We start from the raw sequence: 144,179 nt of genomic DNA, 5'->3' as shown, positions 1-144,179 counted from the left end.
AAAGTTAAAACACAACAGAGCACCTATTTCTTTGAGCACATCGCCTCTCAAAAACAGGTTTTGCTTCTGAATGCTAAAGGGACATCTAAAGCAAACTTTAAAATATCAGTTTAACTCCTCCTGCTTCACACATGGACACACAAACTTCTTCTGCCATCAGAACTAAACCTTTCCTGCATGTGGTCGGTTCAGATGGGCCATGAAGAGTTAAACTGTCTAATGAATCCGCTCCGGTTTCTCTCACCACTCCCTAACGTGAGCTACAGCCCACACCAAACACTTTCTTTCAGCTGGATTTTAGAGTCTTTCTGGAATCAGTTGTGGTCTTTTTAATTCCTCTCCTTTTTTTTAGTACTTTCTTAATTTGCTTATACACAGAAAACTTTTAGATGCCTAGAAAATTTTTTACTTTTAGCATTTTCACAAGTATTTTATATGCTGCCATCAGATAGACACATACTTTAGTTTTGTGTGTGAGTCACTCTTTTTTCCCCTTTGTCTCATGTTGCAGTCTGCATATTCACTTTGTGTACCCCCTCTTTCTCCATCTTTCCAACTCTGCTTAATGTCTTCCGCATATGACTTCATGTCGTTTATATTTTCCTTCTCTTCCACGTTGGTTTTCATTTCACACAGCTGCCCTGTTGATTGTCTTTCTGATTATAATCAAACTCTATAATCATCAGCTTTCCAGTCATCTTTAAAACAACTTGGATAACTTGTACAAGATGAGCTCTAAAAGATTTGACTGTTTGATGATGTTGTTTCTTTTCTTTCTTTCTGAAGGTAGGAGGTGTAGAAATGCCTGTCCTTATATGGCACTAGCGCCTGGATCCCACCACAAAGCTGAAGGAACTATGAATTATGAATGAGATATGCACATATATATATATATATATATATATATATATATATATATATATATATATATATATATATATATAGATATAATTTTTTTTTTTTTAACCGAACAGAAATAGTGAAAATTATGTAATGCAATGAAAATTGGTTGTGATTTATGGGAGAATTTTGTAACCAATCAACATAAATAATAGAATTTTAGTTTTTTATTCTGTTGAAACTGTTTATCTTTATTTCTGACACATCATCAACAAAAGTAAAAAGAACAAACGCTTATCCGGAGTCGGGTCGTGGGGGCAGCTGTCTAAGCAGGGAAACCCAGACTTCCCTCTCCCTGGCCACATTCACCAGCTCATCCAGAGGGATCCCGAGGCGTTCCCAGGCCAGCCGAGAGATGTAGTCTATCCTGCGTGTCCTGGGTCTTCACCGGGACCTCTTTCCGGTGGGACGTGCCCGGAACACCTCACCAGGGAGGCGTCCAGGAGGCATCCTAACCAGATGCCCGAGCCACCTCATCTGGCTCCTCTGGATGTGGAGGAGCAGCGACTCTACTCTGAGCTCCTCTCGGATCACCGAGCTTCTCACCCTATCTCTAAGGGAGAGCCCGGCCACCCTGCGGAGAAAACTCATTTCGACTGCTTGTACATGCGATCTTGCTCTTTTGGTTCAGTTAATGATATGGTAATAACAGTAAAATGGTCTAAATTTGAAAGAGCAATTTGATATCAAACACTTACTTTTGACATTAAATACCGAGATCAAGTGGCAAAAATGGCTCAGGCAGGTTTTTCTCTACAAATAGTATCGTCTCTATCAAACTATAGATTAGAAAAAACTGTTAGAGGGTTAAAGGGTTAGAAACAGTTGCATTATTCACATTTACTCAGCAAATGCATACAGTGATGCTTAGACTAGCCCACCTTATAGTCATTTTTGCCATAATACCTGTCTTAAGTGTTTATTAATACCAAAGTAAAATTTGTTTTGCTCTGCTTTTGAAAATTGAGCTGCTGGTATGTTTTCGTTTGTTTGTTTAGTCTTTGTCTTTCCAATATATTAACGCCGAACTTGACAGGGGAAACAAAGAGGGGGAAAAAGTGAAACAGAAGGTAAAAAGGAACCGAATAAAGAGACAAAAGAACAGAAATTAAACGCGGAAAGGAAAGCTGACTTGGCTGCCATAATCACACAATTGCAATAACAATAAAAAAAAAAAAATCCAATGCTAGAAAAAGGACTTCATAAAGAAAAAAGCTAAATACAAGAAAAATGAATAAATTAATAAGAATGCTAAAACTGCTAAAAAGGGAGGCAGAATCAGAACGGCACCAAAGAGGTATGGATATGATGAGTATGCTGATGTGGTGACTGTTGATCATTATGCCAATATCTGCTGTGTCACAGAACAAACTACTCTGAAGGAAGCATTGGTCAATCATCAGAATCAGAATACTTTTTAATCCCGGAAAAAACTGTGTGTACACAGTCGCTCCATACTAAATAAAGAAAGGATAAGATAAAGATCTAAATCACAATAAGAAAAATTACAGTGAGTAATATGTAAAGTATTATCAATATGATAAACAGTAAAATGTAAATGTATTTCAAAGTGCAAATGTATTGCTGCTATGATGTTGCTATATGGAGGAGTTGTACAGTCTGATGGCCACAGGTGGGAATGATTTGTTGGGTCGTTCAGTGGAGCATTTAGGTGGTATCAATCTATCACTGAACGTGCTCCTGTGGCTGATCAGCAGGTTGTGAAGCAGGTGGGAGGTATTGTTCAGTATTATCTTTATTATGGACAACATTCTCCTCTCCAACACCACCGTCAGAGAGTCCAGCTCCATCCCCACCACGTTACTGGCTTTGTGGATCAGTTCGTTTAGTTTGTTTGTGTCTGCAACCCCTCAGCCTGCTGCCCAGCATGCAACAGCACAGAGGATAGCACTGGCCACAACAGACTCATAAAACATCCTAAGCAGCGTTTGGCAGATGTTAAATGACCTCAAAAAATAGAGACGGCTCTGGCTCTTCTTGTAAAGTGCAGTAATGCTCTTAACCCAATCCAGTTTATTGTCAATATGCACTCCAAGGTATTTGTAATCCTTCACCAACACACAGTGCTGTAGGCGCACATACAGTGGCCTTCCGGTCAGGTAGTCCACAATCCAGGACACAAGACAATCATCCACCTGCATCGCTGTCAGCTTCTCACCCAGGAGGGTCGGCCTGATGGTATTGAATGCACTGGAAAAGTAAAAAAAAAAACAAAACCCTCGCCGGCTGGTCCAGGTGGATGTAGACACGATTGAGCAGGTAGATGATGGCGTCCTCAACTCCAAGAGAAGGCTGGTATGCGAACTGAAGGGTGTCCATATGTGGTCTAATCATGGGTCGGAGCTGATCCAGTATAAGTCTCTCAAGGGTCTTCATGACATGCAAAGTCAGTGCCACGGGTCTGTAATCCTGGGGGCCACTGGGACGTGAGGTCTTTGGTACAGGAACGAGGCATGACATCGTCCACCCCACTGGGACCCTCTGTAGACTCATTATGACAATGTAGTGTAAGACTCCTCGGAGCTGGGAGGCACAGGTCCTAAAGGACCTGAGGACTCAACCTACCCGGTCCTGCAGCTTGTCTGAGTGTAGTAGTCACAGTCAAACTTGCCACCAGTGTTTTAACTCCTTAATCTTGGTTTGTATTAACTTGCTGTGTATTTTGTTTTACTTTGTTTTAGTGACTACATGTTTTAGTGGTTTTATAGTTCCGCATGGATTGTTTTGCAGTGATTTTTTTGCAATGATTTTTTATTTGGTTTTATTGTTTGGACTGGAGTTAATAGAACTGATGAGAAACACCTGCAGACTGTTTTGTTTGTCACACCCACAGTACGAGATTGGCACAGAAGATAAGTGCTGGAATGTCTGACTGCAGACAGGTGAGCTCGTGGAGGTGGAAAGGGTAATAAAACAGGAGGACACACAGATACAAAAGAGGAAAACCAGGGAGAACAGCAGTATGCGGGAGAGCAAGGACATGAGCAGCATAACGGGCGCATTTGTGGACGACAAGAAGGGGATCCTCCCCACCAGGGAAGCCCCTGGTGGGGAGGATCAAAGATGATAAATTTTTCCAGGATCTCTAGGTCATAGTCCTCCACTGTGGAAGGGTAAACACTCTGTTTGGAGAATACAGATGAGGCCTCTGGACATATTCCCCATTTCTGCCACACAGTTTTCTTGCCCTTGTTGAGGAAGGCCGAAACAGTGTCACATCCTGTAAAGGAGTGAAAGAATAGCAAGCCCATGACCTTATCCTGGCCAACATCATGGAATAGGTCATGCACACTAATCCAGCAGAGGTTCTGGCCTTGCCCAAATGATACCCACATGTGCTTGCAGCCCAGAATCTTGAGGCTGGTGAAGACTCTTTGAGCCAAGACAACATCTGTCATTTGCCTTGATCATAATGGATTGGCTCCCATGTTCTGCAGCATGTTTGGCATGTACAAAAATTCGGCTGTCAGCCTCCTCATGAGAGCATCCATTCAGCTCATCGAGATTAGTTTCACCAGTGCTTAAGACAGCTGATCTCTTTGTAACAATCACCAAGTTTGGAGCAAACATTTGGGCAACCTTGTCAGCAAGAAAATGGTACAAATCAGTTTTATTGTCACTGTGTCTCAGATGGTTACGCAAGTTAGATGCATTTGCATTCTTGTTTGTTACTTTGCGTCTTCCTCCCTGGCCACTTTTGGACCTGGTTTCCGCTTTAAGGCTTGTTGGGCTGTAAACATCAAAGACAAGATGTGTCATCGTGTACTTGCTGCTGTACATGTGTATTACTGGTAGGAAGTCGACAGCTGCACAGTCCTCAAATGTCCCAAAATCTTTTGGGAGGCAGGGCATGGACCAAAGCTGAGCTATCTACAATGAGAACATTGGCCTCGGGTTCTTAGTCAACTATTGGGGCATGATGGGACAATAAATGAACAGCTTAGAGAACAGGTGACAGTCCTCTTTGACGACAAATTTCTGCTTTGAGGGTTTAGCGGAGTCCTGTCTAAAGAAGTCAGTCTTGTTTTTCCTGATAGGCTTATAGAAGAAGGCTGTCATGGTTCCTGGATTTGGTGTGCGTTAGATGTTGATCATGCTTTTTTCAGTTTTGTCATGTTTAGTTCGGGTTTCCCTCTTGTGTTTCTGTGGTTCCTGTTTCTGGCTCATTAGTTCACCTGGTCTAATTACTCATTCACTTCACCTGTTCCTTGTTACTCCCTCTGTGTATATATACCCTGTGGTTTTCAGTTTGCTCTTGTCAGATCCTTATGTGGTTCATTCCCCTGTCATGTGTGGTTCCCTGTTCCTGCGTTTTGACAATAAACCCCGTTACTTGCATCGATTTTTGCCTCCTGCCTTGACTGCCTGCAGTTGGGGCCTCACCTCCGCCGCCATTCATGACAAAGGCAGGGTTATCCTCCAGTACCTGACCTCTTTCCAAGTGTGACTGCAGAATTTCAGCTAAACTGGGATGAGCAATGTCTTTGGTGTCTAACCCCTAACCCTAACTCTACCAGCTGATTGATATGGGGCTATTAGACAACATTTTGAAAACTAAACTAAAGAACACTACAACGACTATTTCAAGTTAGTAAAGCTAAACGCAGCATAGAGTTACAGCAAGATTAGCTGACACTGAACCGCATGCTGAGTTTCACAGCAGTGAATTCACCAGTGTACCTTGGTTGTGCATTGACATTCACTCTTTTAAACTGAAAATAAATGTAACAACACCACCTAGAAAACAAATGTACACTGGCTTACAAACTAATAGTTTCTATGATATCTGTGGCAATAAACACTGCTATATTGATCAGAACATTTTTTCCCAACTTTCCAATTAAGTTTTTCTCCGCCATATTGGATGCCATCTTAGTTTGTATATACTATAGGGAATATTGAACAGAAATGCACATTACTGGTGCTTCCAAAAGTATTTAAAACCAAAATAAATGCCTAAAAACATGATCAGAGGCACATGAGCATTATTTCAAACCTTGACGGGCAGCCATCTTAAAAAAAAAAAAATTTTAAATTCTGAGAGGCCATCTGGTAAGTGGCCATTAGGGAACGTATGTGCCAAATTTGATGCTTAGGCTCAGATTGTTAGCGTGGAGTTTACTGTTAGCTATAACATGTAGCCCAACTTAGCATTGACTATACTTACACTGATTATATTGTACAAACGTAACGATGCTTATGTCCATTTTGCAATTTCCCTTCGGATTATTAGTGTATTAGATGGTGTTAGGGTGGATTGTAATGTGGAGGCCGCCTGTTGTCTGGACACATCCAGGGTCAAGATTCTGGTGGGATTCCATCGTTTCAGATTTTACCACATAGCAGTTTGTACAAAACCTCCTTGTGTCCCCGGAATCCTCCCTGTACATCTGTGATCTGACATCCATTCTAAAAAGGACACACATTAATGAATATGTATCCCGGTCCAAAATGACCATCTAGGAGCTATTAGTGGTGAATACAGCTAATGCTGAAGGGTCTGAGTCAGGTCAGCTTTAATGGTGTATTTTAACTGTGAAGAGCAATGACTTGATTAGAATTTCCTGTTTACACAACTTTGCATAACATAAATTGGGGCTGCACAGTGGTGTGGTGGTTAGCACTGCAGCCTCAGAACAAGAAAGTTGCTGGTTCGAGCCGTGGCTGGGGGGAAGTTTGAAGTTCAAACAATGGCCTTTCTGTGGGGGGTTTACATGTTGTCCCTAGTATGTGTGGGCTCTCTATGGGTACTCCGACTTCCTCCCACTGTGCAAAGAAATGCATGTTAGGTTAATTGGTCACTCTAAATTCTCCCTGATTTTGTTAACACTTTTCATCAATAGGAAAAATACACACCGTTTTCAGTGGCTTGAGTCTGTGATAATGCATGGTTATCATCAGAAAGCTGCTCACACAGGCCAGCAGATGTTTCAACACAGTACCAGATGGTATTGGCATTTCAATGATAAAGAAAATAGTAAAAAAAATAAAAAAGTAAAAAAAAATTACACAAGTGTTCACATTTCTAAAATGAAATATTAAAGTGTACCTCCACCTCTTTTTTTCCGTATCTCCACCTAAATTTTAAAAATGCCTGAAAATGCAAGGGTTGGGGTGATCAGCGGGTGGAGAGTGGGTGGGTCAGGATACACAGGCAGAAATAATTGACAGACAGCAGCTCAGCTCACTGGCAAGAAGCAAAGTGAGATTCACAAAGCAGCTACACCACAGAGCGGCAGGGGTGCTGCCAGAGATTTTGGGTCCCATGAAAAGAAACTGAAGTGGGCCCCCACTCTGAAAAATTTTATACTGTAATACATACAAAAAAGCAATTTTAATTATATTTTGACCATCATAACTATATTTGTGAAAAGAAAAACATGACAGTGAGGCTACTTGGTAGGGGAAGCACTAAAAATGCAATGAAGTTCATTTAGATTTGGTTAATTGCTGCAAGACGGATACTCTTTTTTTAAATACTTAAACAATTAATTATCTCACGATCAATTACTGAAAATACAAAACTTAAATGCAAAATAACCTCGTCCATGAAAATGAAAAGCATTTATAATCTGTGAGGAAACAAACAAATCTCAGCTAAAACACCATCAAAAACAAAATGGCCGCTCATTTTTTATGATTTATTGTATTGTGAGGCAACAAAAAAATAATAAATAAAAAAAAAAAAATCAGAGGCAAAACGCAAAATAAATTAGGTAGGCTCAGAAACAAAACATTGTGGGACCTCACTTGGTTTATTGTATTATATGAACTGAATAATACGGTCACAAGCAAACCACTGTACAGATTTACAGCCAACCAATGGCTGGGAGCATCTTTAAAATTAAATAATCACATTTTAAAAGGTAGAACTTTGTGTAATAAGATATCAAAGAGAGGTAAAGGTACACTACTGCTGAGTCAAGCTCTTGCAATAGTGGCCTCCCATTTTGTTTTACTTAAAGGTGCTTTCACTGATTTCACCAACAATGTCAAGGGAAGCTGATCTGACATCCAATCCTCCACGTCACTGTCTCCCTCATGTAGCAACACATGCAACTCTAATTTATCTCCCGATCTGCAGAATGTTGTAGAAAAATTACCAAGAGTCTGGGATGAGTAAAAGTATATAGAGTTTATTACAGGAGAAGCATTGAATATAGAATTACTTGCAAGTTGAGCGCAGTCTTGAAGAGTCAGGAGAGGACTCTCCCGATTCATCAAAAACAGTTTTATTCCGCTGGTCCCCAGCTGAAGGTCAGTCTCAAAACTAATAAAGTCAGAGAAAAGAGACTGGATGGCGCCACTCTTTTCCAGTTCTCAGAGGAGAATCACGTACCCAAGGAACGAAAACAGGCTGGTATCCTAAACAACTATTGCTATCTAGTGAATGAACAGTGAATGGATTAACAATAATAAATTAATAAAGAAAACTGAATGTGCGTGTGATTATTATATGAGTATATTTGAGTAATTACCATATGCAGCAAAGTTTCTTTCACAAGACTCACAGGTGAAGCATTAGATTAGAGGGGTAAGACATACATGATGCTATATGGTTGTTGCTGGTTAATCTTTCAATATCTAGAAAATTTAAATATTCTCTGACTGGACTGAAAGCAGCCACCCAGTCTGCTGCACTAGAAATGTGCTTTGTTCCTACCGCGAAGCAGGACGATGACTCCCAAACTACTGACCTGACCTACATTACAGTGATTGCTGAACATTTTCTGAACCATTCAAATTGTTCTAAAATAAATACAATTTTTTATTTATTATCATTAATTCAAAACGATGTTTTCTATATATAATGTTTTTTCTCCACAAAAATCAATCAATTCAACACTCAGCTGCTCACCTCCTTCCTCAGGGCCCACTTGGACCTGTTGAGGTGGGGAGGGGAGGGGGTCTGGCAGCATCTGCTTTGGCTGCTCTCATGTCTGTTCGAACAGTACAAATTTATCAACAGTATATATATTTTTTCATCACAATTAAGTAATACTGTGTTGTTTACAGTTCAAAAAATACATTTTTTGGGTGCTCTACCCCTTTAAACAACAACAACAACAAAAAAAATACATACTGAAAAAATATTAACTTACTTACTGGTCTCACAGTTCTGCAGTTTCACTTATGAGACGCTGGAAAGTTGCATCTCTCTTCTTCTCAGTCAGAAACGGCAGCTTCTTGAACCCCGTATCTAACCACCACTGTATGCTGCACATCCACATAGTGCTGCCCAAGCTCCCTGGTCACAATCTCCTTCAGCTGTCTAATTAAAAGGAGTTTTCTTCAGAATTCTATATGCTCCAACAATTTAGCTTCCAAAGGAGCAATAAATGGACATACCAACCAGACAGCAAGGTCAAGGTCAAGGTAAATTTGTAGATTCATTGAAGGTAGATTTGTTTATGAGAGACCATCCTTTCAATAAAACAAAAATGCATATTCGTACCAACTGAACCAACAAACCAGCTACCTGGAGTCAGCTAATGCTATTGCTAAGTTAGGCCATGGGGAAGTACAACTAACAGTTGAAATAAGGTTAGAAATACTTTCATAGCTCACCAGGTAGTCCTGAGGCTCTGCTCTCGTGTCTCCATGTGTTTTTACCCTCTGTGATTTGGTCACCACAGCTGCCAACACCAAGATCACATAAACATCTACATTACGCATGGGCGGTTTGATAGGGAGACAAACCACCAAAGAAGAAGAAGAAGAAAAAAAAAAGATACCCACTGGAAGCTTTCTGAATACTTTGGTCTGGCTGTATGTCATTGACCAATCAGCATGAGGCCATGCTCCTTGGGTACTGCCTCTTTTGGGGCAGTTTCAATTAGGTAAAAATTGCCTCAACTTATCTTATAATCTGCCATGTAAAAGTTTTTTTCTTTTACAAATAGTAGGCACTACAGTGCGGTGTCTATGGGTCCCGGCAGGGCTTGCATGCTTTTGTCATACGCATCATCCAGCCTGATGAGTTGCATGTGTGGCAGTACAAGGTGAGGGGTTGCAGTATCGACCAATCAGCGGAGGAGGGCGACATATTTAAGCAGGCGTAGAGCCAGCTTTGGGGAAGGTTCGTCAGGCTGACAGGTCACCTGACTTCCGGCTGTCGCGGAGATTATTACTGCTGCGCGTGGAACTGGCTCTCACACCAAGACTGCTGTGGGAAACTCGTGTGTTGTGCTGCCTCCCGCGTCTAAACGACTCCTTTGTGTGGCGAATCCCTGTCATCCAGGGGGATTTATCGGACGGCTTTTTAACAATGTAGCCGCCTTTCAGGCAGCTGATAGTGGCTGTGGCGGCGTGCGGTGCTGGAGGAGCTACAGCCATTCCCACGCCTATAATCGTCGTCCTAATTGCTGCTGCTTTGCTTTGCTTTGTTTTATTTGTTTTAATTGTTTTAACCTTGACTCTTTTAATTGTTTTGGGACACTTTTATGCTCTGCCGCTCCACTAGAGGCCCGGGATGCAGCCTATATCGAGGACTTGGTTTGATGGCTGGCCTCTAGTGCATATGTTTTATGTTACTGTAGTTTTATTTAGTTTATTTGTTGCCCCTTTTATTGTGTTTAACTTCACTGTTTCTAACACTTGTATTTCTTTTTATTTTAGTGGTCTGAGAGCTTGGAGTGGTGGTAAAAAAAAAAAGCTAGAAACACTTAGCAGCTGGTTTAAAAAAGAAGCGTGAGAACATTCAATCAAATTCAATGTATTGTCTAAAGACTAAATAAATTTTTTTAAAAATGGGCGCGGGAGTCATTCTAAATGGAAGCGGGATCAAATAGGGAGTAATTTTATCGGGATTGGGACGGGACAAGATTTTTTTCTGTGGGAGTAGGATGGGACAGGAGTAATAATGCACTCCCGTGTCATCCTCTACTGTATGTTGGGGATTACCCCGGTGGACGAGAGGGCAGAATCTTTCACCACTAGGGTGTCAAACTCAAAGACACAGTAGGCCAAAATTAAAAAATTGGAACAAGTGGAGGACCGGACTGGTTCTGTGTTTATTAAAAACTTTTTTTAAATGACCTTATTGCAAAAATCATTAATCATTAAATAAATGACAAAAAAAAGTCACAAAAATCTGTTGCTTTTATTTCTTATGGCTCTATATGTATTTTTCTTTTTCAGAGTAACTTCAAGTAAAAACATTTTCCACAGGCAAACAGCAGCCAAATAAATTTTCCTCATTTGAAAAATCAAATGTCCTGTAGTAGCAAGCGAAGAATTTGGTTCATATCAACATTTTTTTTCCTCACTTAGAGTTTCCCTGAAGAACTTTAAAAACTCTGGAGCTTTAAGGGTTAATAACGCTTCTGTCTAGTTTTCTTGTCCAGACATGTTTTCTTTCATTACAGCCACACTGTCTCCACACAGAAGACACAGCCTTGTCCTTTACGTCCGCAAACATATTGTTTTCTAACTCCACTTTTTATTTAGACATTTTTTGGGGGTTGTTGACAAACATGAATAGCTCCGTCAGGCTGCTAGAGAAGAAGCGAGGTACACACTCGCGGGCCGTGATTGACACACCAACGCACTGGCAGTGCATTGTGGGACTTGTAGTATTATACATGCAATTCATTCATGGGTCAGATGTGGCCCACAGGCCTTGAGTTTGACACGTGATTCTACTTTCCTGAACTCCTGGGTTTTCAAGTAGTTTGTTTTTTGTTTTTTTTTAAATAAATAACTAAACAGTTTTCTCCAGATAATATAAATTATTCCGTTGTTTGGAGATAACAAGGAATGTTATGAAGAATGGCCACTCGCAGCTCATGTTTAAACCTTATCACACTGCCAATGTTAGAAATTATTTGAATTCCAGCTAAAGGATCCAAACATGAGTCAACATCCCAAATCTGCATAATGGCTGGACAAAGAGTCTTCATTATCTAATTTATAACAGCTAGTGGAAGCTGTGCTTCAGAAAATAATTATACTCTTTAAAACACATTCTTCAACCAGGCCCCAGCTGTCCTGTGAAAACATTTTAAATGACATGTTAGACTAAAAACACTCCTCTCCATCTAAACCTCTTGCTCCCCATTTTTCTCTCTCATCGTACCACCTGTATGCTCTGAAGCAGGTGTTTCCCATGATGCCATTGGGTCCACAATGTGCGACTTTATGGAAGCAGAACAGAGAAGTATGTGTGGTTTTATGATCATCCTGACACCCTGTTATTTTCTTATGATTAGAGGTTCAGCTACTGGAAGTGAAGCTGTGCTGAAATAGAACAGACAGAAAACAGTTCCCCAGTGTCCTCGCTCACTCATCCTATGGAGTGGTTTGAATTCATCATTTGCTCATTAATAACTCAGGAAATGTTTTTATAATGCCACTGAGCAGCACTTAAAAACATTTACATTAGATGCATTTTATTTGGGACTGGTAATCAACTTGTTAACTGAATTGCAAATCGAGTTTCAAGAGACGTTATTGATATATTAACCCTTTCACTTAAAAGACACAAGTCCAAAGGAAATGATTTTCTAGGCCTTTATTTAACATCTTTATTATATGTGGAAAATGTGCATGAATTGCTCATGTTCTGCCAGCAATGTTTGTCTGGTGTCAAGTTAGGGTGTCAGGATTGGATATATAAAAAAATGTATCCAGCAAAGGATGGATTGTATTATAAGATTAAGATTATCCACTTTTAAAAGCAAGCTAAAGACTCAGTTGTTTAAGGAGCATTTCCATACTTAGCTTAACTCTTCTACTCAGAATGAGTTAGAAAGATTTGTCTCTTTGGCTCAACCAAGCACTGAATAAGCTGTGTGCACTTATGCCCAAGATGAAGTTGTCTGATGAAATTGGAATGTTTGTATTCAAACAAAATGACTTACAAAAACTACAAAAAAGACTTTAGAAAAAAAAACTTAAAAAAAAAATGGTTATTCACAGCCTCTAGCACTACATGACAGCACCTGGGTCCAACTGGACTCACAGCAGTCTGACTACCACTTAATGATGACGTCCCATCTTGTTTGAATTCTTGCTTGTGTTGTTCTTACTCTCAAATGTAAGTCGCTTTGGATAAAAGCGTCTGCTAAATGACTGTAGGATAGAATAGAATAGAATAGAATAGAATAGAATAGAATAGAATAGAATAGAATAGAATAATTCTGCTGCTACCACGCTGCACAGGAAAAGTAAAAAAAAAAATAATGAAAGCATTTAAAAGAAAAGTGAAATCATCAACTGACCCCTTACAGGCGTATTTCTGTGAGACCAACCTACACATTACGGATGCAAAGAGAGTGCAAGGTCAGTCCCAACACAAACATTGCCCTGTGATCATTTGTTTTCGGTTTGTGGCGATTAAAGAGTGGCCAAGGCAGACCAGGCACAAAAAGAGAGAGAAAGATGGAGAGATGGAGGACAATAATAACTTGTAGAAGAGAAGTCAGCCTTTTGTGGTCAATGGAGGGCAGCTGAAACAGTAGTATCAACTCTGAGCTTCTGACTTCACTCAAACCACCATGTGCATGTTTCTTATTGAATTCCATGAAACGAACAAATCCAGCATTTTCTCTAACTGGTTGAAGTCAAGAAATGATCTAAATTTATCAAGAAGGAAACTGAAATGTTCCTGGGACCAGTCTTTTCCCAGTTGTGGGGCTGAATGACTGACAGCACAGTTATCCATGTTGCCATGGAAACAGTTAAAAAAAATATGAAAGTAAAGTTTAACATCCAATCCAGCTTCAATAGAACAGGATAAATAAAAGAGGGAATATTTCATCTTACTTTTCTCTGCTTATTTATATTTAACCCATTCATGTTTCTTTGCAGAACACACTCAAATATGTTGTTTAAACATGCTTTTCAATGTGTGTGATGTGCTAGACTGATCTGGAAAATCTGGAAAAGACTGTGGGAAAACTATCAACTCACACCAGCTGACATCTAGTCTTAGCCTAGTCTCAGACTGAGATTTTACAAAGACTGTGAATTTTGTGGGTTCACTATGTACAAGACTACAACAGGCAGGGCTGATCTGCCACAAGCTCCACCATCCGCTCCTCCTTCTGGACAGTCCATCTACAACGTTTCCTCACTGGTTCTTGTTCATCCTTGTTTTTTTTTTTTGTTTTGTTTTGTTTTTTTTTTATATATATATATAATTATTTATTTTATTTTTATTTGTTTGTTCGTAAGGATTCCTGTTTCTGGTTTTGTCAGAGCTCATCTATTGGTTGTTGATTGTGTTACGTCAGTGTGACTTGCGATGAAATCAAACATGTTTCGTATTGACGCAGACCCAAGACTAGGAAAGATAAAAAACAGTGCAAATTACCAGCTTAACCTGTTAAGACCCGACACATGAAAAAATGGTATGAAAAGTCCAATTTTTTGAATATGAGGTCTTTATTTGGCCTTTAACAAAATGTAACAAAAAAATTTACTTTTTCTTAGGGTGGGGGTTATCTACCATTTATAACTATGTGATATATTAAAAATATTATAATGTGGTTTTCTGCTTCTGGGTATCTATTAGGGGACAGAAGACAAGTATCAAATTGTGTTTAACAGGACTTTGAGCAAAGTTTATACCATAAATTGAAGCAAAATGTCTCAGTAACTTTATCAAACTGTGACAAATATGTCACGTCGAGCTCTTTTGGGTTAAACTTAATGATCGAGATGACGGGAGCGCGCTGTGACTCCAGTAAGACTCCTACGATTTACTAAAGACTTTCAGTTTTTAGTCTGCAACTGTGAAAATTGTTTGGTGTAAGCCCAGCAAAACTTAAACTTTATTAAAATAAGACATACATGACTCATCTTAAGAAGGCCAGTGGTAAAACCTAAAACTAATATAAACTGTCTTTCTCATGTTATGAGAGTGAAACTGATGTCTATCGGCCTCACGGATACCAAGGTTTTTAGAGGGGCTGCATGATGAGCCTTCCAACCTCCAATAAACGTTTCCTTACTCTTTATACTCTTCTTTTATACATATTTTCTATCTGACACTACTTCATGGAAAAAGAACTGCTGCGGTCACATTTCCCGTTCCACATTCATGGGTTATTGCTTTAACTGTGGACAACTGTGAATGAATTAGGGGGGCTTCATAGCAGAAGCAGGGCAATCCCAAATAACCAACTACACTCAAGAAAACAAGCCCAAAAACCTGCAATTGACAATATGCAAGCAACCTTGCAGAACAAAAACAAGCCCAAAGTCTCTTCTAACAGACATTGGCTGATTGTATCACGTGGGATGGCGTAACTCAAACACAATTGGTCTGCGTGTTTCCTGATCACTTCCGTGGCGACTACAAATGCTGAGCCAGTTAAAAGCACCCTGTCAGATTTTATATTTTAGGTATGGGTCCATATGGGACAGGTTCTGGGTCCAGATCCAGAACCTGGCCCGCTTGTTAGTACCATCTAATCAAAATAATCCCCAGAAAGTTGAACTTAACTGACTGAAAATATATTTTTATATATTAAACACAGTTAACATTTTATGTGCGCCTTGCAGCTTAACATATTCAGTGGCTTGAAGTTTATACTATACTAACTTCAGAGGCCTTCTGCCTCCTTATGAAGATTTTATAGCCCGGTTCATTTTGTTTAAGCTGTTTGGTTTTCCTTTGTAACAATAAATTAACAAATCAAAAAGAAACCCACTCATTTTAATTTCTTTGTTTTCTTAATCAAAATGAAAAATTGGATAACAAACCATTATCGAATTTCGAAGATAATAAACCTGGATTCAATTTTTCTGGTCATTTAAGACAAATTGAAAGATTTGATGAACATTCAGCTGATACTAAAGAGTTGGTTAATATATGTAGGTGTGAAATGGGCAGTACATAACTTCCTACCTTAAAACTCTGAGCTTCTGAGCTGGTTTTGATGGTACATTGACATTCATTATGTCCATTAATGGAGCCGTCATTGTCTTGCTGCATCCCGATGCTGAAAAATCCACTCTTCACAACATTTTTCCAGCCAGGAGCATAACATGACAACTGTGTTTTGCTTTATGGCACTGCGTCACATGCCTGCAACTGGATAGCAACGCACCAGCAGTTTTGAGTATGCACCAGAACATTTATTGGACAAAACGAAGACAAATTTGGGGAGACAGAGACAGCCCAAGCAAAGACAGGAGTCAACATCTAACAGAGTTTTAGTAGCTGGAGAGATCTCAGACAAGAGACAGGACAAAGATGGATGCTGAATTAGCCCTCGTTCGGCGGTGCCAAAGAGAGAAAATGTGCCAAAGTTTATTGGTGCTGCTTTAAATAGTCGATTAAGCTAATAATAAAGAGCAGTTAGCACAAATAAACTGGTAAATTAATGGCGAGTCATAATCTATCAGTCCAGATGTTCAGTATTTACAAATACAGGTGGAAACAGACACTTTCTAACACAGCAAATAATGTTATTTTCTTAATAGGAAATAAGGTATAGAAATGGTTCATTCTGTACATACGATGGTCAAATGAGTTTGATACTGTAGTGTCGAACATGGAATTCTACAAGGCACACTCAGGTTTTTATCATATAAGGTTCTGTGTCTTAAGAAGACTGGACTTCAGCACCCATCGTACATGTTTATCAATGTGTCTGCACAGGATTGGTCAACTGGGGACCTCAGGAATGTTTCTGGGAAGCTATATTAAGCACTGACATGTGGTCAGTTTAGGTTTTTCATATTGATCATGTGACCTCCAGACTCTTCTGCAGAAATCTGTCTTTAATGCCTGACTTTTGGTAATAAATCTTTTGCTTATTCATAAAGCTGGTGTCCAGAGATTTTTTTAGCCTGAAAACCACTTTTTCCCACATCACGTGATCCAAGATACATCAACACAATTTTGGACTGTCATGGCCCCAGGCCTTAGCCTTGGTTTTGTATGTAAATGTCTGTGTTTGGTTGACAGCCTGGATTTCTCCAGCAACTACCAAGCTGTGTCATTGCTCGTCCTTGATTGGCTGGCTCCTTGGCACAAATCTGGCTGCGCCATCACCCGTCTGCGATTGGTCTGCTCTGTCATGATCTGCCTGTGACTGGCCCAATCACCTGACATCCAACCGGAGCTCCACTACTTAAAATGGCTGCCGACGATCATTCAGGGCAGCTGTGATGTGAGATGGGATTTATGGCTCTTTGTAAGGGGCCAGATGTAAGGAGCCATTTCTTACAAAGAGCCATTCAAAAGACTGGCTCATTCTTACAATATCTTGCAAAATTTCACAACATATAAGAATGAAAAACAATCAAAATATGTACCTCTATAAAATCTACTATACAAGATTTAAAAAAAATTATAGGAAAAATATAGATTAAAAAGATTAAACCTGAACAGTCAGTGCAAATTCTAGTAAATGTTTTGGATTGAATTCACAGTATTTCTTTCTGAACAATGCTCTCTGCCCATAGATGCTTCACATGAATGTAGCGTGTTAGACATCAGACTTCTATGATGTCACAAATGTGATGAAGGCAGAGTGAAAATTTGTATATAAAAATAATGGCTCACAAATAAATGGCTCACAGCTGTGACTCGGTTCCCATCGTTCATTTGAAAGAGCCTTTCAAAAGAATCGATTTGTTCATGAACGTCACATCTCTACTGTGATCATCCAGCACAGCTAGCCTTTCGCAGTCTTGGGACTTGGTGTTGCAGTGTGTTTTTGCTGAATTGTTACTAGACTCACCTGCTTTAGGTGACTGCTTTTGATCAAGCTTGATTTGGGTTCCTTTTTCTTGTTGTGTAACATTGTGATTGGCTTTAACTTGGTACTTGGTCTGTACTTATCTCTTTTATCCAAAGCGCTTTACATATATATACGTTACATTCACCCATTCACACACACATTCACACACTCAGCCACAACCCATCAGGAGCAATTAGGGAGTTCGGTGTCTTGCTCAGGGACACCTCGACATGAGGTCTCCGGGCCGGGACAGGACGACCACTCTACCCACTGAGCCATGCTGCCGCTTTAAGGCTTTAGCTTTGTTTTGGTTAATCTTGAAATTCCTTGGTTGGCGGTTTTTGCTTTCAGAACTGTGTTCATTTACCTTTAGTCCTTCTTGCCTTTTTGTTTTGATTGTTAACTATGTATATTTAGCATCAATAAGGATGTAAACATTTCTTTAATATTGTGCTCCATTGTGGCCATTTATTTACAGCCCCGTTCATCACGGGGCCATTATCAAAAACGCTAATTAGTAATGCTCATTAACATAAACAATAGCTAGTTTGCTCATGTTGCTAACATTCGTCAGCATAGCCCTCCGAGTGTCTGTTATAACATCTCTGTTCGATTTTTCATCCTGTTGAAGACAAATGCAAAAATATGCCTGCAGCCCAGGAAATTGTAAAGATAGTTGGTTGTCATGGATACTTGTTGCTTTGCCTGACTAGCAACTAGCAACTAGAGATGACTTCTGATCACGTATAATGGTAAACCTAACTCACAGATACTTTCAGTCCTGGTTGTACTGGATCTTTGGTGATACAGTAGATCACCAAATTTTATTACGCTGACTGAGAAGTCCTGTGGGCCTCTTGGGTACTGTTCTTAAATGGTTTTACTCATATCTCACAGATCAACAATTTTTTGTAAGTATGGATACATGCTCCTTAAAATTTCATTAAATAAAATGTGGGGTCCCCAAAAGGTGCTCTTTTAGGCCCTATCCTTTTTACTCTGTACATATTGCCTCTTAGGGATATCATCAGAAGACATGGCAATGATTTTCACAGCTATGCTGATGACACACAGCTTTACATCACAGTTTTCTGATGATATAGAGCCAGTTAACGTCCTTTTAAAGTGTATTTTAGAGATTAAGACATGGATGACAGAGAATATCCTACAGCCTGAAGACAAGAGAGAAATTTTACTAAAATTACAACATTTTAATCCTTCTCGGTGTGTGAGAAATGTGGGTATCCTTTACAACTCTGAGCTGGATTTTATTCCACACACTAAAAACATCACAAAGATAGGATTTTATCATCTTAAAAATATTGCCAGGGTCTGCTCTTTTCTCTCTCTTGCCAGCACTGAGGTGGTGATGCATGCTTTTATACTTAGTAGAATAAATTACTGTAATGCCCTGCTCTTTGGTCTACCCAAAAAGTGTGTTTCAAAATTACAGCTATTTCAGAACTTAGCGGCACAAGTTCAGATGAGGACCAGAGGGTGAGAACACATTACACCAGTTTTAAAATCGCTGCATTGGCTCCCCGTGCATTTCAGGATTGATTTTAAGGTGCTATATAAATGTCTTAATGGTCTTGGTCTTGGAAACCTCAGGGCTGCAGAGATCATTGATACTTTTAAAAAGAGACACATTTTTAACTCCAGTACATTCTTCATGGGGATCCTCCACGCTGGGACTATTGCTGCTAGGTCTGCAGGATTGTTACCATGGGGATGGCTGTGGTCTGGATGACTAGGAACCCTGCACTGCAGCCCAAACCATCACGCTGGCTCCTGGTGTGAAGAGATCCCCAAGATATTGTTTCCTCCAGCGATATCTGTCAAGCCAGATTATATTCTTATTAAGTAAAGAGAGGAGGGTGTGAGAAAGAGTAGGAGTGGATTTTTAATTGCCATTTTATATTCTTTTCTATTTGCAAACACTGTTTAAACATAAATTGCATTTTATTATGTAAAGCACTTTGCGTTACTGATGTATGAAAAGTAATTCTTAATTTTTAAATTAGATTTGAATTGATAAAGTAGGGGTATCTCATTTCCCTAAGGGAAAGTTTTCACATCTTTCCCCTTACCATTTAGTTTTAAAGGGGGGGCACTAAAAAAAAGAATAGAGAAATAAGTGGCTTTTCCATTTGATTATTTATTTATTTATTTATTTATTTTTACTTTTACTTTATGGACTGCCTGAAAGAACACAAACCTGCGCCAATGTGGCAACCCTCGAACGAGGAGCATCTCCCTCCTGCTGAATGGGCGGTCCTTCAAGGGGTGCTGTTATTTATTGTGTTTAAGGCTACACACAGCCTGTGTGGTTCTGCTCGGTCTCTCGTGCAGCTTTATTTTAATTAACTCAGTATAATCAGAAATGTTGCTACTTAAGATTACAACATGAAAGTTCAGCAGTAACTTCTTGGTTTGCTGCCTACAGAAAGAGAAGGGGTGTGCTGGGAATAGTAGTGTGTAATCAGGCCTCTACTTTTTCTTCCATCCACCGTGGCATCCAGGCCACTCAAACTACTATAAATATATTTCAAATTAGAGACTTTCTTAGTGTGTCCGTGTGTGTGTGTGTGTGTGTGTGTGTGTGTGTGTGTGTGTGTGTGTGTGTGTGTGTTAAAGGAGGGCAAACAGCCCTCAGGCTGAAAGAGCATGGACAATGATGCGTGTGTGGATTACAAAGGCTAAAAACTAACTGCTGGTCATGTTTCTTTCTTATACATTGTATTGATGTGTTTACTGTTTGACAACTGTGGTAAAAAAATAAATAAATAAATAAATAAAACTGTAATAAAAAACAAAAACAAATCTACAGATTTTTCTTCTGGAATGACTCAGTACCTGTTTTTTACTTTGCAGTGAGAAATAAAACTGAAAGTGTCCATCAGCCCATGGCCTTGTTCGTCCTGCTTGACTCTTAAAATACTTTGAGCTTGGCAGCAGGTGTGATGAGGCTTTAAAATGCCTCCAAGCTTTTCATTAAGTGGCATACTGAGAAGAGAAGAGACAACGTGTGTGTTTAAGCAGCTGCTATTAACATTGCTTCCACTGGTGCTCTTCTATTAAAGGAAAACTCCACTAAAACACTATAACTCAGTTCAAAACAGCTGTGGGTTGTCGTCTTCTAATTCCGGGCTGCATTTTGTAGTTATATTTTTTAGCCTCTGGATGAGCATTCAGTCACAGGGCATCACATCCACAAACTTTAGGCAGTATGTTATGTGAGAAAAACAAGTTTTACACATCAGGACAATAAAATATAACCCAGTTCTTACATGGCATTAAGAAAAGGCAAATACATTTGATAAATAATAAGATAAAAAATGCAGAAGCAGTAAAAAATAATGAATAAAAACACTAACTGAGGTTTGCAGCATTTGTTTCTATACAGCGCTTTTGATGTCTCAGCACAGTATTTCAATCAGGTTGAGTTATTAACTTTTTTTTTAATTCAGCCATTTTGTCGTAAATTTGGGATCATTATCTTATTGCATGACCCAATTTCAGCCAAGCTTTTGCTTTCACACAGATGGCTTCACATTTGACTTTAGTAGTTTAGGAGTTCATGGTCCACTCAATGACTGCAAGGTGTACAGGACCAAGTAATCTTCCCTCCACCACCATGGTTGACATCTGGTATGAGGTGTTTGTGATGATATGGTGTGTTTGTTTTTCTCCATGATGACCTGCACATCGGTCTGGTCTGTCCAAAGACATTGTTCCAGAAACCTTGTGGTTTGTTGAGATGTAGCCTTACAAACTTAAACTGTGCTGTTATGTTCTTTTAGAAAGGAGAGACTTAAGAAACGTCTTCTGCATTATAAAAAGACACACTACTGAACTTTTGCAGATTTTATCAGTGACGATGATCATCCATTTTGTATCCTTCCTGTAGTAGGAGCAGAGATTTTTTCACAGAGACAAGTCCAAGTCAAGTCACAAATCACTTTTAGAGTAACCTGCCATGCATCGCTTGCTGTGTGGTCGGCTTTAGAGATGCCAAGATTTGTCAATTAGTCATGATTACTTTGACCAACAAAATAGTTGGCTAATTTAATAATCAACATCAGTGCTTATTTTTTGAAGCTTTGTTTTTCCCTCAAAACACCTGCTGTGCCTTCCATTGCCTTGTCTGCCTTTCTGTTCTTGACTCACATGAGGCAGTCGGGGTCAGCCGTGCCGTCACCAGAAAAGTTCTGCTCAAACAACAGTATCATGGCTAACCGGCAATGGAGCTCCAGAGTTTGGGAGCATTTAAAAAAGAATCTAAGAAAAACATGTGCAATGCAAAGTCTGCATGGTAGAACTTGTCTTCCATGGTAGTACGACGGAGATGCACGAGCATCTTAAAAGGAAGCATGCGCCTTCATCTGCAGCAGATTCAATTTCTGAAGAAGAGGGACAGTTGGTAAGCCGGTGGGCTAGTTGGCTGCTAACATTAACGTCAACATTGAGCTACTTACTGGAATTGATAGCTGTGGTGTTAACAGTAATGATGGTTTTATTTCCCTTAGCACACGTATGTCATGTGTTTGCTGTTATAACAGCAGTTTCATGTTTCAATAGGAAATGTGATTATTTTGTGCTATAACACTACATTAGTGTTAAAAAAATGCCTTCCCCTTGAATGGACAACTTTGCTAAAGCAAATATCCTAAATGAAGCACATGAACATGTTGGTGACAGACATGGCCCCCCTGTCCATGGTTGGTAATGAAAAAGACCATCACGCAACTCAACCCAGAATACCATGATAACTACCTACCAGAACAACTTTTAAAATTAAAAGTGAGCTCTCATCTTCATTTTCTTTATTATTACATTATCACATAACACTTAGAGATAACACTCGTTCTATACGAGCAGCTGCATGCAGGTGCTTTAAGCAACAATTTACGAATGAGCCGACTAGTCAACTGATCGCCAAGTTAATGGTGACTAGTCGATTATCAAAACAACCGTTTGTGGCAGCCCTAGTGTGCTTAGAAGACGCATTATAATATCCAAGGAATTTGAAATTTGTATTCAACCTTTATCTACCAGCATTTAGCAACAACACTGATCTGTAGCTTAAAGCTCTGTCCCTCTCCTCTGGATGATTTCTTTACAGCATTTAAAAAACAGATACACATGGAAATTTATTGATATATGCTCTTTATATAAATTTATATATATATGCTCTTAACAAAACTTATCCAAAAGTTTTTAATGTTAAACAAGTTCCATCTGGATCCACACATAAATTTAAGATAGCTTACTAATACTGTAGTTCTTAACATTGTTTTCCTGAGCGGAGGGGCAAAATGCTGCACTAACTGTCCTGCAGGTTTGAGACATTTCTCTGCAGCAACCCACCTATGACTGTAATGACCCATTAATAATTTATCTCAAGTCTACTGCAGCAGGTAAACATGTCAAATCTGCAGGACAGTGGCTCAACAGGTCCACAATTGGTGATCGCTGCAAGCATCATAAAAATCTTAATTTTTTAAGGGGTCTTGAAATAACTGTGTGAAAAAATATTCATTTTAAACTTTTTAAAATGGATAAAATAACTCAATATTTTTAGTTTCAATAACTGCAGGTTGAATGAATATTACTTATTTTCCTTAATCAGCAACAGCTGGACTTTTCTGATAAACAGACCCAGTAAAACCATGTTGTTTAAAGTGGGTCTGATCCTACAAACATTCATAATGTCCTAATGCCATCAAACGAGTCAGGGACACAGAGATCGTGGTCAAAAGGATATGTAGTGCATCTTTAAGAGAGATATAGCTCTCGAGTCTTTTTCAGAGCAATGCAGTCTTATGTTAGAGTGCCTGCTGGGACATCCACTCCTGAGAGGACTCTGTCTTAAATTTGTTCATTTTAGAGTCCATCGTACTACAAGTATTAAATAGTTTAGAAGTTTTTTATAGCCCCTTGCAGATGGCTGCAAAAATTGATCACTGCTGATCGTTGCTCCTTGGCATTGTGGTAACACACACCTAAAAGGTGCAGAGCAGCAAACCAACAAAAGTTACACTCTGAGGCGGTACTCGCATTTGCTGATGATTAGTACCTTTGATTAGCAGCACCTGGCTGCTTCTTTCCCTCTCAGTTCCCATAGAAGCAGCAAAGGAAGATTTCTTTTCAACAGTTTTGTCTGAGTTAACTTACCTGAGTACAGAGCGTGCATGGGCAGACAAAAAGCCCTCATCAATGGAACATGGATAACATGATTCACCATGGCAACAGGTGAAAAAAATAGAGTCGCTCCTCCCATTTTTCTCCAGTGGAATTAGAAATATTAATGAATGCATATGCAGAATATGACCATATATTTTGGAGAAAAAAAAGAAGGTGAGCTGACAGAAAACAGCTGACCGAGTCAACGTGTGAGTAGTATTATTTTTTATCCCTCTTATTAAACTTTTGTATCTCTGCTTCAATGTATCTTCATATTAATATTTCTTAATTTGGTGTTTTGTAATTGTTTATGCACTGCAACCCTACTAGAACGTCCCTAACTGTAGGCAGATTGTTCTCGTTGAGTCTGATCACATCCTACAGTGACAGTTACCTCAGGAAGAGTTGCTCTCTTTTCCCTTGCATATCGCACTAATGCACAAGCATCATGGTCATCAAATGTGCTGTAGACCATAATGTGTGACCCTATTTACTGATGTTTCCCCATATATCTAAATGCATATGTCACTTTACTGTTCCCATTGAAATGTCAGCTTTGTGACTGAAGCCACCTGTCCCCTGACAATCAACCCTTTTTGAAGGTCACTTGTTTACCATCCTGATACAAAATCAGAATCAACTCAGCATTTTTACAGGCCACAGAGCACGACTTGATGTTAAGTGCATAATTTTACCATGCAGTCGACTTGTTGGAAGTATCTGCATTTGTTATGTTTCATCACTCATTTATTCAGGTCTGATGTGTCACCCATGTGTGTGCATTTTTAATATGCAGGTGCAACCCAACAGCACAATGTCTTTATTTCTTTATTATTTTAAGTCTTCATGTGACACTGGGGAGGCAAGGGGTCACTCAAAATGATGGTGGCATATTGTGTCTCTGACTGCCATCCTGTACATCAGCAGGGTGGTCAGAATCTTCATTATCAGGTGCATTCAGTGGCTGAGCTGGACATTGCTCTCCTCTCATTGTGGCAATGTTGTGGACGATGACAAATGCCACAGTAATGTCACATGCCCTATATGGGGCGACTCTGAGCCTACGAAGGCGCTGGAAGCAGGCCATAATCATCCCAATAGTCATCTCGACCCTGGCTCGAGTCCTGGAGTGAGCCAGGTTGTAATGATGCTGCGGGCCGGGCTCAGGATCAGGGTAAGGGGCCAGCAAATAAGGCTGGCAGGGGGTACCCTCTGTCACCCAGCAGGTAACCATCAAACTCTCCTATAATACAGGATACAATATTACATTTTTTAGTTGTGATAGGTCAAACAAAAATTTGATTTTATTGTATATAACTCACCACGGGCAACTCCAGCGCTCAGTGTACACTCAGGAAAGACTGGAGAGTCGTGCACAGACCCAGGCCACTTTGCTTCCACATTACTGATGATGTGGGCTGCATCACATATGATTTTAAGTACTGAACAGTAATTAGCTGCAGTAGCTGTAATATGAAGTATTTGGGATTCTAAAGGCTACTATTTACCTGCACATGGATGCTGTGGAAAGACTTCCTATTCACATAATCTCCTTCATCTACTGAAGCTGTGATAGGAATTTAAGTCCCATCTATGCAGCCAATCACACCCGGACACCCTAAAATATATCAAATTAACTGATGTGTTCCACACTTTAAAATAGGTTCATTATTGCTTAGACAAATACCTGCAATTCTGTGGAATTCTTCTTTGATGTATCTTGTGGGTCTGTGACTTGGAAACACCACAAAAGTGTAGAGCAAACATTTCAGTACAAGAGTGACAGTTCTCACAGCCCGACAGACTGTTGCTTTGAAATATGCTCAGCGTCACCAACGTTATAAAGAAAACTCCCGTTGGCAAAAAAACGAAGTGCAACAGAAAGAACCTGCTCTGAACTGAGAGCATGTCCACGATGTGTCAAATGACCAGTATGAGGGCTGAGAATATTGTTCAGATACATGATCGATTGTGCAGAAAACGGTAACAAATCATCATGAAGGAACGATAAAACATCCAAGCAGGGCCTGACCACCGTTTCCCGATGTAGATATCTGCGGAGTGATTGTGCTTTCATGTCAACTAGGTCTTAAAGAAAAGGACACGGCATGTCTGACACATCTTCAGTCTCAAGGCTGCAGCTAAAGAGGAGAAACTCAGGGTTAGTTGAAGAAAACCTGCCAGCGAGCAGGTTAGCTTCACGGCGTTTGTTGCCACAGTAACTGACTCAGAGTTACACTGAACTCGCTTTGTGAAACCAAAAACCCAGAGTTTCCCTTAACACGGAGTCAACTAACTCAGTTTTCACTAAACCCGCTTTCTGCAACTGGACCTTGATTTTAAATTACTGTACCATACCATTTTATTTCTAAAGCACTTTAAAACAACAAACAGCCGACCAAAGTGCTTCACCATAAATTAAAAAGAGAAAAAAGCATAAAAACATAAAAACAAATAAAGAATAAGGAGAATTATGCAAATAAAACTATAAATGACCATATAGGAGCTATAAGATATTTAAAATAACACAAGTACATACAAAGGGTAAAGAGGGTGTGGATTAATAAAGTATCATAATTACAAATAATGATGGACACCATTTCTCCCAAAGTTTATTCCTTGAGAGATCTAGGACAGGGCTGGCAGTCCCTACATGTATTTAATGGTTATATATATATTCAGGAAACTCTAAGAAGTGCGTTGAAGGTAAAATCTCATAATTTGTATAATTTTCATATGTTTAAGGCGTTCTGCCTTGTTTTACTGCTACTGCAGACATTCTGTTGATGTTCGTAGTAAACAGCCATTAAAATGACCTGAAACTGGTTTAACTAGTGTACTATGCAAGCAACACCAGACAAACCATTACTGTGCCTGGTGCTTGTTGCTGGCGGCAACAACTTCTTAAGCATCAAAAGATCAAGGAGTGTGAGCAGAGCGCATGGTGCGCTACCTGGTGAGTTTACTGCAGCCTTAGGATCCAGAGCTCTGACTGAAGTGTTTGTGTGTGTTCCACTCATTAAACAGTTTTCTGCTTTACAATATCAAAAAATGTAAAACAAGAGGCCGACAGAGTTAGAAAGAAAAGCCTCCAAATGAGCCTCTGAGTAAATATCAACTACTTAATTCCTGTTCTCTAACTTCATGTTAGCTGTTTTTCATGCTTCAGCACACAAAAGTAATTCTATATAGTAACTCAGTGACACTGCATTTTGGAAATGATTATGTATTGACCTTTAAAATCCTTTTTCATATGCATTCATCTGGATTTGAAGGTTGGAGGGGTTAGGGGATGGCACTACCCATCCAAGTAACAAAACCCTGTCCTTCATTGTTTTTATAACTGTTGTTAACATCACAAATTACTTGGTTAGGAAAATGTAATGCTTTCCATTAAAAATGATGCTGTAACATTCATTCTCTGTACCACTTTGTTACAGGTAAGCTGGAGCCTATACCAGCATTTTGGCAGGTGAGATTATCCCTGGACAGGTCACCAGTCCACCGCAGAGCCAACACAGACAAACAACCATTCACACACACACAGGGATACCATGCAAACTCCACACAGAAAGGCCACTGCCACCAAGGTTTGAACCCCCCCCCAAAGCCAAGGCTCGAACCAGCAATCTTCTTGCTGTAAGGCTGCGGTGCTAACCACCACACCACAGTGCAGCCCATGCTGTAATGGTCAAGGGTGGTGGAGGTGAGGACCCAAAATGCAGACAGATCAGGCAGGAGGCAGAACGATGAAGGTAAAAGGTTTATTTCCAAAAGAAAACCCAGGAACAGAAACTCCACACATAACAGGGAGTTAACCATAAGGATCCGACAAGGAGTAACTGAAAACCCAGGACTTAAATACACAGACTGACAAATTAACCACAGGTGACATGAATGGGCATCAAACAAGGTGAACTAACAAACTGAAACCAAAGAAACACAAAAACCCAAAAACAAAACTGGAAACATGACCAAACTAAACACATGAAATCAAAACAGAACAAAATGAGACAAAACCAAAACCATGATCTTAAACTAAGAACTATAAACCGAAATAATAAATGACAAACATGACTATGACAGAACTACAAAACAGAAACACAGCCCATGATCACGACAGCAACATATTCTATCAAAATATTGTTTCTTTGATAAGTGTCTACAGAGATCCTTTGAAATGATAGTAGATCAACCTTGCTAGTACCCGTTTGGAGCCCCTTTTTTCTCCAGAACTGCCCTAATTCTTGGTGTCAGGAGGTGCATTTTCATTATCCCTAGAATTGCACAAAACCTAAATATCACAATAAAAAAATTGGGAACACCTATATTTTGAAAAACCTCTCAAATATCGCAAAAACATTTTTACGCGACATGGTTTTTCAGACGTGTCGATATAAAAATATTTCACAAAAGTGTAATGGAAACACTTTTTCACATTTTCACATCCCTGGACGTGACGTAGGGGGGTCACGTGACCAGTTCATTTCAAGTAAAGATGGCGCAGAATGAGACGGAAATCTTTTTACGCATAATTAATATGATTAATTAATTAAAGAATAAAATATAACTGCAATCCTTGATAGCAAACAACAGCAAAATGCAGAGTTTTACGAAGAATTAGAAACTTCCTTCCACCTCAAAGTGGGGTCACAAGATTTTAAGAGATGACGGCTAATTCACACCGTTCAATGGAAACACCTGCAAATCGCACTTTACCTTTTTTTTTAATTTATCACTTTTATTTTGCAAAAGACTTTAATGGAAACGCAGCTGATGACTTAACATGGTGAATCAGAGCTGCTGACCATGGATTGTGACCACATTCATATTATGGGTTAGGGTTAGAATTATAAATGTGTGTTTTTAGATGATAACCTGCTGACTCAGGTGTCAACTGTAGCTGTCCTGCAGGCTTGCTATCCACAGTAAAGAAAAAATAAAAGTCCTATCCTTTGACCATACTCACCCTTCATGCTACTCCTAGTCCTCATAGCACACATACACACCCCTAAAAGTTTGGTTAGTGGAAATTCTGATTAAAAAATAAATAATCAATCTTAGAGTCCTAGGAAAAGGGGTTTATATTTGGAACAAAACAGTTTTGAAGTGGTTATACCCTAAACATTGCTCAAAACTACCTGGTTTAAAACAACACATATCAAGCTGAAAGATCAGCAGCTACCTGGCTGCCACGCTGGCACCTTCCAAACTCTTAAACCTCTTAATGGAGAGGTTTTAAAATGGCCCCCCTCTGGCACTTTCCAGTATGACATCGGGGGGCCACAGGTCACTCTTCCTTTCCTTTCTTCTTCTTGTTTCATGTCCCCCTTTCTCTCCCTCTCAGCAATTTTAAACAGTTGTTTCTTTCCATATTAGCTGCTCTGAAAGCCCATTAACTGACACCCCCCTAACTCCTGCACACCTCTAAACCCACTGTTGGTTTCTGTTAGCACTTAGCCACGTTAGCAGGGGGGTAGGGTTATGGATAAAGAGGCTGTATCTCGACACCGCGACCAAGAAAAGGAACTGCTTACATCGTAGCTGCAGGTTTTTGAAGTTTTATGGCTGTGTTTTAAATAGGATTTCTGAGGCTCTCGGTTACAAAATCTGTAGTTTATAGACGCTTTATTTTGCCTTGTTCAAAGTGGAGGACGTTGTTTTTCTCCTTGCATCCTACCCACCACCCCTCCTAAACTGAAAAGCCTGGGGATCAAAAACCTTGTTTGGGCTTAACATATTAGATGAGCACCAAATAAATCAATGCTTAGACTGAACCAATAAGTTTAAAGTGGTCTTCAAACTTTAGGTCCAATCATAGTGGCCAAGACCTGATTTGGGACCCATTGATTGAGTTCTGAAGGGTTTTCGTCTCTGCTACTAAATTATAGATGGATCTGGTTTTTTCTCATGTGAAAGACAGCTATTGTTTGATTGGTTAAAAATGTGAAGTGGGCGTGGTTAATGCAGAGAGCCTGGAAATAAAAAATTTGTTATTTCTGTTTTTCTGCTGATGCAAAATATTTAACCAGATTGAACGGTTTAAGGAACAGTTGGTTGGTTTCATATCAGGTACCGCATATAAAGACATGGACGCTGCCCCGCACAACAGATCAAGTTCTGGTGAAGTATGAAACAACCACGCTAAAACAAACTGCGGTCCTCTTCTTGCCACCTTCAAAAAACAAACTCCTCTGTTCTTGCAGAGTATGTAACAGCAGTTTGTACGAGGACAGATTTATGTTTTGTAATTGTTTCAGTTCCACATCCAAATCCATTTCACCATATGCAGCAGAATTAAAACTCAGGTTTGGAGGTTGTCACACCATGCGTAGGGTCACCCCATATTACCAGGCAGCGAATATGGAAACTCTAGCTGTTGTACAAAGGACCAAGTGCTGTTGCTTTTTAGCCTGAACCAGGATCTTTCCAAATTCTACCCAGACAGCTTTTATTCTATAAACATTACAAAAGGTTTTTGAGCTGAAACCAACTGAGGACATGGTGTTCCCTAAGTGTTACAGAAGCCTGAGTCTTGAGAAATAAAACACCGAACTAAACAAAAAAACTGAAATTAAGCTATTAATGCCATTGTGGTCCTTAACTTGTGTTTTCTTATTTCTTCCGTCTCTCCTTCTTACCCTTTTCTGACCCCTTTTTAGGACTTTGTCTTTCATTTATTAGTGCAGAAACCATTTACCATCATGTAAGTTAGACCTGAGATAAGTTTCATCCCTTCATGCAGAAACCAACGTAACGACTTTCTCGCTATATTTAGCTGCTTTTCAGACTCCTTTTTTCAAGAATGTGACTAGCGACTTTTTCCGGTGTTATTGGAGACTTCTGGAGACTGATGTAAATGAACGTAGTTTACTTTTCTCAATGGCGAGTGGGTTCTGCGCAGACCCCTCCCCCGTCCAGAAGAGGCTTGGTCCTCAGGCAGCAGCAGCTCCCTGCTGCATTCAGAGCAGATGATTACCTCCGCTCTGTGACCAGGCTGAAAATGAAACGTAGAAAGCAGCTGCTGGCTGATCCCAAGCTGGCTTACCGTCAGAGATTAATGTCTATTAAAGAAGAGTGTGGACGAAAACATTTAGAAATTTAAAAGTGTTGTGACATGTTGCAGATTCCTAATTAGAAAACAACCTACAATTAATAAAAAAAATATAAACTACAAACAACTAAAAACCAAAGAAAATATTGACCAATTTGTTTTTTTTTTTTTACATTTTTAGGTTGTCTTTTCAACCATTTTTGCCTTTCCCACGGCATTCCCCTCTATGACAGCCTCCATTACAACCACAGACTGTATGTACAAGGCTGATTATGCAAATTGACGTCATTTAGCTAATTCTAGCGACTTTTAGGACAGCCAATAGCTGCTTTTCTTACTTAAAACAGTGATCACACTAGTTTTGAAATCTTTCCAGTCAGTCTCAGAATAGATTTTAAACCCTTCTGATTGTTTACAAATCCCAGAATAGTTTAGGCCCAGAATCCATCTGTGACATGTTCAGAGAATATAAACCTAGCAGAGCTCTGAGATCCAAAGACTCTGGTCAACTAGTCCAGACCAGAGAACAAGCTAGAGTCCAGAGCAGAGACAAGACCAGAGTCCAGACCAGAGTCCAGACCAGAGACCAGGCCAGAGTCCAGACCAGAGTCCAGACCAGAGTCCAGGCCAGAGTCTAGACCAGAGTCCAGACCAGAGTCCAGGCCAGAGTCCAGACCAACAAGTGGAACAAACTGCCAGTGGATATTAAACTTTCACCAAATGCAGACATTTTTAAATCCAGGTTAAAAACATTTCTTTTCTCATGCAGCTATGCATGAAACCTGCACATTAACTTTTTAACTTATCTTACTTTTATTTCATTATGATTTATTGATATTTTGCTACTTGTTGCTCCATTTTTCTACTTTTAATTCGTTCTTTGCACCATCTGTAATTCTTTTAATGTTTTATGTGAAGCACTTTAAATTGTCTTGTACATGAAATGTGATGTACAAATAAACTTACCTTGCCTATCCTATATACCAAGCTATATTTACTCATATCTGTATATTTGGATAACATTATCTGTTTCCTATTGTTCTTTTGTGTAATTTATTTAATATTATCTTTAAAAGTACGGTAATACCTCGAGATACGAGTTTAATTCGTTCCGTGACCTTGCTCGTATCTCAATTTGCTCGTATCTCAAAGCAATTTTCCCTATTTAAATTAATTGAAATCCCACTAATCCGTTCCAACTTGCTCGATTCCAGTTGTTGTTGATTTCCTGTTTTAATTCAATAGACATGATCTTCTTATTATTCACAGCACTGTCCTTTACTCTCACTTTCTTAGGACCCATGGTTTTAAATGCGATAAAGTTGTACTGTACCCAAAATAAAAGCACAAAATATGAGCACAGCTTTACACAAGTGTTAACAAAGCGAGCTACACAAACACTACCCGAGAGAGACGCTTAGGTAGGGGAAACAGAGCACGCGTTGTTGTTGTTGTGGGTCTTTGTTCGACGGCGTCGGCTCGGTTGCTCGTATCTCAAAAATTTGTTCGTCTCGCAAGGTAAAAATCTGGTCGAATCACAGCTCGTATCTCAAAAAATTCGTATGTCAATGCACTCGTATCTCGAGATTTCACTGTATTTTATATAAAAGTGAAAATTGTGCTACAGGCATAAATAACTAAGTAATAAGTTAAAAATTCATAAATGTTATGAAAGGATCTTCCATCTTTCTGTTCAGGTCTCTGTAGGAAAACAAACACTTCTCAAAATGTCTTTTTAGTGTTTCTGCTCATAAGACAGGATTTGGGCTGGGTTTCAGTTTCAGGGACACCAGAAGAGGTCCATGTGTCATAGCTCCTGTTTACATGCCATCAAGTGAAGTTATTATGTGCATCATTACAAGGCAGCCAGAGCTGCTGAGCTGGTTTGCTCCACTTTTTGTTCTTCTGATGCAGTAAGATGATGAGCCAATTCTGAATCCCACCCACAAATCTGTCATTGGCTCTTCAAATGTTATCTTCTTAAAAACATGTCTGAAACCAATCAAGGTCTTTGAAATTCCATTTTTCCTGTACATACGATTTAAAGTTGTCATCGTTCTTTTCTCACTCATTTTTCCCCTACTGGAACAGGCACTCGTCATCACACAGTATAGATAACAGAAATCCTTTATTGTAACACTTCTGTGTGTCCATGAATGCAGCACTGATTGCAGAGTCTGAAACCTCTCTCTCTGATGGAGAGTTTTTCCCGTCTGGGGGGTTTTCTGCAGCTTTGCATAGACAAACTGTCCTGGCGGCCCCTGGTGGTTACAATGAGTAACTGCATTTCAACAACCAGAACTCCCGTTCACACACACAGACCCTGGATCCCTGCAGCACTAACCATCCAGTACAGCTCCACTGCTGCTGTACTGGATCTAGTGCTGGTCTTACTGGTGGGCTTTTTTTTATGCTTTGTAGAAACATGAAGAGACATCATGCTTGTTCACCCAGTTAACAACAGCAAACACAAAATGTGGGAACACGCTGTCTGAATTGGGGTGTCGTGGGAGAAAAGATGAAGGGAGGGGCAGCTGTGGGTAGAACTGAAGAGCCAGTAGGAGGTGGGGCTCACAGAAAGGAGGGCAGGCTTAAAATAAGAGAAGGGAGTGTGTCCTGTTTCCACAAGAAAGACAGAAGCTGGCAGAACTAAACACTCTATGATGCTGACTGTCTCCCTCATGTGAAAATATCCTGCTGGCAGTATTTACACCTAGAGATGCTGCTTCATGCATCACAGCAACAAAAAAAAACAACACACACCTTATTAAGTGTAATTCAGGTCGGCCACGTCGTCAAGCTCCGCCCACATCAGCTGATGTATCAGCTGTTTCCATAACTCCTCTATTTCAGCTGCACTAACCTGCTACTTTCTGTACGTCTACAAGCTCCTCACTCACAGATAAGTCAGTCAGTGGTGCTACAATACACACACATGGTTGTAATCATCCACCTCACTCACTTCTAGAAAATGTTCAACAGCTACATTTGTCATGTCCATAAAAAACAAAGGCTGGAAAATGTGATAGTGTTTTCCTACATTGTTTTTTCTTACCGCCTGCAGCAGGTGATCGATCGACCACAAAGAACAGTATTAATCTTATGAACGTACAGATGTCAAACTAAATGGATCAAACATATTTACCCTAAACATAAAGTCACATAAAATAAGTCTAACACATAAAGGAGCAACAGGCAGAAATAGTGCTATGAGCATCACCTCGGTTGTGTTTTGTTGCGCTCCTTCAAACATCGGTTATATTGCCACGAATGTCGGTCACATTAACATAAATGTCAAAAAGATGTATAAGAAAACTACAACAGTAATAAAGAGAGCAGCTACAAACAAAGTACACCGAAACAAGCTTGATTAGCTTAACAGATATTCAACCGGAGCATTACTCGGCCAAAATAACAATTAGAACGTATGCTACACTAATTTATTATTATTATTACTAACTAATTTAAATTTACATTTCACGGTGTATTTTTTCATTGAGATTCAGCTAACAGTGTAATTTCAGCCATTAACATATAGCTAGCTACCATAGAAATAGCTAGCCAACCTTGCATCTGCTTTTCTTTTTTAATTCACCGTGTCTTACAGCATGACTGACATAATATTTAACTAAAACTCTCATTTTCCAAATAGAGTCCAGTGTTATCAATCAAACATAAAGCAGAGTTAAAATACTTTTACCTTTGGTTTCCCACTGTTTTGACATTCTGTGACAGCAGTTTCAAGTCAAATACAAATGGAAATTTCCAGAAGGCGAAGCTGAAGAAGGAATATGATTGGTCAATGGTTTAACGCAGGGGTGGCCAACGTCGGTCCTCGGGAGCCACAATCCTGCAGGTTTTCCATGCATCCCTGCACTGACACACCTGAATTAAACTAATGAGTCGTTGTGCAGATCCTTATAGGCTGTTGGGTCCATTTAATTTGAGTCAGGTGTGTTGGTGCAGGGATGCATGGAAAACCTGCAGGACTGTGGCGCTTGAGGACCGACGTTGGCCACCCCTGGTTTAACGCATCATGTATGTGTTTAATTCGGAAGGATTTACACATAGTGTGTCATAAACAACACAATATGTGTCAGATGGGCTATAAAACAAAGTTTTCCGCTATTTTGTTAATTAAAATACAATAATAGAACTACAGTAATGTTTTTGTCAGATTGTTAAATAACTTTAGATAAAGTACAAAACCTTTACTATTTATGATAATTAGCCTTCCACGCTGGCTGCAGTTTATGTGGCGAATGTTAACAAGGAACTAACAAACCAAAACTGGTCAAGTCAGCTACTTTGCCGCCGGTAACCAGCTTAGCTAGCTAACTCTTTGTTCGTGGTCTCCTTCACAGCTTGTAGATACAGCTAAACATTTTTCATTTAACAGTCTGTACAGACTTAGCATCAGTATCAGTGAGGTAAGAAGTGAAATCACCATCACCTCAGTAAAATGGTTTTGGGATCGATGGTCCCGAACATCTTAAGATGTTTCTGTGAGAGAAGGACCAGGAAAAATCTGCCATGTTATTTTGGTTAACATAAATACATAGAGGGGAGCAATATAATAGAATTTTAGCTGTGTGCTACCTTCCCATTGGTATAAAACTCCTTGGGTTTTACTGTCAGACTGCAAACATATATGCTGCCACACTCTGTACCACAATGTGTAGAAACTGACCTACCTATTATTCTGCATCAGCCTCATTAATGCATGGTAAATTAATATAATCCTAAGCTCTTTTTTTTGTCAGAGCAAACTGTACTGTAGCAGGCTTGGCTGTATTGTATGAGTTTTATGGTATGTGATTTAATGCAGTGAATATTTGTCCGGTAAGGGTTTGGAGATACCAAACGTGTGTTGTCATGTTATCTTGTATAGAACTGCATGTTTGATAAGGAGTTTTAAACTCTGTTCACTCATACATTTTTACCACTTTTTTTTATTTGCTACATTTCATTTATTTACTTGTTTTTTTTCTCACACAGGTGGGGCTGGTGCTTGTAACTGAGCATTAACATAAAATTTAGGAAATTAAAGATGACTGCTTAGGTCAGTTTTTAACACAGTGCCATCATAATTTTGTCTGACTGCATTACTGATAAATAATTAGGTAATAAACGGTTATATATACAAGAAAAATAAAGCTTTTGATTTATTTTAATGCAAAGTACACTAGTTTGATTTGAAATCTTTTGCAAAGAAGCATTTGTTTACTATAAATCTTAAAAAATATCTTTAATGAAGACAAAACTGAAATAATAGTTTTTGAAGCCAAGGAAGAAAGATTAAAAGTCAGTTCTCAGCATCAAACAGCAAAGTTAAAAACTGACAACCAAGCCAGAAACCTTGGGGTAGTCCTGGACTCAGACCTGGATTTTAGCAGTTATATTAAGACAGTTGTGAAGTCGGCCTGTTATCACTTAAAGAACATCTGGAGGATTAAAGGACTGATGACTCAGCAGGATTTAGAAAAACTGGTCCGTGCATTTATCTTTAGTAGACTGGACTACTGTAATGCTGTCCTCACAGGTCTCCCTAAAAAGTCCACCAGACAGCTGCAGTTAGTCCAGAACACTGCTGCTCTAGTCCTCACTAAGACCAGGAAAGTAGATCCAAGAACTCCAGTCCTCACTAAGACCAGGAAAGTAGATCCTAGAACTCCAGTCCTCACTAAGACCAGGAAAGTAGATCCTAGAACTCCAGTCCTCACTAAGACCAGGAAAGTAGATCCTAGAACTCCAGTCCTCACTAAGACCAGGAAAGTAGATTCTAGAACTCCAGTCCTCACTAAGACCAGGAAATTAGATCCTAGAACTCCAGTCCTCACTAAGACCAGGAAAGTAGATCCTAGAACTCCAGTCCTCACTAAGACCAGGAAAGTAGATCCTAGAACTCCAGTCCTCACTAAGACCAGGAAAGTAGATTCTAGAACTCCAGTCCTCACTAAGACCAGGAAAGTAGATCCTAGAACTCCAGTCCTCACTAATGCCTCCTTTACACCGGGTGGGTGTTGTAATGGAAAATTTTATACACATGTCTGCACTTTGTATTGTTACAAAACCTTGTCTTGTGATTTACTAAGGAAGGAGGATGACTTGTACCCAGATAAGACCTGAGTGGGCTCCATTTACCTCCCCTTCCTTCTTCTGATAACATTCCTTTGAGACACAGGACTAATGATTTGTCTTGATGTGATCAGCTCATGCTCATCTCTATAAACCAAACCCAAATGCATCTGTTCAGACTCGCGCAGCCAAAACTTCTTTGACTGTGTGATTCTCATTGCTGATCAGCTCTTAATAAAAATACTTTGTTTGATTCTCACTTAGTGTGTGACCTTTGATAAATAAAATTCCACTACAGTGTGCGCCACAGTTTTGTTCCAGCCTCCGTGGTGCAGCCATTTTTACTGGGAGCATGTCAGGTGTGGAGCGCCCGCGAGTGCAGTCCACCAACAGGATCTACGAGATCACGAAATCACAGGAGGAGTGGAGAGGCTAAACACGTAATGTTTTCATGGTTCAGCAGCGCAAATCTGCACAGGGGGTTTTTATTTTCAAAAATGCCGGAAGCTTTTGGTGGGAAGGCTGACATATTTCTCCACAAATGGGACACAAACATCCTTCCCCGGCTAATGAAGATTGCCTCCACGAAGATGTCTGAGGCTCTATCAGACCCATCATCCACCAGCAATGTGTGTTCAGTCACTCTGAGGAACTTGAAGTTAACATGCAATCTAAAAATTTATGCAAGAAATTAGGAATTAGAATTTTCCTGCTTTTGGAAAGGGAAAGATATAAAATTTACAATCTAATATTTCTATGTAGATTTGCTTTGCTTCAAAGCACTTGGTGTCCTCACACGCCTTCTTCCACCTACGACATCGGGACCAGGGGGAGGATGGAGTCGTTGCAGCGTGAAATCAGCCATTTCTTACCTCATGGACTTTCATATGTTCTATTTATAGTTTTTTGCTTAACATCGATCATACTATTGATTTTATATAACGGCGTTTTCCTAGTCTGATTTCATATTGTAGTTTTTTCTAATCTTTTGTGTTTCAGCCTGGGACAAGTATCACACATGACACTAAAAGATCAGTCATTTAACAGTTGTGATCATACTGTGTGTGGTGTGCTCCAATAATCTAATCACAGAACAACACACACATAATGATGCTGTCCCGCAAGTGATCTACAATCTAGTCCTCCGAGCTGGACATCTCACGTGACCTAACGTGATCCAACAAAAGAAGAAGAACCATGGCAACAACTGGCAAAAAACCAAGAAGAAGAAACAATAACTGGAAAACACAACACCCAGCATGGAAGAGGACATGTAGGACGAGGGAATGATGGTGGTCTTGGGACTATTGTTTACAGAGAAAGCCAGAACTGAAAAAAATAAGACTGGAGACGGCGTGAACTCGAACTTTACATCCTTCCTTGCTTCCCAGCCAGCTCGCTCTCTGATTGGTTACATTCACATATGAAGATATCGGGTCGGAAATATTTATCATGTTTGATATTTCCCATTCTCGGTTACGACTAGTTTCAGAGCCTTTCGGGACAAATCTGCTCGTAACACACCTCCGACCAAATGATAATTGTACAGGAAAATCTTATAAGACTCATGATAATCGGGGCAGAATCGGGACATAAATAGCCTGATAATCTTTATGTGTGTACCAGGCTTTACCTAGTGGTACAACGCTGGCTGGGTTCTTTGAATTTTGTGATCAGTCGATGACTCCTAGTGTTCCTGTTTGTCTTGTTAACTTACCTTCACAGAAACGTTCTGTTTCCCAGCCTGGAAGGCCCACCACAAGCCGTTGTTTGGCCCGCCACCAACTCTGCCTCAGTTCTCTTGTTACTCCTCCAAGGACTAAAGCTTTTATTACTGCTTACTGAATCCACTGTCACTCCTTCCTGCTTCTGGCCTGTCTTCCTGCAAACCCCAGCAATGAGTAAATATTTCTCTGAGAAAATGTCTCTTGTGAAGCCAACAGAGGTATTCCTGGGGCATAGGACAGATACTATGAGAAAAACTGGAGTGTTGATCTCAAACACTTTTCAGTATATTTTGTTCTTGACACCATCAGATTTCTTTTCAGCTGTGAAAATTTCCAGGATGTGTATGTGGTGTCTAACAGAAGTATGCACAGGTGCACAGTTTGCTACCTCTGTACAGTAGGAATCCAGATGCCTTGCAGATACAACTTTATTTTAATGATGTAGAAACTACAAATCCTTTAAGTTCTAAAACCAAAATACACAAAATGTGAGCTTGGTATTTTTCTCTGAGGAATTTGCCAGTGCAGTTCAACTCATCTCTGGCAAATATTCATACCTTCTCCTATTTAATGTTATAGACAGAGAGGCTTATGGATTTAGCCAAATATTGCAGCCATTGTTAGAAGACATTAAATTTCTTTAGAGTTAAGGTATCACAGTTGACATCAAAGGACAAACCTACTTGCTCTTTGGTACCATTGACAGCAGATGACTTGCATGCCATTCGTTTTGTGGCTATTTAGACTTTTTCATCTAATTCATTCTGTCACTTTTCTTTAGTTGATAAAAAGCTGCACAAGAGGTCTTTGATGAAGATTATATTACAAGACGTTCTAAGGACAACATGTAATGCTAAATGATCCCTCTTCCGCTGGCATCACGCAAGACTCTTGTTTAAACACATGTCAGTATTTTCATGTAACAGAGGGTGTTTGTGTAGATATAGTACATGATGTCCTAGAAGGTGTTACCCCTTTAGAAATAAAACCGACACGACGATTTTATATATGAGAACAAACTATTTACTTTGGAAAAGCTCAACAAAAGAATGTTAAGTTTTTTTATGGCTACATGAATGAGAACAAGCCATATGTAATTCTGAACCTAAGGACAAATGAAAATGCCATAAAACAAGCCAGCCAGCCAAATCTGCCTCCTCCTCTTTTTACCGTGAAAAGGGTCTGATAGGTAGGCCGAGCCCACATTGGATGGTGTTTCTACTTTTAGAGGAAATATGTATTATCATATATTCACCTGTAATTACATTGAATGTGTTTTTAAAGCAGTTGATAATAAACCACCACATGTTCAGAACACTGTACCCAGACCAGAGTTGTTTTCATCAACGATGAATGACGAACGTATTTCGTAGACGAACCTTTTTTTATGACGATAATGAGATGGTGATGAGCTAAAAATGGCTCTCTGGTGACGAAAACATGATGAGAGATTTGTGACGAGACGAGACGAAAATGTTGAAGGGCTGATTGTCCGACATTAAAAACACGACATTTCTGTCTATCGTGAGCGAAATCTGTCAGTCAGCAAGATGCTGCACCTTGGCCACGCCCACCACCAGACACGCAGTTTATACATTCATGTGTTAACCTTTCCCGTTTTCCTCTTCTGACTGTGGTTGGAGAACACGGTGGAGATCCTTCTTCTCCAGGGCCGAAGCAGCGTTCTCTTCGGGGTGAACTCTCTACGCTCCTCTACACTTGTTAACGGGGTGAAACAAGGAAAGGAAGGCTGCGGCTGCGCTGAGAAACGACTTTATTACAAGACCTCGTTCATACTTTTTACACCACTTCTCCGTGCTCTTCACTCCCGATGCACGTTTCCTTTCACGTGCACGTTCACTCACGCTCACACACGCACTGAGCTGGCTGAACCACACACACACAGCAGTTAGACACATCCCATAACACAGATGAATCATGGCGGCAGCGTTGATGAAGGGGTTTGGTGGAAGCGATGAAACGATATATGGACATATTTTAACTATAATCCATCATAATTCCACTGGCAGACCAGGTCAAGTCGAGCGTGTTCCTCATCCTTTGCTCATATTTTGGACATGTGTATGTTCAGGGTGGAGTATTCACTTCAGAAAATTCTCAGAAATAAAGCCACAGTTACTAAAGTAAGGATGTTGTAGCTCTTTGCTTTTTAGGAGTAATTGATTATTTGCTGTTGGCTGGGAAATCTTCTAAGTCTAAAACCATTCCTTTTAATTTTGTAATTAATGATGAAAACAATCAAACAACAAGCTCACAATGTGTTGCTATATGTTGAACTTATAGATCAGCTATTTTCTTGTGTGACGTGTTTGTATGATGAAGTAGGAAATCAATTCATGAAAAAAGTTAAAATATAGAAATAAAAGGTTTCTGGCCAGCAGCAGTTAGTAAAACACGGCAGCTTTGCATCCATGTTGATGGGAAAGTCTCGGCTCAAGCTATCAGTCTGGTTGTTACAGTCACTCAGCCACTCCTCCAGCACGCCCCTGATTCTTCACACCAGTTCCTGATCCACTCACCCAGCGTTAACCCAACCTGTCACACCTGTTCCCCATTGACTCTCCAGTCCTTATATACTCCACCATCTCAGTTACTCCTTGTTGGACCTCAAACCACACACCTTATGGACTCACTCCCTCTCCATTCCTGGATTCCTCAACCCTATTACCTCCTCCAGTACCGGTACCAGTATGTGTATCTTCCGAGTACTATTCAGTGAATAAACCCTTGTTAACGTGCCCTTGTCTCCCTGGAGTCTATGTGTAACTTTGGTAAAGGACCTGATTATTATGTAAAAGCATTAAGGTTAACTTGTTTTATGAGCTACTTGTTATAACATGTCAACCTTGATTCCACTTTTTAATATGTATCACTGACCTAAATTAATTTGTTAAAAAAATAATACTTTTTTTTTTCATTTGACTAAACCTAGACTAAAACCTTTTTGAGTTTTCATCGACTAAAACGTGACTAAAACTAATAAGCCTTTTCGTCATGACGACTAAAACTAAGACTAAAACTGAGATGCCAAAAACAACACTGACCCAGGGAAGCGTTTAATCTCAAAGCACCATTTAATAATTCACTATGGAAGCATGATTATAATGTTTGGACCACCCGTGAAGTTATGGTGCATGAGACTTGAAAGTAAACATTGTCCTTTGAAATGTCAAGCAGTGTAACTTTGAAAACATATCTAAAACCCTGGCTTATAAAAACCAGACACAGAGCTGGGAACAAGCCACTAGAGAGAAATACTGGTTGCAAATACGTTTTCTGTCATTATAGGATCTTTAGGACTCAGTCGGTTGCTCCTTGAAAAGCTAGGTAACTGACATGTTGAGCATAATCCATATTGCACACACAAGTAGTGTGTCTGGTCAGACTTACAGTGTGTTCCTCTCAACTCTCTCAACTATGATTCAAGAAGTGAACATTTGTTTGTTGAAATAGTTCAAATCTTTTCAAAATGTGATACAGAGGTGTTGTTTCTCAGAATTTTGTCAGTTCAATGTTATGATGATCACTACTTTGCTTTTGTGGTGTCAGATGTATTTGCAATGGCAACACAGTCACTGTGTTAAAAGATTTAACACATTATTTGTGTTAGAATATGAGCACAATAATTGTGTCAAACACAAAATGTGTTGTCCTTGTATAGACACATTTTTATGTTGGAAATTGACTAAATTTGTGTTGATATTAAGCATCTGTTTTAAGAGATTTGTTCTCCCAAGATACAAAAACCCAAGATACGAAGATTTTAGTGAATGCCACCATTTTCATAAAATGTTCATAAGGATGATTTAACAACAAACGGTTGGTGAATGAGGATCAGTACTCATCAACACAATGGGCAGCTTCTGGGTGCTTGTCAAGTTCTTCTCGTTTTATTACCAAGGGTGGGGTCAAAGTGGGAACCGCCCGTCTCTAAAATCTAAATACCAGATGTGATGAATATGCATGTAACTGCAGGCGTGCTGAGTAATTGTCACAGGGCGGAAAGCCCTGATATACTAGCTGTAGGTCCGAGAGGGAGTACTCTATAGGAAAGAACATGCAACAGATATCCCACCAATAAATGTTTATTACAGTTCTTTATAAAAAACAAGATAAAAGAGAAATAAAAAATGTAGAAGCCAGGCCTCAGTGAAGTCCAAGTAATGGTGGCCCTCTACTGGCAGCTCCTATAGGTGGCCGGGTCCCTCCTATCCTGTACCAAGGGGGGGAAAGGAATCGTGAGTCCAGTGAGCAATATTTTAACCGATCTTCTATCATATGGCACGAGAGGCCACCATAGGAAAACCGGAAGGAGCACTTAGCTGAGAGGAGGGGGGTTGTCGGACTCTCTCCCTCCACGGCTCCACCTGCGCGTCTCTCTCTGTCTCTCCGCTGTTCCTCTGCTCTGGGGACGCCGAAAGCCAGAACACCTGTGTAGGGGACAGGTGTGACTCAGAAGGCCGGCGACAGGAATTACTCTGCAGGTTTTGCGGTCTGGTCAAAGTAGGGCTACCGCTGTCATGCAACAATTCACTTCAAGCCCAACAAAGAAGGAACACATCTAGTCCATGCAAAGCGGAGCCCACACAACCAAAAGAAACACTTAGCTCAGAGGAGGGAGGTTGCCGCACATTCCTCCCTCCACGATTCCCACGGCGCGTCCTGTCGCACAGGCAAATCTCCGGCGTCAGTGCCCACGGCCGTCCCGTCACTCGGTCAGTCCTCACTATCCACGTGCCCGACCCAGCTGGACATCTCCAATGCGTTTCGACCTGGCACACGATCCCCCCTGGACCGTCGGACCCGCTGCTTCCCACACACTGCTCGCGTCTGAAGCCCTGCCACACTCTTTTCTCTCTGCTCATCACACACACCTGTAACTAATTATCTCTAATGGCAGGGCTGCAGACACACACACACAAGCAATCTTGTCACCCCTGTGACATAATCTCTGATGAAACTTCTGACTGGGCACAAATCTTTTCTTTTTGCTATTGTCAGTGAAAGATATAAAGTCTTTGTGTAACAGTAATTTAAGACGTTGTGGATAATCCGAAATAAACCAGTCAGCGATGAAAAAGCATTATTGACTGTTACCTTTTACTAATTTACTTTACTTTTTAATTTACTTTACTGATTTCCTTTTTTACTTTAGTACTTTTCACACGAGAAGACAATTTCAGTTATACTAAAGAATTCATTATTTCCTAAAATCTAGATCTTTCTAGGTTTAAGACTTCATGTGGCCTGTATCCCCATCTCTGCCCCATCTAACATTTTCTAGATAGATCCCTGTTTATTAAAAGCCAAAAGTTGTAACGAAGACCAGTAGTTTACAGTTTTTACATTTGAAATAGACAAAGACTTTGTTCCATGTTATCATTGAGAATATTAGAGTTTTTCATCAATTAAACCTTTAGAGGGTTAGGGTTATGTTTTATCTAATAACGTTACTATAAAACCCAGACCTAATATTTCCAATAACATTGTTGAGATTCACACACAGTATTAATTTCTTAGTTGTAATTTAAATTGGAGTTTAGTCTTTTTTTTAGTGCTCATCACGTCGGTTTCCCTACGTATGCCTTCGTCTTTCAGCTTGTCTGTGCCTGCTTCCAGCATACTTTAAGTTCCAGCCGTTTCTTCCTTTAATAGTTTTATCCCTTTTCTTTCCTTCACCTCCTCTAAACTTCTTTTTTTTTCTTTTTGCAATGCCTCTCCTGACTCTGCTGGAATAAATAGCAAACATAAGAGAGACGAGTCCAAAAATAAGGTCACAACTCCCTCCAGCATTATAATCTAGTTTGTTAGTCATACGACTCTGTGACCACCCACAGAAACACACCTGCAGACTCGTTAAATCACAGTGGTTTGACCTCTCCAGATATCAGTAGATAAAGGCAAGTCTGGACATGGGAGCTGCTGTGTAGGTTATGTGCTAAACATGCCGACAGAGGAAACTATTTTTAGTCATTTAAGAATGTTTTCCTTTATGAATGAATAAAGTCTTGCCCATAAAATTAAGCCCTGTAGATATTTGTGACAAGTATTTATTGTACTATTTACTCATTTACATAAATTTAATATGTGTACTTACTGAGTACTTTGGAGATTTAGATTTGTAATGCAAATTATAATCTAATGAAATATTATTACACTCTTTGTTCAGATTAGAATCTGGTAGTCCCAGCTGCACACTTATTAAAAATACAGCAGTAATAAAATGAGTGAAATGGTTTTTCATGTTTTCTGGCTTATCTGCAGTGCCAAAATAATGTATTGTCACCTTCAACATCATCCAAAGTTCACAAACAGTGATACAGTACATGCATGCTTTAGCATTTTAATGCAGGATGGACGAGATTTAGATTTAGATTTAGATTTAGATTTAGATTTAGATTTGGAAGCGTTATGGTCATTGTACAAGATTACAATGAAATTCCATTTGGCAGCTACAATGTCTCAAGAAAAAAACAATATAATAAAAGCTATATAAGTAATAAATATATGAGTGCAGTTAAAAATGTTATGTATAAATAGTCTGTATTAAAATTAGTACAAATAACAGTTGTTGCTGTCCCCTTATTGGACTGGGAGGTAGTTGTGGGTGGGTGTGGGGTAGTCATTTTGGTACCTGAAGGTAGTACAAGCGGTACTAATGAGAATTATCGCTCTTTTCAAAGATTCCATTTTTTTATTTGGGTCCCCTAGAAGAGTTGGCTCTTTTGGGTCCCGAATGGCTCTTCATTTAGTATCACTTAGCTTCTGTTTTAGTCTAATTCAGCAAATATGACTAGTTTGTTTGCTGGTAAGCATTTTTTTTTATCTTAAGAACATTCTTATTATGCATTTTTTTCATTAGAAAACATTATTTTTGATATTTTAATCAAAACTTTAAACGAACAACTGAAGCAAACCCATCCATCCATCTTCTGCCGCTTATCTGGAGTCAGGTCGCAGGGGCAGCTGCCAAAGTAGGGAAACCCAGACTTCCCTCTCCCCGGCCACATTCACCAGCTCGTCCGGAGGGATCCTGAGGTGTTCCCAGGCCAGCCGCGAGATGTAGTCCGTCCAGCGTGTCCTGGGTCTTCCCTGGGACCTCTTTCCAGTGGGATGTGCCCAGAACACCTCACTAGGGAGGCTTCCAGGAGGCAACCTGACCAGATGCCCGAGCCACCTCATTTGGCTCTTCTCGATGTGGAGGAGCAGTGACTCTACTCTGAGCTCCTCCTGGATCACCGGGCTTCTCACCCTATCTCTAAGAGAGAGCCCGGCCACCCTGCGGAGAAAACTCCTTTCGGCCGCTTGTATTCGCGATCTTGTTCTTTCGGTCACTACCCACAGCTCATGACCATAGGTGAGGGTAGGAACGTAGATTGACTAGTAAATCGAGAGCTTTGCCTTTTGGCCCAGCTCCCTCTTCACCACAACAGACCGATGCAGAGTCCGCATCACTGCAGATGGCGCACCGATCTGCCTGTCGATCTCCCGCTCCATCCTTCCCTCACTCGTGAACACGACCCCGAGATACGTGAACTCCTCCACTTGTGGCAGGACCTCATTGCCGACCCGGAGAGGGCACTCCACCCTTTTCCGGCTGAGGACCATGGTCTCGGATTTGGAAGTGCTGATTCTCATCCCAGCTGCTTCCCACTCGACTGCGAATCGCTCCAGTGAGAGCTGAAGATCATGGCCTGATGAGGCCAACAGAACCACATTACACGCAAAGAGCAGAGACCCAATCCTGAGGCCACCTCAACACCTCAGCTGTGCCTAGAAATTCTGTCCATAAAAGTTATGAACAGAATCGGTGAAAAAGGGCAGCCTTGGCGGAGTCCAACCCGCACTGGAAACGACTCTGATTTACTGCCGGCGATGCAGACCAAGCTCTGACACCTGTTGAACAGGGACCGGACAGCTCCTACAAGGGGGTCTGGCACTCCAAACTCCCTGAGTACCCCCCACAGGAGTCCCCGGGGGATACGGTCGAACGCCTTCTCCGAGTCCACAAAGAACATGTAGACCGGTTCAGCAAGTTCCCATGCCCCCTCCAAGACCCTGAAGAGAGTGTAGAGCTGGTCCACTGTTCCACGACTTGGACAAAAACCACACTGCTCCTCCTCAATCCGAGGTTCGACTATCTGATGGACCCTCCTCTCTAGCACCCCTGAATAGACCTTACCAGGGAGGCTGAGGAGTGTGATCCTCCTGTAGTTGGAGCACACCCTCCGGTTCCCCTTTTTGAAGAGGGGGAACTGAGCCCGGCCAAGCCCCAGCGGCAAAGGCCAAGCGCTCGCTTCCGTGCCCCACCTCCAAGTCTGGCTTCAGAGGGGGGCCCCAGGGACCCACATCCGGGCAAGGGAAACCTGGGTCCATGATTTGTCATCATCATAGGGGTGCTTTTGAGCCGCGCTTCATCTGGTCCCTCCCCTAGACACCTGTTTGCCATGGGTGACCCTACCAGGGGCATAAAGCCCCCAACATAGCCACTAGAATCATCAGGACACACAACCTCCTCCACCGTGGTAAGGTGGCGGCTCAGAGGGGAGCAAACTGAAGCAAATCAAGTAAATAAAGTTATCGCACTTGGTTCTTCACTACAAAGAATCAGCTCTTAGAGCTCGTTCATGAACAACACCTAACTACTGAGCTCTGAGAGAATGAAGCAGCAAAGTAAAAACTAGGAGCCAGCTCTTGTAATTTATACAAAGTGCTCAGAGCTGCGTCTTTTTTGCAAAACACATCACTAGTTAACAGGTACTCACTGTTTGCCACCAGACTGGGACTTGCTGCGTTCCAGCTAGATGCCAGTTACCTGGACAGGGCAGATGACAGCAACCAGTTGCATTCAAGCCAACTTCAGACCCACTTGACTCTGTCCAGGTAGATTGTAGCTATTCCCAGGCACTGGTACGGGCTAAGCTGGTTGTCACCATTCACCTGAACAGGGCTAAGTCAATGAATCAACCGACAGCAGCCATAAATCATCCCGAATGCTACCATCCCCATCTACAGCCAAGAAAGCCCTCATTTGTTGTAGACAAAGACAAGCCATGAGCAACTGAGTCTTGTGTAGCACGTTTGTAAGCAACAGTACCTTACTAAGGCTTCAAAGTATATGTTTTAGACCTCAACTGACATTTTACCACACTTCTCACATTAGTTTCAACATAGGAGAACATTGCAAATGTAGATAGAGAGCTGAAAAACAATGTAATCCTGTAATCCTGTCAGTAATGAGCAACAAAAGACATCCTGAATAGTGTGCTTACAATTAGAAGGGTACGTATTTACATGAACTAGCATCGAGTTTTTCATCGACATCCCTGGTAGTCTGTGTGGTTTGCAAAATTCTGGAAAATTTGTTCTAATCTTGCGGATACCCATCTTTAGTACGGTGGTCAGTGATCCTTCAGGTTCTTATTCGTGTTTAAGTTTTTTTTAAAAAAACTTTTCCCAACTTCGTTTCTGTGTGTGTCCTACGCTCAGCTCTGCAGCTTGTCAGTTTTTCTCCAGATAATCATCCTCGGTCAACAAGCTCAAAAGAACCTGGACCTCGTCGTCCATCCACTTCTCATAGCTCCATTTCTCCATGTTAAGTTTGTGGAAGTAGCGGGATTGTACGTAAAAATGCAGAACACTACAAGCATTTTCCACCAATCCGACTGATTCCACCGTTCTTAACCACGCAGCCCTGCCCCTCAAGATATCAAAAGAGTCCTAGTCCTCTACTAAGTACTTTTTAAGGGAAAGTTTTGGGGTGAGTGAAAGTTTTTTACCCTGGTAATGTCAGTGGAAATGTGCGAATGTTCTTTTAAATCCCAGGTAAATGAGAAGTTCCTCTTGTGGAAAAATGGGCTGTTTTGTCTGAAGAATTGTAAGATGACATTTGTTCTGTTGGCTCTATAAAAATACTGAATTTAATGGATAAGTTGTTTTTATGCAAGTTGCTGATGTGTGTGATGATGTGTGTTCTATTCTACTTATATGACAACATTGTGGATACATCCAAATCTTTCTGCACCACCTTTTTGGACAGGCTGTAAAATAATCGGTCATTTTCTTGTCATACTTTGTGCATCGTGTCCTGTATCTTCTACATTTAAATGATAACAGCATCTAATTTTCCTGACAGTCTAGAAACTTTCTGATGCTGGCGTTAAAAATACTCCTGTGAAATTAGCTGGCTTTCTGTACCTTGTGTTGTTGCACTTGCTTGATGATTGACTGTTAGCAAGAATAGGCTGAACTTATCAGTGTCATTTCTGTCTGATAGCTTTCAGATTGTTCCTGATGCAAGAAGCCAACTGACCTCAATCCCATCTCAAGTTTCCATGCAATAAAAAAGGTTCTGTCTTTCTGTAAAGTAGACGATATGTAAACACTGGAATATCTTTCTTTTACTCTGAATTTGATCAGTGCTTAAGTGTGTAGTTGTTTGAACTGTAAAATGCATTTTTAAGGCGCATCAGTAAGACTGGGTCTAAATACAAGGAGCCCTCCAGTGGATTACTGTTGAAAAGCACTGGTTAGATGTGTACTTTTTCCCTTAGTAGCTCTGAAAGCAGTGCAGCAGGCTATCACTTCACCACAGGAAGGGAGTCACTTGGCAGAATTTGACAGTCTTAACTGGTCAGCTAGTTATAGCCGTCCAACACCACACTAGCCTCATATAATTGTATGTTGCAGTTATGACACACACACAGTAAAATCTGCTTTTGGTAACGTTTTCTGTACATGGCTCAGTCACACATAAAAGTAAATACACACACATGCTAGGTGTTTGTTTTTACCCTCCCACTACTCTTTTTTTCAGTAACAGTTATGGAAATCTTGTGATTCACACCACATCAGGCTCAGCACAGATCCAGTTGAATGTCTGTGTCTAACTTTATTTATAGCTTTTTCGCTATTTCATATTGAAATCTTTTAAGTTGCTTATAGAGGATTCATTAACCATGCTTTATTATTTACCAGTGTGGCCAATAATAGAGTAGAATTTCTGTTTTGTCTTGAAAGTGAACAGTTTATCTTATTTATAGTTGCTTTGAATAGGTTAGTTTCTGAAAGTAAACAGAGACGTATTATCTCAATGCTACCAGTGAGAAAATCTCAGAAGAGATAGACAACATTTTTTTGCAGTCATATGGCTGATGGGTGTAACTGGAAGCATTTTAGCGCCACCTGGTGACCACGTTTGAAGGCTCAGGTCCCCCAGAAAAATGTGTCAAATGGCTCCTAGACAAACACATGTAGATTCCCCCCATTTAAACCCCAAACCTGAACAATTCCTTCAAGAAATAGATTTTATTTCAAGTCATGCATCTGTATCCACTGCAGCACATATGATAAGGTCACAACTGCATTATTAAAACAGAATGTCTCATCTCATCAATTTCAAGTCCTTGACCTCATGTCCAGGTCAAGTTTCAAGTCTTTGACCTCAAATCCATGGTTGAAGCTCTGCCAGAGATGGGAGTTGAAACTCTTTCTGACAGGGGACTCTGCCAGCAGACCCTCACAACACGCTTGGGTCTGCCAGGCCTGACCGGCATCCTCCCCCACCATCTGAGCCAACTCACCACCAGGTGGTGATCAGTTGACAGCGCCGCCCCTCTCTTCACCCGAATGTCCAGAACATGCGGCCGCAAGTCCGACGACACGACTACAAAGTCGATCATCGAACTGCGGCCTAGAGTGTCCTGGTGCCAAGTGCACATGTTAACACTCTTATGTCTGAACAAGGTGTTCGTTATGGACAGTCCATGACGAGCACAGAAGTCCAACAACAAAGCACCACTCGGATTTAGATTAGGGGGGCCGTTCCTCCTAATCACGCCCCTCCAGGTCTTGCTGTCAAGTCCCCCAGTAGAACAAGGGAGTCCCCGGAAGGAGTGTCCAACACACCCAAGGACTCCAAAAAGGGTGGGTACTCTGAATTGCTATTTAGTGCGTAAGCACAAACAACAGTCAGGACCGTCCCCCCACCCGAAGGCGGAGGGAGGCTACCCTTTCGTCCACCGGGGTAAACCCCAACGTACAGGCGCCAAGTCAGGGGGCAATAAGCCACACTCTAATCAGCTAATTAACTCAACACACCTGCAAAGGCCTTTAATTACATCAAAACCCAGATAAACAAGCTGAGTAGCAGTTTCTTCCCCAGGGCTGTTGCTGCCATCAGCCCGCCTTACGACTCTTGCATGTGCCTGGAGCAAATAAACATATGGATGAAAGAATTTTCTACAATTAAATGCAGACAAAACTGAGATTATGTTGTCAACAAAGACAAGCAGGTCAGCATCAGTAATTCTGTTACAAGTAACACCTTGAGACTCAGGCTCAGGCGCTTTAAACCACCAACCACGGTGGTAACCTCGAAACGCTGATTGACTCAAATCTTAACTTTCAAAACTGTCACCGAGGCAGAATTTCACCAGCTGAATGACATCAACAGAATTAAAAGCTTTGTCTCCCAAAAAGACGAGAACAAGCTCATAAAGAGCATTAAACATCTGCAGCTCATCCAGATGCTACTGCTAGAGTTTTAACCAGGACTCAGAGATCTGAAAACATCCCAACATTTTAATTTTAAATTTGAATATGATTTTATTATAACTGTTGCAAACCTTTGTAATTATGTCTTAATATGTGTCTTTCTCTTTATACTCTTTCAATGTAATTTGTAATGCTTCTTCTGTATCCTGCTGTAAAATATTTAATGTTTTATATGAAGCATTTTAAAGTTTCTTGTAAATTAAATGTGATATATGAACATGTTGTGCCTTAACCCTTAAAATCTGATGTAATATATGGATTTATTATTGTTTTTACTTCCTCAATGTGAGAAAAATAAACTTTTCAAATCGTTTCCCATTGCTTACCACTTATCAGTAATAACCTTCTGTGAAATATGTCAACCAATGATGAATGTAAAACATGCGGTGAGGTACGTTTATATCATCATTTACATGAAGACGTGTGCAGCCTTCGTCTAAGTGACCTTAAAAAGGCTAAAGATCCCGAGTCAAACAGTTTAGAGAATCTGATTTACTCTTTTTTTTTTTTTTTTTTTTCCTTTTTTTAACCTGTCTTGTCCAGCATCGTTGCAAACAGAATGATTGTCTGGCTGCTGTCTGGTGCTGGGCAATTTTACTCTATCAAGCAGGGATTTATACTACATGTATAAAGTCCCTCTTGATGACATGAAAAACTTTATTAAATCAGACTCTTAATGCTGGACTCGACCGGAGGGGACAGAGAGAGAGAGAGATAGAAAAGAAAGTAGAGAGAAGAGGGAGGGGAGAGAGAGGGACAGAAAGGGTGTGGGGAGTGCGGGTGGGGACTTAAAACATTATACAGAAAACCATGTAATCCATACTACTTGCAACATATATAGCTAAGATCATCCTGGCCAGTAGGTCATTACACAACTAGTTGATAATAGTAACAATAATAATAATCACAATAATAGTAATAATAATAATAGTAGTAGTAATAATAATAAGAGTAGGAGTAATAATAATAATAATAAAAAAAAAGAAAAAAAAATATGATAATAGATATAAGTGAAACTGCTGTATTCAAGAACACGCGCAGAGAAACCTGTGTGGATATGCTGGAGAACTCGGCCACACGGCGACGCAAAGACTGTGTGGAGACGTTCAGGAAGGAGTGACCATGCAGAGTGATCATGCAGATGCCACCTCACTTGAACAGAGGCCAGAGTCAGGCCAGCGGTCCCGAGACCCAGGCCACCAGCCCCCCCGTAGGCTACAGATCCCGACCGGTCCACAGAGACGACCACTCGCCCGCCCAGGAAGGCAGCAGCAGGAGACCCCAGCAGGAGCCGCCCCGCGGACACAGGGCACCGGCCCCGGCAGGCCGAGGCCAGCAGTCCCCAACCCCCCCGGGCACCGGCCGCCCGGGACAGACGGGGCAGAGGGCCCGGGCCCAGGAGCGCAGGGACACCCCCCACCCCCACAGGCCAAGGGCCAGCACGCCACCCGGGGGGACCCGGCCCGCCCAGACGGCCACCGCCAGAGGCCAGCCCCACACCCCAGCGCCCAGTCGCACACCCCGAGAACCAGTCCTGCCCCCCCCCCCCCCCCCCCCCCCCAGACCAACACACACAAACACACACACTCTCCTTCCACTCCTCCATTCATCCTCCCACACATACACCATCCAACCCTCACATACTCTGTCCTCCCACACACACACACCATCCTTCCACCATCCATCCTTCCACACACACACCATCCTTCCACCATCCATCCTCCCACACACTCACCATCCTTCCACCATACACTCTCCCACACCTACCCCATCCTCCCACACACACATCATCCCTCCACCACTCATCCTCCCACACATACACCATCCTCCACCTTCACACCTCCCACACACACACACACACACCATCCTTCCACTACCCATCCTCCCACACATACATCATTCTCCTACACATACACCGTCCTCCCTCTCCTACACCAAACATCCACCTTCACGTACCCCATCCTCCCACACACACACACACCACCCCTCCATCACCCACTCTCCCAAACATACACCACTCCCCCAAACACACACCATCCTCCCTCCCATACACCATCCATCCTCCTGCACACACACCATTCTTCCACCATCCATCCTCCCACACACTCCCCATCCCTGCACCATACATTCTCCCACACATACCCCATCCTCCCCCACATACATCATCCCTCCACCATTCATCCTCCCACACCCACACCACCCCCCCTCCCACACACCACACATCCACCTCCACACACCCCACCCTCCCACACACACACACCATCCCTCCACCACCCATCCCCCCACACACACACCACTCTCCCCCCCACACACACACACACACACAAACACCATCCCCCCACCACCATCCTCCCGCCACCCCACGCCGCGGGGGGACAGCCCCAGCCAGGAGGCGAGGAGACACGAACCAGGCCCCCACCCCCCCCCACCCCGCCCCAGTCCCCCACTCCCCACCCTCAAAACAGCACCTTCCCCCCAGGGCCAGCAGCCAAACCCCCCGGGACAGCCCGCCCACGCCCCGGGCCAACGCGACAGGCCACTGATTTACTCTGATAGCAATGAATAAAAACAGGACGTATTTATGCCTGTGAACAAGAGGAAAGATGGTGGAGTTTTTAATTCTCAGTCAAGTAATGAGCTGCATCTTGTCTTTTCTACATGTGATGACGTCTTCAGTTTCCTGTTAATTTGCTTACTGCGATCCGATGAGTGGCTGAGTTCACGTGAGACGGCTCATCCTTGGTTTTATTGGATGGTGTTTACCTGAACAGTAACTTAAATGACAGTTACCCAATATCTAGACAGATCTGATCTATGTTCTATAATTACTGGAAAAAGCTGCAACAGTCACATCATTTCAGTAAAAGTAGATTCAGATTTTATTAGAATGACAAATTGAAATTATGCAGACCTGATAGTAATATAATAATAGTACAGTATATTGTTGGATTATTAGAGTTCCTCAAAGTTAAAACTTTTTTAATGAAAAAATCTCACATTATTTAGATTTTTTTCAGTTTGTTTTCATCTTCAGATTATTTTCTGTGTAGTTCAATTTGTTGTTTAGTTTGTAAAAGCATCTTGTTTTTGTGACTACTTCTCTGAAGCTTATAGATATCACTCTGATTAAGATACGGAAAAACTAAATAATCACATTTTACACATTGACGATATGAAATGCTATTATATAAGAATTAATGGCTTTAAACATTTCCAAACCATTGATTACTTGTAATTAATGAACTAATAAATACCTGATCAATAGCCTATATGTAAATGTTTTCTATGTTAAATCTGTATTTACAAAGTAAAGAGTTCATTTTAATGATTATATTCATATAATGAAGTGTTTAATATTTCCCTCTGGACTGTAGTAAACAAGTACTTTGAACTGGAAAGTTAAAGACACACTTTAAATTTCTACTCCAGTAAATGTATTATAATCCACTGGTGTCGTATTTTACCTGCTTTCACCTGCTGTTCATGTTTTAATAAAACCACCAGATGTTCACACACAGAAATAGATTTTTAACTATTTTAACTGTCTTCATCTAATCAGTGAAGGACAGACTCTACTGATCCATCACTGATCTGTTTTACTGTCTAACTTCAAACTTCTTATCAAATATGTGTTTGTACATCTGAGTGTGTTTCCAGTGATGTGAAGCAGAGTAGTTATGTGGAGCATTCACTAAGTAAAGGTTCTTTATTGTTGCTGCTTTACTGAGATAAACAAACATGCTGCAGTTACTGTCAGACTCCTGAAGGTGGCAGCAGAGGAACATTTAGCTCTTAAGCTTGTTACATACTCTGCCAGAAGCGAGAGGTTTGTTCCGGTCATACTCCATGAGAAGCTTTGTCCATGACGGGCGGGGATCACTGCAGGGGGGATGTCCGTTGTTTTTATGTGCAATCAACAGCTGACTGGGTTATTTCATATTTAAGTTTGTATTACTCTCGCAGTTTTATTCTTTATCAGAAAAGCAATGACAGCAGTCAAGCAGCAGCAATGAAGAGTGTTTACTTGTGGATGAGCTGCAGAGATTCCAGCAGTGTTTCTAAACTCCTGGTGTTGTTATTAACAGCAGGGAGAAGCAGCTGATAGATGAGCCCAGTGGCTTTCAGTTGTTTTCAGGCCTCTTGTAACAGAAGAAGTTTCTTCTCTGACTGCAGGCTCTGAGCCCAAAGGATGTCTTGCTGTTCTTCTCCAGGACACCACAGCCATAAGCCGGGCAGCTTGGAATATCCTGGTACTGCACCGGTTCTCCACCCACCCAGAACCAGCCGTCACCCAGGAAACGCAGGCCCGTCCACACCTAGCACCATTTAGCAGAGATCCGTATAAACACAGAGGATAAGCAGCTCAACAACACCCACACTGTGGAGAAAAGTAGCCCACCTCATCAGTGGTAGCCTGTTGTGCTCTCTCACGTGCATAGTCATGATCATCTTCAGTGATCAGGGTGACGAGGTCGTAGCTGGGCTTCCAGGACACGGAGTCTGGGTTCTCTGAGTCCTCTCCCCCCAGAGACCTGCAGTGGTCTAACGCCTCCTCCCACGTCTTGTTCTCCGTCACCAGAATCAGATTCTCGTCATAACACATGTACTGCTGTATTCTGTTGCAGACGACGTTATACCAATTTTTTGTCCCGTACCACCTCAGGACACATAATTCAGTTTGCATGTTATTTGGTTCTGTAAGAAAAAGCAACAGAGAACAAACATGGATGCTCATGGATGTATTACTAAAATGTTATTTTTCCACCTTACACATGAAAAAGTTAATCACTGAAGCTAATCTTTTATTTAAGATATACATTTAGAGTTGCTCTGAAAAAAGAAAAAATCTGTTTCTTTCAACCTATCAAACGTCCAGATGATGTTGTTATCATGAAAGCCCTTTTCAGACACACAGACACTGGTTCTTTGCTTCTTTTGAATCAGAAACATATTAGTTAAGGATTTCTTTTCATTTCCTTTTATCAAGTAGATCTCACATTGAGATTTTACCAAAAGTTATTATCTATTCTATCATTGTTCTTCACCTAAAGACATCCCTCTCCCCAATGACAAGCGGATAATTTCAGGAAAATAAAGATAAAAATTACCTTTAATATACCGTAGGTTTTTCCAAAGTCTCAACCCAGCTGATGCGTTAAAAAATTCTCCAAGCAGAAGCAACCAGTGATCTAATCAGGTCACTACTGATGCAGCACTAACACACTTGTCTCTCTCTAATTTGTTACTTGTGAGTAAGACCATGAAATACTTAATGTCCTCCACATTAACCAGAAACCTTCCCATAACCGGGTGAGGAGGGGTCACTCATTCCTTTGGCCTCAGTTTTAGAGGATCTGATTCTCATCCAGGCTGCCTCACTGCACAAATCCAGCGTGAGCTGAACTTCTACACAACAGCAGCTTCGATGGTCACAAGCTTTCAGGTCCACAAAAAACTAGAAAACTACGCCCCTCCTGGGCCCGGCTTTCAACATACAAAGGGTTGAAGAATCCTTTCCAACACCCTGGATAAACTTTCCTGAGGAGGCTGAGCTGTGTCACCTCCATGTATTTGAACACATCCTTCAGTCCCCCTTTTTAAAAATGGGGTATATTGCGATGCAATATTGAACATATTTGTATAAACCAAGATAGAAACACAATGTCTAGAGCAGTAGTTCATAAAATATTTAGGTCGAGTACCATCTCAGATGATCTCAGGCTTTCCAAGTACCATCATTATGACTGACATTAATATACAGTAGAAAGACTGATGTCTTTCCATCAGGTACATTTCAGATCTGATAATAGTTTTCGTACTTTAACCTATTCTCTTAACATAATGAGCCCAAAACCACAAAAATAATCAAATCTGAATTGAAAAACAGTTTTTTTCTACGATAAAAAACAAAACTTTTTTTCCATTTAGTAAAATGACAAACATGAATCGGAACGCCTGTTCTTCCCACATTTGATGGTCGGATAAATATTTTGGTCTGATCAAGGTCAAACGATCATATCTCCACTTTTTTTGGTCTATTAATGTAAAACAAAAACTGGGAAAGAGTTTCAAATCTGCACAGTTTTGAACTGAATCAGAGCCATTCTCACACAAGTGGAGGTGCTCATTGACGAGCCTGGAACAACATTTTGTTTTCATTATGTTCATGTAGAGAAAGCAGCCTCGCAGTTGTGTGCAGAGCCAAAGATGATCAAGATGTAAAGGCTGCTTTCCTCAGACCTGCGAAAGTTGTCTCTTGGACCATTTGGAGCCAGAAAGTGGAACGGTCAGTTTTTATAAACATGCCAAATCTGCTTGGAGATGAAGCATCTGGAGAGGCCCACCATTTGCCCATTTAAAGTGCTGTGTGGAGCTCCTGACATTGGTGATAAGAAATGGTTTCTGGATGAACACGATGAGCAGATGTCCAAAGCTGAAGCTGTCAAAATGGTTGCTGAAGTTCACAATCAGTTTATCAATAGAGTCAACAAGAGAAGACACTGTCGCTGAACCTGATCCTGCACTGCTGGGAGGTGTGCACAGTCTTCCTGCAGGTCTTCCTTGAACTCAGGTTTCTTCTGAAACAAGCTGAGCTGTCTTTACCTTGTAGCCTCAAATTCAGTTCATTCAGGTGTGAAGTGATGTCCACTGAAAAGGCCATGTTGCCATCTGTTTCTGTTCTTTTAAAGGTAGAAAACTGTGTTGCTTTCTGACTTTTAAGCTCTGCCAAAAGAAGATGCTACTTCCCTCCTTATGGGCCAAAAGCACTCTAACACCCTACTATTGCTTAGCCATCTCACGCTGCTGTGCAGCAAAAGATCATTAACACTGGCATCAAGGAATTCCCTGAGCATGCGATGCTGGTAGGAAGGAGATGCCTTGAGAACATCGATCATTACCATAACATGCTCACCTTACAAGAAGGCACAGGTAAATGATATAATGGTGAGCTACAAGGTCAGGATTGTCCTCTTTCAGTCTTGCTACAGTTTGTTTCCCGAATCATAGCATGGGCTCCATCTGTGGTTAATAAAACCACACCTTTGGTTCTATTGATCTGTTTGCTAACATCTCTTCACTGGCTAGGTAGATTTGTTCTCCTCTTGATGTGATCTGAGGGGGAGTAACTCCAAACAGGTCTTCACAGAATCAGACTCATCCAGTTACCATCCACAGGCATCAGCTACACATGGTGCCTTATCCCTGCGTATTGGTTGTATTGGGCTCTCAGGATACTTATTTTATAATCCTACTTCTGATTTTAGTTTGCTCAAACCCTTCGTGTTTTGTCTCATAATTGGCATTTTTAATAAGTGCCAATCATCCTTATCTCTCCCTTGTGTTATCACTTCTTGCTGGCTTTCTTTCTCCTTCTCCTGTCTTGTAACTTAAACTCTCTTCTGTCTCACAGACTTAACTGGCTGAATGTTATTAGGTGGGATGACTTAACTCATATGAAGTTGGTTTACTCACCACTACTGTAAAATTTCTGCCAGTTAAAAAAGCCCCCCATCGGATTGCGTGTTTGTGTTTTGGCTCTGGATCTGGTCCATATGGAACAGGTTCTGGGTCACATAGGGTGAAGTGTCTTGATTAACGGGGTCGCAGGATTTGGCCCACCCTCTGGACAACATTTCTACCACGCGAGCTACTGAGCCTCATCATTTACAGCATTTATGGTTGGATGGGGACAGCAATATAAAAGAAGTCCCACTTTTCTCAACTAAGTTTTCTTTGTTAAAATTAATAAATAAAACAGATCAAATTAGTGAGTTCTATATATTATAAAATATAATAGGTGGAATGTGCAGCATCAAGTTATTGATCTAAAATCCTGAAAAATTTCACATTATTAAATCTGAATAGAATAGAATAGAATAGAATAGTAATTGCAACAACAATGTAAGAAAATGAATAAATAATGAATGAATAAATCTGTTAGTGCTGCTCACCACCAACAGCCCATTTGAAGAAGGTTGCTGTCTCGTCTCCTCTGGACCATTTCCAAGTAAAGTTCTCATTCTCTCGGTACAATCCGATCCAGCCTCCATCACCCCCAAGGACCTGATTATCTTTGTCACTTCTGAGAGTTGCCAGGTCAGTGTGTTTCTCCCTACAAAAAGACTGAGCATCTTCCCAGCTCTTCATGTTGCTGTAATGCTTAAAGCTGGTGGTTCTGAGGTCGGATTGCTGTCCACAGACAGGAGGAAGGATGAGCAGCAGGGAGACGCAGATGTTCCTCATCATGTTTTCACTAAACCTGCAGTCACATTTAAACTTTTATTAAACATTTATTTCAGAGAAATATGCAACATCTTTAGATTGAATAAGATAAACACTGAAATGTCCCATGCTGCTGATTTTACACATTTAGTCTTCACACAGCTCCACAAATGAGTTGAGACAATTCGATTATTTACTCAAACACTAGTTCATCATCATAATTAATTCACACTGCAACAGAATCCAGGGACGCCCCCAAGTGGTGGCCAGGGGTGGCCAGTGCCACCCTGAACAAAAAGCTGGCCACCCCACTGGCCACCCCAGAAAATATTGTATTTTTATTTTTATTTTTATTTTTACTATTAACACTTCACAGCACACTTTGTTCATATTTGAATGTCAAACTATTTCCAAAGCTAATAAAAAAGTAAATAAAAAGTATTTTAATCAGGCATACAGAGGGCACCTCACATGTAGGGTCCTACTGAATTGGCCTTAGAGCAAGAACACCGAAGCGGGAAGATCAAAGACCGATGTTGCCATTGGTAATAGAATGGACGCAATCAGCTCAAAAGGCTCGTCAGTATGATAAAACATGTACATTTAATTCTTACTTTTGTGCATACTAATGGCAGGTTAAGTGAATAAATTTAATAAGAACTTCAAAGAAAAACCCAAATATTTTTTAAATGGAAGCTTTTTTTCAAAATCTATGTTTAGTTCAAGGAAAATTGCTATTTTAAGCTAGTTTAGCCAGAGCATATATGTTAGCAACTGTTAAATAACTGCTAGCATGAAACATGCTCATTTTATCCTTTATTTCCCATCCTTGTTTTTATGTTAGATTAACTAAAAACACAGGGACGCCCCCAAGTGGTGGCCAGAGGTGGCCAGTGCCACCCTGAACAAAAAGCTGGCCACCCCACTGGCCACCCCAGACAGAATCAGTCAGGACATAAAGAGAAGTTGTGTTTTCTCTTGAATGTTGTAACATCACTAAACGTTTCTTGGGTAGGATGTTAACTGTCGGACCTCTGCAGTGTTTCGGCATGGCATCAGCTCGGCATGCTTCACAGCCAGAAAAAAAAAAAAATGGCATCAGTTTTGTACAATAGTTAAATAAATAAATAAATAAATCTTATTTTCTTTTTTAAAAGGTTAGTAAGTTTAGTAAGAAGGTTAGTAAGTGGATATAACAACTTAAAACAAAATTAGGAATCGAGTAAATAAAATTTAAAAACTGAGCTTCAGAAAATGATTCAGTGTAAATAAATATGACTAAGCTGCATTTTAAGTGTCCACTTAGCACTACGGTCTTGAATCTTATAGGAGAGGATTCTACAGTTTTGAGGACCTGAAATTCATGTCGCCTTTTCTGCTAAGTCTTGAACGAGGGAGAGCAAACAAACCCTGATCAGAAGATCTCAGAGTCCTGCTGCTGTGGTTAGGCTGCAGCAGAGCTTTGACAGAAGTTTACCATGCAAGGCTCTGAAAAGTAAAATTTTAAACTTCCATTAGAACCAGATGGGGAGAACAGTAGTTCAACCTCTTCTTGAAAAGGCCCATTTTTTTCTTCCTCCTGTCAGAAATGACATACCCAAATTAAATTTGTATATCTTTACAACTACAAGTTGTTTGTATATTAGTAAGAGTAAATTCACCTGGAACACAGTAGAATTTTCTAATGGTTATCACTGAAAAGAAAACCACTTTCAGTAAAACCAGAGGACAGCAGTCCAAATAAACAAGAACTTAGTAAATTAGTCCCAGGAACGAATAAAGTCATGTCTGAGGAACTGTGCTACAATAGAAGGTAAAAAAGTGAACCTGGGCAGGTTTCCAGGTGTTTAATAGAGGTGTTACACAGGTAACCATCGACTGATGATGATGATGATGGACACCCCTATCAATGGTCAGAGTCAGGAGGATCCAGGGATAGTCCCCACGTTCACCTTAGAAACACCATGAGGATCCAGAAAGACCTGAAGCCCAAGATAGTCTGTAATAGGAAGAGTGACTCCTTCACTATAAAACCTCCTTCATCTCCATGGAAACCAGCATTCATTTCAAACAAAGGCAGTCATAGAAGAACACATTAGCAGAGTTTTTAGAGCTGGATTCAAACTTTTCACCACAAACAACAACAATAAGACCTGGTTTCTGGTTCTGGCTGCTGGCTCCAGAGTTTCTGTCCCACCGTGATGAGACAGACGTCTCTGGAACCAGCAGAGTCTCTGCTGTTTGTGTGGAGAAATTAGCAGAAGCTCTAAAGTGGACAGAGATGTTCTCATGGTTTTCTTACATTCACATATAACTGCTTGGGGTTTGAACTGTGTTTGGTTTGGATGCCGATGCTTGGAAGAGTCTTTTAGCCGAGTTTCTCCCATCATGTTACTATGCTACATGTTAGCATTGCTGCTTCCTGATGTCTGCAAACATCTTCTACACACAAACCATCTCTCATCCTGCTCCCTGTACAGGGAAATCTAGTCAAGAACTGCATTTTATTAAAATTAAAAACACCACTAGATTTTTTTTCTCAGCTTGTTGCTATTGGTCCTGATCAGACTGATGGTTGAAGGACAGTCAAATCAAAGCAAATTATTTGAAAGAGCTTTTCATGCAAAAAGCAAAACAAAGTGTTTTACATAATAAAAACAATTAAAATAAAGCAAGCCTTTACACACAAAAGTGTTTTACATAACAATTTAAAAACACACAAGCCATCATAGTCTCTTTTACACACAATCACACATGCACACACACACACACACACACACACACACATAATCAAAACAAATGCAAAATAAAATAAAATAAAACTAGTTGAAAGCTAAGCTCTGCAGCCCCGAGGTTCTCTGGCTGTTCCACATATGAGGGCTCAAAGAGTGGAATAAGTTTCAGACCTGACTTGAGGAACAACTAAAAGGCCAGTTAAGGTCAGATAAATAAGACGGCCCAAGACTATTACGACATTTATAAACTACTAAAATAACTTAAATCAGGCCAGAGGACTGTATTCAGCATAATAAAGAATGTCTACATTTGGTGTGAAAATGAAAAAGAACTGAGCTCTCTATAATCAATCTTCTTGTTGTCTCAATTAAAAACTTTCTGGCGGGTTTTTAATGTTTTATCTTTGAATCTTTATCTGTTACACATGCACCTTTCCTTACATGTTTGCAACCTGTGTTTCAGGTTAGCAGCATATACAGATGTTACTGGTAACCTGATGTACAAGCAGCATGAGATTTAAGTGGCACAATCATGTTTTCTTTTTCTACTCAACAATGCAAACCTGTTTACAGCAGTACTCACCTCAGACTGCAGCAGCATGGAAACAGCTTAGAAGCTCTGCTTCACGTGTAATGATGCTGCTCTGTCAATGCACCCAGTAAAAAGACTCCACTGACCAATCACAGCACAGCACCAAACCTGCCTGGATATGCAAAATAAGTCTTCACCTGTGTCATTCACTAAGCTGCAAGTCACAGTCTGTCCTGCTTCTTGGCTTTAAGTTCTGCTTTGCATCTTGTCTTTAGTCTTGTGAAACCAGCTGAAGGACTTCCACCTTGTTATGGTGTTTACTGAATTATTATTGAACTTAATCGCAGATCCTTAGAAATGACTGCAGATATATTCTTAAAAGTAAACGTAAGATACCTTTTTAGTAAAATGTTTAATTGGATATAATTTTTATTATTTATATTTGGTGTTTTACTTACATTTATTTCTCTCAAAGGCTCTTATGTTAAATCTAGTTTTTATTATTGTGTTATTCTGTGGTTGTGCTTTTTTAGCAGTTTACTTAGTATTTACTTTTTTAACACTTTCAGACTTTTTACATTTTTAATTAATTATTTCTGAAGAGCCTTTTACACCATTTTTTATTAGTCTTTTATACTAAATTTCCTTTCAATACTTCTAGTGTCTTATTTTATCTTATTTTATTTTACTTACTTAATTTTTTTAATCTTTTTTGCTGTTTTAAGTTTTTTATCTATTTTATTTAATTTAAATATTTCAATCTGTTACTTAAGTTCCAGTGTTTAATTATGTGATTGGTAAGGGTCAGGACAGCGCTGCGAAGGCACATTACTTATGTTTGTATCTGTGTGTGTGGTTGTTTGTATGCGTGTATGTCATGTATGGGTGTGTGGGCATGACTAAAGTTATTTATTTATGTTATTTATTTATTTATTTTATTTATTTATTTATTTTATTGAGTGGTCTGGCAGACTCTTCGGGATAAGATTTTGTTGTACTCTGTAAGGCAATTTCTTTGTACGAAAAGTGCTTTATAAATAAAGATTTATTGATTGATTAATCCTCCACAATACAGTCTAATATTTGAAGGTATTTATTGACGATCAACAACCTTGAGTTTAGCTCGTGGATGTCTCATTCAGTCTTTTTAGTATAACTGTATGAAATTATTAGTAAATAAATAAATACAAACATTCAACTCAGCTCAACTTTATTGTCATTTCACCATTGACATGGTAGTACAAAACAGGGAAACTCAGTTCTCGGTGTGTGTAACTTTAGTTATCTTTGGTTTGGGGTATAATGTTGAGCCACTTTTATAATGTTGGACTTGACAATAACAAGAGGATATTTTTTTTTAATTTTACATTTTACTTTTTGAAAAGTAAAATTTTCAACCTTTTATTTCCTAACAGTGATTAAGAGACAGCCTGAAGCCAGATTTGAATATTGTGTTTCAAGACAAATGTAGAGCATTCAAATACCTCCATGCCTCAGTTACTAACAAATTCTTACATTTGACAAACAAAAGTGTCTCATGAACAACTGATCTAGTCTTACGCACTAACGTCATGTCTGTATCTATGTTTTTCCCTATTCAATCCTTCTACAAATTCTACAATTATTCTAACAAAATATACAATTAGTCTTCTAGGGTATACATTTGGAAGATGAAAACTGACATGAGGGTACCAGGTCTGAGGGTGAGTGTAGATGGTTGTTTGTCCCAGTGGCCCTGTGTACCCTGCCACCTGTCCAGTAGAAGCCTGTACCCTGTCATCTGTATAGTAAAAGCCTGTGTACCCTGTCATATGTCCAGTAGAAGCCTGTGTATCCTGTCATCTGTCCAGTAGAAGCCTCTGTACCCTGTCCAGTGGAATCCTATGTACCCTGTCACCTGTCCAGTAGAAGCCTGTACCCTGTCATCTGTATAGTAAAAGCCTGTGTACCCTGTCATATGTCCAGTAGAAGCCTGTGTATCCTGTCATCTGTCCAGTAGAAGCCTGTGTATCCTGTCATCTGTCCAGTAGAAGCCTCTGTACCCTGTCCAGTGGAATCCTGTGTACCCTGTCACCTGTCCAGTAGAAGCCTGTACCCTGTTATCTGTCTAGTAAAAGCCTGTGTACCCTGTCATCTGTCCAGTAGAAGCCTGTGGACCCTGTCATCTCTCCAGTAGAAGCCTCTGTACCCTGCCCAGTAGAATCCTGTGTACCCTGTCACCTGTCCAGTAGAAGCCTGTGTACCCTGTCATCTGTCCAGTAGAATCCTGTGTACCCTGTCATCTGTCCAGTAGAATCCTGTGTACCCTGTCACCTGTCCAGTAGAATCCTGTGTACCCTGTCACCTGTCCAGTAGAAGCCTGTGTACCCTGTCATCTGTCCAGTAGAATTCTGTGTACCCTGTCATCTGTATAGTAAAAGCCTGTGTACCCTGTCATATGTCCAGTAGAAGCCTGTGTATCCTGTCATCTGTCCAGTAGAAGCCTCTGTACCCTGTCCAGTGGAATCCTGTGTACCCTGTCACCTGTCCAGTAGAAGCCTGTGCCCTGTTATCTGTCTAGTAAAAGCCTGTGTACCCTGTCATCTGTCCAGTAGAAGCCTGTGGACCCTGTCATCTCTCCAGTAGAAGCCTCTGTACCCTGCCCAGTAGAATCCTGTGTACCCTGTCACCTGTCCAGTAGAAGCCTGTGTACCCTGTCATCTGTCCAGTAGAATCCTGTGTACCCTGTCATCTGTCCAGTAGAATCCTGTGTACCCTGTCACCTGTCCAGTAGAATCCTGTGTACCCTGTCACCTGTCCAGTAGAAGCCTGTGTACCCTGTCATCTGTCCAGTAGAATTCTGTGTACCCTGTCATCTGTATAGTAAAAGCCTGTGTACCCTGTCATATGTCCAGTAGAAGCCTGTGTATCCTGTCATCTGTCCAGTAGAAGCCTCTGTACCCTGTCCAGTGGAATCCTGTGTACCCTGTCACCTGTCCAGTAGAAGCCTGTACCCTGTTATCTGTCTAGTAAAAGCCTGTGTACCCTGTCATCTGTCCAGTAGAAGCCTGTGGACCCTGTCATCTCTCCAGTAGAAGCCTCTGTACCCTGCCCAGTAGAATCCTGTGTACCCTGTCACCTGTCCAGTAGAAGCCTGTGTACCCTGTCATCTGTCCAGTAGAATCCTGTGTACCCTGTCATCTGTCCAGTAGAATCCTGTGTACCCTGTCACCTGTCCAGTAGAATCCTGTGTACCCTGTCACCTGTCCAGTAGAAGCCTGTGTACCCTGTCATCTGTCCAGTAGAATTCTGTGTACCCTGTCATCTGTCTAGTAAAAGCCTGTGTATCCTGTCATCTGTCCAGCAGAAACCTGTGTACCCTGTCATCTGTCCAGTAGAAGCCTGTGTACCCTGTCATCTGTCCAGTAGAATCCTGTGTACCCTGTCACCTGTCCAGTAGAAGCCTGTGTACCCTGTCATCTGTCCAGTAGAATTCTGTGTACCCTGTCATCTGTCTAGTAAAAGCCTGTGTATCCTGTCATCTGTCCAGTAGAAGCCTGTGTACCCTGTCATCTGTCCAGTAGAATCCTGTGTACCCTGTCACCTGTCCAGTAGAAGCCTGTGTACCCTGTCATCTTTCCAGTAGAATTCTGTGTACCCTGTCATCTGTCTAGTAAAAGCCTGTGTATCCTGTCATCTGTCCAGTAGAAGCCTGTGTACCCTGTCATCTGTCCAGTATAATCCTGTGTACCCTGTCACCTGTCCAGTAGAAGCCTGTGTACCCTGTCATCTGTCCAGTAGAATTCTGTGTACCCTGTCATCTGTCTAGTAAAAGCCTGTGTATCCTGTCATCTGTCCAGCAGAAACCTGTGTACCCTGTCATCTGTCCAGCAGAAACCTGTGTACCCTGTCATCTGTCCAGTAGAATCCTGTGTAACCTGTCATCAGCAACCACAAAATAAGCGGTGAACTAAAGTGTAGTTCATCACAGTAGAAAAAAGACTTTCATTTAATTTTGAGTTGATTAAATTAATCCAAACTAAATTCACTCGACACATCACTGATCATTATTTAGGCTGCTAAGTTTAAAACTCTAATTCCTATTTATGATATAAATGATCCAACAATCCAGGTGTTGGTGCTGAAAAGAAAAGCCTTAAAACTTTTTAACTTGAATTTGCCCCTTGTTTGCCCCTTTAAAGGAAATGTTGCTGCCTATATTTTTTGTGTTATTTACATTTGGGACTTTCCTTTTCTTTCAAGTCTAATTACTGGCTTATTTGCTTACTGGTAACCAAGGTTCCAGGAATCCGAGTACATCTGGTTCATGTGTGCCTGTTTACTGAGATGTCTCCTCTCGAGATTTCTTAGTTTGTTTGAAATGTTTGATTTAGTTTAGGTTTATATAAATATCATCTGTTTATACAGTTTACACACACACACAGACACACACGCACGGACACACACAAAGAAAAATACATATATGAAAATAAAGATGTGAATTATTACATTTGTTATTAAATAAAATGTAAAATCGATAATGTCCATAAATGAATTTTTGTGAAGCCAATAGACAGTTATGAAATATTATACTCAGCGAAAAGAAAAAAATATATATATATATTTTTTTTTTTTTTTTTACTTTAATCGATGACCAAAATATCACATCTAATATTTTATTTGATTTAATCCCCATCTTCAGCATGAAAAATTTGACAGTGGAGAGATTTGACCATTTGGGAATTGAGATGACAGGACAGTGGGGTCATCAAAAGTTAAAGACAACAATAATCTAAATATTATTTACACACAGTAAATGGAATGTACTTATATAGCACTTTTATATTTCAAAATGCTTTTGCACTACATGCCATTATCACCCAATAGCACACACATCCATACCGCGCTTTTTAGTGTGCACACATTTATTCTGGGAATCGATCCTCTGACCTTCCAGTTGGTACAGCCGCCCACATAAATCCAGTCACAGGTCATGCTGGTGTAGCAGCTGTTGTATATTATCTATCCTAGTCCATGAAGGTCTTGTTCCAGTAACCCATGTATCATTATATTCTTGCCACCCAACACCCCATGCAGACTTTTGAACCTGAGCAACAGACTAATTCTGAGAAGATCTGGCAGCTGTGAGTCAGCAAGACTCCCAATAGACGTTTCCTTGTGCCCTGTTGACTTTATATTTCAATACTACATTCAAGAGCTATTCTGTAGCACTGTATAGCTCTTCTCAGTCTCTGTCATTGCTCTCGATGCATAAGCGACAGGTTGCCATTTTTCTTCATTTTTGGTAGCAGTACAGCACCTATTCCATCTTTTGATACGTCCGTGGAGATTTTGGTTGGCTTTGTCGGATCAAAGTAGGTTAAGACTGGTTCAGTAGTCACAGTTCTCTTTAGTTCTCTCCATTCCTGTTCATGTTTTGTTGTCTACTCAAATTCTTTATTGTGATGCAGCAGTTCTCTGAGGCATTTAGTCTTAGAGGAGAGGTTGGGTATGAACTTTCCCAGGAAGTTAATCATCCCCATTCCTCTCAACACTCCTTTTTTGTCAGATGGGGCTGGCGTGTCCAGTATGGCTTGCACTTTTGTTTTGTCTGGCAACACTCCTCCTGCTGTGAGTTTGTCTCCTAGGAATGTCGAGTCCAAAAAGACCTTTTTCTCTTTTTAGTTTAAGCCCATGCTTTTCCACCCTTTGTAACACTTTCTCAAGTCTCTCATCATGTTGTTGTTTTGTGTTTCCCCAGACAGCTTTGTCATTTATGTGCACTCGTGTTCCTTCCAAACCTTCTATGATTGACTCCATAGCTCTGTGAAAGATCTCTGGCGCTGACTTGATGCCAAATGGAAGCCTCAGAAAACAGTAACGCCCAAATGGCGTGTTGAAGGTGATGTACCTGCTGCTTTCGGAGTCCAGTTTCAGCTGCCAGAACACATGCGAGGCATCTAGTACTTTGCACCAGCCATGTCACTCAGGATTTCTTCACGCTTGGGGATTTGATAATGTTCTCTTTTAATGTTTTCATTCAAGTCTTTGGGATCTAGGCAGACACGTAACGCAGAGGTGTTTCTCTTTTTAACACAAGTGATGGAATTTACCCAATCTGTTCAATGACTCCCATCTGTGTCATTCTGTTCAAATCGTTTTTCAGTCCAGCTTTCAGAGGTGCTGGCACTTCTCCTAACTAGTCCAAGGTCTTCAGATGCTTTGTCACCTAGAATTGATTCATGTCCACTTGGCACTATTGTGAACATTAAGTTGTGTTGTTTTCCTTTTGCAGTCACTTTGAGCTGACAACCACCCCTTGTTAGTATGGGCTGGTTGTATGCTTTGAGGGACGTTTCTTTGTTTGCAACTATTCTCGGTCTTACAGCAGACGATTTCAGGTCATTGCATTGCAGGTTAGCTTTGATTCCAGTGTCAATTTTAAAAGTTACTATTGTCTCATTAACTAACAAAGGTGCAGTCCATTTATCATCTTTTACTGCACCTACAGCATGTTCTGTCATTTGAGTTTTTAGGTTGCACATAATGTTCCTCACATGACACCATTTTGATGAAAATTGTCTCGCTCAAATGGTCACTGTCATCTGAGTCTCCCTGTACTGCATAGAATTTTTTTCTGGTGTGGCACATTTTTGGTTTGTGATTTTGTTTCTTACACTTTGCACATGTTTTTCCATATGCAGGGCAATGTCTCGGTTTGTGAGTTTCACCACACTTCTTGCAGCTAAACTGTGTTTGGTCATTGTCTTTGTTCCTATCTTTTTGTTTGAACTTGAACCGTGCTTTCCCTTTCGACACTGCGTTCACTTGCTCATTTTCTTGGTTATATGGCACCGTTTGAAAAGGTAGTGCATGCTGTTTTGCTAGCACATGCTTGACATGTCTTTATGGCACTTTCCAGTGTGAGATCCACTTCCCTCAACAGCTTTTCACGTAGCTTCTTCTTATTAGTACCAAATATGATCTGATCCCTTATCACTGAGTTCTTTAGATCCCCAAAGTTACAGGACTGAGCTTTTATTTTGAGATCGGTGAGAAAATTCTCAAATGACTCATCCGGTTGTTGGAGACGTGAACAAAACACATATCTCTCATATGTTTCATTTTTCTTTGCAAGACAGTGCTCGTCAAATTTCTGTATGACTTCTTCGAACTTGTCTTTATCCTCGTTTGTTTCATAAGCAAACGTGTTGGACACTTCGATAGCCTCTGCTCCAGCAATGGTAGCAAGAGAGCTATTTTTCTTTCATCCGCTCAGTGATCCACTCCGATCGTGGCAATGTAGAGTTGGAACTGCTGCTTGAATGTCCTCCAGTTTGCATCCACATTCCCCGTCATTTTCAGCGGAACTGGCAGTTTTAATGCGTCCATCGTGCTTTAATACTTTTGTTCACCTGGCTCCTGGTACCATGTAATGTTCTGTCTTCTATTATTCAAGAAGTATTCAGGAACATCGTTGTGGCTGGCTGTCTTTCCAGCTAACTCTTTTATTCTTGTTCGTCCATTACAACATGTCCTTTTTTCTACCAACATAAAACAATCCTGCCACCTATTGGGGCTTTTTAGTACAACTATAATTACACCTACTGCTTGAAGATCAGTCGTTTATTTGTAGGAGACACTGCGTTGCCATTGGCTGAACACTTGAAATCATCTAATCAGGTGAGCTGCCATTCCACTACATTAGGTTACAGCATTTAGCTGAATGTTCACATTCAGTTGTCGTTTAATGTTCTTTTGCTTTGCTAGTTGATGTCAAATATGGTACATCAAAGCTGGACGAGAGGAATTGTTATATACTTAAACCTGTGATCAAAGTAATGCAATAAAGGAGTCAAGTAAACTGAATATCCTGTTCTTGGACTAGATAATGTTATGCGGAAGAATATAACAGGCACTCACAGTAGCAGCTAATGCTAATGGGAACCGTCACTCTTAACAATAGGAAGTGATGATATATATATATATATATATATATATATATATATATATATATATATATATATCTATGTATATATAGATATATACATAGATATATATATAGTGTATGTACATACATATATGTGTCTTTATATATATATATTCTGTACGCTGAGTTTTAGTAGCCTAAATATTGATTTAACATAAATGCCTTGTGTGTGTGTATATTCACTGCACCTATCTGTTTATTTTTGTATGAAAGTCCATGCGTTAAGCTCTGCTCTAGAATCTTTAGTTATCTGTAAGTGTTTGTGTTTAGGTATATCCAGGGTGCGATTTGTTAAAAAAAAACCAGAGGGGGGGATAATTCCGATCATTTTGAGCAATATTTTGATAATTTTGAGAAAAATTACCACAACAGCGGACCAACAGTATAACAGGCAAAAAATGGTTGTTTAACTCATTATATAACCACAGCAGTAGTTTTTTAAACTAGAACTGAACTCCTGCATTTACAGAAATATTTCCTCATTATATTGAACTTAAATTTGTGCCAAATAAAAATAAATTAAATTACTTAGAAAAAAATCGCAATATAAATTTAAAATAAAATATGGCAAAGCCTAAAACAATGTACTGTCAAAATGTTTTGTTATTTTTTTTTTCTTTTGAAAAAAAAGCCTACAGGTCACTACAAAAACAGTTTGCTCTGATAAAGCATCTCAGCTGTTTTTTTTTCTGCTTTCCTGTTGGTGGATCACTAGCAGCATGGTGTCCCTGCTTCAACCACATCTCTGGAAATTTGCGGGCCAGGAAGGAGGCAACATTTGGTCCATTTACAGCGATGAAAAGCAGATTGTTCAGTGTGGACACATTCATTCTGTTTCTGCCAGTGATAGGAATGCTTTTCAGCACGGAAACCTCGTTCACACTTGGCTGTGGACACTGGGAGCATGGAGACAGCAGGTAGAACTTTCTGCATGTTGTGGGACATTTATATGGACGGCACTGGTTGTGGCCTCAATCGCAAGAGTTTTGTGGATAATGAGAAGTTTCTCATCACGTAGAGGATGCGTTCGTTTTCATCAGAGGCCAGTTCGATGGCTTAAGAACCACGGCAGCGGAGATTATGTTGTTATCATCCATTCTGCTCTCAATGTTGTCAGCCAGGGAGACAGAAAGTCGCACACGAAACTCCTCTGCCTTGCGAAGGCCTCCATCACCTGGCTGAGACACACTGACCCCCTTGAATGTTGCTGAATTTTCTAATTCCTCCCTTGTGTGTTTTGTGTTTACACCATCTGGCTCCATCTTTTATATACAGTCTATGATACACACACATAGCACATGAACACACTCAGAATGTGTCGTGAACGCACCCAGAAGGTGCATTTGGATGCACGTTTTTGGCAAAAATGGCTTTCCATAACAGCAAACTCACCAGCATGAGTCAACTGTTAACTCACGTCTCTTCGCTGAACTTATTTTGATTCTTCTGTCTCATTGTGTCCCCTTCTCTCATTTTTTCCTCTTTTCCTCCAGTCATGTCCTCTTGGGTTTCTTTATTTTCTTCAGCTAACTTGTTGTTTATTTTTAATGTCTGTTTTTATTGTTATGACTTTTTATAATTTGTATTATTATGATTTGCTATGAAGCACATTTTGATTTTCATAATTAAAAAGTGCTAGATACATAAACTTACTTCTTTCCTGAATTAGAAATGACACACATTCAAAACTAGCATTGTGTTGATAGCCAGTTACTAGCCAATGACATGATGCAATAAAGCAAAATGCTGCTGTAAAGCAGTTCTCCAGGATGGAAACTAAGTTGTGAAGTGTAGTTGTTACCGTGTTACCGTGGAGGTCAGAAACACATATTTTCCAGGTCAGAAACTTACAGAAACTTACTGTAATAAACAAGATCTGTCTTCAATCAAAAACTAGGGCTGAATGATTTTGTAAAATGATCTAATTGCAATTTTTCCCCTCAATATTGCAATTTTGATTTCATTTAAAATTATTTTTCAACATCCTCTTATGTATTTTTCACCAAACACAAGTAATAAATCAATCTGTACTATAATAAACAATCAGATTTATTGTATATAAATTGTTCTTATACACTCTAATACCCAATGAACATAAAATAAAGAAGTGTATGTTTATATTAAACCTTAAGAAAAAAACATTTTGAACACTAATGAAAATATTATATTCACTGAGTAACAGCTGCAAACAACACACATCAGGGCAAAATGAACGGCACAGTCAGCCAGAAAGATTCCTCTGTATAGTTCTAAGTAGCTCACAGACATTTTGCTAGGAAAACCAGCATGTCAACTTCTCCTGGTTTTAAAGATGAGCGAATGTAAGTTACTATATTCCCATCAGCACTAAAAAGACGCTCTGGGGGAGCACTCATGGCAGGGACACAGATTCTTGCAGGCCATCTTACACAATCGTGGAAAATTGATTTTGTGCACTGTCCACCACTCCAAGGGGTCATCTTCTCCATCTGTGGCAGGGGTCATGAGGTAACTATTTAACTCTGCCTCAGCTACATCTTGCTAGAGAGAATCAGGCCATGCCACAGTGGTCTTGAAGAAGCTACCAGGAGACTTCTTCACCTTTTTGCCAGACCTCTTCTACTAGATGAAAAGCATAAAAAAACAGCAATTAGTAACCAGGTTAGACTATGAATAAATAAATATAAGGTGTGTTTGTCAAATAATAGATACATTATTATTACTAACCTGGTTGTGCACACCTCGCTGATTCCAGCATTTCAGTCTTGAGTCGGGTCTTAATGGCAGGATTGTTGTCTGTGGTGATAAACTGGATTTTGAACCCGGGATCCAGGAAGGATGCAACATCCAAAAGCTCCTTGCTCCTGGGGTCATTGTACTTGTCATTAAGGTATGCCAGGACCTTGGTTTTGAATGACCTAGTCAGGTCCGTGTCCTCTTGATCTTCAGCCAGGACTGATGTGACGACAAGGTGAAGAACTGGTTTGCGGTAGGAGATGCTCACATACTTCTCTCCAGAGAGAGCATCTGTAAAGTCCTGAGCTCTTATTTCTAAAGCTGACGTAGGAATAAAAGCCAGTGTAAGGCAAATATAGTCAACTTTTGGGATTTATAAAAAATAAACTTGAGGGGAAAATGTTCCTACCTCCAGGAAATGTGTAATGGATGTCTCAGGAGGACCCAGAAATTCAGCCCACACATGATGATAAGTTTTAAACAAAGCTTTATTTCAGCACCGGGAAGAGTGGAGGCAGGGAGGAAGCAGCTTTATGGCAGAAGTGGCAACAGGGTCCAGGCAGTGCTGTGGAATAGAATTCGGAAAGGGATCCAGTAATTGACAGCTTGGTATCCAGTCACCAAGTTAAACGGTTCAGGCAGACAATGATCAGATCTGGCAGAGACCAGTGGTCAGTCCAAAAAAAGGGTCAAAATCCAGATAGACAGAAAGCAAGCAGTGAAGTTCGACAGGGAATCAGGCAACAGGGAGTCAAGGAATCGTAGCAGGGTCGGCAACAGGGACAAGACAAGAATGCAGGATATCACACAAGGATTACTGATGACCATCTGGCAGGGAAGCAGGGACTGAGGGGAAGTTAAATAGGGTGATGAACAGCTCTTCGAGACGTTGTCATCTTTCAGTGCATGTCCTGTAATAAAAAATAACACAAGAACAGTATCATTTATAAAGTTGTGTGAAACAATGTTATGAATTTGGGAATAAACACACACTCACATTATCTCCCTGCCTTCAACTCTTCTATTCATATTTCAGTTCTTTTCTAAATTTTTGTTTTATATCTTGTACATTGTACTGTCTAAGCACCATAATTTATCTATTAATTAATCTATCATACACACACATACACACACATACACACACACACCCCCTCTCTCTGCTCACACACAATTACGAGCACACACGGATTCACATGTAAGTCACAATACTAATTTACGTACCGATGGCAAGATGTAATCGGTGCCCAAAACACTGGAGTCTTGTCTACTCATTTAGCTTTGTTGCCATCACCATATTCGATGTGTTGTCCATCGTTATGCTGACGTGGTTTTCTTCCTGTAGATCCCAGCTAGCAAGCCCATCTCTCAGGCCGGCTGCAATGTTTTCCCCCGTGTGGTGGTCCGGGAAGTAGGATGCTTGAAGGCAACGAGCTCTGAGATTTAAGTCTCTGTCAGTGTAATGCACTGTTAGACTCTGGTATGGCTCCACTGTACGGCTTGACCACAGATCAGCTGTTGTTGCAAAAAGCTCCACTGTTTTCAGTTCCGCTGCAACCTCTTGTCTTCATTTCTTATATTTCTCAGGTATAGCAATCTGGCTAAAATGTGTGAGTGACAGAATTCAGTGCCGCTTATTCATTGTGTTGATCAAAGCCGTAAACCCAGGCTTGGTCACTGTGCTAATGGGCATCATGTCTTTAGCTATGAACTTTGTTATTGCCTGAGTTATTTATGTGTGCAGCTTTGAATTTTGTTCGTAAGGAATAACACTTTCAAACAGTTCGGTCAGTGATCCCTGTCGGCTGCTATTTTGCTAACTTGAAGTAGAAGCACTGGTCACTATCGTACATGGCTTTGTGATGTTTTTTCAAGTGTTGATAAAGGTTTGTAGTGTTACCTCGTGAGGAAGCAACAGCAGACTCTGCAAAACACCCAACGTTGAGCAGCATCTTCTTTTTTAAACCCAAAATAATTCCACACAACTGACGTACTGTTCCTCTTTGGTACTAAACTTTTCTTCTGAGCCTGAGACCATTGTGCAACATGTTAAAGCGCAGCGTTGACTTCTCTCACAGCCTTTGCGGTTAGAAAATCTCATTTTGTCTTATTGCGATATCATCGCAAATGCAATTTAGTGTTCAGCCCTAGTGAAAACCATTCTTTAAATGCTTCAGATTTGAGTCTGTTACATAAGGCCAGACCACACAGTGTACAGAATTACATTACATCACCAAGCAAGAATGCTCTTCTCATTAGTGGTATGAATCACTCACTATGGTTGTAAGATAACTAAGTGTAGTTTGGAGATCAGATTTTAAGTAAATGTCACAGCACTTTGTGAAGAAAATATGCTGATTATGTTGAGGCTCTATTTAATGTTCAGCCAGGCAGCACTTTCTTCTTTTTCTTTTATTTTGTTTTTCTTTTCTATTTAAATAAGGCGAGCCCACACCATGGCAGCCAAGTGACTGGGGTGCACATGACATGGGCCCCATACCTTTGAGGAGCCATTCCTCTTTGCTGGATGTTATTCCTCTCTTTGCTTCTTCCATGAGTTTTTACTTGTCTCCACTGTGCTGTTACAAAACATTTAAGCCAGGTTTAAATTACACATCTGATTCAAATTGGAAATATTTCTCTCAGCTGGCAACACATGGAAATGATCAGCAGGCATGTGTATGTGTGTGTACTGTATGTGTGTGTGTTTAGGTATATCTGACTTCTTGTGGAACTTCTACACAGACTATTGTAGCTGCAGAGAGGCAGGCAGAACTTCTGGTTTCAAACTGAAACAGGAATTTTGTTAGTCAACATGACCGGAAGAGCAATTTGTCTTTGGCTGGTTATTTCAGGTGTTCTGCTGCAAGCAGAGGACAACATGGAGGGACATGTAATCACTTCAGAGGTGAGACAATCATTAGAAAAGACCTTGAGTGTCAATATGTTGTGTATTGTGTGCAGTGGTGGACTGTAGCTAAGTATGGACTATTCTCGTGTGCATTTTTAATTTAGAGTTTGTACTTTACTATATGTCAATGTAAGTATAGATCCAAGGTTTATTCAGATATAATATAACCAGAGATTGTATGACAAAATTCTAGTTTTAATTACTTTTATACACATAAAAAACATAATTTTAGACCAGATTACCTAACTTGTGAAGTCAGAAAAATAAAAGCCATAAAAGTCCTAAAACTGCTTTAATGTTTTTGTAGTGAATTGACAGTGAATTGACTAAAACTGAAAAATCATTCAGTATTCTTTTTGGCTCTGCAGGCCACTCATCAGCAACACAATGCTGCTTGATAGATGGTTACTGATGACGTTCTGGACAGGTTTAATCATTCCCTGCTGAACTTCATTGTTTTCAACCATGCATATCCCAGCTTGTGAAATAGTAATCTTTTAATTTGAAAAGTTTAGGATATAAAATTTTTTTTAAACTCTCTCAGGATATGCAGTGTATTCTGAGTTTTTTCACCAACATAAACATGTGTGATCATCATGGTGGGTTATGTCATATTATGACATATATATGACATATCATATAATGCTATATCTGCTTGCTCCCGCTGTTGATGGTACAGTAGTGCGTGTTGTAAAAGCAGTGCATTTTGGTGCAAAAGTTGTACACAAGCCAGGACTGTCTGGAGCAGCACCACAACACAGTTGGCCATGGTCGCGTTCATCACACTGACATCATATCCTCTAGTGGTGCAGTTACATTGTCCACACAATACCACAGACGGTGGAGGTTTCAAACCTATCCACTTTGGTACCTGGTTTCAGACATGATCAGTTTCATGGAGGCTAAGGTTTTGTGGGGATGAAAGGGTGGTTTGCTGAAATACTTTTGCAGTTTCACTGCAATTCGGCATCGTGTGGAGGGCCCCTAAGCATTCTGAGACTCGGTGTAAAAGCTGGCCTGCAAAACCTCTGCAGCCCACTTCAACAGGTTCAAGGCAGGCCTTCCACCCACTCCACCGGCGCTCAGCTACTAGGTCAGCATACTTAGCCCTCTTCCTTTCTTCTGTTTGTGCTTTCCAGGGGACAGTTAGTTCGAGTAACACCAGCTGCATGCTTGCTGTAGACATCGAAACTGTGTCTGGTTGGAGAGGCGTCGCTGCAATGGTCTCTGTAAACCTCAATTACCTTCCTAGGTCAACCAGGAGCTGCCAGACTTGCTGATGCAAGCAGCCACCCTTGGGTCTTTCTGGGGGTCTGAGACTTCGCACCTGCTTGGACAAAAGCAATTGAATACTTGGATGGGTGTTGCTGCTTGCTGATGTTAATGCCAGTACAGATGGTGTCTACTACTGCCTTCAGGACCTGATTGTGGCTCCAGTGATAATGGCCATCTCCCATAGCTTTTGGACAGCAGCTGAGTTCATGAGCTAATGATTCCCTTTTCTGGTAAAGTTAACAAAGTAAAGTCTTATCATGGTTTGCAATTTGACTACTGGTGGTGATATCACTGATAGCTTCACAGTGATGCAGTAATGGGTGTACAGAGTGAGCAGAAGGAGGCTGAACAACCTGAGGGGTTTCTAGAATCGAGATGTGTTACTGTCAATGCAGCCCTGCAATGGACTCGTGACCTGTCCAGGGTGTACCCTGTTAAAATGCTGTGTCAGGCTCCAGCTTTCCTGTGAAACCGCAATGGTCAAAGCAGTAATGCCTATTAGCTCTTCCATGCTTCTGTTAGCTGTAAATATAAACTGTTGAGGGTCCAGGCTGGACTCTAGTCAGTATATACATGACTAGATCCCTACCAGTTTTTTAAAACACAAAATAAAATATTTTCTGTCTTCAGTCTGCAGTGGAAGTAGAGGGGCTTTCTCCACCAATGATGTTCAGTTGGCTGTCCGAGACAGGTCCTCACAAATGTGCATCCCCAGGAACTTAGTACTGCTCACTCTCTCCACAGCAGCATCATTGATAGTGGGGATTGTTCAGTATAGCCTCATCTGAAATCCAGAACAATCTCCTTGTCCATAAAAGGAGATTATTAGTGTTGCACCACATGGACAGATGGCTGACCTCCTTCATGTTTGTTTCATCGTTGTTGGACATGAGACCCAGAACAGCTGTATCGTTCTCAAATGTCATGATGTGGTTGGTGCTGAATGTTGGTGTGCAGTCATGGGTCAGCAGGGTGAAGAGCAGGGGACTGAGCACACATCCCTGTGGGGCTCCTGTGCTCAGTGTAATGGTGCTTGAGGTGTTATTGCTGACCCGTACAGTTGCACAGTGAGGTGTTGAGTCCTATAGGTAGGTAGGTAGGTAGGTAGGTTGGCCGATAGGTCGATTGGATGGATGGATGGATGGATGGATGGATGCCCCGCAGCGCGTTGCCTGCTCCAGTCTCGGCTGCTCCCTATCTCAGTTGCCTCTGGTCTCGACCGCCTTGCGGCCTCAACCACTCCCTGATTTTGTCCAGCTAATATTGGTGACCTGGCTATTCCATGGGGTGACGCAAGAGGGATTCAGCACATTGAAGATGTGAGCAACCGTAGCTGGGAGACTACTGGAAGTGAAGTGGCGGAAGTAGGTTTTTTTTTGTTTTGTTTTGTTTTGTTTTGTTTTTTTTTAACAAACCTTTACTGGTTTACAAAATATATACAAACATAAGGGAAAAGTCAATATGTATATTTTACATGTGTTAGTGGCTCCTGAACACTGAGAGAAAAACATAAAGGATAACACAAAGGGTATTAAAGAACATAACAGCAAGTAGGATCTCAGTCTAGTAACATGAATAGGTCCATCAGGGAAAAAAGTGTTTGGGCATTTTTTTGTTTTCATATTAAGAAGAGATGCAAAAGCTAGCTCTAGGGACGTGGAATGTCACCTCTCTGGCGGGTAAGGAGCCTGAGCTGGTGCGCGAGGTTGAGCGGTTCCGGCTAGATATAGTTGGACTCACCTCGACGCATAGCTTGGGCTCTGGAACAACTGCCCTCGAGAGGGGCTGGACCCTCTTCCATTCTGGAGTTGCTCCCGGTGAGAGGCTCCGAGCAGGTGTAGGCCTGCTCATTGCCCCCCAACTTGGCGCCTGTACGTTGGGGTTTATCCCGGTGGACGAAAGGGTAGCCTCCCTCCGCCTTCGGGTGGGGGGACGGGTCCTGACTGTTGTTTGTGCCTATGCACCAAATAGCAGTTCAGAGTACCCACCCTTTTTGGAGTCCTTGGGGGGGGGTGTTGGAGAGCACTCCTTCTGGGGACTCCCTCGTTCTGCTGGGGGACTTCAATGCTCACGTGGGCAATGACAGCGAGACCTGGAGGGGCGTGATTGGGAGGAACGGCCCCCCTGATCTGAATCCGAGTGGTGTTTTGTTGTTGGACTTCTGTGCTCGTCATGGATTGTCCATAACGAACACCTTGTTCAGACATAAGAGTGTCCACATGTGCACTTGGCACCAGGACACTCTAGGCCGCAGTTCGATGATCGACTTTGTAGTCGTGTCGTCGGACTTGCGGCCGCATGTCCTGGACACTCGGGTGAAGAGAGGGGCGGAGCTGTCAACTGATCACCACCTGGTGGTGAGTTGGCTCAGATGGTGGGGGAGGATGCCGGTCAGGCCTGGCAGGCCCAAGCGTGTTGTGAGGGTCTGCTGGGAACGTCTGGCAGAGTCCCCTGTCAGAAGGAGTTTCAACTCCCATCTCCGGCAGAGCTTCAACCAAGTCCCGGGTGAGGCGGGGGACATTGAGTCTGAATGGGCTGTGTTCCGTGCCTCTATTGTCGAGGCGGCCAGCCGCAGCTGTGGCCGTAAGGTCGTTGGTGCCTGTCGTGGCGGTAACCCCCGAACTCGTTGGTGGACACCGACAGTAAGGGATGCCGTCAAGCTGAAGAAGGAGTCCTATCGGGCCTTTTTGGCCTGTGGGACTCCAGAGGCAGCTGATGGGTATCGGCGGGCTAAGCGGAGCGCGGCTTCGGCGGTCGCTAAGGCAAAAGCTCGGGCGTGGGAGGAGTTTGGAGAGGCCATGGAGAATGACTTCCGGACGGCTTCGAGGAGATTCTGGTCCACCATCCGGCGGCTCAGGAGGGGAAAGCAGTGCTCCGTCAACACTGTGTACAGTGGGGATGGGGGGCTGCTGACCTCGACTCGAGACGTTGTGAGGCGGTGGAGGGAATACTTCGAAGACCTCCTCAATCCCACCAACACGTCTTCTGATGAGGAAGCAGAGTCTGGGGTAGCTGGTGCTGGCTCGCCTATCTCTGGGGCTGAGGTCGCTGAGGTGGTTAAAAATCTCCTTGGTGGCAAGGCCCCGGGGGTGGATGAGGTCCGCCCAGAGTTCCTTAAGGCTCTGGATTCCGTAGGGCTGTCTTGGTTGACACGCCTCTGCGGCATCGCGTGGACATCGGGGGCAGTCCCCCTGGACTGGCAGACTGGGGTGGTGGTACCCCTCTTCAAAAAGGGGGACCGGAGGGTGTGCTCCAACTACAGGGGGATCACACTCCTCAGCCTCCCCGGTAAGGTCTATTCAGGGGTGCTGCAGAGGAGGGTCCGTCGGATAGTCGAACCTCGAATTGAGGAGGAGCAGTGTGGTTTTCGTCCCGGTCGTGGAACAGTGGACCAGCTCTACACCCTCTTTGGGGTCCTCGAGGGGGCATGGGAGTTTGCCCAACCAATCTACATGTGTTTTGTGGATTTGGAGAAGGCATTTGACCGTGTTCCCCGGGGACTCCTGTGGGGGGTACTCCGGGAGTATGGAGTGCCGGACTCGCTTGTAAGAGCTGTCGGGTCCCTGTACGACCGGTGTCAGAGCTTGGTCCGCATTGCCGGCAGTAAATCAGAATCGTTTCCAGTGCGGGTTGGACTCCGCCAAGGCTGTCCTTTGTCACCGATTCTGTTCATAACTTTTATGGATAGAATTTCTAGGCGCAGCCGAGGTGTCGAGGGGATCCGGTTTGGTGGCCTCAGGATTGGGTCTCTGCTCTTTGCAGATGACGTGGTTCTGTTGGCTTCATCGGGACGTGATCTTCAGCTCGCACTGGAGCGATTCGGAGCCGAGTGTGAAGCGGCTGGGATGAGAATCAGCACCTCCAAATCCGAGACCATGGTCCTCAGCCGGAAAAGGGTGGAGTGCTCTCTCCGGGTCTGCGATGGGGTCCTGCCCCAAGTGGAGGAGTTTACATATCTCGGGGTCTTGTTCACGAGTGAGGGAAGGATGGAGCGAGAGATCGACAGGCGGATCGGTGCGGCGTCCGCAGTGATGCGGGCTCTGCATCGGTCTGTCGTGGTGAAGAGAGAGCTGAGCCGAAAGGCAGAGCTCTCGATTTACCGGTCGATCTACGTTCCTACCCTCACCTATGGTCATGAGCTGTGGGTAATGACCGAAAGAACGAGATCTCGAATACAAGCGGCCGAAATGAGTTTCCTCCGCAGGGTGGCCGGGCTCTCCCTTAGAGATAGGGTGAGAAGCTCGGTGATCCGGGAGGGGCTCAGAGTAGAGCCGCTTCTCCTCCACATCGAGAGGAGCCAGATGAGGTGGCTCGGGCATCTGGTTAGGATGCCTCCTGGACGCCTCCCTGGTGAGGTGTTCCGGGCACGTCCCACCGGAAGGAGGCCCCGGGGCAGACCCAGGACACGCTGGACAGACTACATCTCTCGGCTGGCCTGGGAACGCCTCGGGATCCCTTCGGATGAGCTGGTGAATGTGGCCGGGGAGAGGGAAGTCTGGGTTTCCCTGCTTAGGCAGCTGCCCCCGCGACCCGACTCCGGATAAGCGGAAGAGAATGGATGGATGGATGGATGGATGGATGGATGGATGGATGGATGGATGGATGGAAGAGATTTTGAGAATGAGTTCATTCTTCCATCCGTTAACATTGCGCTTAGTTCTTGCATATTTACATCTATGAATAATGTGTTTGGCAAGCAAGATCAAGTTATTCACAATAAATTCCAAGTTCTTTTCCTTTAATATCACACCAGTTTTGATTAAGCAAATACAGTGGGTAAGAAAAGTATTCAGACCCATTTAAATTTTTCACTCTTTGTTTTATTTCAGCCATTTGCTAAAATTGAAAATGTTCATTTTATTTCACATTAATCTACACTCAGCACCCCATCTGAACAGAAAAAACAGAAATGTAGAAATTTTTACAAATTTATAAAAAAGAAAAAACAACTGAAATATCACATGGTCATAAGTATTCAGACCCTTTGCTGTGACACTCATATTTAACTTACATGCTGTTCATTTCTTCTGATCCTCCTTGAGGTGGATCTACTCCTTCATTGGAGTCCAGCTGTGTTTAATTTAACTGAATGGACTTGATTAGGAAAGGCACACACCTGTCTATGTAAGACCTTACAGCTCACAGTGCATGTCAGAGCAAATGAAAATCATGAGGTCGAAGGAACTGCCCAAGGAGCTCAGAAACAGAACTGTGGCAAGGCACAGATCTGGCCAAGGTTACAAAAGAATTTCTGCAGCCCTCAAGGTTCCTAAGAGCACAGTGGCCTCCATAATCCTTTAATGAAAGAAGTTTGGGACGACCAGAACTCTTCCTAGACCTGGCCATCCAGCCAGCCAAACTGAGCAATCGTGGGAGAAGAGCCCTGGTGAGAGAGGCAAAGAAGAACCCTGAAAAACCACTGTGGCTGATCTCCAGAGAGACAGTAGGGAGATGGGAGCAAGTTCCACAAAGTCAACTATCACTGTCGGGGCTTTATGGCAGAGTGGCCCGACGGAAGCCTCTCCTCAGTGCAAGATATACGAAAGCCCACACAGTTTGCCAAAAACCACATGAAGGACTCCCAGACTATGAGAAATAAGATTCTCTGGTCTGATGAGACCAGATTGAACTTCATGGCGTTATTTCTAAGCAGTATGTGTGGAGAAAACCAGGCACAGCTCACCACCTGCCTAATATAATCCCAACAGTGAAACATGGTGGTGGCAGCATCATGCTATGGGGGTGTTTTTCAGCTGCAGGGACAGGACGACTGGTTGCAAATTGACGGAAAGATGAATGCAACCAAGTACAGAGATATCCTGGAAGAAAACCTCTTCCAGAGTGCTCAGGACCTCAGACTGGGCCAAAGGTTCACCTTCCAACAAGACAATGACCCTAAGCACACAGCTAAAATAACAAAGGAGTGGCTTCAGAACAACTCTGTGACCCTTCTTGACCAGCCCAGCCTGACCTAAACCAAACTGAGCATCTCTGGAGAGAACTGAAAATGGCTGTCCACCAACGTTCACTGTCCAACCTAACAGAACTGGAGAGGATCTGCAAGGAAGAATGGCAGAGGATCCCCAAATACAGGTGTGAAAAACTTGTTGCATCATTCCAAAGAAGACTCATGGCTGTACTACCTCAAAAGGGTGCTTCTACTCAATACTGAGCAAAGGGTTCGCTGCCTCTGAGCCTGTTAAAGAAATAAATCAGTTTGAGATATACAGATATGAATGAAAGCATTTTTGCTACAGACATACAGAACGACAGTCTGTGTGCCACATTTTGCCAGACAGGTTTGCTCTACCAAGGGAGACATGTTATATAAATGGCTGCCCTTGATATTTTTATTATTTTTATTGTAATCTTATTTTCTTTAGTCTTGATATGTCAGTGCCAAACCTGACAGGGAGATAGAGGAAGAGAGAAACAGAAGAAGAACAAAAAGGAGAAAAGGACAGAATAAAATGTGGAAATAACAGTTGTCTAGGCTGCCTAAAATACATCACAAAAACAATATAAATTACCACAGTACGACATGATACATAAAGAAAAAAAGGGTAATGATTATATGAAAAAGTACAACAGTCATCAAGGGCACCTGTAGAGAAACGTACCAACACACAAACATAAGCAACATCTAGTCTGAAGCGGATGGAGAAAGGAACATGTTTGTGAACATGCACGTATGAGCATGAACGTGTGAACATGCGTGTGTGACCATGCAACAAGGATGAAACATGTGCTTGCAACAGGGCCATGACCATGGCGCACCCCAAAGCATCAGGGGGAGACAGGCAGGGCCCCAAAGGCCCGGCAGGTCCCCACAGCACCAAGCCCAGGACAGCCAAAGCAGAGAGAGCAGCGGTCCCACTCAGGCCAGAGCAGAGGGGCCCCCAGACCAGAGCCCCCCGGCACAACGGGGCAGGGGCACAGGGCAGCCCAGGGTGACGGTGAGCAGGCCCAGCAGGCACCGGGTGCCGCTATGCCAGCCACACGGAGGGCAGGCACCCCACAGATCCAAGGGCCACCCATCCCCCCAGTAGAGCCCTGTCCAGGAACCCGACGGAGCCTGACCACCCCAGGCAAAACCACCGCAGGCCACGCCAACCCAACACCAAGGTTAGGAAACCCAGGGACAAGAACATGGAAGGGTCCAGGGAAACTGAGAGTTAGCTAAGTGGTGTTTAATGGATGCAGATGTGGTCTCTAGACTGATGTGATCCAACAGGAGATTTCTGTACTGGTTAATATTTAGATTGTTTTTAGACTTCCAGTTCACTAGAATAGTTTTCTTTGCAATGCATAAGGCTGTAAGGATCATATGTGCTTTGTTAGTGTCCATATTGATGTCACTTAGGTCACCCAATAAAGTTTAGGACATGCAGGAACGTTACATCTGACCCATGTTGATAAATCCTCACAAACCTTGTTCCAGAAATTTTGGAGAGGTGCACGAAGCCATAAAGCGTGTAGGTAATCATCCGCTGTGTTACCTGTGTACTGTGTGCAGATATCTGAGTTATTAAGACCCATCTTGAACATCCTTTATCCAGTGTAATGCGTTCTATGGAGGACTTTGTATTGTATGAGTTGTAAATTTGGGCTATCTATCATATTAAAGGCATTAAGACATATTTGTAGCCGAAATGGTTGGCTAGGATTGATGGATAAATCTATCTCCCTTTTTGAAGTAGGAAGTGAATTTGAATCATCTATTTTTGACATTAATCTGTATATTTTTGAGAGTAACTTTGGGGTACAAAGGTCCATAAAATCTGCTACCATTGGAGGAAGTTCCAGGTCTGTTTGGTGAAGGGGGAATTTTGTGTGTATTATGGTTTTGAGTTGTTGATATTCTAAGAATCTGTTCCTGATTCTTGTATTGTATTAAAAGATAAAATGTTTCTGTTATTGATAATATGTTCAAAGTATTAAATTCCTTTGCTAATCCATTGGTTAAAATTGAACATATTTTTGTTTAGTATAATATCAGGATTGCTCCAGAAGAGTGACGCTTATTGTTGGGCGTTTATAAAAAATATGAAACAAATTGCGTTCAATATGGACCGTCCCTATTGAACTAATAAAATGTTGGGAGGAGACGTTCAGTTGTCAAATAATTAACAATTCTGTATTTTACAGGACGGTTAGCAACCCTACCGCTGGCTTGAGCTACAACTGCTTTGCTGGCTAACAGTACTCAACCAATTGTTAAACCTGTTAGCACCTGCTGCTAAATCAAATTGCATTCTCAAAAAGTGCTGTCACATGTCTAATATATCTGTTTAATCTTCATCATCACCAGACTAATACCTTACTTTACAGTATAAATGCACAATAAATTCCTTGTCCTTGCGCTGCTGCTTCATCAGCCGTCTTTTTTAATTTTATTTTTTTTATTTATTTATTTATTTATTTATTTATTTTGCCCCAGATGGATAGTTCCTCTTCATAACGAAGCCCATAAACCACTCACTGAAACAACCTTCTTCTGTAGGGGGCCCCCTAGTGGTGGGAGGCTCTAAGTGGTCGCTTAGTCTGCATAGTAGCAAAACCAGCTCTGTCTGTGGCTAACTGATTTGATGCAGCTGATACAGTTAGAGAAAATAAAATACTCGCTTAGGAGGTCTAGAGATAATTTTTTCTCTCTATAGAGCCAGATTTTGGAGGATATAGGTATGTTTAAAACCCTGTCCGAGACCCTTTTGCATTTCACAAACTCACCATTTTCTATTATTTATTTCGGAAAACTTTTAAGTATGTTGCATGTCAGTTATTTCTCTCTACTTTGTTTAACCATTAACTTATTTGTTTTTGTAGTTTAACTTTTTATTAATTTTTTTTGTTTTTATTATTATTTTTTTTTCTTCTAAGATCCCAACTCTGAAGTCCATTTACTTCTAACTAATTGTGCTTAAAAATAGTTAGTGCCTACAGGTAAAATCTGAGACTTCAGATATGATTTAATGTGGCCTTGTATTGATGCACTACGTGATTATATCTCTTAGGGCATCGGCCCAACCTCTGGCCTTCTGTCCTAATGAAGGACGGACAGGATGTTTAGTGAGGGATGCAATCTTTAGACATTATTTTTGACAGGTTCTTTTCTGCTTATGCAGGGATGACTGACAGGAAGATTGATTATTGTATGTATGTTTGTTATAGAATTTGTTTGGGGGTTTGTTTCATGGGGACGGGTTAATGTTATGTTTTATTCTTGCTTTACTATGCTAAAAAACATAATAGTATGCATATTTAAACCACTTTATTGTTACGTTCCCTTTGGCTAGGGACAAGGTAAAGGCAACAAATGACAAATGTCCGGAGTCCGGAGATTTGTAAAAGGAATATCAATTTTATTCCAGCACAAAATATATAAACCAAAACACAGAAATATTCACAAAATACCAACCTAGATGACTCCAAATGCGTCTCCTAATGAGAGCGTCAATTACTAAACAGGTTAACATAAATCAATACACAAACCAAAAACTCCGCCACAACAAAAGCGGTTAAACTAACAGAGAGAGTCTTTTCACCAGAACCAAGAACGTAATCTGGAAAGCTCAGCACAATCGAATCCAATATTAATTATGTTTACCAACCAAATTCTCCACTATTCACAAACAAAGCCACCCTGGCACACTGGTGTCATACAACCACACAGCCGCCCTGACAGGTTGTTTCTGAGCAGCTTTTGTAGCAGAGGAGTTCTTCCGGGTCGCCATTGTTGCTTTGTCCGGGTGCGTAGCCGTCCAATCCGGACATCAGAGGGAGGGGACGTGGCCTTGGAGCATTAGCCAATCCTCGTCTTGCTCTGGCACAGCAGATTTGCATAGTTCTCATAGGTGTACAGGCCTGGGGCCGTAACATTTATCACTGTAAGGGTTAAACAAGTCATGTGCAAAATACAAAAATAAGTATATGCACACAATAAAAAGTTCTATTATTTGATCACCTGTTAGGTTTTACCACATCTTCTTCTTGAAATCCACCTTGTAATCCTACCCTCTGTTGGGATCAGGACAATCCTGTTTTTTTGGATCAAAGTGATCTGGATACTCAGAAGTTTTGAACAACCCAAACTGAGGGTTTTATCCAGATAAAAACCAGGACTGGATTATGTGATTCAAGCCGATTTTGAAATCTGGATTTCCCTTTTGAACAACACTTTTTCGAGATTTGATCCTATCCAATAACCAAAATCCGGTCGGATTACGTTTGAACACCCGGGCCTTAGTGTTTATTCTTGTTTTGTTTCTTTTCAATAAATCTTCCTTTTTTTTAATCTTCTATCTCTCTGGGTGAGGTTCTGGGGGGGGCGGGTGTTTTTTTTACCTTTTCTTAAGTTTATTTTTTGTTTTTTCTTTTGTTTTTCTTTTCTACATCTTATAAAACTGAAACAATGAGAATGTTAAACAAACGGTTAACGGTGAAGTCCGTGCTAAACTTAAAGCACAGACAGGCGCCTATAACTCAGGTGACTTGGATGCGTACAGGAAGTTCAGGTACACGCTCTGGAAGCTATATGTAGTGCAAAGAGACAGTACAGGGACAAAGTACAGTCTTACTACAAGGGCTCCAGCAGCAGGAACATGTGGGCCGGATTAAAAACTCTTACTGACTACAAAAAGAAGACCAGCAGTACTGAGATGATGTCTGTGTTTCTGCCTGAAGATCTGAATACCTTCATGCCCGCTTTGAGAGCACCTCTACAGATACAGAGGTACAAAAGGCTCAGGAGGACCACTGCCCACCTGTGATAACCAGGGCAGACATGTGCAGAACTTTAAAAAGCATAAACACACATAAGGCTACTGGACCTGACGGCATCCCCGGCAGAGCTCTCAAGGTGTGTGCAGACCAGCTGGCAGATGTCTTTCAGACATTTTCAATATGTCACTGCTCCAGTCTGTAGTCCCCACATGCTTAAAGAAGACCATCACTGTCCCTGTCCCCAAGAAAACCAAAATCCTTTCCTTGAACGACTACCGCCCAGTAGCCCTCACTTCCACCATCATGAAGTGCTTTGAGCAGTTAGTAAAATCATTCATCACTTCCTCCATCCCGGACTCATTAGACCCACTTCAGTTTGCCTACAGGCCCGACAGGTCAACTGAAGATGCCTTCGCCTTCAGGCTCCACACTGCCCTTTCCCATCTGGACCAGAGGGACACATATGTGAGAATGCTGTTTATTGACTACAGCTCTGCATTTAACACTATTGTGCCCTCCAAACTCGTCACCAAGCTCAGCAACCTCGGGCTCAACAGTTCCCTCTGTGACTGGATCCTAAACTTCTTGACAGGCAGACCACAGGCGGTGCGGATGGGCAGCACCACATCCTCCACCCTGACTCTGAACACCGGCGCCCCCCATGGCTGTGTGCTTAGTCCTCTGCTGTACTACTTCACGCATGATTGCGTAGCCACCCACAGCTCCAATACCATCATTAAATTAGCTGACGATATGACCGTCATTGGCCTCATCACCGGTAATGATGAGACGACCTACAGAGGCCTGACATCTTGGTGCCAGGACAACAATCTCTATCTTAACGTCAGCAAAACTAAGGAACTGATTGTGGACTTCAGGAGGAGGCAGAGGGAGGAACACGCCCCCCTTTCCATCAACGGGGCTACAGTGGAAAGAGTCAACAGCTTCAGGTTCCTTGGGGTTCACATCAGTGAGGACCTCACCTGGACTCATCACACTGACTTTATTACAAAGTCAGCCAGACAGAGGCTCTTCTTCCTCCGCAGGCAATGGAGGCTCAACATGGACTCAAGGATACTCTGCAACTTTTATAGATGCACCATAGAGAGTATCCTGACAGGCTGCATCACCTCCTGGTACAGCAGCTGCACCGCCCTCCACCACAAGGCTCTACAGAGGGTGATGAAAACTGCTCAGCACATCACCGGGACGGTCCTGCCATCCATGGAGGACCTCTACACCCAAAGCCACCAAAATCATTAAGAACCCCACCCACCCCAGTCACAAACTGTTTTGTCTGCTACCGTCTGGCTGACGGTTTGGCAGCATTCAGGCCCTTACCAGCAGCTCATGGACAACTTCATATCGCAGGCCATAAGACTTCTAAATGCTGTCATCAGCTACGCCACCTTTAAATAACATCAATTTTTTTATTGCTTATTATATATTTTATTGTATAACTTATTTTTATTATTCTTGCTTTTTGTGTTAGACTATTTTTATTGTGGTTTATATTCTTTATACTATTGTTAGGAGAGCCTGGGATCTAAGAATTTCACTGCCAATTGTTAATGTAATTGTTATGCAATGACAAAAAATTAATTCAAATGTTCACACAAATGTAACACAAGTTGGCCTATGTATAGGCTGTCATGTCTCAATGTTTCCAAAAAAAACACTTTTACAGGCACAGTCCACTTTATCCAAGTCTAATTGTAATCCAGTTAATTCAAATCCATTATATGATCCACATTAGTCAAATTTAAAAATGACTGCATATAAATCAATTCATAGAAGTTATTATCTAACTATAACCAACAGATTGCATCAAATCTTTTCTTTGATTCAATCCTCCATCCTGAGTTGCATAAGGATTCAGTGGGGGGTATAAACTCAGCCATCTACCTGGTTAGGGGTGAAGAGGACAGGAAAGAGGGGTCAACAAGCACCATAACTCTAAACCAGGGATTCCTGCTGAGAAAGAAGTACAAATGAATGACAACAACAATAAACATAAATAAAAAAAATGGAGGAGCCCAGTTAGCCCCTTAAGCCAAACTAGGAGCTGGTTCCACATAGAGGAGTTCAGCCTCCTATTACATAAATATGTGAGGAACTCAGCAAAAATGCTTTTTCTGTTCTTCCCAAAAAAATTGTTAAAAAGCTAAAAAAAAAACACAACTGTAAAAGTATTTTTGTTTTTAGTATTTAATTTAATTTCACCTGAGTGTTGTGTGTACTCCGCTCATATGTTTAAAACAACGTTATTATAGTTAACGAAAACTAACGAAAAAACGAAAACTAAAATTAAAGAAACATTCTCGTTAACTGAAATAAAAATAAAAACGAGAGTTTTTAAAAAAACGAAAACTAACTGAAACTGTATTGTGTGTTTACAAAACGAACTAAAACGAACTAAAATTAAAGCAAAAATGTCCTTCGTTTTCGTTTTTTGTAAATTTATTTCATAAATAAGCCCTTGGGGTTGATATGAAATCTGTTTGCTTCGCTCTGCCGGATTTACGCCAGGTGTCTGCGTCGTACGGCACCTGAAGGTCCGTGACGTCACGTGTCAACAGCGTGTCTGCCCGCGCCGCTAGCGTGATGCTACGGAGAAAGTTAGGAGAAAGCGAGGAGAGTCCTGTTTGGGATTTCTTACGTTGTGACCATGTCAAAGATAAAGTGTCTTGTAGAAGAAGCAGGTGGTTCAATATGTGGAAGAGAAAAAAACACGAATCTGAAAATCCATTTGAAAAGCTGCACGAGAAGGTTAACCAGGAATCCCTGGACCAGGTAGCCTTTCTGCCCCCCTCCCCGGGAACTAGTATAGAAGGCAAGGCTGTTTATATGTATAGCACATTTCATGTACAGGACAAATCAAAGTGCTTTACATAAAACAAAAGCATTACAGACATTAAGAAATTATAAAAGACAGCAACACATAGCAAGAATCACAATAAAATCATAAATTACATTAAAATGATTAAAATCAAGATAAGTTAAAAAGCTAACGTGCAGATTTCATGCATAGACTCGTGAGAAAAGAAATGTTTTTAACCTGGATTTAAAAATGTCTACATTTGGTGAAAGTTTAATCTCCACTGGCAGTTTGTTCCACTTGTTTGCAGCATAACAGCTAAATGCTGCTTCTCCATGTTTAGTCTGGACTCTGGTCTGGACTCTGGTCTGGTCTGGACTCTGGTCTGGACTCTGGTCTGGACTAGTTGACCAGAGTCTTTGGATCTAAGAGCTCTGCTAGGTTTATATTCTCTGAACATATCACAGATGTATTCTGGGCCTAAACCATTCTGGGATTTGTAAACAAGCAGAAGGGTGTTAAAATCTATTCTGTGACTGACTGGAAGCCAGTGTAAAGATTTCAAAACTGGTGTGATGTGTTCAGATCTCTTAGTCCTGGTTAAAACTCCAGCAGCAGTGTTCTGGATGAGCTGCAGATGTTTAATGCTCTTTTTAGGAAGTCCTGTTAAAGACCATTACAGTAATCCAGTCTACTGGAGATGAATGCATGGATGAGTTTCTCCTGGTCTTTCTGGGAGACTAAACTTTAAAATATTTACTGCTTTCATGTCCAGTATAACATGAGGTTCTGTTCTGTTAAACAGATGCAGTGATTTGTTCTAAAGCTCCTGCACCTTAAGTGCAATTCTTTATGTAGTTAATTATTAATTGTTTCAATGAACGAAATAAACCCCTGGTCTAGAGTTTGTTGGGTTTTTCAGGTTGTTCATGATTAGTCAGATTGAGCTCCTTTAGACTCCTGGCTGTCATGGACTGTAAACTGTCTCTTGAATGGATTCATGTTGTTATATTGATGTGTGTCTTTAGTATGTTGGTTATGTTGAGTTTTAGCTAGCACACTATCTCAGAAGCAGCATTGCACACATTTTTTTTTTTACTTAAGGCTTCTATCTTATGGGCTGTTGTATTTGATTTGTCTTTGGCTGTTCATGTTTTCTCCTGATACAGTTTTTAAAAATTGTATCTTAAGTTTTTATTATACGGTGCTTATTCTGATTATTTTGAATTTTTCACCTGGCAAACACTCTAATTTAGAAAAAACAAACAAAAAACTAAAACTAACACTAAAACTAATAAAAACTAAACTAAAACTAAGCATTTTTAAAAAACGAAAACTAATAAAAACTAGAAAATGTGCTCTAAAAACTAATTAAAACTAACTGAATTTGAAAAGAAAAAGTCAAAACAAAATAAAAACTAAAACTAATAAAAAATCCAAAACTATTATAACCTTGGTTTAAAACCATGTCTCTGTCTTGGAAAAGAGAGGCTGTTGTCTAAAAAGATAAAAAAAAAATTAATCAATTAAAATATAAAATAATATTGCTTCAGGTACAGGAATAATTCCAAAATTCCTAAATTCCAAAGGCTTTGGTCTCCATTATGTGGGTAAACAGATAAAAGCATATATTAAAAGATTTCTCATGACTACCTCAACAGTAAATCTCAGTAAAATTTCAAAGGTTTTTCTTTTGCGAACTTTTTACAGAAACCTGTCCGTCAGTCCAGGTCTCTTTGCGATGGAGAACAGCAATATGTAAACGTCAGGAAACAGGCAGTTCAGCAGGCACTCAACAGTCTGGAAATCAACTGTACTCTGGTAAGTAGGAAACACAAATACTTCCACTTTTCTTTAAAAAAAAATAACATAACATTTTATATATATATATATATATAGCTCTTTGACAGTAAATAAATAAAATGTGTTTACTAATACTGGGACAGTTATATTTTCAGTTTTGGATCTTTTTTTATTTATTGTTTTATTTTTGTTAATGTACACTCACTGTCCACTTCATCAGTTCCACCTGTTCAAGCTCTCGTCAACACAAATATCTAATTAGCCAATCACATGGCAACAACTCATCACATTTAGTCATGTAGACATGCTCAAAATGACTTGCTGAAGATGACAGAAAGTGAAATAAGTAGGGCTGTCAAATGTTTAAATTTTTACAAATTAATTAATCATGATTAATCACCATTTCTATGCCTGAAATATACCAGTTTTTGCTGTATTGTATTAACAGAAAGAGCCGGTGCTAAAAATATTGAATGTTAACTGGTTTTCACCTGGGTTTTTCTTCACTTTTTTACATTAAATAATCACTTAACCTAATTTACTTACTGTAATAATAATGTAAAAAAAGGTCTCCCTTTTCCTCGTCAGTGGTCCTGCCTGGACCCCCATCAAAAACCAAAACAAAAATAATAATTTAGGGTCAATATGTGACGGTGTGTGAGCTGAATGATAAATGTAAAAAGAGAGATGGTACTTGAGACAGAAAAGCAGATCACCAACAGGTGTCATGGTTCACAACAACAGGAGAGGGAGGAGGAGCCACAGAGGACCACAAAGCGTCTAGAGCAGCCATGTTTGTGCAAAGCTGCAGGAAAAGATTTTTTTTACAAAAGCAGGAGAAGTGTGAGTGTTGAATCCTTTCAATGGAGAAGTGTGGGCGTTAAAATACCCTGATCCTCCACATGTGCAACGTTCTCAAATCCATACATGAGCCACCTGGCCACCGTCATCATGGGCTTATCATGCTGTGAATAAATTATTGGTCTTAATGTGTTATTTTTGACACCCTCACAAATAAGCGCTGCTTCCAACCAAGACATGCAGAATAGCATCCCTGAACACACAACACGTCCAACCTTGAAGCAGATGGGCTACTGCAGCAGAAGACACACCGGGTGCCCCCTGTCAGCTAAGAACAGGAAACTGAGGCTACAATTCACACACACTCACCAACACTGGACAATAGAAGATGGAGAAACATTGCTGGTCTGATGAGTCTCTCAGCTCCACATTCAGATGCTAGACTCAGAATTTGGTGGAAGCATCATGAAAACATGGATCAGGCTGCTGCTGGTGTAATGGTGGGGGGATATTTTCTTGGCCCACTTTAGACCTCTTAGTACCAACGTTGCCTGGTTTAACCAGCACAGTCTACCTGAGTATTGTTGCTGACCATGTCCATCCCTTTATGACCACAGTGTAGCATCTTCTGATGCTACTTCCAGCAGGATAATGCACCATGTCACAAAGCTCAGATCATCTCCAGCTGCTTTCTAGAACATGACGATGAGTTCACTGGACTCCAACGGCCTCCACAGCCACCAGATCTCAGTCCAGTAGAGCAGCTTTGAGACGTGGAGGAACAGGAGATTCTCATCATGGATGCAGCCGAAAAACCTGCAGCAACTGTGTGATGTTGTCATGTTGATATGGAGCAAACCTCAGAGGAAGGTTTCCACCACCTGCTTCCATCACACCAAGAATTAGCAGTTCTGAAGAAGAAAGGGGGTTCAGCCTGGTGCTAGCAGGATGGACCTGAAAAAATGGCTGAAGAGTGTATATTTAGACTTGAGAAATTTCTGTACATCACTATTTACATAATTCAACCAAGCATCCATAATTCATTCATTAAGAATCTTCAGATGTGTTGGAGGTACATTTCCTACACATTCATTTATATTGAGTTGCTTATCTAATTTTAAATACTCCCACTGCCTATAATTTACTGGTTCTATTGCTGGGGGTCAATAACAAGAATTTTTCAGGTAAGAAAATGAACCCCCAAAAACTTCAACTGACTTTAAAAACACTGTTACTGCTAATGAAATTTACTGCCTCTTTCTGTGCAGGATTCAGTTCCCCACATCACCTTGTTAGCCTCTGGTGGGGGTCAGAGGGCAGCTGTGGGTCTGGTGGGTTCCCTGTATCAGATGGAGAAGGAAGGTCTGCTGGACACTCTGCTCTACATGGGAGGAGTTTCAGGGTCAACATGGTAACAATAAGTACTTTAAAAGAACGATTCTGTACATCAATGACAGTAGAACTTTAAAAAAAAACAAAGCACAAAAAAACACCTTTTATTAAAGGAGTCATCACCTGGAAGTGGCACTTTTTTAAGTTAAAACATGTGTATTGGTGTTAAACCGAACTGTTAACTTCTCTGAAAGCCTTTCTTTTGAAGACGGTCAAGTTTTTCCATCTGGGCCCTGTGTTCACAGCAGAACCGCCAACAACGGTAAACTCTTGCAAACACGTGATTTTAATTTGCTCCTGTGATTTTATCATCCCAGGAGGCTATTTGAATAAGCCAGCCCCTCTTCCACACCTATCACCTACTCAGCCTGCCGCAGTCGCCGTTATCAACACGTGGAAATGGCGCTCCTACGTCAACTGCTCGGTTGTCAGTTGCCAAAACCAACATCAAAATGTTTTTAGTCTCCCTGTAGCAGCGACCAAAGTACCAGGGACAAATGGATTAAATTAATTTTTGGTAATAATGTACCTGCATCTCCACGTTCTATTTGCACCTGAATGTTTTTAAGTAATAATAATAATAATAATAAAATTAAAGGAACAATACAATAAATAAAAATGTGATTATTATACATCCAAACTAATGATAATTGTGAATATAAGTTTTTATATATAATTCACACCTGCATGAGGCAGAAACGCCTTAACAATGTGCAGTTTGTCACATACATGAAGAAAGAGTTGACGCCTTGAACAGGAAGATACTCTGCCAGGAATTTATCTCTGCCAATGATCGCAGACAACATGTGTTTGGAAACTTTGGATGAGTTCATTATGTTGGCCCTTCTGTGGTCTTGTTGTTCACTTTTAATATACAAAAAAATTCAATGGTTCTGTGTTACACTTATTTAGAATAAAATTTAATACTTGACTACTTACACTGAATAATGTACATTTTATTCCATTTCTTCCCACCTGTGATGCCAGTTTAACCTGCCCACCATTGGGTGGTGCTATATAAATGATAATATTCCATAAATACGTGTAAAATTGGTGGTACTGGGATGGTGTGAAGTTGACTTTTTACTACTTATTACTACTTACTACTTACTTTTTACTACATGCTTTACAACCAGTCAAACCAAAAAGGGAAACATTAAGCTTATAAGTAGCAACAGAAAACTAGTAGAACTACAAGAAAACACAGTGAGCTTAAAGATTACTTTTATTTAAAAAAAAAAAAAAAAACTTCTGTCCCCCCCCCCACCTTTGAAATCAAAACTTTGTCCCTGCATGTGGTTCCCACTTTTTCAGCAGGGCGACAAAAATAATGTCAAGCCCCCAAATCTCACTATCACATGCAAAGGTGGTGCAAAGGCCAATTGAAATGCAATTTTTTTTCTTATTCTTCTCAAAAATCTTGCTAATTTTGGGGGGTCTGAACATGCCCAAAAACCTACCATTTTTGGCGTACTCCCCAAAAATGATTCAGAAAAATCTGATGTTTTGGGGTGCTCTGGACTGTTCAGGCAAAATTACATGACAGTTCCACCTATTTTTGAAGCCCCTTCACTGCCTTTCATCAATCTTTGTAAAACTTGATCAAGATATTCTACATGCTCGGGAATACAAAAAAGCCTCCGGGAACAATGCCCTTAACCCAACAGGAAGTCGGCCATTTTGGGTCAGATTTGCCATTTTGGTGTTTTACTGCTGTCTGCCATCAAAATTGGTCAGTATGTTCAGAGGGCCCGACTGTGAATAATCATCATTTTTATGATCTTCTCTCTGTCTGATCTCATGTCTGCTGTCATTTCTGCAGACGTAACACTGACACGCCGATAGTGTACGCGCAATCAATCAAAACATTGACAGCACAGGTGGGCAGCTGTTCTGCAGCGCATGCAACTTTTGGGTATTAAAAACTTAATCAAAAAGGACTAGTATAAGAGCAGCGAAATGTCTGTGGTATAAAAATGCAAGACACTGGCTCCACCACATCCACCTTCATCCACTTTAAAACACACCTGGAGAGGTTAGCCACTGTAAGATGAAGCTAATGTTAGCATCCATGCTAGAAACAAGCTTGGAATCATAGCTGTGTAAATGTTAGCTTGTTACTTTTGTACTAAAACAATGTTAACTCTGTCAGATTGGCTCCACTGAATGTGTTCAGAAGAAGAATGACACATTTACTGAACTCAGTTTCCATAAACTGTGACTTAGCCATGATTATGTTAAACTGGGACCAAACTGGGATCAGACCCGCTGTAAACAATGTGGTTTTACTGGGTTTATTTTTAGAAAAGTACAGCTGTTGCTGATTTAGGAATGTAAGAAATATTTATTGGGCCTGCAAGTACTGGATCTAAATTCAATAAAAATTTGAAAACTTGCTACAGTCCTGCAGATTTTACATTTCCCTACTGCAATACCCTGGAGTCAAATTATTAATGGGTCATTGAGAGGCTTGTGCAGAACTTGACAACAAGCTGTCATTGGGATCAGGTGTGTTGCAGCAGGGAAATGTCTAAAACCAGCAGGAAAGTTGGTGATCCTGCACTAAAGTGCATCATATTGGCCATCCTCTATACATTCAGGTAAAAATGCTATGAACTGCAGTATTACTACTTTACATTATATTTTGTGGGTCCAGATAGATTTAGGTTTACATTATAAACACTTGGATACATTATGCTAAGAACATATGTACTAATCTGAATAAATTTCCATGTTTATCTACAGGTTTTCCAAATTCAGTGAAGCAAAGAAATCAAGAGGAGAGGGACAGAACATTTGTCAGATCAGTGCTTTTACTAAATGCTAGTAGATAAAGGCTGAGTATGGATTTTACATTCCTTGGAAATTGTAATGCAGTCCTCTAAGCAGACCAGACGGCAGGCCTTGCATAACAGATTTCTCATTACAACTAAAAGTGACTTGCGACTTGACTTGAGTCAAAGACTTGAGACTTACCTTGGTATTGAAAAGAATGACTTGTGACCAACTTGTCTATGAGGCTATGATGCTAACCACAACAACCCCATACAGCCCCCCTTTTTTTAAACATCACTCCGCATAAATCATTTAAATGAAAATTTTGTGTTGTAGAAAGGAAATTTCCATAAATACAGATATTCACTTTGTTCAGGTATCAAATTACTTCCATACAACTTTAGTGAAGGATGAGAGCAAATTTCTTTAACACCAAAACAGAGTTTGGACCAAACTGTAAGTAAATCTGCTCTTGCATGTTGTAAGCCAACATCAAATATTACATACATAGCAGGATTTTGTCCTGATATTTTACTGAAGGAACAACTGACCTATGGGTGTAAAACTCTGGCCCACAGTGGCAATAAGTCAATTAATTGCACGGTAAGAAAAAATTAGCGATGTGAGTTTGCCAGTGATAATTTTTTATTTATTTTATTTTTTTCTATCTTACTTTACCATAGACCAGGGCTATTCAATTCGGTCCTACGAGGGCCGCAATCCAGCAGGTTTTCCATGTATCCCTGCTTCAGCACACATGCATCAAATTAAATGGATCTAACAGCCAATCAAGTTCTGCACAATGACTAATTAATTTGAGTCATTTGAGTTGCCATAGACTGTACCATGTCACTCCGTCATCCCTCTGGTGTCATACTTGACAGCAGCATGTTGCAGCACAGGACCGTAGTGAACCACTTAACCCATGAGAACCCGACGTGACATATTTGTCATATACAGTTTCTGAGACATTTTGCTTCAATTTATTGGTATAAACTTTGCTCAAAATCCTGTTGAACACAATCTGATACTTGTCTTCTGTCCCCTAATAGATACCCAAAAGCAGAAAACCACACTATAATATTTTTAATATATCGCATGGTAATAAATGGTAGATAGCCCACTCTCACGCATCGGCCATGAGACTCACGCATGTGAGTGGCTTCTCACGCTCTGGCGCTAAACCTCCGATTTCTCATGCTGAAATACACATCAAGAGCAATGCCGGCTAATCGAGAGGTTGAGGTCAAGATCAGTCTGACACGCTGCGATGAGGGGAGATATTTCAGCTTCACAAACAGCAACGATGCACAGCATTTTTTTTTTCCTAATTTTTTTAAATAAAATGGTGCTAACTGGCAGTTTCACCGGTTTGCCCTGTCTGAGTCCATGTTAAATGTTTGTTTTATACATATATATATTCTGAAGGGCAATTTTGTTTATAGAAAAGAGACTTTGTTGTGTTTGGTTTTCATTCATTGTTAATGAGACTGAGAGTCCGTTGTAATTATTGTTTTGTTGTGTTATTTAAAATTTCGTGCAGTTCCAGTGTAAAATGTTCTTTAGAAATGAAAGTTTATTGATATTTGAAAGGGTGTATTTGCATTATTACGGCATTGTCATTATATTAGTTGAAAATTATCTCAAAATGACAACACATGACAGCGTTGCGTTTTGTTATCGCTTATCGCAATCATATGTGAGAAAATCTATCGCACAGCAAAATTTGTTATTGCAACCGGCCTAGCCAATGTCCTGATGGTTTTAGATTTTTTCCCAATTCAACACCATCCATCCACCCACCCACTACCTACCTACCTACTTACCTATCTAGGGTCGGGCTGTGGGAGCAGTAGCCTAAACAGAGAAGCCAAGGCTTCCCTCTTTCCAGCCACTGCTTCCAGCTTGTCTGAAGGAATCCTGAGGCATTCCAAGGCCAGCTAAGTGACATAATCTCTCCAAAAACATGTCATCAAATTTTGCATAATGACCCATTCATTCATTCAGTCAGGTGTTTTGAGGCAGGGGAACATCTGAAACCAGCACCAGCAAGGACTGGACATTAACACCCTTGATGTAGCTGGTAAAAATATTGAAAACCTGGCTTCCACAGCAAATAAAGAAGTAGAAAGAGAATGAGAAAAATTAGAACAGACAAATCTTTTCTTTAAAATTTTGTTTATTTTATACACAACTTTCATAATGTTTTCTTCTTTAAGTCTGTTATGAATGACCTTGATCCATGTGCACCTGTCTACCTTACTCTCCTCTGAAATAGGTCCATGGCCTCCTTGTACAGTGACCCTCAGTGGAGCTCCAACATGGACGAAGCCGTGGCCAGGCTGTCTGGCCCTGGGGTGGAGCTGGAGCAGGCTCTGGCATGGTTGGGCGAGAGAGCAAAAGAGGAGCACTTCTCCCTCACCGATGTCTGGGGGGTCTTCACCTCTGCTGGCATCATGAAACAGGTAGCAGGCATATGCACCCACTTAGTCATTTTTATTTCAATGTAAAACAGTTAAAGAGTACTTCATGGAAACTATACGTCATGTCATCAGATGGATCGTCGACATCTTTCAGATGAAGCCAGTAGGAATGCCACCAATCCGTATCCCATCTATTGTGCCATAGAGAAGCTCTGCTACGCAGATGGGCCTTTACACGGTATACACGTTAATATACATAAGTGGGTTATCGATTTATGTATAGAGTAAAACTGATATTTTGTCTCTTAGGGAAATGGTTTGAGGTGAGCCCTCATGAGGCAGGATTCACAGACTTGGGAGTCTTTGTGGAAACTTCCCTCTTGGGAAGCAAATTCCAGAATGGAGAGTTGCTGGAGAAAAAGCAAGAGATGGATATGATCAAACTACAAGGTGTGTGTTTGCATCCAGAGTAGCTTTGATGACCAGTGTGAAAGGTGATAAAAAACAGGCTAAAATTTGCAAAGTGCAGAAGATTTCATTAAAAAAAAGAAGCCTTTCCAGTTAAAATAAGTTATGTCAACAATTTTTCATGTGAGCAATTTTTTAATAAGGATGTGTGTAGCTGCAGGGATGTACTACTATTTTATATAAAAAAGAAAAAAAACTCCACCACCTTTCATATTTTTCACTGCAGCAGATATCTGAATGATAATGCATCAGCAGGGTGCACTGTTTGGCTGATAAACAACAGAAAAATAAAGCTGGCATGTAACTCGTTAAAACAGGAGCATTTTTCATTTATAAGCGATTGGAATGTGAAACAAACTCTAAAAATGCTGCTTCACTGAAAATGCACATCAGGCTTGTTTCCATGAGCTTGTTTCCAGTTTTTTACTGTTAATCTACAACCATTTACGAGTGATTGCCTTTTTAGCTGCCACTGTGTTGTGTTTCCGGGTAACATCAGAATAACACTCTTCAACGTCCAATGAGGGTTTCTTTTTAATGAACACTTTCACCGTCCTTATCAGTCCACCATCTTACACACTTCTTCTCCGTTCTAGTTCTCTCGACACCACCTAGTGGTACGGAGTAGCACATATTACTAGACACAACATCTCCTCTCTCTTTAAGAATAACCTTCCTTAAAAGAATTAGCAGAACAGTAGAATAAGTAATTAGCCCGTAAACTAAACAGTTCTGAAACACATATTTTAAACAACTTAGCAACTGAAATACATTATACTTATCTCCTTAAGCAGTACGAAATAATGCAACTGAAGACTTAGGCAAAATATGTAAGTTTACCGGCATATACTAAATTAAGTCTTATGTACTTATAACACTTACACATAACTTGAGTAACCCAAGGTATAGTACAATCTTGATTCCAAAATACCGTATACACCGTTAATACATTTATGGCATCACATAGTCCTTGTGCCAACCAGGCTTATATCTGGTACGCGGCAGTTTCTTGGGAGCAGATGTAGCATCCTTAGTGTGTGAAAACCTGGAAGTACCAGAGTTTTGTTCAGTCATTGTAGGGAAGTGGGCAAGGTGTGAAGCATTCCAAATCCTGCCATCACTGAGCAAGAAGGAGTGTTTGCCTTTGGTCTTCCTTACGATTTCAGGAGGTGTGAACCTGGGATGGCCTTTAGCCACATGATGTGGTTTTCTTATCCTCACCCTCTCTCCTGACCGGAAAAGCGGCTTTCTTGCGGAACGTTTGGTGTCAGTGTAGGCTTTCATGTTTTGCTGACGTTCACGAACTCTGCGGCGTGCAAAGTCATGTAGAGCAGAATCAGCTGGAGGCAAGGAAAGAATGTTCAGTTTAGTGCGCATTTTCCAACCATACAAGAGTTCATGCGGAGAAGTAGATGTTGTTGCATGTGGTGTTGCACGGTAGGCGTGAAGCCAATCCATAACTGTCTCTTGCCATGGCATGGAGTGTTGTATTGCAGTTTGGATGCATGATCTGAGTGCACGATGAAACCTTTCAATGGCTCCGTTAGCAGCCGGGTAGTACACTGATGTTCTGTTGTGAGAGATATTTCTCTGCTGGAGGAAAGAAGCAAACGCATCGGAGGTAAACTGTGTACCATTATCTGTGACAATGTTTTCAGGGTTTCCATGACGACTGAAAACAGAAGACAGAAACTTAATGACATCACCGGATGTGGCAGTAGGTGAAAAAGCAACTTCCGGCCATTTAGAGTAATAATCAGTAAGGGTGACGGCAAATCTGCAAGCAGGGTCAGCAGTTTCAAAAGGTCCAACAATGTCTAGACCAAGTTTTTTCCATGGTCCATCAGGCAGTGGAATAGGCTGAAGTGGAGCAGGATGTGTGTGAGCAGTCTTGTCATTTAACTGGCAAGTGACACATGCAGCAATGAAAGAGTGTACGTCAGAGTCCATTTTCGGCCACCAGTAGAGATCTCTTAAGCGCTGTTTTGTGCGGACAATCCCCTGGTGACTCTCATGAGCAAGCGTGATGAGTGCAGCTCTTACTGAAAGTGGTGCAATAAGTCTGGAACCCCTGAGAATGTAGTTATCCACTGTAGAGAGCTCATCTCTAATTTTGTGGTAAGGGGCAAGAATGTCAGAAACAGATTTAGTGGATGGCGGCCAGCCATTTCCAATCTGGGCACGAAGAGCAGACAGTTCAGGGCAAGAAGAACATGCCGAGTCAAAGTCAGTCACAGAAAGTGCAGATAAAGTAGCAGAAATGTGTGCAACCATTTCAGGTTCTGGGTCCAGAGTAGAGTCAGTAGACACAGGTAAGGGAAGACGTGAGAGACAGTCAGCTGTGTAGTTCTGGGAACCTGGGCGGTAGATGACGTCATAGTCGAAACACAGCAATCGCGCTGACCAGCGAGCGATACGCATTCCAGCTCGACCGATTCCCTTTGTACTCAGGAGCGTTGTTAGCGCCTGATGATCTGTGCGGAGAGTGAAGCGGCGTCCCCACAAATATGTACGCCATTTCTCTGTAGCCCATACACAAGCAAGGGCTTCTTTCTCGACAGTTGAGTACTTACGTTCAGTCATAGTGAGCGTGCGGGAGGCAAAAGCTACTGGCTTTTCTGTACCGTCCTGTTGTATTTGAGCCATGACAGCTCCAAGGCCGTAGTCACTGGCGTCTGTAGAAATGACAACAGGCAGGGAAGAGTCAAAAAGTGAAAGTGCTGTACTATTCACAAGGAGTTGCTTAACTTCCTCAAAACTAGACTGTGCTGCAGGAGTCCATGTAAAACTGTCCTTGTCGTTGGCACATGCGCGCATAGGGGCCACAACCGTGGCAAAGTTGGGCAGGAACTTAGAGTACCAAGAAACAAGGCCCAGGAAAGATCTTAGGGCAGCAGCGTCTGAGGGTGAAGGAGCTTTAAGAACAGCGTCAATATGGTCCTGATCCGGAAGGATACCATCAGCTGTAATGACATGTCCTAGAAAACGCAGTGATGTTTTCCTGAAGTGACATTTTCCCTCATTGAGCACTAATCCAGCTTCTCTGAGCCTGTGGAGGACAGCACTGAGGTTTTGATTATGTTCTGAAGTAGTTTTCCCGAACACGATGAGGTCATCCAGGTAACTTTGGACACCTGGGAGATCTTTGAGGATTTCTGCCATCATTTTCTGGAAGGCAGAAGGGGCAGAAGCTAGACCATATGGGACTCTACAGAATCGAAATAGGCCCTCGTGTGTGATAAAAGCTGTAAGGTCTCTGCTCTCCTCATGTAGGGGCAGCTGGTAGTATGCATTGGCCAAGTCAATTGAGGAGAACATTTTTGCACCTTGTAGGTTTGTGAAGATTTCCTCCATATGAGGCAAGGGGTAGCAATCGGTGATGATGGCTTTGTTTGGTTCTCGCATATCTGCACACATTCGTATGCCACCATTTTTACGTCCTGTCACCACAATGGGTGAAACCCAGGGTGAAGCATCAATCCTTTCAATGACATTTGCCTTTTCTAAGCGGGCTAGTTCTGCGGACACAGAAGCTCTCACAGCAAATGGCAGACGTCGTAGTTTCTGGCGAACAGGTCTGACTGAAGGGTCAATTTTCACTTTGTGCACAAAGGCAAGCGCGCAGCCAATGTCAGGCACAACCGGAATGCAAGGTGAAGGTGATGAGTCTGTGGTCATCACAGGTACAGGAGGAACTGCTTGCGGAGAGAGAACAGTGTTGCCTTTAATGCAGATGTTTAAGGCTTCCATCAGGTCTCGTCCGAGCAAAGGTGTACCCTGTTTCACGACAAAGAATGTAGCTGGGGTAGTTACAGTACCTCTAGTCACTTTGACACATAAACAGCCTGTTACAGGAATTTTTCCTCTGGTGTATGTTACCAACTTAAGTTCTGGAGGCTGCAGTGGTACGTCGGTAAAATATTTCGAGTAGATGTGATGGGGCAGGATAGATACTGCAGAGCCTGTATCTATGATCAGTTCAATGTCTTTAGTGGGGCAAGCAGGTGTACTGATTTTAATCCCACATTGTAGTTTCTTAGGTGCATGCAAGGAATTTCTCAGATATAGCACAGTAAGGTCAGGTAAATGTACTTCACGGACCTCTCCGGACTTGGATGAACGGCAAACACGAGCAAAGTGTCCAATTTTGTAGCATGATTTACATGTGACCTTAGCAGCAGGACATTTGGCAAAGTTAGCAAGATGTTTACTTGAGCCACACCTAAAGCAGATCTGGGCAGGCTTGGAAGAAGCAGGAGAGCCAGGCTGACTAGTATTTCGTTTGTACTTGTTTCTTTTAGAGTGTAACTGGGGCTGTACAGCTTGGACTGGAGCACTGTCATCTGCAGCTATTGTTTTAGCTTGATGGGCTGCTGATTCCATGTGTATTGCGAGTGTAATAGCTTTATCTAGCGTCAGCTCTGGTTCAAGTAAAAGTCTTTCTCTTATGCTAGAGGTAATGACATGTTCGACTAACTGGTCGCGGATCATTTCATCCGTTTTATCGTCGAATCCACATTTGGAAGCAAGGTCGCGTAATGCGGCAACATACTGTGCAACAGTCTCGTGTAGTGCCTGCTTCCGCTTCCTGAAAGCATGTCGTCCACAACCACGTTAACTCTCGGTGAAAAGTGCTTCTCTAGAGCAGTAACAGCTGAAGTAAAAGTGTCCCCCGTATTTGGTAAAGAGTAGAAAAGCCGTTGTCCCTCCGTTCCTAAGCAGTGAAGTAAGGTTGCTCTCCGTCTGGCGTCAGGCCAGGCATTTCCTGATGCATTAATAACAAGCAAGTAATTGTTGAACATACGCATCCACGTGTCGAAGGGCAGCGCTGGTTCTCCGGGACACGGTAAAAACATTGTAGGCGGATGGACATTTGCAGCCATGTTCCGTCAGTAGCAGGACGACGTTGAAAAAAAAAGGGGCAGAAACGTTGGTTCTCTCGTCGCCAATTTTGTTGTGTTTCCGGGTAACATCAGAATAACACTCTTCAACGTCCAATGAGGGTTTCTTTTTAATGAACACTTTCACCGTCCTTATCAGTCCACCATCTTACACACTTCTTCTCCGTTCTAGTTCTCTCGACACCACCTAGTGGTACGGAGTAGCACATATTACTAGACACAACACACTGTCATTATTTTTAGAAGGTATTTATCATTACCTGCTATCTCATCCTGAAAGTCTGAGATAGAGGGTGGTACATGTCCGTGGGAGCTAGTGTTCTAGTGTATCCTGCATGGCTCTCCATGTATTTTCCCAAAATGAATCTAATTTTGGACAGCTCCAGAAAATGTGGTGGTGGTTTGTTACATCATCTCAACAATCTCTCCAGCATTTATGTTCATTGGGGTACGCATATGTTTTCATTTCAAGGGTAACAACAAAATCTCATAAGGTTCTTCCAACTAAATTCATGCCAATACCCCGAGCAAGGTGTAGTAATTACTGAAATACACATATTCCCCCATTGCCTATTAGTTATTTTTAGGTTTAGTTCTTTCTCCCATCTTTCCTTAACGTATGCCGTAGCGGTTCCCCTGTTTTTCATTATACCGTGATACAGATGTTGAGATAATAGATTTAGTCATACCCTTAAATGCTTTCACAAACATTTGTGTTATCTCACTGGGTTCCAAGGTTTCCTCCTTTTTCTGGAATACTTTAAGGTAGTATTGTCATATCTGTAGATACCTAATGAAATCAGACCTGTCTAAACTGTATTTCTCCCTTAGTATCTGGAAGCTTGCTAAGGTGTTATTTTCTATTTTACTACAGTACTTAGTAAGACCCTTTTTTATCCAGCACTTAAATCCCGAGTCTATAGCATTCGGTATGAATTCTGTGTCATATGCAACCCACCTCAGTTTTCTTATGTGATTCCATAAGTTTAATTGTTTGATTACATTAAACCAGGAGCTCAGTGTGTGTAAAACCAGTGAGTTAAGATATTTCTGATATTTCATCATTAATTTATTATCACTGACCATGGATAATATTGGGATGCCTTTGACTTCCTTTCCCATGTTTTCCATGTCGTTCCACTTTGCTTCATATTTTCCATCACACCAAAGGACTACGTATTTCATTTGGGCAGCATGATAATAATCTCTAAGGTTAGGAAGTCCCAGGCCACCTCTCTTCTTGCTGAGTAGTAGGGTATTGTATCTGATTCTTGGTTTCTTTCCTTTCCATACAAATAAATCAGTTTACCCCATTCACGAAATTGAGTAGTTGGTATCATCATCAGTAGTGACACAAACAAGTACAGCAGTCTAGGTAGGATAGAAGTTGTAACAGTCTTGATTCTCTCACTAAAATAATTTAAAGGAATAGACCATTTACTAAGATCCTCCTTGATTACTTTATTTATGTTTCATAATTTCTCGTATACAGCTCGCTTGGGCTGTGCGTTAACCAAACACCAAAATATTTAATTGCTTTTCAAGACCAGTCAGTGGCTATCCTTTTTTTAAGATCAAGTGATGGGTTGTAGTTACGTGTTAATATGTGACTTTTGTATATTAAGTTTATAACCTGAGTATGTGCCAAATGAATCCTGGAGATCTAGGAGGATTGGGAGACTAGTGTCTGGGTGGTTTAATAGTATAGCAAAACATCATCGGCATACATTGCTATTTTATGTCCGTCATAATTAATTACAATTCCTTGTATATTGTTGTTTTCTCTTATTGCTTGAGCTAGTGGTTCTGAGTAGAGTGCGAAGAGGATTGGCGGGAGCGAGCATCCCTAGGGGGTAGATCTTTCTAATTTTAGGCAGTCAGTAAGACATCCGTTTACCTTGATTTTTGCTGTAGGAGATGAGTTGTTAATTGCTTTTTCATTGAAACCAAATTGTTCCAAGACTAAGAACAAATATTCCCAGCTAACACAATAAAACGCCTTTTCGGCATCTAAACTGGCCACTACGGCAGATGTTCCCATTTTTTGATATTATCTTGTACTTGTCGACCTTGTACAAAGCCAGATTGGTAACTGTCTATTAACTCGGAGATAAAAGAATTTAGTCTACTTGACATGATGGAAGTATGAAATTTGTAGTCCTGCTTTAATATCGAAATTGGTCTATGTGAACTGCATAAGGTTTTATTTTATTTTTGCCCTCTTTTGGAATAACCATAATTATGGCTTCCTTCCAGGCGGAGAGGGCATTTTGTCCATTGTCCAGTTAATGAGTGCAGAAGAGTTGCCATCAGATCTTCCCTAAAGAGTTTGCACCATTCTGTAGACCTTCACTTCCTGGCGTATTATTGTTGTTTAATATATTCAATGCTTCTATTACTTCCCTTTCTGTTGTTCGTAACGTTAAATAATCATTTTGGTGCTTTCCATTTGAGGGTACATCCAGGGAATTTAAAAAATCTATGATATCTTTTTTACTTTCCTATTTTGGTCGTGAGTAGAGCTGTTTGTAATATCACTGGAATGCTGCATCAATTTCTTCTAAATCGGCACAAGTTTGTCCTGTTATGGCGTTTACTATTTTGTATACTGATTGCATAATCTGTTGTTTTTTTTTTGTTTGTTTGTTTGTTTTGTTTTTTTCATATTTTCCTTGCCAATACTTTTGTAGCTCTGGTCCCTATTTTGTAATATGTCTGTTTTAGAAATTTGTAATTTTTTCTCCATTTCTTCTTTATAAATAGACAAGATTGAGTTCTCTGATTTTGTCAATTAGCTGCGGGTTTTGCGTCTCACTGTGATGTTTTTCAAGATGTTTAAGTTTATATTCCCTATCTTTCCTGATTGCTGAGCTGAGAGATATTAATTTCCCCCTGACAACTGCTTTTAAGGTATCCCATAGTATATTTGGGTCCACTTCTCCGTTATCATTAATCTCTAAAAAAAGTCTTAATTTCAGATCAGAGCTTGTTGAAAAACTGATTTTGTATTGAACTGACTTGTGTTAAGCCTCCAAATCGTTTTTCTTGGTCTGCCATCCGAATGGAATTTAAGATATTCCCTAATCCTATGTCTGTCATTTTGGAACATAAAAAATTGTCTATCCTCGAGTAAACAGTTTGACAAGCAGAATAGAAGATATAGTGACGGGTGAAGATCTCGCCATACATCGAATAAGTCCGCTTCAACCAGGCCCCTCTGCAGCAACCTAGCTTAAGGTGATGTGATCTTTTTGCTGTTAGATGTGTGTTAAAGTCTCCTCAAAAATTAGTGTCTCTTGGGACTCAGAGCCTATCAGTTCAAGGATCTTTTTTGTCAATAGATCACTTTGTGGAGGCAGGTAAGCACATAGAAGAGTGGTCAAATTATTTTCTATTTTACCTTGTATTAAAACATATTTCCCTTCCCTGTCCCTAAGCTCCCAAATCAGTTCAAAATTAACTGAATTGTGTATTAGAATTGCAACTCCCCTCTTATGTCCTGTTTTGAAGGTGCTATAAAATGTGTTCTCAAAATCAAATTTCTTTAACTTGTCATGTTCATTTGCAGACAGATGTGTCTCCTGTAAGAAAATTATTTGATTCTTTTCCTCTTTTCATTTTTGTCTTTACTTTGCTTCTCTTAACTGGATTGTTCAGTCCATTAACATTCCAAGATGCAATTCTTAAGTTATTGTGGGCCACAGCCATGATCCAGTCCACAAATGCCAGCAACATAAACAACAGTACTGTGTCAATATAAAAAAAAACATTAACGTGAACATTAAGAACTGAAACAACAGTTACTTCCATCCTCAGGGTCTTACCTTGCCCTGTCTTCTTACATTGTTGGAGATTCGATCCTACTACTAGGAGGGGCTCCATCTTTTAATACCGTATATGCGGATATTATTGCAGCGGATCTTCCTTCCAAGTCCATTATTTTGACTTGAAGCACCTTTTGATATTTAAGTGCATGAAGCAGAGTGTCTCCATTAGTCGTCTCTGTTTCATGCTCTCATTTTATGAGAACACTATTTGTATTCTGGCGGGTTTTTGCAACTATAGACTAGAAGAGTTACAGAGCTTTTCAGGTCTGGAGTCTGTGGTTGCCAGTCCATGTATGAAAATGGTGTCTCCTGGTCCCTGAACCAATCTTTCACAATCTGTCTATCTATCTATCTATATATATATATATATATATATATATATATATATATATATATATATATATATATATATATATATATATATTAAAACTTAATTGCTTAACAGCTCTCATTGCTGTTTTGTAAATACTCAGTTGTAAAGTTTTAATATATAGGCTAGGTTCACACTGCAGGCTAAAGTGACCCAAATCCGATTTTTTCAAATGCGACCCAGGCCACTTGGATATGTGGTCTTTTGCCATGCGACTTCAGTCTGAACGGCCAGAGGGGTATTGCACGAAACCAGAATAAAGAAATCCAGGATGATTAAGCAAGCCCAGCTTGACCTAGCTTGCGCGGCCTATCCTGGCTTAGTTGATTGCACGTTTGCTGAGCCAGGATGAGAAGGTGCAGCTAGGTTAAGCCAGGTGAAGATAGTTGGGATAAGTGCGTGTGCACGGCATACTGAAGCAGACCTCGCGATCGCTCACAGAATCACCGATGGGGAAATGGATAAAAGTCGCGCGTCCTACGTCACGGCCTCTGAACAACAGCTCCTGACGGAGTTCTCTGACGAAGTTAAGGATATTATAAGGAAAAAAGGCAATACCAATGCCATAAGTAAAGAACGCGAGAGAGCCTGGCAGACAATAGCCGACCGGCTCAATGCGTAAGTGGTCAAAAACTGTACAATTAATAAACAGTGCTCCACTGGAACTGTCATAATTAGGCTACAATTAAAGGATTACTTTTCAAATCCACTAACTGTTGTATACTTTAAGAGTGACAAGCAGGTGCATGTTACTCAGGAAATGTAGAGTATGATTAGGTGCAAACAATTATCCACAATGTGTCATTTAATCTATTTTCCTCATGTAACGTTTTTATCTATTTTATCTTTCTGTCCTTCATAAAGGACAAACCTGTCTGGCCATAAAAGGACCTGGCAGCAAGTAAAAATTAAATATAAGAACATTTTGCAGGCTGGTAAGTGACTCCAAAGTAGATAATCGTGAACAAATGAGGTGAATAGATGAGGTGTCTGCTGACATGTTCAATGTCTGTATGATTGTAGCAGTTAAAAAAAAGGCCTATAAACTGGCACAGGGGGCGGCCCACCAAGCCAGGATGTGACTCCAGCAGAGGAACTGGCCTCCATTTAAATAAAGGGAGGCCAGTGATGGAGGGGATCCAGGGAGGGACAATAACTGACTCTGTCCCAGCCACAGAAACTGTCCGCTTCATACACGGTACATCACGTACTGCAATTCTACTGTACATGGAACACAATCAAATATAATATAGTGTCTGACTTTGGATAACCTTGCAGTGTCTGGGAACACAATTACACTTTTGGAACCACCAGAAGATGATCCGGTTAGTACAGTGTCTCAAAATCACAGGCTTGGTATGTTCTGTGAAATCTTAATCCGAGTCCTCTCGCTGCATGTATACGGCAGGGGGAAGGCACATCTGCAGCTGCAGAATGCACGTCTGCAGATGAGGAGACTGTGTCAGTGGAGTCCAGAAGGCTTGAGGCATGTCAGTTTTATGGGATTGGCCTGCTTATTTATTCCATGAAGGATATGAAGTCAGTGATGTGGTGCTAATAGAAAATGTGTAGCAGGACCCGGATGCTGCACAGTCTCCTAAGCGGCCTGGTAACATTGTGAGTATTGGTTAAAGTAAATCTACGTTATGCACAAATCCTGCTGTGCTAACTGACATTTCCTTTACAGACTTCACAAACTGTCAGAACGCTTTATTCAGGGCACCTGGAGAGAGAGAAAGAGCTGGCAGATGTTAAAAGCTGACTCAAAAAGAGCAAGCTCCAAGGAATGGAGCTGGATCTTGAGATTAAACGCCGCACACTCAGAAAACTGGACCTGGAAATCCAGTAACCGAAAATCTGTATCTCTCAATGACATAGTCATCTCCAAAGGCCAGGGGATGTGAGCTGTCCCTGAAGACTCGTTCATGTCTGAATGCTCTTCTGAGGATGCGGGCTTCCTCGTCCAGCACATCCTCCGAAAAAGGGCAAGCCATTATGAAGAGGGACCAGGTGAAGGGGAGTTGGACCTGAATATTCTACATTGCCCTCGTCACGGATTTCTTTGAATACACCTTTGTAACCTCATCCGCTGTGTTTTGTAATATCAATTAATGCAATAAAACACATATTTATAAAACCTCTGACAGCAATTTGACGAGCAGGCTTCATTAGCATAGCAATATAACACTTGGCCTGAGTAATAATACTGCAACTCGAATCCATATAAAAAGGCTGCTGCGATTACGAACAGATTTCGATTAAATGTACAGTGACTGTATATGTAATATTTTAATACTGGATGACTAAAATGACGCGCCATACTTAGGAAGACCATGGACATGCTGTAAAACACATTAATTCCTCACAGAATTGACGTTGGACATGCAGGTGACTCGCTAGGATTAATCTTCCGGCAGTTAGCCTGGTCTGGAGCAGGCTAGCTGCAGCGGATAAATCACCACAGTAACTTGGCCGGGTTTAGTTTGAGCTGCTTTCATGCAACCGACTTAGGGCTAAATTCAGCCAGGATAACCAACATATCCCGGCTTAATCCCTTATCTTGGTTTCAGGCAATACCCCTCAGGTTGCATTAATCCGACCCACACATCATACACAACATTGTTTACAAACTCTTATCTGTAAAGGCGCTCACATCACTCTCCCATCGACTACTTACCCACACGTTTCTTTGTATAGACGTTGCTGCCACTGCTCCACAAAATGCCATGACCAAAAATCTGGCTCTCTTCTTTTGCAATCTACTCCTTAAAATGATGGCATCAAAAATGTGCTGGCTACGGTTGGATAATAAATTAAAAATTGTAACATAAGCTCCGCTGTCACCGTCCATGTTTACTTCCCCAAACACGAAGACGTCACGTCGTCATGTCTTCTACGCATGCGGGACACTTTTGGTGCGCCTAAGGTTCATACAGGAGATCACACACAAGTCGCATTTAATTGGAAATGTGAACGGACTCTCAAAAAAATCCGAAATTAGCATTATGCCCTGCAGTGTGAACCTAGCCATAGATAGATAGATAGATAGGTCTGTTTTATAATGTGGGACAGTATTCAAAGTTGGCATTTCACTGTGAGTTCTCCTCTTGTAATTTGGATGATTTGTATCCACAGTAAAATATTTACTTGTGACTGTTTTATTTTTGTTTGTTTGTTTGTTTTTGTTGTTGTTGTTTTTTTTAAGTTTGACTACTGTGGTGAAACTATGCAATAACAATATAATATCTGGCTAAAGGGGACTTGAAATATTCATACAAAGATAGCTTTTAGCAGTAAATTAGATTTAAAAGGTGTCATAACTACTAGATGCTGTCAGAAATCCTCACAGTTAATATCAAACACGTTGCAAATAGTTCTGCAAGGTGCACATACGTACATATCATGAACCCACTGATTGGACTGTTTGTAATCCTCATTGTTTTCATTGTGCAGGTGTTTTAGGCTGTGCCCTGGCTCATGGGGAGATGGTCAGAGAGTTCATCCCTCCTTGGCTGAATGGTGATCACAGTTTAACATTCATACCTGCTTAACTGTATCCTGGATGTCTTACCTTACACATTTTCTTTGTGTTTGTTTCAGTGCCTGAACACGTAGATAACAATGCCCAGGAGTATCTTCGTGTATACAATGCCCTTAATAATCTGATCACCTTGATCAAAAGCACCATTGAGGATCCCGCTGCCCTATCTGACCTGGACACGCTGCAAAAATTACTAGAAGGTAGAAGAGTGTGTTGAATATCTTAGTTTTTGTGAGATTTATGAGATTGCCATTGGTGAGACTTGGAGGAAAATATGTTTCAGATTTCATCTGTTCAACTGATGATGCAGCAAAATGTCTCTCTGAATGCCACTGTTCCCCATTGCATCCCTATCTTTTCCAGACAAGATCAATTCTAATGAGACTGTGCTGCTGGAGTCAAAGAGCCCAGAGGAAAAAAAAGATATTTTCCAGCAGTGGAGCCTAGATCTGCTGAAGGCAGTTGAGATCTGGAGCCAAAGCCTGGAGGATGGAGCTTTCAAAACACATGGTCAGTGTACTTTAGAGCTGTTTGAAAGCTAAACTTTGCAAGAAGAAACACATTTCTTTACATTTTTAATGTGCTTTTCCCAGTTTCTCTTCTTACCAAGCAAATCCTTCCTCTCGTCGTGAAATGGGAGTGGGGAACAACCAACAATTTCCTCTACCAGTATCAGGGTGAGAAGGCAGATTTATTCTTATCTGTCACTTTTTGGTGTCCTCTCACTATATTTATTCAGCCATTGTGGGCAGGTGTTTCAAAATCCACGTTAGCAGCTAGCATTTAGCAGGAAGCGCTAACAACCCCAAAGAGAAATGTGTTATTTTTAACAATTTATCATAAAATTTTCTATTTCTGTTGCCGACAGATTCCTCTATTCCAGCTTGCCTCAGCTCTAAAGAACGATTTCACCTGGTCGATGCTGGGCTGCTGATCAACGTTGCCTACCCATCATTTCTGGGGGACAAAAGAGACATTGACCTCATCATTGCACCAGAGTACAGTGCTGGGAACATGTTTGAGGTACTGTAAAATGATCCATAACATTAAAATCAGGTCCAGGTAAAGTAGGATTCCTCTCCTGCATGTTCTGCTCGGAAAACCTGCATCCCTATTCTGTTGCCTAAACACTTTTGAAAAGCAGTCACCAGAACCGGCCTGACGCATAAGCGAACGGGTGTGGGTCGGGACGAATTTTGTGGTGTTTCCACATGCAAAAACTGGTAAGGGTACCCTAATATCCAACCCAACTGTCATATTTTGTTGGGACCCTTCCGTTGGGGTATCGATCTAACAGCCCTGACCTAAAAAGGTGGAGTTTGACACACTGCAATCTGTTGATTGGTTGAGAAAAAAATCACTTCATGTGTGACCTGGTACGACCTAAAAACAAAGCAGGAATGGCTCCTTGTCTAGTTTTCTTTTTGTTGATTCAATGTTTGTTTAAAATGACATTACAAACACCAAGAAAGAAAACAAAAACTGTTGGATGACCGCTATTCTCCTCTTTTGTTTTTGAGTCGTGTTTTGCTTATACTTCAAGAAGTTGCTGCACTTGTAGCTGAGAAATCTATCGCTATCCAACTGATACTCCACCTCTCAGGTAAGGTTACGGTTGGCTGTGGAAACGCCACAAGGTTACAAACCATATCCATACCCTAACCGTCCTGACCTGACCCGCACCCATTGGTGGAAACGGGTGCCCGTTTTAGGCCCGTCACCAACACTAGGGCCCACCCCAAGAGCGGTTAGGTTTTTTGGTAAATGGTCTGTATTTATATAGCGCGTTACTGTACCAGGACTGATACCCAAAGCGCTTTACATTATACATCACATTCACCCATTCACACACACACACACTGATGGCAGAAGCTGCCATGCAAGGCGTTCAACCACGACCCATCATGAGCAATTTGGGGTTCAGTGTCTTGCACAAGGACACCTCCACATGAGCTCGAGAGGCCGAGGATTGAACCAGCAACCCTCAGACTATAAGACAACCACTCTATCCACTGATCCACCCCGCCCACAAATGTGTGAGTGATGATTCAAACATGCATTTGACAAAATATTATAAAATTTATATGATAAAAAGAACAGCATTATGTAAACAGATAACTGCTGGTAGAGTTGAGATCCTTGATGGGTCAGAGGGATACGGCCAAAGCCACTGCTCTTAAATCCGGGTGCCACTCTGACAGAAGTCTGCACTGCAAACTTAGGAACAAAGTCACCAAGCTTAATTTTATCAAAAAGAATGGACATTTTAAACAAAAAATCAATCATTCTGCAAATGACAGTAAAAAATTATGGAAATTTTTACATGCAAGAAGTCACATTACACTCATATGTATGTTGAATGTGCTGATCATTTTATTACTAAACCACGTGATATTGCTGACTATTTTAACAACTTTTTTATTAATAAGGTTGAACGTTTGAGATCTGGAACGCAACAGTATGATGTTAATTTAACACTTAATACAATCAATAATATTATGAAGGACAAAACATGTTCTTTCTCATTAAACACAGTCGACCGAGAGACTGTGGATAAGATGTTGCTCTCTTTGGCTGATGATGCTTCCCGGGTATAGATAACTTGGATGCAAAGGTGTTCAAGGTTGCTGCTGGACTTCTTCCTGAGCCAATCTGCCATATTTTCAACAGATGCATACTCAATGGGATCTGTCCAAAGTCTTGGAAGGGGGCTAAAATAATACCCCTCCCTAAAGACAGTAAGGCTAGTTTTACGGGTTCTAACTGCGGACATGTTAGTATTCTCCCTGTGCTCAGCAAAATGCTCGAGAATAATTTTTAATCAAATCTTTAATTATTTTAACTGTAATAATTTATTTGCAGTTGCCCAGCATGCGTTTAGAGCTGGTCACTCTACCAGCACAGCACTAATACACATGGATGACAATTGGTTAAAATCAGTAAACAACAAGGAATTAGTCGGTGCTGTGCTCTTGGATTTTACTGCTGCTTTTGATGTTATTGATCATGGCATTCTCACAGCTAAGCTCAAATGTTATGGCTTTTCTCACTCAGCATTGGCTTGGATCAAAAGTTAACTGTTAGGCAGAACGCAGCAGGTATTCTTTAATGGTAGCTTTTCTGCCAATAAGAATATGTCTTGTGGAGTCCTGCAGGGCAGTTGTCTAGTTCTTCTTTTATTCTCAGTTTTCATTAATGATCTACCTTGTGCTAGAAAAAATGCTGACCTGATCATGTATGCTGATGATTCCACTTTGTTCTGTTCTTCACCAACGGCAGCCATGTTGAGTGAGAGACTTCAGGTGGAATTTAACAACATAACCAAATGGGTCAGAATGAACCAGCTAGTATTAAATGCTGCTAAAACTAAATCCATTGTATTGGGTATGAGGCAAGCTCTTGCTAATGCTACAGCACTTAATTTGTTTGTAGGAGAAGTATCAGTCGAGGAGGTAACCAAGACCAAACTGTTGGTGTCAAATTAGATAATCTATTGACATGGTCCGACCAGATTGACCATATTGTTTCTGAGATGGATAGAGGCATTGCTATTTCTAGGAAATGCTCTGCCTACGTTCCACCTTCTGTGATGCAGAATGTAGTTAGGTCACTCGTTCTGGCTCATCTCGAGTATTGCCCTGTTATCTGGTCATGTGCCACTGCTACGCATCTTCAAACTGCTCAGAAGAGAGCTGCAAGACTAGTTCTTCATAGTTCTTTTCAGGCCAATGTAATTGAGATGCACAAGAAACTGTCATGGTTAACTGTAGATAACCAATTAAAATACTGCCTTATGATGTTTATGCACAGTGTGATATGGAAGGGCACTCCGCACTTTTTCAGGAGCAGATAAAATTTTTAGGGTCTTGCCATGGTCATAACACCCGGATTCATAGGGCTTCATTGGCTTGGAATAAACTCCCTGTTAATGTTAGACACACCAAAAATAAATTATCTTTTAAAACGTTACTTAAAAACAAATATTTTTTAAATGAACTGAGCTATTGTTGGTTGATTTTTTATGCAAATTTGTTTGGCACAACACAGCAGTCAGACCATCACTGTGCTGCTATCATGCTGGAAAGGACAAGTAAATAAACAAAAAGAACAAAAAACAAAAGAACAACGGTGTAGGATTCTGAAGCAACACCCAGAACCGTGTGTGTTAAGTTAAAAAGGTTTATTGACCAGGATTTCAGAGATTACTATGGAGACTTATAGAACCGAACAGCTGGAGGTTGAGGAATCAATGCAGGAGGCCACTTTTGGATCCGTCTCAGGAGTAGGCAGCAGACTGGTGTTAGTCTGGAATGGATGGACAGGCAGATGAGCAGGAAGTTATCCAGGAGATCTAATGTTTTGGAAGAGAAGGTCCAGAGCAGCAGATTTGTCTTAAAAAAAAACCCAAAACAAATTTCAGAAAATTCTCAAGGAAAATACTGGTGAATAAGGCCCAATGTCAGCGGTAAGATATTCAGATATCCTCGTTAGGGGTCTCTGTTTCTGCATACTGATTTCTGGTGTAATCACTGACCTTGTCACTAATAATCAACAGCAGCATCTGTACTGCTGCTTCATGCTTGTTTGATTTGTTTACTCAGAGTTTTTCTAAACTTTTTAAAAACAATTCTAATTTAAAATGCATTGTGCCTTTTTTTCCACACATGAAAAGATTTTCTTTTTCTTTTTTAGCATCTTAAAGGTACAGTACAAAGGATGTAGCCCCATCTAGTGGAAAAAAATTGCAAATAGTAATCAACAGAATACTTGGGCCATGTTAGTGCAACATGGTGATAAAATTTGCTTATTAAAATTAGTGAAAGCATAATTCATTGAAACTTTAATGAATGAATAATCTCTAATCTCACATATCAAAACTAAGAAGTTCTCATCACAAGAAGGAAAGCTGTGGTAGCTGAAGCTCTGAAACAATATTCATCCTCTCCTCCATTTACAGACTCTGACTCTTACAAGAAACTATGCAGCTGATGTGAAGAAGCCTTTTCCAGAGATCGATGAAAAGATCCTGGAGGACAAAGACTGGCCAAAGGACTGCTATGTGTTAGAGGGAAAAGACAAGGAGCCAACGATCATCTACATGCCGCTCTTCAACAGACAGAACTGCAAAGGTCTGTTTTAGGGATGGACGTATCGATACTCTGGAATCATTATTGCTATCTGTCAGTCAAAACATCAGATGTGATACTTTTAAATGTCCCGATCCTGCTGTGTCATTATAAAAACATGCAATTTGTTTTAACTTTTTGGTAATAATATTACATGCTGTGGTGTATTCTGTGTCACATGATTTTGGTAGCCTGTCAGATGTCGTGATGTCATCATAACGATGAAATTGGCGGATAATCTGCAAAACAACGGCCGATATTGGTAATTTTGAAAAGCGCTAATATCGGACGATGTAATCGGCCTGTCGAGTAATCAGTCGGGCCCTGGTGTAATCTCTACATTATCTCGTTGCCGCGCTTCAAGTTGGAGCTCATGATGTAAACTCTTAACAGTACCTGGGGGGCTGTGAAGTCTCCAGGAATTAACTGTAGCCAATGAATCACGTCCCTCACCACAGTAACACTTGTTTGATCACAGTTCACAGTACGTCATGTATTTAACATCATATTCACAGCTCACTGCTCGACACCATTACTACGTTTCATTTCCTCTCCTTCCTCAAGCTCAGGGTTTTTTCTCCAACCCGGAAGTTCAATTCTTCAGGTCATGAACACTCAAACGTAATCAGTATGACAAAACATTCAATAACGATAACATATATATTTAAAACACACATTTTAATTAGAAATTATTTACACATTTTAGTCTATTACTTATTTCAACATAGCACAAGAGGAGCCTTATACCCATAAGCCTCCCCTTGGCAAAGCAAATTTGTTCAGCACAATACAGCAACCAGATTATCATTCTGCTGCTTTGATGCTGGACATGACATGTTTTTAAAAAAATGTTTTATGAATTAACTTTGATTACATATTTTTCAATAAAAAACGTAGCCTTGTTATCATTATTATACATATTGTTTATTTAATAGCTGCTTAAATACTTTAATAAATTTAATAAATATTTAAAACATTCAATAAATAACAAATAACTCAATAAATAATTTAATAAATATTTAATAAAAACATTTTAACTTAAAAAAAATAAACTTAAAGGGAAGTAAACTGGGGAAAAAACTGGTCCAAACTGCTTCGTGGAAACCATACCTGCCTCTCTGGGGGAAGACGCTTCATGGCAGGTAGACTCAGGAGATAAACAGTGACTTCATCTCTCTGAAGCTTTCTCTCTTCATCTCTCTCTGGCTCCTTGGCCTCCTTCCTCCTCAGGTAATCTTCCAGCATTCCATCACTGGAATCTCTCCTCCTCTTGGCTGGCTTGGACAGAGAGGCTCGCCACTTCCTTCCCTTGCACTTCCTGCTCTGCTCGCCCTGCTTCCTCTTCCTGCTCTTCCTCCTCCTGAAGGATACCGATAGTGCTGTTAAATTACAACTAATCAGTAATTTATAGAAAAGTGGTTAAGTGAAGTGTGTGATTTAAAGAAACTAATATAAAAAAAATTTAAATAAATCTCCAATAAGATTGTAATTCTAAGTTTAAAAGGATGAGCCTACTTCCTTTGTGCCTCCATGTACTTCCACCCTTTCCTCTGCCTGCCTCCTGCCTGACCACTTTTCACAATTCCCTCCTCCCTCTTTTTTCTTATGTAGGTGTCCTGTAGATTTCTCCACAGCTTCTTTACCTCCTCCACTATTAAGTATACAAAATAGTTAAATGGTCTGTGATAAAGATTAAAAAGGTAACATTCACATGGAACTTTATATTGATGCTTGAATTTGATGAAGTGTCAAGTGTAAAAACAACATTTAACTTGCGTATCAATAGAGGGAAATAGCTAGCAGGCTAATGGCTATATAGCTATAAGTATAGGATACAAACACTGTAGTCAATACAGTTAATCTGCAAACCATCTTCATAATTCAGCTCGTTGGCAATTGTTTGCCACACATTGTAATTCTTGTCTCCCTTGTCGAAGAAATGAGTGTTGTGAGACAAATGTAATAAGACGCTCAGCCAAAGTTTGAAAGAAGTAGCGGCGAAAAGTGACACTTGCATAGTTCGCGACACCGACTCGTGACGACATCAATATGCCGTCTTTGATTGGTCGATTTTGTATCTGTTGGATGCGAATACTAAGGAAAATCTACCTCGGTTTGAAAAAATTAATCTCGCAAAATCGCTAAATTGAAATTCGTCACAGATGTGAATGTTCCTATTGACTTATCATTGATTCGATAAAAAATATTGCCAACGCGAATTAGTCAGACAAAATGTTCGGAGTAGGTGTGTGAAGGCCTTAAAACCTATTTTTATGAACATATGTCATATTCTAATCAAGTTGTGTTATGGTTCATGTTTCAGTACGTGCTACAGACATTAACTGCTAGCTTAGACTGGATCTGATGCAGTGTTGCTTATTGCGAGAAGCAGCAGTAATGGAGGGATTACCACAAGAAGATCTCTGTTTTTCCATAGATCCGGAGGAGTTCAAAGCAAAGATGGAGGAGTTCTCCACCTTCCAGCGTCCCTTCAACAAGGAGAAGATTGACTTTGTGCTGGAAACGGCAAAAGTTAACTTGAAGAACAACAGGGACACTTTGCTGAGGGAGATAAACAAGGCTGCTGTCCGACGGCAGAGCAGGAGGTAGGGATGGGTCAGACGGAGAGGGAGAATGGAAAGTGAGACAGAGACTGAGAGGTAAAGGATTTACAGCTCGGTCAATGAGGGTTAAAACTGAATCCCACAACTTTTACTGCATGTAATCTGAGAGCTTACGCTGTCTCAGTGTGTCTGTAAATGAGATAGATGGATAAAATATTCAAAGCAGCAGTGTCTGTAATGTGTGTTGGTGTGTGTAAAACAGGAGATGTGGATGGATGAATAACACAGAATCTAACATGTTCTCTCTCTTTCTGTGTTTTAGGATGTCTGCTGAGTCAACTGTTTGATTTTTGTCTTTTTTGAATGACATAAACTAAAATCAGCGGTTTCATGTTGATTTCAATGCTTCAGTGGTTCTTACGTTGCTATTGAAGGAGTCAAGTAAGCAGAATTATATCATTCTACTTCAACCATTCTTTGTAACGCATTCATAATCACGTTTGCAGAAATTAAACTTTGCTTGTTCTGGGACTTATACTATAAATAAATGTGTGACATATTATTTTTGTATTTTGTGCCGTGCATGTGCCGCACAGTCTGGTGTCTGATGGCACTTTTTTTTCATGATTTAGGTTAAAAAAAATAAAATAAAATAAATAAATGGAAATAAAATTATAGAAAACACTGAAATGCAATCACTAACATCCAAATAAGTGCAGTCTCGTGATTGTGCCACATGAACATATTTGAACTTAGAGTTTTGTTGTTATCACACAAGCTGCACAAGTGATAGAATTTTGACACCCGAACATTTAGCCTATTTCCAATATCCACAGAGCTGACTGCAAACAAAGCATTAAATGCTGTAAGTTGTCAAACATCATTACTGTAAAAACTTAAATAAATGAACTGGTTTATTAGACAATCCGTGGTAGAAACAGAGGAGGTGGGATCTAAATACAGGACAACAGGTGGGGGACGGTGAGAAGATAAACAAATGTTTTGTTTTTCGGTTTTTTATGAAAATAAAACAAAAGATGCTAAAAAACTGAATTCTCAAAGTACTCAACAAAAAAACAAAACAAAGAACAAAAATACCAATATGCTAGTTAGTCGGCTAGCCTGCAGCTAGCGGTAATGTTTTTGTATGTTTTCTAACACAAGGCATTAGTTGTCGTGTCTCCTATAAATGGAGTGATATGAGGTACTTCATGTGCATACTTTTATTTAATATTTCTCCTAAAATATTTTGTAGTCATTTACAAAGAACTGCAACTAGCTAACATAAGTTAGCCTTTTTCGCTACAGTCGACAGGATAACAAACCCTCAGTAGCACCTGAACTTTATTCAACCAAGGCCTGCAATGAGTTTACCAAATTCCTCACAGACAAAATCCAAAATATTGTAGTGTCTAATTATTAGCATTACGTAGGTAGTATAATTAGATTTAGATATAAGAACAAATTTGGGCATAGGGTCTGTTTCTGTATCACATGGGTCTAGCAAACACAACGACCTTCAGAGTAGAAAGTATCACTTGAACTCAACAAAGACAATTGTCGATTAACCATAGGAGCATTCCATAAGTTTAGGTTAGCCTCATAGGAGGTGTCAGAGGTGAACTCAGAAATGTTCTTTGTTTGTTAACATTTATAAGTCCACTGGTATGAATGTTCAGTCGGATTCTCGAAGTTGGCCAGACCTCACAGATGCTGTTTAAGATGTCACTTTTTGTGGTAAACTGTTTTTTATTATTCATCAAGCTGGCGTCCAGAGCTCTTTTTACCTCTCAACTATCATCTGCTACAAGTAGTTGGTTTATCAACACCAGGTTCAGGAAATATACCGTGTCCATTGAAATCCAGTTTAAATACTGTGACAGTTTCATCCTATTTACAACAATGTTCTGGGGGGACATCTTACGACAGCTGAGCTACTCATCTTGCTGTCCAGACATTGTGCACAGTTTTTTTGTTTTGTTTTTTGTTTTGTTTTTTGTTTGTTTGTTTGTTTGTTTGTTTTTTGTTTGTTTGTTTTGTTTTTTTCAAAAAAGTCTCAAAGACTGGAGCTAGATCTGTTATAGATTGTGAACTTGTCTGATGCTGGTGAGTTTGCGCTCGCATGCAAGCGTAGGGGTGTGTGTCGTTTTGGTGGCATGTTGCAGTTTCTCCTCCTAACCTGAAGGTGGCAGCAGGGATGGTATCGGCCAGTAAACTCACCAGATCGAAGTTCTTTAGATGGTTCACTTCAGTCCGGTAGGCACGTCAGATCTGGAAGAGGTGCACGTCGAGCCTCTGCAGAGCTGCTGCCACTTTGCAGAGCCGAGCCTACGGTGGTTACGCAGACACAGATGCCACACGAGCATAAATCCACCTCTAGTCTTACTGGACCTCAGTGCTGCGTTTGATTCAGTTGACTACAATATATTACTCAAATGACTAGAGAACTGGCCGGGCTTCTCTGGCACTGCACTAAACTGGTTCAAAATCTACTTGGAGAACAGGAAATACGTTTTTGTCCATAAACTAAAGTTCCATCCTGGGGCCTCTTCTGTTTAACATCTACATGCTCCCACTGGCACAGGTCATAAAGAAAAAGAAAATTAGTTACCCTGTGATGGACTGGCAACCTGTCCAGGGTGTCTCTACATCATGCCTGCTAATTGCTGGGATAGGCTCCAGCTTCCCTGTGACCCGAATTGGACTAAGCAGTACAGGAAATGGATGGATAGATGGATGGAAATTGGTTACCATAGCTATGCAGATGACACGCAAATTTGTATTACGATGTCACCAAATCTGGACTCAGACCTAAACTTTGAAATATACATTAACACTAGAAAACCCAGAGTTTTCTCACTCCTGCTACAATGCCCAGAGGTAAGCCAAAAGGCTGTGTGTTTTGGAACAACTCAATGGCCTACAATTAGCCACCTTTCATTTTTACATGCAGCCATTACCCGCCAGACTAGTAGTTCACAGACGTGGACATGCTCAGATCAGGGGGGAGGGGTATGCTTGAAAAGAGCCCAGAAGCCTCAGATGTCTACTATGAGCTTTTCTCCTGAGTAGGGACTGGATGGGGCTTTAAAAATGCACTGTATTGTTTCAGTCATCACAAACAGCCTGTAAGCTTTTGACCATATTTCACATTTTTCACCTACACTTTATTCAGCATTGTTCATGTGTGAAATGGTTCGCGTGCACATAGTCATCGTAATATTGTACACATAGCCTGCTTTCAAATGAGAGATAATCATCCCCCTTTTTACTTTTGTGGAAACAGAAAAGTGTATCCAAAACTAATTTCAGTCAACACCCCATTGTGTTATTGTTGAAAACAGCATAGGCAAGTTGATGATTATTTTGTACAAAATAATGGCTAAACAGTCAACAGGCCTTACGTCTTTTTTCCACATAGTCTGCAGGTTAGACTGTATACTGTATAGGTTAGACTGTATACTGTACAGGTTAGAGTGTATACTGTGCAGGTTAGACTGTATACTGTACAGGTTAGAGTGTATACTGTACAGGTTAGACTGTATACTGTACAGGTTAGAGTGTATACTGTACAGGTTAGACTGTATACTGTACAGGTTAGAGTGTATACTGTGCAGGTTAGAGTGTATACTGTACAGGTTAGACTGTATACTGTACAGGTTAGAGTGTATACTGTGCAGGTTAGAGTGTATACTGTACAGGTTAGACTGTATACTGTACAGGTTAGAGTGTATACTGTGCAGGTTAGAGTGTATACTGTGCAGGTTAGAGTGTATACTGTACAGGTTAGAGTGTAGACTGTGCAGGTTAGAGTGTATACTGTACAGGTTAGAGTGTATACTGTACAGGTCAGACTGTATACTGTACAGGTTAGAGTGTATACTGTGCAGGTTAGACTGTATACTGTGCAGGTTAGACTGTATACTGTACAGGTTAGAGTGTAGACTGTACAGGTTAGAGTGTATACTGTACAGGTTAGACTGTATACTGTACAGGTTAGAGTGTATACTGTGCAGGTTAGAGTGTAGACTGTGCAGGTTAGAGTGTATACTGTGCAGGTTAGACTGTATACTGTACAGGTTAGACTGTATACTGTATAGGTTAGACTGTATACTGTACAGGTTAGAGTGTATACTGTACAGGTTAGACTGTATACTGTACAGCTTAGAGTGTATACTGCACAGGTTAGACTGTATACTGTACAGGTTAGACTGTATACTGTGCAGGTTAGAGTGTATACTGTACAGGTTAGAGTGTATACTGTGCAGGTTAGAGTGTATACTGTACAGGTTAGAGTGTATACTGTGCAGGTTAGAGTGTATACTGTGCAGGTTAGAGTGTATACTGTACAGGTTAGAGTGTAGACTGTGCAGGTTAGAGTGTATACTGTACAGGTTAGACTGTATACTGTACAGGTTAGAGTGTATACTGTGCAGGTTAGAGTGTATACTGTGCAGGTTAGACTGTATACTGTACAGGTTAGACTGTATACTGTATAGGTTAGACTGTATACTGTACAGGTTAGACTGTATACTGTACAGGTTAGAGTGTATACTGTGCAGGTTAGACTGTATACTCTACAGGTTAGAGTGTATACTGTACAGGTTAGAGTGTAGACTGTATAGGTTAGAGTGTATACTGTACAGGTTAGAATGTATACTGTACAGGTTAGACTGTATACTGTACAGGTTAGAGTGTATACTGTGCAGGTTAGAGTGTATACTGTACAGGTTAGACTGTATACTGTACAGGTTAGACTGTATACTGTACAGGTTAGACTGTATACTGTACAGGTTAGAGTGTATACTGTGCAGGTTAGAGTGTATACTGTACAGGTTAGAGTGTATACTGTGCAGGTTAGACTGTATACTGTACAGGTTAGAGTGTATAGTGTACAGGTTAGAGTGTATACTGTACAGGTTAGAGTATATACTGTGCAGGTTAGACTGTATACTGTACAGGTTAGACTGTATACTGTACAGGTTGGAGTGTATACTGTGCAGGTTAGAGTGTATAGTGTACAGGTTAGACTGTATACTGTACAGGTTAGAGTATATACTGTGCAGGTTAGACTGTATACTGTGCAGGTTAGAGTGTATAGTGTACAGGTTAGAGTGTATACTGTGCAGGTTAGAGTGTATACTGTACAGGTTAGACTGTATACTGTACAGGTTAGAGTATATACTGTGCAGGTTAGACTGTATACTGTGCAGGTTAGAGTGTATAGTGTACAGGTTAGACTGTATACTGTACAGGTTGGAGTGTATACTGTGCAGGTTAGAGTGTATACTGTACAGAGCATAGGCCCAACAGAAAATGTGAAGGGATACCCACACAATGTTATAATAACACAGACAACATTTTCTCATGTACTGTAGGGCCATTGTAACTGTAAATAGCTGTGATATGATACATGCAGCACTTTGTGTGACTGTGGACACTGTAAGCATGCTATATAAATCATGCTATATAAATGAAACTTAACTGATGTGACTGTATCTATCGCAAGCTTTCGTCAGGTCCACTGTTTGCATAGCTGCTATTTTTCTTATCAGTGATTCCGCTTTCATAACTGTCAGTCCTCATATCACAAGTGTGCACATATTCCTAGTGCTGCATAAAGACTTTGAAGACATTTGGTATAACATGACAAAAATCCAGTGTTTTTTTCTTTTTCTCTGTTTGGAAAATTTTTTAATTGGCCTAAATAAAGTTTACCTTCATCTACACATTTTGACTTATTGCTTTGAAACACAGACAATCCTGGTTAAAACAACTAAAATGAAAATAAATAAATTAACAAATAAATATAGATATATAGATAGATAGAAAATGTAAATGCAGGCAGGGCGTGGTGTGGTGGAAGGTGGGCATGAACAGATGGCTACACCTGGTACAGATCTGGATTAATTGCTCACTCGCAGCACATAATAGTTCACTGGCTTCAAGAGCTTTATGCTGTACAACCAAGAAAGGAAGATGCCAAAATACTACAGTACTCAGCAGGCTTTGGACATGATCCTGAACCAAGTCAACCCTTGTGACTCAGATGGAGAAGACATAAACTTTCAACCGAGTTCAGACTCTGAAATTTCTTCTGGTAAGATTTCCCAAATCCTATTTTCATTTCCTGATTATGGCAGTTACATTTTAAAATTATAATTCAACTTATATCTGTGTAAATATGTAACCTGGATTGAGTTTCTCATTGCTCGCATCTCAAAAAAATGATCACCCTACAGATGAAGAGACCTCACCGCCACCAGAAAGGAGAAGTCATCTGGAGACACACACTGGGCCAACGGAGAAGGCAAAAGACGGCACAGTGTGGCGTGAAGAACAGGTCGGGAGGCCTCTCCATCACAGCTTAACAGAACCATATGCTGCAGATGGAGATATAACAGCTTTGGTCAGAAGAACAGCATTGAGTCACTTACAGAGCTTCCTCTCTTTTGTCACTCTTGACATGCTTCAAACTGTGTGATATCGAAAGTCTTCTTACCAGCACTATCACTGTGTGGTTTGGTAATTTCACTGTGAAAGAAAAGAAAACTTTAAACACAGTGGTTTGCTGTGCTCACAGGATGCTGTGACCTACCAGTCCTGGAGGACATTTACAAATCTAGACTTTTAACAAGAGCTTTACAGATCATCAATGATCCCTCTGGCCACCCTGCTACAGCAATGTTCCACCTCCTGCCCTCAGGGAAACGATATTGTGCTATTAAATGCACTACATCTCGTCATATTAAAAGTTTTTTTTCCACAAGCTGTCATGACTTTGAACAATGCACTTTGAAATACCCCAGACATGCACCTTACTGTTTTAGTTACTTCTTTTATTGCTATTTATTTATTTAGTGTTTTTATTGTTTCTTAGTATTGTGCGTTTTTAGGATGTGTCCATGTGTTGTATTTTTTTAGGCTTGTGTTTCGTATGTTATCTGTTAAATGTTGGCAGTGCACTTTGAGCTCTTTGCAACTGTTTTCCAATCTGGTTTCTTATACTGCAAATGGCAAATAAACTGAACTGAACTATTGTTGTTTTGATGTTTTTATGTATTGTTCTTTTACCTGTGCAGCACTTTGGGTACCTCTTGGTATGTGAAAGTGCTATATAAATAAAGATTGATTGACTGATTGATTGACTGATTGAAGGCTATTTTTTTTGTCATGTTAGAGAGCTGAAATCCTCAAACCCATCCTCCAGGCCTGGACTTACTGATCCCACCGTGTTCACTGCATTCAGGACTTTAGATGAAAATATCATTGTTCAGTCTGCTTGTGTCTGAGTAGTTGTTTGCAGCAACTTCCATGAAGCAGGAAACAGACTTCTGGGACAACAGAAGAAAAGATGTGCATCAGGTCTGGAGGAGGGAGGAGCAACGTGGAAAAAAAATGGGAAGGGGAGGGACACACAGAGAGCAACAACACACACACATCTGGAAAACATTGTGTTGAGAGAAAAAAGCGGGTGGGACGGAAAAGAACAGATATGTTAGGAAAAAGGGAATAAAACAAGGATTAAACCTCAGAGATGGAAGTAGATTGAAGTTGTGACTGTGTGAAAAAGACGAGTTAACTCAGGAAACGGGTCAGGCAGAAGACAAAGAGAAGCTACTGGAAAGACCGGCTGCTTCACAGACTAAATCAGGGACATTTGCCAAATACAGGCGTCCAGGAGTCTGGATTCATGAGGAAGAGTGTGACCAGACCTGATCATCTACAGGAGGCTTGAACTCACCTTCAGGTAAAATCTGTTTGATGACACGACATTATGATAAAAACTACCTTCGTAAAACAAACTAATCACAGTTTATGAGCTGAAACAAACTTTTCCGTTTTCATTCCTTTTTTTGTGAATCTGCACAACAATCATCTGCAGCATTAAAGCTGTTGGTTTTGGAGGCCTCGGCACTGCTGAGTCCAGGGTGTCCTGATGAAGCTGGTGCCAGGACATAATGCCTCCTGATGGTTAATCTGGTTTCAGACCAGCGTCCTACACTGGACCCTCAGTGGTTTTATTGTTGTGGCTGGTTGGTGTTTCTGGATTAGAGGAGACTAATTAACGTGTTGTACAGGAGCTACAGGCTGATGTCTCCATCAGAGTTTAGCTTTGTTGCTAACAGATCAGATTAAAGTCTGCTGGGACTCACAGGGGAAATGCCTTCAGCAGTGCAATCAGGGTTAGTGAGCAGGGGAGGGGTCTTCCTTCCCGTCAGCACTTTGACTTCCTGTCAGGGTCAGGATCTGGATTACCAAGGCCACTCAGAGACAAGGTGGACCTCCAGTGTGAAGAGACTCACGTACACACATAAACCCGGTTCCACCAGCAGGTCCACCTTGGTACAGGATGGTCTGGTTCGGCACGGTCAGGATAAAGGGAATGTACTTATATTTCGCTTTTCTAGTCATGTTCACACACTCATACAGTACTTCTATTGTTACATTCTAAGCCCTTTTTCCTAACACATGCATTCATAGTCCCGATAGACACACCAGGGGCAACATGGGGTTCAGCGTCTTCTCCACCTGAGCTGCAGCTATCGGATGGGTCGGTGTGGCTCGGTACTAGTTAATATGGGTCGGTACGGCTCGGTTCAGCTCTGTAAGCCTGGTATCAATCAAGCATTCTTTATTAAGCACTTTTCAGACAAAAAAATATGCAAAGTGTTTTGAACATAATGAACAAACAATAAAAAGACAAGAAATATTTTACCCATCAAATCCCTCAGATCACACGTATACACAACATACAACACACGCTTACACATGATCACACACCAACGCACATGTACATGAAATTATGTCTCTATAAGTGCCGTACTAAGCCTCGCCAACCACATCGGAGAAGCTGAGACACTGGAAAAATAGAAGATGCTAAGGTGAAATAAAAAAGAATAAAAACATCACACATTAAAATAATGATCTAGTAAACACAATAGACTAAACTTAAAATAAAATAGCACTAAAAACCAATTATAGTCCAAACATAATTAAACAAAAAATTTACTAAAAAGAGAAGTCTTAAGCTCCCAGCTGCCCTCAGGGCATCTGACTGTTCATGCGAGGACCATGAACCCTAAATGATGCTTCTACATACCTCCTGGTCCTCAGAATAAACAAGAGACCAGCCCCCGACAACCTGAGAGCCCTGGGAGGTTCATAAGCTAAAAGCAAGTCTTATAAATACCTTTAAGAGATTTTATAATTAAGAAAAGTATTTTAAAATCAATTCGAAAGCACAATGCAGATATTTTAAAACTGGTGTAACATGAGTTCTTTCTGGTCTTCATCAGTAGACGGGCAGATGAGTTTTGTAAAAGCTGTGATAGATTTATAGTCTTTTAGGGAGACCAGAAAGAAGAGCTTTACAGTCATCTGTTATACAGGTGATAAAAGCATGGATCAGTGCCTTTGCATTGGCCTGAGAGGAACTGTCACAAAGAACCCATCTTCATTTTATTTTTAATGTGAGGTATAAAATCAAGACTACAATCAAAAATAAATCCAAGGTTCCTGACTTCTTCAGATGGATTAAAAGAAAATGATTTAAGTTTTAGAAACAGTTCCTCTCTGTGTGCTTCAGGTCCAATGACTAAAACTTCCCTTTTGTCCTGGTAGAGCTGAAGAAAGTTTTCTGCTGTCCATGTCTAAACATCTTAAATACGTGGAAACGCTGTCTACAGGGCTAGTGTCACCAGAAGACACGGCGATATAAAGCTGCGTATCATCAGCATAACTATGGAAGTTCATACCATGTCTCCTGATGACGCCCCAAGGGGCAGCATGTAGAGATTAAAAAGAGTTGGACCTAAAGTTGAGCCTTGGGGAACGTCGTATATCAGCTTGTATTTCCTGGAAGCAGATTCATCAATGCTTATAAAAAAGTTCTCTGTCAGCTTCCAGACCTGTACCAGCTCATATCAGTACCAGAGAGGCCAGCCTGGGTCTGGAGTCTGGAGGCACCATTGTCTTTCATTAACCATTAGATTTAAAGACGAGCTTTTCTAAAACTTTACATAAAAAAGATAAACTGGATACAGTGTAACCGTTGGGATCAGAGATCTCTTCAGACTGGCCTAACCACAGCAGTTTTCCATGCTGCTGGGAAGATACCAGTCTGAAGAAAGAAATTCAAAATGTTTCAAATATCCAAAAGGTCCAGACTGGTTTAAAAAGAGGTGGGGATGGGACCTAAAAGACAAGCTGTCATTTTAGCCTGGGAAATACCTTTATTAACCATCTCTGCCTCAACCAGGACAAAACTGTCCCCTGTAACTGTAACCCGCATGCGCTCTTACAAAATGTACGCTACTCTGATGTGTATGCTAAACTGACAGAACACCATCCGTCTGCCTTGAGGGAGATCGAAATTCAGTCTTTCTGTGGTGATTGGCTTTGGAGAAAAGCGTCTGCTAAATGACAGAAATGACGCCTGTAATTTAGTGTTAAATAATAATTCTTTCTAGTTGCTGGGTGCTCCAGCTGGGTTGGCACTGCAGAAGGACACAATCACTGCTATTAACCAGGTGGACAAGGAGACCGTCTTGAAAGAAATTGGGACAACAATTTTAAAAAAAACATTGTGTAAAAATAAATACATATAAGGGAATCCCCTTCTTGTGTGTTTCATTAGTGTAGCATCACTTCTAGACCTCCAGCCTCCAGTCTGCAACCCACTCTGCTGGACTGAAGGACCAAAGCTACTTTCCACACTGACTGCTACATGCTGGCAGCAGACTGGCTCCTTATTTATCTGGATGGATTTTATAACATGGAAGTTTTGTTTCACAATAACAGAACATATTTAAGTGGTTGAGGTTCTTAATATCTCCCTTTTTCCTGGATATCCTGTTGGTCCCCCCCACCCCCGAGTGTAATAGTGGATTGTGCACAAATGTTTTCTTGATTTTATTCTGTACCGTTAGTGTCACCATTTCCCGTTTTGCTAGATTCTGTGCGTACACCTGGGTCAGAGTTTGCGTGGAGGTAGGAACATTTTCCCGCCAAGTTTGGTTGTCATAAATACCAAAAGTTGACTATATTTATAGTATAACGGTTTTTGTTCATACTCCAGCTTGATAAATAAGGCCCCAGGCCACCAGGTGCTTGCCTCTGTGCCCCACCTCCAGGCCTGGCTCCAAAGGGGGACCCCGTGACTGGTAAACCAGTCTCTAGAAGCTGGAGCTTGTACTCCCAGTATAAACCAGTCTGTAGCAGCTGAAGTTCTTAATCCCAGTATAAACAGTTGGTAGAAGCCGAAGCTTTTAATCCCAGTATAAACCAGTCAGCATCAGACATGTTTCCAGCCTCAGCTGTCAGATTCTGAGGCTAAAATGATGTGAAATGAATATATGAATAGATATATCATCATAAAGGCCGACCAGAAGAAGAAAGCAGAGTTTATTACTAACAGAACTTTGTAGAAATAACACACAGATCAACAGTGACCAAGCCTTTTCTCATCTGCACATCATTCTCTCAACTCTTGGCTTTCAGGAGACAAATATTGACATTGAAACAAACACACAACAGAAACTATTTCCATGTTTCCACTTTTTCTTCATTTCCAGTTATTTCTGCTACTATTTACCTGCTATCCTCACTAAACCAACTCCAGCTCAGTTGCTTTTTGGCTGCTTTAGGCAAGGCAAGTTTATTTGTAAAGCACATAATTTATATACAAGACAATTCAAAGTGTTTTACATAAAATATTTAAAGCATTAAAGCTTAAGAAGAAATAAAAGGAATTAAATAAAGAAAAAAGCTAAAATAGACTAAATGAAAGAAATTAAGTTCCAGTGTGGGGAATTAACAGTTGTTCTGATAAAAGGTAGCAAATAGAAAAGTTTTTAACCCTGATGTAAAACTGCTGAGTCAGCAGACCTGTAGTTTTCTGGGAGTTTGTTCTACATGTGAGGAGCATAAAAACTGAACGCTGCCTTTCCACGTTTAGTTCTGACTCTGGGAACAGAAAGTAGACCTAACCCCGATGGCCTGAGGAATCTGGTTGCTTCATAACAAACCAGAAGATCCTGAATGGATTCTGATCCTAAACCATTCAGGTTTTTGTAAACTAACAGCAGAATTGTGAAATCAGTTCTTTGTTAGACAGGAAGCCAGTGTAAAGATCTGAGGACTGGAGTTCTAGGACCTACTTTAGTGACGACTGGAGTTCTAGGATCTACTAAAGATAAATGCATGGACCAGTTTTTCTAAATCCTGCTAAGTCACCAGTCTTTTAATCCTTTACAACCAACTAGCAGCCTTGCTAGCTTCTTGTTTAAATAAAATTGGATCATGTAGCGCTAGCTTAGTCAGCGCTAAATGTGGAAACTGAGCTTCTCTTTGAGCATCTTTATATTTTATTTTCAGCTCCAATTTGAAAAATCTGCTCTGATTGTTACACTGTTACAGTGTGATGATTTCTAAACAGAAACAACATGGGATAAAGCCAGCTCTCTGGTTAAAGGTGTCGCCATGTTCACCACTCCCTCTCTTGTTTTACAGAATGTCAGCGTCTCAGAGATGTCTGTGCTGTGTCAAATACTTGATGTTTGTCTTTAACCTCGTCTTCTGGGTCAGTATCTGCACAAACTTGAGGATTTCCAGTGCACCTGAACGCATCCTGACTGCTAGGATTTGACTTGTCCTTCACAGCTGGGAGGATGTGGCTTGTTTGGAGTTGGAGTCTGGCTCTCCTTCACCCAGGCAGAGTTTTCCTCGCTTCCCTTGTCCTTTCCATCACTGTCAGCCGCCAACCTGCTGCTGGTTGCTGGTGGGATAACCATGGTGACGGGGTTCCTGGGCTGTCTGGGAGCCCTGAAGGAGCAGCGCTGCCTTCTGTTTGTGGTAAGAAGACATCCCAACATTTGTTCTTTATAGCTTGCAGCACAGGGATGGCATGAAATGATGGGAGAAAAGCCAAGCGTCAACTATTTATGTTCTATATTCTAATATTGGGATGTTTTGTTCCGCTGTGTCCTGCAGTTCTTTATGATCCTGCTGCTCCTGGTCTTGACGGAGGCGACACTTGTGTTGGTCATACACATTTTCCATGATAAGGTGATTTCCCCGTTAACATCATTCTACTGGATCTTAGTGCTGCCTTTGATACAGTAAATCACCAGATTTTATTAGACAGACTCAGAAGTCTGGTGGGCCTCTCAGGTACTGTTCTTAAATGGTTTTACTCCTATCTCACAGATTGAAATTTTTTGTAAGTATGAATACATGCTCCTCAGAAATCCAAGAAATACAATGTGGGGTTCCCCAAGGTTCAGTTTTGGGCCCACTTCTTTTTAACCTGTCCATGTTGCCTCTTGGGGATGTCATACGGAGACACGGCATTGATTTCCACAGCTATGCTGATGATACGCAGCTTTACATCACCGTGTCTCCTGATGACAGAGAACTTCTTACAGCTCAATCAGGACAAAACTGAAGTTTTAGTTGTCAGTCCTGAAGACAAGAGAGAGGTCATTTAATCAAAATTACATCATTGCAATCAAAAAAGTGTGGGAGAAATCTGGGCGTTCTTTTCGACTCTGAGCTGGATTTTATTCCACACATCAGAAATCACAAAGACAGGATTTTTTCATCTTAAAAACCATCGCCAGAGTCTGCCGTTTTCTCTCTCTTGCCAGCATGGAGATGTTGATGCTTTTATTTCTAGTAGATTCGATTACTGTAATGCCCTGCTCTCTGGTCTTTCCAAAAAGTCCATTTCAAACCTACAGCTACTCCAGAACTCAGCGGCATGAGTTCTGATGAGGACCAGAGGGGGTGAACAAATCACACCAGTTTTAAAATCATTGCATTGGCTCCCCGTGAGTTTCAGGATTGATTTTAAGGTTCTTTTAGTAGTTTATAAATGTCTTAATGGTCTTGGGCCTTCTTATTTATCTGACTTGCTTTTAAATTATGAGTCCTCTCAGACCCTGAGGTCCTCTGGTACCGGTCTCTTATTCTCAAGAGTAAGGACCAAAACCTACGTTGAGGCCTTGTTTCATTTCTACGGGCCTCATCTGTTGAACAGCCTGCCAGAGAACCTCAGGGCTGCAGGGACTGTTTATGCTTTTAAAAACAGGCAGAAGAACTTTTTAGCTTTTAACTAAATTTTATTTGATAATAATAATAATAATCATCACTTTCATCATCATAGTATTATGAAATGTACATTAGATATAAAAAGTAATCACACCCCTAAGATTCTAAATCCACAATAAATAATATCCAAACTTTTCCCCCCTTTAATGATCTGAATGATTCTTCTTGAAAACAAACTGATGTGTTGGAGGGAAATTATAAAACATAAATGTACAGGAGGTGCGTGCATAAGTTTGGACACCGTTAACAGCTGATTTAATCCCAGCATTGAGGATCCATGAGCACGGATCATCGTGGCTCTTCCTCACTCACCAGATCCAGAGCTGTCAGAATGGGAGTTCATGTCTTTGTCACAGCACTCTTAGGTTTAGGTTCTGGTCTTTCCAGAAATGAGAAAGTTCTCTTCATCTTCAGCCTGAAGTGAATCTGGTTTCTGGACCTGTTCAGAACTCCCTCCACCTAGACTACAGCTCCAGTTCCAGCTGAAGAAAACCATGATGCTGCCACCACTATGCTTCACTGTGGAGATGCTGTTTTTCTGGAGACCAGAAAGTCCAACCTTGGTCTAATCATCAGACCAGGACACATTTTCCAACATGAGTTTTGGAGACTTCATTTATTTTTTTGGCTTAGATGTTTGTCTTTGTGGGAAAAGTCTTCTGTCTTCAACCCTACCCCATAGTCCAGATATCTGGAAAAAACAGGAGATTCTTGTCACATGCAGGACCAGAACCTCCTGCAGATCCTTCAGTGTTGCTGCAAGTCTCTCTGCAGCCTCCCTGATCAGTTAGTCTTTTTCCCAGTCACCAGAAGAGGCTGATGGGTGAAGCATTTTTCCTTAAATCTGGCGAGATATCTGAGCCCCCTTATTTATTCAGGGTCAACAAGGCTCGGGTCTCCTCCTAACTGGGTCTATGTCACACAGAATCTGAGCTGCCTCTCAGTCCTTATGAGAACAATACTGTTATTGATAAAATTAAAGCATTTCTCTCTGTTTCTTAGATGGATTTAAGTGCACAAGATGAACTAAAGGAGGGGATGAAGAGTTATACATCAGAACCTGGACTGAAACAATCCTGGGACAATGTCCAGAAAATGGTGAGTACAGAAACGGTCACAACACAGGTCCTTACACCTTTAGTGCTATATGTATCATATATGGAGTTTCTGAGACTTTTTGCATCACTTTATGGTAAAACTTTGCTCAAAATCTTGTACACAATCCAGCGCTTGTATTCTGCCCCCTGGTGGCTGCCTTTTGCAGTACAATAATTTTGACATCACATGGTGATAAACAGTAAATATACAAACATTATTTTTGTTAATTATTTTTTAACTTAGTTTTCAGGTTAAAAATGTAGAATTTTCTCCACATGTTTTACTGGGTCGGGCTTTAAAGGGTTAAGCTATCCTTCATGCAGCAGATAAAGCATCTTTTTTATTTACCACCTTCTTCAGTCATTAAGGGAAAAAAAACAGAAAACTACAATTAAACTTTACAGATCATTTTTTTTCAGTTTCAGTGCTTATAAAAACTAAACATTTTGAGGATTTTTTTCCCCTTTTCATGAACACACACACACACACACACACATATATATACATATATATATATATTCAGTTTCAGCTCCTCCCTGAGCCGCCACCTTATCGTGGTGGAGGAGTTTGTGCGTCCTGACGATCCTAGCAGCTATGTTGTCGGGGGCCCATGTCCCTGGTAGGGTCACCCATGGCAAACAGGTGTCTAGGGGAGGGACCAAAGGAAGTGCAGCTCAAATCACCCCTATGATGATGAGAAAGCAAGGACCAAGGTTTCCCTTGCCCAGACTTGGGTCACCGGGGCCCCCCTCTGGAGCCAGGCCTGGAGATGGGGCACGGAGGCGAGCACTTACTGGCCGGGCCTTTGCCCATGGGGCCCAGTCGGACTCAGCCCGAAACGGTGACATGGGCCTCTCCTCCCGTGGGCTCACCACCTACAGGAGGGGCCATAGGGGTCGGGTGCATTGTGAGCTGGGCAGCTGCCAGAGGCGGGGACCCTGGCGGTCTGATCCTCGGCTGCAGAAGCTAGCTCTAGGGACATGGAATGTCACCTCTCTGGCGGGGAAGGAGCCTGAGCTGGTGCGCGAGGTTGAGCGGTTCCGGCTAGATATAGTTGGACTCACTTCGATGCACGGCTTGGGCTCTGGAACCACTGTCCTTGAGAGGGGCTGGACCCTCTTCCATTCTGGAGTTGCTCCCGGTGAGAGGCGCCAAGCAGGTGTGGGCATGCTCATTGCCCCCCGACTTGGCGCCTGTACGTTGGGGTTTACCCCGGTGGACGAGAGGGTAGCCTCCCTCTGCCATCGGGTGGGGGGACGGGTCCTGACTGTTATTTGTGCTTTTGCACCAAACAGCAGTTCAGAGTACCCACCCTTTTTGGAGTCTTTGGAGGGGGTGTTGGAGAGCACTCCTTCCGGGGATTCCCTAGTTTTGCTGGGGGACTTTAATGCTCATGTGGGCAATGACAGCGAGACCTGGAGGGGCGTGATTGGGAGGAACGGCCCCCCTAATCTAAATCTGTTTTGTTGTTGGACTTCTGTGCTCGTCATGGACTGTCCATAACGAACACCTTGTTCAGACATAAGAGTGTCCACATGTGCACTTGGCACCAGGAAACTCTAGGCCGCAGTTCGATGATCGACTTTGTAGTCTTGTCGTCGGACTTGTTCTGGACACTCGGGTGAAGAGAGGGGCGGAGCTGTCAACTGATCACCACCTGGTGGTGAGTTGGCTCAGAAGGTGGGGGAGGATGCCGGTCAGGCCTGGCAGACCCAAGCGTGTTGTGAGGGTCTGCTGGGAACGTCTGGCAGAGTCCCTTGTCAGAAAGAGTTTCAACTCCCATCTCCAGCAGAGCTTCAACCATGTCCCAGGTGAGGCGGGGGACATTGAGTCCAAATGGGCTGTGTTCCGTGCCTCTATTGTCGAGGTGGCCAGCCACAGCTGTGGCCGTAAGGTCGTCGGTGCCTGTTGTGGCGGTAACCCCCAAACTCGTTGGTGGACACCAGCAGTAAGGGATGCCATCAAGCTGAAGAAGGAGTCCTATCGGGCCTTTTTGGCCAGTGGGACTTCAGAGGCAGCTGATGGGTATCGGAGGGCTAAGGGGAGCGCAGCTTCGGCGGTCGCTAAGGCAAAAACTCGGGCATGGGAGGAGTTTGGAGAGACCATGGAGAATGACTTCTGGACGGCTTTGAGGAGATTCTGGTCCACCATCCGGCAGGTGCTCCTCCACATCAAGAGGAGCCAGATGAGGTGGCTCGGGCATCTGGTTAGGATGCCTCCTGGACGCCTCCCTGGTGAGGTGTTCTGGGACGTCCCACCGGAAAGAGGAAAGAGGAAGACCTAGGACGCGCTAGACGGACTACATCTCTCGGCTGGCCTGGGAATGCCTCGGGATCCCTCCAGATGAGCTGGTGAATGTGGCTGGGGAGAGGGAAGTCTGGGTTTTCCTGCTTAGGCAGCTGCCCCTGTGACCCAACTCCAGATAAGCGGCAGAAAAAGGATGGATGGATGGATGGATTTTAATTCCTCAATTTTGCTGACATGATGCAATTGTTTTTTTGTTTTTTTTAACAATACACAAAATTAGAATTATTTTCCACATTACAAATGTTTGGGGCATCTGTTTTCCCTGCATGATCTGAGCAGAGCTGAGTCTTATTCTTGTCTTCTCTCCAGTTCAAATGCTGTGGCGTTACCAGCCAGAAGGACTGGTACGAAGTGCTGAACGGGACGCTGCCCGCATCCTGCTGCTCCGTTGGGATAGAAAAGTGTGACACCGGATGGAGCGAGGTTGGTTTGAGCTCAGCTACTGCAGGTTTTTGTGCTTTTATTCAAGAAGCATCAGTTTGTTTGAATGTTAGGACAGAAAAAGGAATCTTTGTAGCAGCAAAAGAACCAATTTTAAAGATCTGATGGAGGAACTAGATGCAGGACTCAGAGGTTGGATGCATCACAGCAGGATTTACTAAACAATGAGATAATAAATAACACTAACTGACAAAAATTATCTGGGACTAGAAAGGAAACGCTGAGAAGCTGCAAGTTAGGAAACCAATACCTGAATCTGGGAAGTAAAGACAACAGGAAGCATGAGGAGGAAATGAGGACCTGCAACAGAAATCTAACAAAAACTAAACCAAACTGACAGAAAACCACAGACCATAAGATCTTGCTTTTACCAGCATGGAAACAATTACCGTTAATCCCAACATATGAGAGCCAATCAGAAAGCCAGAACAGTTATTCTGGCTTTCTCTCATTGTCTCAGCATCAGCAGCTTATTTCTGCTTCGCCGGGACAGATCACGTCTAACTGTTCAACCCAAACTCAGAAAAACTCTTGATTCCTTATAAAAATGAATAAAATTTCCCCAGTTCTGTTCCTCTTTCTTCTAGTTGTTTTTACTGTCCTTTGTCTAAAACAGGGGTGCCCAAGTCCAGTCCTCGAGATCTACCATCCTAAAACTTTTATATGCAACCCTTCTCCAACACACCAAAATCAAATGTCATCTGCATGTCATTCAGCTCTGCAGAGGCCTGGTAACAAGCCAGTCATTTGATTCAGGTCTGTTATGGAAGGGTTGCATCAAAAAGTTGCAGGATGGTAGATCTCGAGGACCAGACTTGGGCAGCCCCGGTCTAAAACAACGCCATTTCCCAGAAGTGACACCCCAAATGTATATTACCCTCCTGACGTTATATGACCTCACACAATTCTGGCCCTATGACTGGTTTCACTCATACCATGCAAACATCAAACACTTACAGTTTATTACGTATGCATATTATACAGTACAGTCATTATATATTCATTAGAAGATACAATTTATACACAGGTGCTTATCATCATAGAATATCATGAAAAAGTTTATTTATTTCAGTAATTCCATTAAAAAAGTGAAATTGGCACACACATCAAGCCTGGTAAAAATGCAAAATGGTTCAACAGCACCACCTGGACCCAAAAAAAATTCAAGAATGACTTGGGTTCCAAACGTCTACTTTGAAGTATGAAGACGAAATTTGGCACACATGTGTAACACCCCAAGACAAGCAAAAAACTAAATTGCACATATGTTTCCACGGCAACCGGGTGCCCGCCATCTTGGAGTTTACGCCCATTTTTTACCCCATTTTTGTCACTTTATGCACATCGAAATTGAACAAACTAGTCTGAGGGAATTCATGCGAAGGACTCCAAACTCGGTGGGAAGCTTCCTGACAAGTTGGGGACCAAACGCTATTGAAATCTTTCTAATAGGACAAACCATGTTACCATTGCAACCGACGGAAAAAAGCGTTCTCGCCATGAAAGATGGTTTGCTCATATCTGCATAGAAATACATGGGAACTGCACCAAAACTGACAGCAAGTTAGCACTTTAGCATGTTAGCAAAAATGTTTAATAGGTACATCAACATTTCAGATCCTCAGCTAGCCATTTTACCTAGCATGTTAGTTACCATGCTAGCAAAAATGCTAACTACATCCATCAACATGCCAGAATCCCAGCTAGTTGAAAAAGCACATTACATAGCATGTTAGATAGCATATTAGCATGCTAGCAAAACATGCTAACTATGTAAATCAACATTTAAGATTCTCAGCTAGCCCTTGTACCATGTTACATAGCATGTTAGCTAGTATGCTAGCAAAAATGCTAACTAGGTACATCAACATATAAGATTCTTAGCTAGCCATTTCATCATATTATCTGGCATATTAGCGCATTAGCTAACATGCTAGCAAAAGGTGTATGAGACAGGTGGCGGGAGCCACGAGGCTCGGACCCGATGGATGCCGCTTGCGGCTTTAATTTCTTTTAATTTCTTTTCATTTTGATGATCATAACTGACACCTAATGAAAATCCCAATTTAATATCCCAGAAAATTATAATATTACTTAAGACAATACAAAACAAAGGATTTCTAGAAATGATGGCCAACTGAAAGGTATGAACATAAAAGGTATGAGCATGTACAGCACTCAATACTTAGTTGGGGCTTTTTGGCTGAATTACTGCAGCAATGCGGCATCGCATGGAGCCCATCAGTCTGTGGCACTGCTCGGGTGTTATGAGAGCCTAGGTTGCTCTGATCGTGGCCTTCAGCTCTTATGCATTGTTGGGTCTGGCGTGCCGCATCTTCCTCTTCACAATACCCCATAGATTTTCTACGTGGTTAAGGTCAGGCCAGTTTGCTGGCCAGTTAAGAACAGGGATACCATGGTCCTTAAACCAGGTACTGGTAGCTTTGGCACTGTGTGCAGGTGCCAAGTCCTGTTGGAAAATGAAATCTGCATCTCCATAAAAAGTTGGTCAGCGGCAGGAAGCATGAAGTGCTCTAAAACTTCCTGGTAGACGGCTGTTGACCGTGGACCTAAGAAAACACAGTGGACCAACACCAGCAGATGACATGGCACCCAAACCATCACTGACTGTGGAAACTTTATACTCCACCTCGAGCAACGTGGATTCTGAGCCTCTCCTCTCTTCCTCCAGACTCTGGGACCTTGAAGGACATCAACATTTCCTTTCATCAGAGAACATAACTTTAGACCACTCAGCAGCAGTCCAGTCTATTTTGTCTTTAGCCCAGGCGAGACGCTTCTGACGCCGTCTCTTGTTCCAGAGTGGCGTGACATCATGAATGCAACAGCTGAAACCATGTCTTGCATACATCTGTGCTGGTGGTTCCTGAAGCACTGACTCCCACATTTTTGAATGGGTTTCATTTTACAATCCTCTCCAGGGTGCAGTTATCCCTATTGCTTGTACACTTTTTTCTACCACATCTTTTCCTTCCCTTCGTCTCTCTATTATTGTGTTTGGACACAGAGCTCTGTGAACAGCCAGCCTCTTTAGCACCTTGTTCAAGGTGTCAATGGTCGTCTTTTGGACAACTGTCAGGTCGGCAGTCTTCCCCATGATTGTGTAGCCAACAGAACTAGACTGAGAGACCACTTAAAGGCCTTTGCAGGTGTTTCAAGTTGATTAGCTGATTAGAGTGTGGCACAATAACTTCAAAATTGAACCTTTCCACAATATTCTAATTTTCTGAGATACTCAATTTGGGGTTTTCATTAGTTGTCAGTTACAATGACCAAAATGAAAAGAAATAAACATTTGAAATGTGTCAGTCTGTGAGGAATGACTGTCTACATTATACAAGTTTCACTTTTTGAATGGAATTACTAAAATAAATCAACTTTTTCATGATATTCTAATTTTATGACGAGCACCTGTATATGATGCAGGCCAAACCAAACTCGGCTCTTAGGAGGTTCCTGGGAAGCTGTAAATCTCTACATCTCACAGCTCAGACGCTCCCAAATTGTCCCGTTAAGAAAATGCTGTAAACAGCCACATGAATGTTTATCTATGGAGAAGCGATAAGGTCCTAATGAGGCGCTTGGTGGAGGAAAAAGTGGGAGTTTCACAGAGAAACAGATAACAGGCTGGAACATTTCCTTCTTTCACGTCTCCAGGAAAAAAAAACACAAAGTGCTTGTCTTATTCTGAGTGAACAAACAACAGGAAAAGTTGGTTAATAAGAGAATACGAGGGTCAGATTTAGTCTAAAAATCCTGGTTGGGGTTTAGAAGTTTAGGTGCAGATCATTATCTCTGCTTCATCAGGTTCATTGATGAAGAGTCTTGATATTTAAAACTGACACTGAAGCATATTTCTGCCTGGTTTAGTAAACATTAACAAGACAACCCTCGCTACACCAGACAGGCTGGATCATTGTTGTTTCCTACCAAGTTCCAGTCATGTGCAGCAGCCTTCTTCTCTGTGTCTGCTGGTAAACCACATGCTCTTCTCCTGCATGTCTGCAGCCATGTTACCAGAAGGCCAGACAGTGGCTGCTGGACAACATCCCCTCCGTCCTGGTGTTTGGAGTCTGCATCGGTGTGGTTCAGGTAGGTATCTCCACTATGTTTTCAAGCTGTTGACTGAAAGCCTTGAACCTGTTTCCACGAGTTAGACTCATCAAAGTTCCAGCTCAGCAGATAAAGACAGGGGAAACAAGGCTGACCTTATGAAGGTATTTGCCGTCACTGACCTGTATGGCTTGTGTTGACAGATCCTGGCCCTGGTCTTCTCCATGCAGATGTACTGTCAGATCCGGCACGCTGAGAAAAACCTGTACTGACTGCAGGACTCGGAGGCTGGAAGACCTCTGATCCAGGCACAGATGCTTCAGCACTAACACGGGGTTCAGACCTGGGACGACAGCGTATCTGACCGTATACATGACTGTACTCACTGAAACATCGTTTTATCATCTTTATTAAATCTACATACGTTTACATGTCTGCAGATTCCAGCTTTAAATCTGAATTCAGCTCCAATCAATAATAAATCAAAATTCATTTATCTATCATGCTTCGCTGTATGTATTAAAGTTAGCTGAAATAAATAATTCCTGTATTTAATTATGTGTGTGAGATAAGAATCTGCAGCACCAAGCTCCCTTAGTTCACATTTCCCTCTGTGTAGTCGTGCGTTCAGATGAACCGGCAGGTGGTTCCAGCCGTTTGCTGCTCAGATCTCACTATTCTGCAACGCTTAAAAAAAAACATTTTTATCCTAATCATCCACAATTCCTTTTTTCTTTGTGTGTAAGGTGACCCTGGGTGTGGAAAGGCGCCAAGAAATAAAATGTAATATTATTGTTATTATTAATTTGTCCATCTAGGTAGAATGTTTGGGTCTGTGAAGAATGAAGCTGTAACACGGCGTTTCTCTTCTATATTTGTATATTAACATAAATACTATTTCAATAACACTGTTTTGTACCTGAGAAGAAGACTGAAAAGAAAAAAAAGGATTTGTTTCATATCATTTTTACGACTCCTCTCCCATAAATCTTAGCTGTAATTGCAGGTTATGTTTTAGTT

At 41.1% G+C, this 144,179-nt stretch overlaps 3 protein-coding genes and 1 long non-coding RNA gene across 4 annotated transcripts; 2 read left to right on the top strand and 2 right to left on the bottom strand.

Annotated features, from left to right (window-relative positions):
- Positions 1-54,019: 54,019 nt before the first annotated feature.
- On the bottom strand, positions 54,020-62,814 carry LOC121650995 (C-type mannose receptor 2-like). The gene is made up of 4 exons (XM_042002838.1): positions 62,781-62,814; positions 59,192-59,499; positions 55,639-55,934; positions 54,020-55,555 (listed from the first exon to the last, which is right to left on the bottom strand). The coding sequence occupies exons 2-4, from the start codon at positions 59,484-59,486 to the stop codon at positions 55,361-55,363; spliced, it is 786 nt and encodes a 261-aa protein (XP_041858772.1). The 5' UTR covers positions 59,487-59,499; positions 62,781-62,814; the 3' UTR covers positions 54,020-55,360.
- Positions 62,815-73,416: 10,602 nt separating this feature from the next.
- On the bottom strand, positions 73,417-74,854 carry LOC121651057. The gene is made up of 3 exons (XR_006012388.1): positions 74,635-74,854; positions 73,823-74,324; positions 73,417-73,734 (listed from the first exon to the last, which is right to left on the bottom strand). It is a non-coding gene; the product is annotated as an uncharacterized LOC121651057 (long non-coding RNA).
- Positions 74,855-76,171: 1,317 nt separating this feature from the next.
- On the top strand, positions 76,172-121,689 carry LOC121650940 (cytosolic phospholipase A2 beta-like). The gene is made up of 14 exons (XM_042002790.1): positions 76,172-76,318; positions 92,847-92,957; positions 95,009-95,151; positions 100,186-100,372; positions 100,463-100,568; positions 100,640-100,780; positions 113,350-113,415; positions 113,497-113,637; positions 113,801-113,947; positions 114,031-114,114; positions 114,306-114,460; positions 118,395-118,566; positions 121,001-121,169; positions 121,450-121,689. The coding sequence occupies exons 1-14, from the start codon at positions 76,226-76,228 to the stop codon at positions 121,472-121,474; spliced, it is 1,740 nt and encodes a 579-aa protein (XP_041858724.1). The 5' UTR covers positions 76,172-76,225; the 3' UTR covers positions 121,475-121,689.
- Positions 121,690-128,558: 6,869 nt separating this feature from the next.
- Positions 128,559-143,960, top strand: tspan4b (tetraspanin 4b). Its single transcript, XM_042002846.1, has 8 exons — positions 128,559-128,877; positions 133,641-133,710; positions 133,791-133,982; positions 134,121-134,195; positions 136,242-136,337; positions 138,954-139,067; positions 143,115-143,198; positions 143,363-143,960. The coding sequence occupies exons 2-8, from the start codon at positions 133,642-133,644 to the stop codon at positions 143,429-143,431; spliced, it is 699 nt and encodes a 232-aa protein (XP_041858780.1). The 5' UTR covers positions 128,559-128,877; position 133,641; the 3' UTR covers positions 143,432-143,960.
- The last annotated feature ends 219 nt before the right edge of the window (positions 143,961-144,179 follow it).

The sequence above is a fragment of the Melanotaenia boesemani genome, chromosome 2, assembly GCF_017639745.1.
Source record: "Melanotaenia boesemani isolate fMelBoe1 chromosome 2, fMelBoe1.pri, whole genome shotgun sequence".
Lineage (NCBI taxonomy): Eukaryota > Metazoa > Chordata > Actinopteri > Atheriniformes > Melanotaeniidae > Melanotaenia > Melanotaenia boesemani.
Note: the sequence above shows the minus strand (reverse complement) of the source record. Positions and strands in the feature narration are given on the sequence as shown.

Excerpts from the sequence above, each read along its gene's own strand:
- LOC121650995 (XM_042002838.1), bottom strand. The coding sequence starts at position 59,486 with ATGATGAGGAACATCTGCGTCTCCCTGCTGCTCATCCTTCCTCCTGTC. Across the intron at positions 55,935-59,191 it reads CTTCAAATGGGCTGTTGGTG|AACCAAATAACATGCAAACT; the intron begins GTGAGCAGCACT and ends TTTTTCTTACAG. Across the intron at positions 55,556-55,638 it reads AACAGGCTACCACTGATGAG|GTGTGGACGGGCCTGCGTTT; the intron begins GTGGGCTACTTT and ends AAATGGTGCTAG.
- tspan4b (XM_042002846.1), top strand. The coding sequence starts at position 133,642 with ATGTCAGCGTCTCAGAGATGTCTGTGCTGTGTCAAATACTTGATGTTT. Across the intron at positions 133,983-134,120 it reads AGCGCTGCCTTCTGTTTGTG|TTCTTTATGATCCTGCTGCT; the intron begins GTAAGAAGACAT and ends TGTGTCCTGCAG. Across the intron at positions 143,199-143,362 it reads TCTGCATCGGTGTGGTTCAG|ATCCTGGCCCTGGTCTTCTC; the intron begins GTAGGTATCTCC and ends TTGTGTTGACAG.
- LOC121650940 (XM_042002790.1), top strand. The coding sequence starts at position 76,226 with ATGACCGGAAGAGCAATTTGTCTTTGGCTGGTTATTTCAGGTGTTCTG. Across the intron at positions 76,319-92,846 it reads GACATGTAATCACTTCAGAG|AAACCTGTCCGTCAGTCCAG; the intron begins GTGAGACAATCA and ends AACTTTTTACAG. Across the intron at positions 100,373-100,462 it reads CTGCTGGCATCATGAAACAG|ATGGATCGTCGACATCTTTC; the intron begins GTAGCAGGCATA and ends TCATGTCATCAG.